Source organism: Crotalus tigris, unplaced genomic scaffold, assembly GCF_016545835.1.
Source record: "Crotalus tigris isolate CLP2741 ecotype Arizona unplaced genomic scaffold, ASM1654583v1 scf7180000020932.1150333, whole genome shotgun sequence".
NCBI lineage: Eukaryota > Metazoa > Chordata > Lepidosauria > Squamata > Viperidae > Crotalus > Crotalus tigris.
The window spans coordinates 1-140,516 of NW_024098263.1; the positions used below are offsets into that span (position 1 = coordinate 1).

Below are 140,516 nucleotides of genomic sequence, written 5' to 3' on the forward strand. Positions count from 1 at the left end.
TGTGTCCTTCTGTCAGGGTCTCCTGCTTGAGCAAGGGGGTTGGACTGGATGACCTCCCAGGTCCCTTCCCACTGTGTCCTTCTGTCAGGGTCTCCTGCTTGAGCAAGAGGGATGGACTGGATGACCTCCCAGGTCCCTTCCCACTGTGTCCTTCTGTCAGGGTCTCCTGCTTGAGCAAGGGGGATGGACTGGATGACCTCCCAGGTCCCTTCCCACTGTGTCCTTCTGTCAGGGTCTCCTGCTTGAGCAAGAGGGATGGACTGGATGACCTCCCAGGTCCCTTCCCACTGTGTCCTTCTGTCAGGGTCTCCTGCTTGAGCAAGGGGGATGGACTGGATGACCTCCCAGGTCCCTTCCCACTGTGTCCTTCTGTCAGGGTCTCCTGCTTGAGCAAGGGGGATGGACTGGATGACCTCCCAGGTCCCTTCCCACTGTGTCCTTCTGTCAGGGTCTCCTGCTTGAGCAAGGGGGTTGGACTGGATGACTTCCCAGGTCCCTTCCCACTGTGTCCTTCTGTCAGGGTGCCTCCTTCTGTCAGGGTCTCTGGAGCTGGACTGACCTCCCAGGTCCTTCCCACTGTGTCCTTCTGTCAGGGTCTCCTGCTTGAGCAAGGGGGATGGACTGGATGACCTCCCAGGTCCTTCCCACTGTGCCTTCCAGGGTCTCCTTGAGCACTGGATGACCTCCCAGGCCCTTCCCACTGTGTCCTTCTGTCAGGGTCTCCTGCTTGAGCAAGGGGGATGGACTGGATGACCTCCCAGGTCCCTTCCCACTGTGTCCTTCTGTCAGGGTCTCCTGCTTGAGCAAGGGGGATGGACTGGATGACCTCCCAGGTCCCTTCCCACTGTGTCCTTCTGTCAGGGTCTCCTGCTTGAGCAAGGGGGATGGACTGGATGACCTCCCAGGTCCCTTCCCACTGTGTCCTTCTGTCAGGGTCTCCTGCTTGAGCAAGGGGGATGGACTGGATGACCTCCCAGGTCCCTTCCCACTGTGTCCTTCTGTCAGGGTCTCCTGCTTGAGCAAGGGGGATGGACTGGATGACCTCCCAGGTCCCTTCCCACTGTGTCCTTCTGTCAGGGTCTCCTGCTTGAGCAAGGGGGTTGGACTGGATGACCTCCCAGGTCCCTTCCCACTGTGTCCTTCTGTCAGGGTCTCCTGCCTGAGCAGGGGGTTGGACTGGATGACCTCGGAGGTCCCTCCCAACTCAAGGCCGTTCTGTGAAATTCAACTTCCCTATTCAGTAGCGGCTTTTTTTGGGTGGTTGTTTTTCCCAAACTGCCAAGCTGCAAGTCACGGCTTTCCGGAACCGATGTGGTGAGTTCCCTTCCTTTGGTGGGGAAATGTTGAGTTGTCACAAAACGCCACAACCGACTCCTTTTATACAGCATTGGACCCGTGAGGCACAAAATATATAGGTTTGTGGTGTGTTTGAGTGTGTGTGATCTAGTCCAACCCCCTGCGCAAGCGGGAGAGACCCTGACAGAATCCTAGAACGACAGAGTTGGAAGGGGCCTTGGAGGTCATCTAGTCCAACCCCCTGCTTGGACCTACCTGTATTTTATTTTATTTTTTCATTTCCCCCCCCCCAAATTAAATAAATAAAAACAACAACAGCCAAGCTGTTGAGATGAGAGGGGCGTCCGAAGCAAGGCTGGTTTTGAAAATAATTTTTTTTTATTATTATTATTGGTTTTGGTTCGTAGGGAGAATCGGGGTGTCGCAGAGGGCCCGGTGCTCCGCAGCTTTCGCATCCGCGCCGGCCTGCATGCGGGCCAGATGGCTTCCTGCAAAGGATCGGCCAGCAGTCCCGGAAGCGCTCCCGCCGGCAACGGCCGAGACCGGGAAGACGTGGAACTGGCTGAGCTCGGACCCCTTTTAGAGGAGAAAGCGGATCCGGGAACGTCTCGTTCGGCCAACGTAAGTCTGGATGGATGGATGGATGGATGGATGGATGGATGGATGGATGGATGGATGTATGGATGGATGGATGGATGGATGGATAGATAGGTAGGAGATAGATAGCTTGAGTGGATGGATGGATGGATGGATGGATAGATATATAGGTAGATAGGTAGATAGACGATGATAGAGAAATGATAGACAATAGATGGCTGGATGGATGGATGGATGGGTACATAGATAGATGATAGATAGAGATAGTGATAGAAAGATAGTTTGAGTGGATGGATGGATGGATAGATAGATAGCTTGGATGGATGGATGGATATAGATAGATAGATAGATAGATAGATAGATAGATAGATAGATAGATAAGATGAAAGGATGGATGGGTAGATAGATAGATATAGAAAGAGCTTGAGTGGATGGATGGATGGATGGATAGAGCTTGGATGGATGGATGGATGGATGGATGGATGGATGGATAGAACTTGGATGGATGGATGGATGGATGGATGGATAGAGATAGATAGATAGATAGATAGATAGATAGATAGATAGATAGATAGATAGCTTGAGTGGATGGATGTATGGATAGAGATAGATAGATAGATAGATAGATAGATAGATAGATAGATAGATAGATAGATAGATGATAAACGATAGAGAAATGATAGACAATAGATAGATAGATAGATAGATAGATAGATAGAGATAGAAAGATAGCTTGAGTGGATGGATGGATAGATAGAGCTTGGATGGATGGATGGATGGATAGAGATAGATAGATAGATAGATAGATAGATAGATAGATAGATAGATAGATAGATAGATAGGATGGAAGGATGGATGGGTAGGTAGCTTGAGTGGATGGATGGATGGGTAGATAGATGGATAGATAGATATAGAAAGATAGCTTGAGTGGATGGATAGAGATAGATAGATAGATAGATAGATAGATAGATAGATAGATAGATAGCTTGAGTGGATGGATGGATGGATGGATGGATGGATAGAGATAGATAGATATAGAAAGATAGCTTGAGTGGATGGATGGATGAATAGATAGAGCTTGGATGGATGGATGGATAGAGATAGATAGATAGATAGATAGATAGATAGATAGATAGATAGATAGATAGATAGATAGATAGATTGAGTGGATGGATGGAAGGATGGATAGATAGATAGATAGATAGGTAGATCGATTGATTGATTGATTGATTGATAGAGAGTTGATTGATGATGGAGAGATGATAGACAATAGATGGATGGATGGATGGATAGATAGAGATAATAGCTAATACATAAATTGAAAGATGGAGAGAGAGTTGATAGATGATGATAGATGATAGACAATAGATGGAGAGAGAGAGATAGACAGATGAATGTAGAGAGATCATAGATATAAAATAGATTAGATAGATAGGTAGGTGGGTAGGTAGATAGTTGATAGAGAGATGATAGGTAATAAATGGATGGATGGATGGAGAGAGAGAGAGAGAGAAAGAAAGAGAGACAGAGATGTTTGATAGAGATAAAGAGATGAGAGAGAGAAAGAGTTGAGAGAGGGGGGGGCTGTCTTTTTTTTTGGTTTTTGTTTTTTTGCAAAATCACCCTCTGTTACTCATTTGGAGAGCTGGCCCTAAATATTTAACTGAAGTTTACAAGCAGGACATTTCTGCGACATTTGATTTGTGCGTTTCTCATCCGCTCTTTGCAATTCAGACCCTTTTTTACAAAAAAACCAGAACAAAACAAAACATATTTTTTTCTTAGCATTTCTGAGCAAGCCCAAAATTGCCAGACTCTTGAAAAATCGAAATGAAATCCGGCAATCTTCCAGTGCCAATCCAGGGATTTTGGCCTCCGTTCTTGGCTTGTTTTGTGAGTCTCTCGGCTGGCATGTTAAAAAGTTCTTTTCGTGCCCTGAAAACACACACAGACACACACACATACACACACACACACAGAAAGGGAGAGAGAGGGGATGAGAGAAGGGGGAAGTTCTTTGTTGTAGACTTTGACACACACACACACTCACAAAAAAGGGAACAAGTTCCTTGTTTTAGACTTACACACACACACAAAGGAGGGATGTTCTTTGTTTTAGACTTTGACACACACACACACACAAAGGGGAAAAAAGTTCTTTGTTTTAGACTTTGACTCACATAAACACAAAAAGGGGGGGTAGTTCTTTGTTTTAGACTTTGACACACACACAGAGAGAGAGAGAGAGAGAGAGAAAGAGAGAGAGGGGATGAGGGGGGGAAGTTCTTTGTTGTAGACTTTGACACACACACACACTCACAAAAAAGGGAACAAGTTCCTTGTTTTAGACTTACACACAAACACACACACACAAAGGAGGGAAGTTCTTTGTTTTAGACTTTGACACACACACACACACACACACAAAGGGGAAAAAAGTTCTTTGTTTTAGACTTTCACACACACACACAGGGAAAAAAGTTATTTGTTTTAGAGTTTTACACACACACACACACACAAAGGGGGGGAAAGTTCTTCGTTTTAGACCAGTGGTTCTCAACCTTTTTAATGCTGCGACCCCCAACTGGTCGTAAGTCGAGGACTACTCAACCGGTCGTAAGTCGAGGACTACTCAACTGGTGCAGCACCATTTGCAGAATGGGACTTTTGGCGGGCTCAGCAGGGCAGAGACAGCCTGGACAATTCCTATTGGCTTTGGAAAGCCAATAGAATGAGACTCTATTCAAGAGAGTCTCTTCTATTGGCTTTCAAAAGCCAACAGAATAAAAGGAAAAGGGGGGGGGGAAAAATGGCGGACTGCGTTGTTTGGCGACCCCCGTGAAATGGTCGTTCGACCCCAAATGGGGTCCCGACCCACAGGTGGAGAACCACTGTTTTAGACTTTGACTCACACAAACACAAAAAGGGGGGAAGTTAGTAATAGTAGTAAAGTTGGAAGGGACATTGGAGGTCATCTAGTTCAACCCCCTGCTCAGGCAGGAAACCCTACACCATTTTGGACAAATGACTGTCCAGTCTCTTCTTAAAAACTTCCAGTGTTGGAGCATTTACTGCTTCTGGAGGCAGGCTGTTTTCGACTTTGACACACACACACACACACAGTGAAAAAAGTTATTTGTTTTTGAGTTACACACGCACACACAAAAAGGGGGGGAAAGTTCTTTGGTTTAGACTTTGATGCACACACACAAAAAAAGGGAAAAATTCTTTGTTTTAGACTTTGACACACACACACAAAAAGAGGGGAATGTTCTTTGTTTTAGACTTTGACACACACACACACACAGAGGGAAAAAAGTTATTTGTTTTAGAGATACACAAGCGCACATACACAAAAAGGGGGAAAGAGTTCTTTGTTTTAGACTTTGACACACACACACACACACACAAAGGGGGGGAAAGTTCTTTGTTTTAGATTTTGACACACACACACAAAAGAAAAAAGTTCTTTGTTTTAGACTGACACACAAACAAAAAGGGGGGGAAGTTCTTTGTTTTAGACTTACACACAAACACACACACACAAGGGGGGGAAGTTCTTTGTTTTAGACTTTGACACACACACACACACACACACAGGGGAAAAAGTTCTTTGTTTTAGACTCTGACACACACACACACACACTCACAAAAAGGGAAAAAAGTTCACGGGGGTCACGGGATCCCCTTGTGCGACCTTGTCTCGCTTAGCCAGCAAGATTTCACATTCAAAACAATAACAACAACAACAATAATAATAGAAAAGGTGGAGGGGACCTTGAAGGTCATCCAGTCCAACCCCCTATCATTTCAGACAAAATTCTAAATTCGGGCCCGTGACCACCGATTCGTATTTACGACGGTCGGTCACGTGATGATCCCCTTGTGCGACCTTCTGACACGCAAAGTCAAGGGGGGGGAAGCCCCATTCACTTAATCACGCCCTTCCAGGCTTGCCCGCCGCAGCGACTCGCTTAACGGCGGCAGGAAAGGTGGTAAAAACGGGGTCAAGCCGAACTTCAGAACCGCCTAGGCCGGTCACGAAAGGGAGCGTCGTAGGCCGAGGACGAGCAGCGTGACTGGCTTTTTGGCCCGGGGAAAATCCCGCCGCCCTTCCGCCCCCCTTTGCGTCTTAGCCCTGGGTTCGAGAGAGCTTCGCCGGGCTGAGTTGCCAAGGATTCACGCCGCCGCGGCGGTGCCCTTTCCTCTCCGCAGAGCCCGTGCCAGCCATGCCCGGTCACGCAGGAGGAAGAGGAGGAGGAAGTCAGGGTGCTGACCCTCCCTTTGCAAGCCCACCACGCCATGGAGAAGATGGAGGAGTTCGTCTATAAAGTAAGCCCTCCGGGCGGGAGAGCGGTTGTCTGGAACCCAGGACCCGGGTTTTCTCTCCCCTCCCTGCCTTCGGGGCCAGGAGGCGGTCGGGTCCCCGCAGGGTCGGCGGCGGGCACTTGGTGGCGAAGAAAGGGTTATCTCTTGCCCTCTGTGTGTGTGTTTGTGTCTGTGTCTGTGTCTGTGTACAGATGTATGTGTGTGCGTGTGCGTGTGTATAGTGTATGTGTATATATATATATATGTATCTGTATGTGTATTTACATATATATGCATCTGTATATGTATATGCATGTGTATATATGTGTATAAAGTATATATGTGTGTATGTGTATAATATGTTTGTATATGTGTGTTTATGTATATGTATCTCTGTATATATAATGTATGTGTATATGTATATATGTATGTGTGTGCATATAATGTGTGTGTATGTGTATAATGTATATTTGTATATATATGTATATGTGTGTATATATGTGTATGTCTATATAGTATGTCTGTGTATATAATGTGTATATATATATATATGCATGTGTATATATAGTATATGTATGTGTGTATGTGTATAGTGTATATATGTGTGTGTACATGTATGTGTATATATAGTGTATCTATGTGTATATGTGTGTGTGTATGTTTGTGTATGTATATATATATTTATATGTGTGTGTATTTAAAACCAAACAAATAAATGTGAGCACCAGGGAGTGCTAAAAAATTTAATAAAATTTAGTAAACGTCAATAAAATTACAATAAAACCAATAAAACGCCTCGCTTTCGTCAGCAACTGCTGACATCATCAGGGCTCAAAATTTTATTAAATTTTTTAGCACTCCCTGGTGCTCACATTTATTTGTTTGGTTTTAAATATGGACATACCCAGGGATCATATTTTTAGTGTAATTGTTAACATGTATGTGTGTATATATATGTTTGTGTATGTGTATATATAGTGTATATATGTGTGCGTATAATGTATATGTGTGTACATATGTGTATAGTGTATGTATGAATATGTATGTGTGCATATAATGTGTCTATAATGTATATGTCTGTATATATGTGTATGTATATATGTGTATGTATCTATTGTCTATATATAGTGTGTGTATATGTGTATCTGTATATGTATCTATGTGTATATAATATGTGTATGTACATATATGTATGTGTGTATATATACGTGTATGTATGTATATATGTGTGTGCATACAATGTGTGTGTATGTGTGTGTGTATATATATATATGCATGTATATGTATCTGTGGGTATATATAGTGTATGTGTGTGTGTATATGTGTGTGTGTATATAGAGAATGTATGTATATGTGTATGTGTATTCTATTCTATATTCTGTATTTTTCATTCTATTCTATTCTCCTTTCTCTCCTGTTCTTTATTCTATTTTATTCTCCTTTCTCTGTTCTATTCTATTCTTCCATTCTATTTCTTCTATTATATTCTATATTCTATATTCTATTCTTCATTCCTATATTCTATTCTATTCCATTCTCTATATTCTACTCTACTCTATTATATTTTCTATTCTATTCTATTCTATTCTATTCTATTCTATTCTTTCTCTCCTATTCTTTATTCTATTCTTTATTCTGTTTTATTCTCCTTTCTCTCTTCTCTTCTCTTCTCTTCTGTTCCATCCCATCCCATTCCAATTCTCTCGCCCGAAAAGGTCAGCCTCAAAGGCGGACGTTACGGCTAACGCCAGACTTTCCCTGTCATTCAACAGGGCAAAACTCCCTTAACAAAATGTCTCACTTACCGACATGAGTTGAGTTTTCAGTCGGGCTCCTACGCCGGGGACATTCCTGTCCCCCCCCTCCACAATCTCTTTTCTCTCCTACTGAACCATTGTCTTTTTAAGGGGTCTTTGGCGGGGTGTGTGTGGTAGAATCCTTCCCCCCCCGACGCCAACCCTAGGAGGTAGGCCGAGCCGAGGACGACCCGTTTTTTTTTCCCCGTCACGCAGGTCTGGGAAGGCCGGTGGCGGGTCATCCCGTACGACGTCCTGCCCGACTGGCTGAAGGACAACGACTACCTGCTCCACGGCCACCGGCCCCCCATGCCGTCCTTCCGCGCCTGCTTCAAAAGCATCTTTCGCATCCACACCGAGACAGGGAACATCTGGACCCACCTGCTAGGTGACTCCAGCTATCCTATTTTTTTCCCCTTACCTTCCCCCCCCCCAAAAAATTCAAATTCCCCCTTCCTTTCCTGCCTCCAGATGGTCAATGGGAAACCTGGCATCGAGTTCGAATCGTGCCCCCCTCGGACGCGGTGAAGGGAGGCCTTTTCTCCGTCCCTCCGAAGAACAGAGAGAGAGAGAGAGAGAGAGAGAGAGAGAGAGAGAGAGAGAGAGAGAGAGAGAGCAAGAGAACTTTTCTGATCTAGATTGAGTTGTGGCCCAATTTTATTTTGGGGGGGGTGTTTGTGTGCCCCGGTCGTTAAGCGAATCCTGGGGCGGTCGTTAAGCAAATCCTGCTCTCCCCGACGGCTTTGCTGGCGTGGAAGGCGGCGAATGGGTTTAACGCCGGGATGGTGCGACCGTGGTGACTAAGCTGGTTTGCTAAGCAGTTGAATATTGATCCCACGGCCGCAGGGATGCCGAGACGGTCATAACTGCGAGGACTGGTCATAAGTCCTGTTTTTTTTCCGTGCCGGGGTAACCTCAAACAGTTTTAAGAAGAGACTGGACAGCCATTTGTCCGAAATGGTATAGGGTTCCCTGCCTGAGCAGGGGGTTGGACTAGATGACCTCCAAGGTCCCTTCCAACTTTATTATTATTATTATTAGTTGCTCAACGAATTCAGGTCATCCTCGACTTACGACAGTTAATTTAGTTACCACAGCTTAGCAACCGACTCGTATTTACGACGGTCGCAGCGTCCCGGGGTCATGTGAATCAAAATTCAGGCGCTGGGCAACTGACTCGTATTTACGACGGTCGCAGCATCCTGGTGTCACGTGATCGAAATCAGACTCTGGGCAACCGACTCGTATTTACGACAGTCGCAGTGTCCCAGAGTCAGCTGATCGAAATTGAGACGCTGGGCAACTGACTCGTATTTACGACGGTCACAGCATCCCGGGGTCAAGTGAATCAAAATTCGGACACTGGGCAACCGACTCGTATTTACGACGGTCGCAGCGTCCCGGGGTCACGTGAATCAAAATTCAGGCGCTGGGCAACCGACTCGTATTTACGACGGTCGCAGCGTCCCCTTTTGCAACCTTGTGACAAGCGACGTCACAATCGGGGAGCTTGGCGAGAAAGCTGGCCCAAAAACGCAGCCAAACTCACTGAACGACGGTCCCACTTAGCGGCGGGCAAGTGGGGCTCAACTGTCATAAGTCGAGGACTGCCTAGAGGGGACCGACGGTTCGCTTTGCAACCGGGAGGTCAACATCCAACAGATGAAAGGTCATGAAATTGGGTCGGAGAGAGAGAGAGAGGGGCTGGGCCCAAAGTCACCCACCCGGCTGACATGCCGAAGGTGGAACTAGAACTCGCCACCTCCTGGCGATTGGGCCCAAATCACCCCGCCAGCTTTCATGCCGAAGGCGGGACTAGAATTCACAACTCCTAATGATTGGGCCAAAGTCACCCAGCTGGCTTTCTTGCCTAAGGCGGGACTAGAATTCACATCTCCTGGTGATTGGACCAAAGTCACCCAACTGGCTTTCAGGCCTAAGGCGGGACTAGAACTCACTGTATCCTGGTGATTGGCCCAAAGTCACCCAACCGGCTTTCAGGCCTAAGGCGGAACTAGAACTCACCGTCTCCTGGTGATTGGGCCAAAATCGTCCACCTGGCTTTTATGCCTAAGGCGGGACTAGAACTCCCAGTCTCCTGGTGATTGGCCCAAAGTCACCCAACTGGCTTTCAGGCCTAAGGCGGGACTAGAACTCACTGTATCCTGGTGATTGGTCCAAAGTCACCCAACCGGCTTTCAGACCTAAGGCGGGACTAGAACTCACCATCTCCTGGTGATTGGGCCAAAATCGTCCACCTGGCTTTTATGCCTAAGGCGGGACTAGAACTCACTGTCTCCGGGTGATTTGCCCAAATTCACACAGCCGGTTTTCATGCCTAAAGCGGGATTAGAACTCACCCTCTCCTGGTGATTGGACCAAAGTCACCCAACCGGCTTTTATGCCTAAGGCGGAACTAGAACTCCCAGTCTCCTGGTGATTGGCCTAAAGTCACCCAGCTGTCAGGGAATGGGAAACACAACTCACCATTTCCTGATTGGCCCACAGTCACCCAGCTGGCTGTCATGTCTATGGTGAAACTAGAAATCACTCTTTCCTGATTGGCCCAAAGTCAACCAGGTGGCTGTTATGCCTAATGTGGAACTAGAACTCCCCGTCTCCTGGTGATTGGCCCAAAGTCACCCAGTCGGTTTTCAGGCCTAAGGCGGGACTAGAACTCCCCGTCTCCTGCTGATTGGCCCAAAGTCAATTGGCCCACTTTGGTGTCTAAGGCGGGACTAGAACTCCCCGTCTCCTGGTGATTGGCCCAAAGTCACCCAGCTGGCTTTCATGCCTAAGGCGGGACTAGAACTCACCGTCTCCTGGTGATTGGCCCAAATTCACGCAGCCGGTTTTTATGCCTAAGGCGGGACTACAACTCACCATCTCTGGGTGATTGGCCCAAAGGAACCCAACTGTCTTTCACGCCTAAGGTGGGACTAGAACTCACCGTCTCCTGGTGATTGGCCCAAAGTCAGCCAGCCGGCTTCCATGCCTAAGGCAGGACTAGAACTCCCCGTCGCCTGCTGATTGGCCCAGAGTCTCTCGTCACTGACCCTCCCTGTGTCCCCTTCCCCGACAGGCTTCGTGCTCTTCCTGGCCCTGGGGGTCCTGACGATGCTGCGCCCCAACATGTACTTCCTGGCGCCCCTGCAGGAGAAGGTGGTCTTCGGGATGTTCTTCCTCGGCGCCGTGCTATGTCTCAGCTTCTCCTGGCTCTTCCACACCGTCTACTGCCATTCGGAGAAGGTCTCGCGGACGTTCTCCAAGTGAGTTGCGGGGGGGAGCCTTCCCCGTAACCCTGTGGTTCTCAAACTTTTTAATGCCACGACCCCTCCCCAACCGGTCGTAGGTCGAGGACTACTCAACCGGTCGTAAGTCGAGGACTACTCAACGGGTGCAGCCCCGTTGGCAGAATGGGACTTTTGGCGGGCTCAGCAGGGCAGAGACAGCCTGGACCATTCCTATTGGCTTTGGAAAGCCAATAGAATTAGACTCTATTCAAGAGAATCTATTCTATTGGCTTTCAAAAGCCAATAGAATAAAAGGGAGTAGCACAGCTAAGGAAAAGGGGGGAAAAAATGGCGGGCTGCGTTGTTTGGCGACCCCCGTGAAATGGTTGTTCAACCCCAAATGGGGTCCCGACCCACAGGTTGAGAACCACTGGATTAGATAAAAGATGGATAGAGATAAGATAGATAGATAGACAGACAGATAGATAGATATGGATGGATTTGATAAAAGATGGATAAAGATAAGATTAGATAGATAGATAGATAGATAGATAGATAGATAGATAGATAGATAGATAGGAAGGAGGGAGCGAGAGAGAAAGTTAACAGAGAGAGAGACAGAAAGAGAGAGACAGAGAAAAAGAAGAAAAAAGAGAGAGAGAGAGACAGACAGAGAAAAGGACAGAGCTAGAGAAGAGCGAGAGAGAGAGAGAGAGGGAGGGAGAGAGAAAGAAAGAGAGAGAGGCAGAGAAACAGACGAAGGGAGAGAAAGACAGAAATTTAGAGGGAGAGAGAGAGAAAGAGACTGAGATTATTTATCTGTCTGTGTCAGTCTATCTCAATGGTTCTCAACCTTTTTAATGCCGCGATCCCCAACTGGTCGTAAGTCGAGGACTACTCAACCGGTCGTAAGTCGAGGACTACTCAACGGGTGCAGCACCGTTGGCAGACTGGGACTTTTGGCGGGCTCAGCAGGGCAGAGACAGCCTGGGCAATTCCTATGGGCTTTTGAAAGCCAATCGAATTAGAGTCTATTCAAGAGAGTCTATTCTATTGGCTTTCCAAAGCCAATAGAATAAAAGGGAGTAGCACAGCTAAGGAAAAGGGGGGGGGGAATGGCGGACGGCGTTGTTTGGCGACCCCCGTGAAATGGTTGTTCGATCCCAAATGGGGTCCCGAACCACAGGTGGAGAACCACTGCCGTAACCGGTTGTCTGGGGGGGTGTCCTCGACTTACAACAGCGCGTGGAGGGGGGGGCCGTTCCGAGGGACGACATTGCCGGGACGAAAGGGACTTTGGGTGGACGTCCGAACTGGGAACCGAAAGGGACGTTGGGAGCGGTTCTTCCACCCTGAGAGGCATAGGACGACAAGAGTGGGTGAAGGGAGCCCCCGGGAGGTCATCTAGTCCAACCCCCCCTGCTCCAGCGGGCGACCCTCACGGAATCAAGAGACTCGTGGAGACGGACGGGACCTCAGAGGTCATCCAGTCCAACCCCCTGCTCCAGCGGGCGACCCTTACAGAATCATAGGATGACAGAGGGGCAAGGGACCTCAGAGATCATCTAGTCCACACACACACCCCGCTCGAGCAGGAGACCCTTGCAGAATCATAGACGCGTGGAGACGGACGGCACCTCAGAGGTCATCTAGTCCAACCCCCTGCCCAAGCAGGAGATTCTTATAGAATCACAGAGTTGGAAGGGACCTTGGAGGTCATCTAGTCCGACCCCCTGCTCAAGTAGGAGATCCTTACAGAATCATAGACTCATGGAGATGGACGGGACCTCAGAGGTCATCTAGTCCAACCCCTTGCTCAAGCAGGAGACCCTAACAGAATCATGAAATGACAGAGTTGGAAGGGACCTTGGAGGTCATCTAGTCCAACCCCCTGCTCAAGCTTTAGTGACTACGTTCGGTTACTAAATGAATGTTTCTAAGTCAAGGTAGTCCTCGAATTAACAACAGCTCCTTTACTGACCATCTGAAGTTACATCACTGAAAAGAAAAGGAACCTGGGAGCGTGTTTCACCCTTACGACCGTCGCCGCATCCCTGGGGTCAGGTGATTGACATTCCGATGCTTGGCCCCTAATTCCTATTTAATGACGGTCGCAGGGTCGTGTGATCCCCTGTTGCGAACTCCTGACCGATACGTTTCAACAAACCTGTGACTACTTTAACAGCTGCCGCATTTCACTTAAGGTCGTAAAACAGGGACAAATCTCAGTGAACGACCGTCTGACTTTGCAACGGAGATTTTGGAACCCCGATAATGGTCCTTGGTCAAGGGCCTCCCTGTACAAATGCACGCCGGTTGGCAAGCAGCCAAATTTTGAATCGCGCGACCGGAGCAATGCTGTGACGGTCGTAAGTGTGAGGACCGGCCAATTCATCTTCATAATCCTTGACTCGTGACCCCGAGTTTCCGTTGATCAGCAAAGCGATTGTGAAATTTTACAAGGCATATCTTCTGCCCCAGCTGTTCACCCAATCTCCAGTAGTCGTTAAGTGAGTCACAGGTAGTTAAGAGAATCCGTCATAACTGTGAGTCAGTTGCCAAGCGTCCCAATTTTGATAACGTAACTGGGGGACGCTGCAGCCGTCGTAAATATGAGTCAGTTGCCCAGCGTCTGAATTTGGATGACGTGACCCCGGGACGCTGCGACCGTCGTAAATACGAGTCGGTTGCCGAGCGTCTGAATTTGGATCACGTGACTCAGACGGTCGTAAGTCTGAGCACCGGTGATCAAGTCTCTTTGTTCAGTACCGTGGGAGCTTCTCGTGTTGCTTACAAGCCAACGGTCATTAAACAGGTAATGTCGTAAGTCGAGAACTTCCTGTGTTTTTTGACGACGCTCTCTCTCCTTTCGGTGTCGGCTGCCCAGGTTGGATTATTCTGGAATCGCCCTGTTAATTATGGGGAGCTTTGTACCATGGCTCTACTACTCCTTCTACTGCTCTCCCCAGCCACGACTCATTTATCTGTCCATCGTCTGCGTTCTGGGCATCTCCGCCATTATCGTCGCTCAGTGGGACCGCTTCGCCACCCCCAAGCATAGGCAGACCCGAGCAGGTACGGACGGGATTTTTCTGGCACTCGGGAGAAATAATTTTTATTATTACTATTACTATTATTATTATTATTACTATTACTACTATTATTATTACTACTACTACTGAAGTTCATGTTTAATAATAAATATAATAATATATTTGAATATTCAATTGACTGAGGTTCATGTTTAATGAATAAACAATAATATCATTATTATTTGAATGTCCAATTGACTGAGGTTCTTGTTTAATGAATAAACAATATTATTATTATTTGAATGTTCAATTGACTGAGGTTCATGTTTAATGAATAAAAGTTAATAATAATAATATTATTTGAACATTCAATTGAGGTTCATGTTTAATGAATAAAATATAATAATTATTTGAATGTTCAGTTGACTGAGGTTCATGTTTAATGAATAAAAGATTATTATTTTAATGTTCAATTGACTGAGGTTCATGTTTAATGAATAAAAGATAATAATTATTGAATTTTCAATTGACAGGTTCATATTTAATGAATAAACGATCCTATTTGAATGTTCAATTGACTGAGGTTCATGTTTAATGAATAAAAGTTAATAATAATATTTGAACATTCAATTGAGGTTCATGTTTAATGAATAAAAGATAATAATATTATTTGAACATTCAGTTGAGGTTCATGTTTAATGAATAAAAGATAATAATTATTTGAATGTTCAATTGACTGAGGTTCATGTTTAATGAATAAACGATATTATTATTATTTGAATGTTCAATTGACTGAGGTTCATGTTTAATGAATAAACGATATTATTTGAATGTTCAGTTGACTGAGGTTCATGTTTAATGAATAAATAATAATATTTTTTGAATGTTCAATTGAGGTTCATGTTTAATGAATAAAAGATAATAACAATAATTATTTGAATGCTCAATTGACTGAGATTCATGTTTAATGAATAAACGATAATATTTCAGCATTCAGTTGACTGAGGTTCATGTTTAATGAATTAAAGATAATATTATTATTTGAACATTCAACTGACTGAAGTTCATGTGTAATGAATAACGATGATGGTGATGTTGGGAAGGGACCTTGGAGGTCATCTAGTCCAACCCCCTGCTCAGGCCTTCTTCCATTTCCCAACATCCTCGGCAATAGTCAGGGTGCTGGGGAATTCTGGTATTTGTTCCGGAAGACGGAAGGAAACCAAGGCTTTGCGTCAAGGGAGGCTTTGGCATGGGAGAAGGGGAAAGTCTTCAACTTCGACTCCCAGAATCCCCCAGCCAGCATGCTTTAAGAGGAGTGGACTCCGACTCCCAGAATCCCCCAGCTGGCACGCTTTAAGAGGGGAGGACTTCCACTCCCAGAATCCCCCAGTCAGCCTGCTTTAAGAGGGGAGGACCAACTCCCAGAATCCCCCAGCCGGCATGTTTTAAGAGGATTAGACTTCCACTCCCAGAATCCCCCAGTCGGCATGCTTTACAAAGGGAGGACTTCCACTCCCAGAATCCCCCAGCCAGGATGCTTTAAGAGGGGAGGCCTTGCCGGGATGCTGACGGGCGTCTCATTTCTCTCTTAGGAGTCTTCCTCGGGCTGGGCCTGAGCGGCGTTGTACCCACAATGCACTTCACCATCGCGGAGGGCTTCACCAAGGCCACCTCGGTGGGGCAGATGGGATGGTTCTTCCTGATGGCCGTGATGTACATCACTGGAGCCGGCCTCTACGCCGCGCGTATTCCCGAAAGATTCTTCCCGGGAAAGTTTGACATTTGGGTGAGTTTCTTTCGGGCTAAGATTTTCAAGGCATGGAGGAGGCAGTGATGGGATTTGTAGTCCAAACCCATCTAGATAAGTCCTTGCGGGTAGAAAACCCATAGTCTTCAACTTGCCGAGTCGGGTTGCCAAATGTCTGAATTTGGATCACGTGACCCCGGAATGCTGCAACCGTTGTAACTACGAGTCGGTGGACGAGCATCTGAATTTCGATCACCTGACCCCGGGACGCTGCGACCGTCGTAAATACGAGTCGTTTGCTAAGCATCTGAATTTGGATCACGCGACCCCGGGACGCTGCGACCGTTGTAACTACGAGTCGGCGGCCGAGCATCTGAATTTCGATCACCTGACCCCGGGATGCTGCGACCGTCATAAATATGAGTCGTTTGCTAAGCGTCTGAATTTGGATTATGTGATCCAGGGACGCTGTGACCGTTGTAACTACGAATCGGTGGCTAAGCGTCCAAATTTTGATCACGTGATCCTGGGACGCTGCAACCGTCGTAAATACGAGTCGGTTGCTACGCGTCTGAATTTTGATCACGTGATCCCGGGACACTACAACCGTCATAAATACAAATCGGTTGCCAAGCCTCTGAATTTTGATCATGTGACCCCGGGACGCTGCGACCGTCGTAAATACGAGTCGTTTGCTAAGCGTCTGAATTTTGATTACGTGACCCCAGGACACTGCAACCACCCCGTCTTTCCCCCCACTCCGGACCCCAATTTAATGGTGTCCGCAGCCTAAAAAAAGATGCTAGTCACTCCGGACATCGATCCTAACCTAACCCGCGTCCAACTATGACGTCGGATTGAGGAGTAGGCAGGATACGGTAAACCCAGACTATTCCGTTCGACCGAAACCGGCGTCCGGGTTGTGTTGCTTCTCTCCCAATCTCGAATCGCCTTTTTTTTTTTGTCTTTCTGCAGTTCCAGTCCCATCAGATTTTCCACGTCCTGGTGGTGGCAGCGGCCTTCGTCCATTTCTACGGCGTCTCCAACCTGCAGGAGTTCCGTTACGGGCTGGAAGGCGGCTGCACGGACGACTCGCTGCTTTAAGAAGCAGCGGGAAACAGCCCGCAAAAGTTCCCGAAGGGCTTTTTTTTCTTTGGGTTCCCGGCGGATTTTCTATTTCTCGACTAAAACCGAAAGATAGCTTTTTTTATTAAAAAAAAAAAGACAAAAACGAAAAACCGAAACTCGGCGACGACGTCGAGGTCGCCTGGTGAGGAAGGAGAGCAGAGCGTCTCGTTCCTGAGGCCGCCGCCTGTGCGGTTCGTCGGCTTCCTCGCTTCCCCGCGGGAATGTCTCACTCGGCGGGGAGATAGCTCCGTCGAGGAATTCCCCCGGACTGTTTCACGGACGTTCTCGACAAAATCACGTATGGCTAAAAGGAAAGTATTTAATATTTAAGATGAGGTGCTGCTCGTCGGCTGCTGGATCCTAGCGCGTCGTCGGTGGAACTGCAGGCGAATGGGATTCGAGTTGCCGCGCTGCTGTGACTTTTGGCGTGGAGGCGCTTGAAATAAACAGTCTGAAGCTGTGGATTCCGGGGTGTTGGGGAATTGGGTCGAGGGAGGTGGGTTCACCAGGTGTGCACGTATCTACTCAATCCAGGGGCTCAGCCTTGCTTCTTACTACGTGGTCCTTTTAGCTGGATCTTCCGTGTCCCCTCCGAGTCGTCCCCCTTGATTTGCTCGATCCATTGCTTTTTCCTTGCCGTGCACAACGCAGGGAGGAGGGTTTGGAGGGGGCGGAGCTTCTGGTTAGCAAAAGGCCACCTGCGCCGACAGGTGAAGAGAGGTGGAGCGAAGGTATGGCAAGGTTGTCGCTGACGTGGGACAAGACGAAGAAAGCTCCGGTGTGTCGTAAAGCTTCTGTCTAACAGCACGGTCGAGGGTCACGAGAGCGAGTTCTCCGCCTGAAGTGGCCTTGCCGGAGTAACCCTGCTTGGCCTTACTGCTACTCCATCTCTCTTTCTTACTTGGGCTTGGCAATTTTCTCTCCCAGACGTTTCGTGACCCAACTAGGGAACAACATCAGTGGTAGAAGGAAAGGGGGGGTCACTCTCTGTTTATATACAGTCCCTTTTGGCACTGATGTCGTTCCTTAGTTGGGTCGTGAAATGTTTGCGAAGACCCCACAGTCCTTTCTTCTCCTCCTCCCCACAAATCTTACTCCGTTCTAGCCCTGATTATATTCCGTAGTTGGGTTCTGAAATGTTTGAGAAGAAAGGGAGCACCAAGGACCTCACCGTCGTCGTCCTCCTTCTCTCTGCACACCCAACTCCCTTGTAGCATTGTTGACGTTCCCTAGTTGGGTCATGAAACGTCTGCGAGAAAACCCACCCAGCTCAGAGAGCACCAAGGACCCCACAATCGTCGTCCTCCTCCTCTTCTTCTCCACAAATCCTACGCCGTTCTAGCGCTGACGATGTTCCCTACTTGGGTCGTGAAGTGTTGGCAAAGAGAGCACCGAGGATCCCGCAGTCATCGTTCTCCTCCTGTCTGCACACCCAACTCCCTTGTAGCATTGTTGACGTTCCCTAGTTGGGTCGTGAAACGTCTGCGAGAAAGCCAGCCAGCTCGGAGAGCACCAAGGACACCACAGTCCATTCCCTGAGCTACAAATACGCTCTCAGTATTTCTTGGGTTTGTTTCCTGGGGGCCCTCTTGTTTCCTAAAAGCTTACTGTTAATTGTAGAATGTGTAGGAGGAGAGCCGTGTTCGAAATAAGGAATCTGGTAGCCCCCTTTTTTTTTTTTATTAAGAAGCACCGGCTTTCGCGAGCTGCGGAAAGCGGAGGCCGCTGAACGCAGTTTGTGAGTTGGAAAAAGTGCTGTCCCAACGTCTTCCTGACCGGCGTTTGAGGAAGGCATTATCCTTCCCATCTCTGCCAGCGATCTGACAGGAACGAGTCCAGCTGTGAGTTTTCATCCTACCCGTTTTAGCAAGTATTATCAGTTCTGCCCTCGTACAGTCATGGTGGCGCGCGTCGCGAGATAAGATAGCAAAGGCCTTCCTGTTGTTTCGGATGGATTACACAACCGAAGGTTTGGCTCGCCAGGGGCGGAAAGCGGAAATCAGCCCATTCCTATCTTTGTACTTTCCACCTACGCGCGGCTTGTTGCTTTGAGCTCTCTGGGTTCTTGCGAGGAAGATGTACTTCGTTGTATTAAATACCCGTTAAGAATGTGCAAAGTTTTGGAGGCAAACTGGAAAGGAGAGGTCGCACGGTCCCAGTAAGAGAGGTAGCTGCTTTTGTCAGCTTCAAAGCAGTGAGGGGTTGTTGAGAGGTAGCTGCTTTGGTGAGCTTCAGAGCAGTGCTGAATTCTTAAGATGTAGCAGCTTTGAACTAGGATTGGGTTGTCGAGATGTAGCCACTTTGATGAGCTTCAAAGCAGGGATGGGTTGTTGAGACGTAGCTGCTTCGATGAGCTTTGAACTATTGCTAAGTTGAGATGTAGCTGCTTCGGTGAGCTTTGAACTGTTGCTGAGTTGCTGAGGTGTTGCTGCTTTGATGAGCTTCAAAACAGTGGTAGGTTGTTGAGGTAGCTGCTTTGATGAGCTTTGAACTGTTGCTGAGTTGTTGAGTGTGTAGCTGCTTTGATGAACTTCAAAGCAGTGCTGAGTTGTTGAGATGTAGCAGCTTTGAACTAGTATTGGGTTATCGAGATGTCGCTGCTTTCATTAGCTTAAAAGCGGTGATTGGGTTGTTGAGATGTAGCTGCTTTGATGAGCTTCAAAGCAGTGGTGGGTTGTTGCTTGGTAGCTGCTTTAATGAGCTTTGAACTATTGCTGAGTTGAGATGTAGCTGCTTTGATGAGCTTCAAACTATTGCTGAGTTGAGATGTAGCTGCTTTGATGTGCTTTGAACTATTGCTGAATTGAGATGTAACTGTTTTTATGAGCTTCAAAGCAGTGATGGGTTGTTGAGACGTAGCTGCTTTGATGAGCTTCGGACTAGTTGATGGGTTGTTGAGATGTAGCTGCTTTGATGAGCTTCAAAGCAGTGATGGGTTGTTGAGGTAGCTGCTTTGATGAGCTTTGAACTATTGCTGAGTTGAGATGTAGCTGCTTTGATGAGCTTCGAGCTAGTGATTGGTTCTTGAGATGTAGCTGCTTTGATGAGCTTCGAACTAGTTGATGGGTTCTTGAGATGTAGCTGTTTTGATGAGCCTCAAAGCAGTGATGGGTTGTTGAGGTAGCTGCTTTGATGAGCTTTGAAATATTGCTGAGTTGCTGAGGTGTAGCTGCTTTGATGAGCTTCGAACTAGTGATTGGTTCTTGAGATGTAGCTGCTTTGATGAGCTTCGAATTAGTGCCGGGTTTTTGCAATATGGCTGCTTTTATGAGCTTCAAAGCAGTCCTGGGTTGTGGAGATGGAGGTGGCTTAATGAGCATTAAAGCCTTCTTGGGTGTTGAGATGTAGCTATTTAACATGCTGCAAATCAGTGATGGGTTGTTCAGATGTAGCGGATTTCATGAGCTTCCAACCAGTGCTGGGATGTTGAGATGTAGTTGTTCTCACGAGCTTCCAGTCAGTGCCTGGTTAGTGAGACATCGCTGCTTTAATAAGCTCCAAACCCATGCCGGACGTTGAGATGCAGCTGCTCGAATGAGCTCCAGGACACTGTTGGGTTGTTGCGATGTGGCTGCTTTCATGAACTCCCCACCAGCACCGAGTCCTCGCTCTCAACTCAATCTGATCCACTGCCCCCGTTTGTAAACTTTAATAAGAAGATCTGCTTCTTCGCTTCTTAGTTGAGTCAAAGGGCCGATGGTCTTGGAGGAACCGGTTCGAGTTTCCCGGCCTTTTTGATCCACCGAAGACGCAACCTCTTCCCATCTCTCCATTCATCACACAAAAAAAAATGGCAATGCCCACTGCTCAGTTGTATTATTTGCATCAGGACGGGCTAGAGCGAGGAGACGACCTCCACAGCCAAGGAAAGTCCACCTTCAGCCGTAAACAGAATCGGCCTACCATAGTTTGCCAGTCTGACCTTGCTGCTTTCATGAGTCCACTTCCCTAACCATCACAGGGCTGGCTGTGCGAAGTCAGTCATTGCGGCGTTTGTGTACCACACGACCATTGATGATTCAGTTCCCTCAAAACGGGGATTCTCTCGTGACGTAACCTGGTTAACAGAAGTTGCGGAGACATTCTGTGTTTCTATGGTCTGCCTCGCTTGTCACCTTCCGACTCACAGTCCGCCACTTGTGGTGCGTTGTGTTGCGTTCTTAGGCTCCAGATATATCCCAGCTTTGTGAGAAGAGCTACTGTTCCAAGCTTGGTTCAAACGTGCTAGAAGAACATTAGGACCATCTTCAAACGATTGTCTTATCTTGCTACAGGTAGTCCTTGATTTATGACAACTCCGCCCCCAAGTTTCTGTTGTTAAGCGAGACATTTGTTAAGTGAGCTTTGCCCCAGTTTATGACCTTTCTTCCCACAGTTGTTAAGCGAATCACGGCCGTTGTTAAGTCACCTGGTCCTTAAGCGATTCCAGCTTTCCCATTGACTTCACTCATCAGACGGTCGCAAAAGAGGATCACGTGAACGCTGGGAACACTTGAACCGTCATAAGTGCCAGTTGCCAAACATCTGGATGTTGATCACATGACCATGAGGATGCTGTAAGGCTGATAAGCGTGGAAAGGGTCAAAAGCGGCTTTTTTTTAATGCCGTCGTAACTTCAAACGGTCAGTAAATGAACTGCTGAAACTGTACATTTCTCGTTCGGTCGTTTGTGGGGACTGGAGAACGGGACGAAAAGGTTTTGTGCTACCTCAACATTGCCTAAACCGTTTGTCGACTTGTTCATCCTCCACACCGTTTAATGTGCCACGGCGTTTTCTAGACCTTGGCAATTTGAAACTGTACAGACTCCGATTCCCAGCATTCCTCAGCCCACACAGGGAATTCTGGGAGTCGGAAGTCCAGGCATGCTAGCTGGACAATTCTGGGAACTCAACCCTGCACATTTTCCAGTTCCCACAGTTGAGAAAACCCTGAACTGGAGGCAACCCTCCATAGTGTTGTTGGTTCATGTTGTGTGACTGATTAACACAAGAATGTGGAGGTTTTGTTTGTTTTTTTGAAGATCCGCAGGACGGACTGAGCCCAAAATATTTTGCATTTTTGCCGGAACGTCTGGATTTGAATTTCCTAAAAAATTTATCGTCGACTTGTATCGCCGACGACAAAAGCTCTCCATCCCCAGGAAGAATGTAAACTTTCACAAGTTCCATTTCGATCTTCTCTTGCGAAATGAAAGAATTAAAATCTTTTTTAAAAAAAAAAAACATTCAAGCAGTCCTCGGCTTACCTTTTGTTTACCGACAATTTGAAGTTATGGTGGCACTGGAAAAAAAGTGACTTTAAAGACCGGTCCTCACACGTACGACCAGTCCTTACGCTTAGGACCGTCACAGCATCCGGATGGCTACACAACGTGGAAAAAAATTATGAGTGCACAACTGTGAGCAGCATCCATTCGCGGCCACCAACTGTGTGAGTGGTTATCTCAGCTCTTCCTTTTGATACCCAGCAAAGATGGCTGTGGATACAAGGGGGTGTGTGGGTGTGTGAGTGTGTCCCCAGGCACACACAAACACACCTCCCTCAGCAGGAGAAGACAATGCCCAGAATAAAGAACCAATTTGACCGGGTGTGTTACAAGCCTGTTAATTAGCAACAATCAAAACTTCCAGTGTTGGAGCATTCACCGCTTCCTGGTGGCAAGTTGTTCCACTGGTTAATTGTTCTCACTGTCAGGATGTGTCTTGTAAAGTCACTGCCCGAACGGACGCTAGCTACACAAGCAGCCCTCGACTTAACAACCGTTCATTTAGTGGCTGAAGTTACGACGGCGGTGAAACAAGCGACTTCACGACGACTTTTCCCACTTGGTGGACCGTCTCGTCTCAAAATTCAGGCACTTCGCAACTGGTGTGTGTTTGCGACGGACGCCGCTGGCGTGCGATTCCCCTTTTCCGATCCTCTGACGAGCGGGGTCCAAATGTCGGGAAAGCCAGATGCGCTTAAACCACCGCACGATTCGCTTAACGACCGTCCCGCGTTCGCTCAACCGTCGTCACCTTAAAACGGCTGCCCTTGGCTTAACCTGGGGAACGTTTGATTTTATTTTGATTTCTATGGTGTCTCCAATTTTCCGGAATTCCGCAGACGATTATGGTCATAAGTCAAAGACAAGGTCGTAAGCATTTTACGGGAACAATGAGAGGATAATAGAAGTAGTCAAACCTATGTTAATAACCACGGTATATAATGTATTTATGAAAGGAACTAAAACGATAGTTGGTGGAGGAAAAAAAATCTCTTTTAACACCTCTGTTGTTTCAGTAACAATCGGGATGACGCGGTTTATCATGTAGCTGTAAAGGTTCGATTAAGAACAGATGTATTCCAGTATATTTTTTCTTTTTTTTTTCTGTTCTTTTTCCGGACGGAGGCGACGTCTTCGTGACGACGCCCCCGTTCCCGCAGTTTGTAAAATAGCCACGATTGTAAGAGATTGTAAGAGCAATAAAACCTTTTTAAATTAGTAGATCATGTGCTGTCTTTAAGTTCTCGTCGGTGCAATGTCTTCCCTTGAACGACTCCTCGGATGAACCGCTCGGTCAAGAACTGAGTTGATTGACAGCTCTGAACGGCTGTTGATTGATGGCTCTGAACGGCTGCCGGATGGGATTTGGTGGAGGCTCCAGCTGGGGAAAGCTTAACATGGCCGACAGCCAGCGAAGAAGAGGAGGAGGAGTTGACTTCTGCTCCTCATCCGACAACACGCAGGGCAGAGGAAAGGCAGGAGCAGAGAAGGTCAGCCAGACTACTCGTGTTGTGATTCCTCGCCAGCCTGTGGATCCGACGGATGAGTCTGGGGAATCCGAGGAGGAGGAGGAGGGGCCTGGAGTGCCGTCAGTCAGAGGAAGGCTTGGACATCGCAGACACTCGCAAACGCCGACAGGCAACGAGAATCGGACAAAGGACTGCAACGGGGCGGCTCCAAAGGCAAAGGAGAAGGCATTAGGCAGCCACACCTCGGAACTTTTCTTGCCCCTTGAGCTCTCGTGATTCCTGCTTCACTCTGGATTGACACCGTGTTCGGAATCCTGCGTCGGAGACTTGGAACTTTTCTTGCCCCTTGAGCAATCGTCATGATTCCTGTGTCACTCTGGATTGACGACGAGTTTGGAATCCTGCGTCAGACACTCAGAACTTTTCTCGTCCCATGAGCTCTCGTCGTGATTCCTGCTTCACTCTGGATTGACGCCGTGTTTGGAATCCTGCGTCGGACACTCGGAACTTTTCTTGCTCCATGAGCTCGTGATTCCTACTTCACTCTGGATTGACGCCGTCTTTGGAATCATGCGTCGGAGACTCTGAACTTTTCTCGCACCGTGAGTGCTCGTCGCGATTCCTGCTTCACTCTGGATTGACGCCGTGTTTTGAATCGTGCATTGGAGACTCAGAACTTGCCTCATGAGCTCTGGTGTTTCACTCTGCATTGATGCTGTGTTTGGAATCATATGTCCAGGACTTGGAACTTTTATTGCTCCATAAGCGCTTTCATTCCTGCTTCACTCTGGATTGATGCCGTGTTTGGAATCGTGCGTCGGTGACTCGGAACTATTTTGCCCCTTGAACTCTCGTCGTGATTCCTGCTTCACTCTGGATTGACGCCTTGTTTGGAATCCTGCGTCGGACACTCAGAACTTTTCTCGCCCCGTGAGCTCTCGTCGTGATTCCTGCTTCACTCTAGATTGACGCCGTGTTTAGAATCCTGCGTCAGACACTCAGAACTTTTCTTGTCCCATGAGCTCTCATCGTGATTCCTGCTTCAATCTGGATTGACACCGTGTTTGGAATCGTGTGACGGTGCCTCGGAACTTTTTTGCCCCTTGAACTCTCGTCGTGATTCCTGCTTCACTCTGGATTGACGCCGTGTTTGGAATCCTGCGTCGGACACTCAGAACTTTTCTCGCCCCGTGAGCTCTTGTCATGATTCCTGCTTCACTCTGGATTGATGCCGTGTTTGGAATCCTGCGTCGGACACTCAGAACTTTTCTTGCCCTGTGAGCTCGTGATTCCTACTTCACTCTGGATTGATGCCGTGTTTGGAATCCTGCGTTGGAGACTCGGAACTTTTCTTGCTTGGTGGACTAACCTTGGTCTATTTGCGGCTGGGCTCAGATTGGGACAGTTCTGGGTTTTGGGTGAATTTCTGGGGAATACTAATAAACTCACTAAACCAGAGTTAATTGTATGTGTGACGGGCAGCACATCATGACCTATTTGCCAATAGTTGATTCTGCTTTAGGAACCTCTGACGGTTGGGAGCCGTACAGAATTGCTTACAAGAAATTCAGATACTTCTCAACTTAACGACTGTTTAGCAACCGTTCGAAATTCTAAACGGCGACGGAAAAAAGTTAAATTTACGAGTCCTCGCCCTTGAAATGTTCCTTTATTGCGCCTCGTCTGTAGACAGAATCTTGCCTTACTAAAGCAGCTGTCGTCCTCAGCTTACAGGAGTTCATTTGGTGACCGTTTGAAGTTGCAACAGCGTTGAATGCAATGGAGGTCCGATCAGCAGGGCCTCGGCTACTTTCCTCCTCCCACCTCCTCCTTTTTAACTCACAGGGACTTTCACACTTGTGACCATTGCAGCAGCCCCGTGTGTCACACGATCGGGCTCTTTATGGCGGTCGCAGCATCCCAGCTTCACCTGATCCTTTTGGTGACTTTCCAACAGGGAAATGACAGCGTTGCAAACCGAACAACGGCAGGGAGTCGCTGAACGCGCGCAGCAAGAAAGGTCGCCAAAGAGGGGCGCAAAGCTCATGGAACCATCGTCTCGCTTAGCGACGGCAATTTCAGGCTGTGGCTGTTAAGTCAAGGACTACCTGCGTAAACGTATTTGAAGTCAGTAACGGGACGCCAAATCCGGAGGAATCAAAGAAAACGGACAAGAAGGGTTTTGAACTCACAACGTGGCAAATTTTTATTTGGCAGATTCCACATAGGAAGGTTGAAACAAAACAGGATTCCTTCCGGTCATCAATATAATACTGGATAATGCTTTTCCGGGTATTTCTCAACTGGAATGTTTAATTTCTAATTGTTTTTAATAAGTTGCTTATCTTTCGCTTCTTTTTTCAGTTAAAAATCTCCCTTTTCTACTGAGTAAATCACCCAAAGATTTAAGAGCAATTGAAAAAAAAACATTTTAAAAAAACACCCACCAGTGAAGGATTGATTTACTTCTAGACTTACCCAGAATTCTCACCGGCTGGTGACTGGGGAATTCTGGGAATTGAAAGTCCCACACACACCTTGGGAAACCTAGGTGTGTCAGCTAAGGTGCAAGTTTTCACGTAAGCGGCTGCGTTTGCAAACACCCACAACGCATTTCCTTGCTGTGGCTCATCCGGACCGGTGGCGAGTTCAAGATACGTTGGAGTGAATAAAAATTAACTTTGCTTAAGTCGTCGTCCTCATCTGACTCGGCGAACGGATGCAACCATTCTGGCTTGCGAGAATATTGGAAAAGATACCGCCGGCTTCGTTAACGGGGGCAAGGAACCCGTGACGGGATGGACAAAAGGAATCTTAAATTTGCTCTGACCGACAATCCCGTGTTTTTTTAAAAAAAAAAATATTGTAAATTCGCACGAGGGGTGCAAAATGCCGATAAAAGTCTGAATAAATATTTAAAAGTTTACGGAATGGGGAGGTGGCACCCCTGTCCAAAGCACGGCTTCTTTATTTGGGAGGGGGTCATGAAAAAAGGAGATGCAGGACCCCCCCCCCCCGGAACGTTGCAATCGCCATTAAGAGATCATTGGGGGGATCTTATGAATGAAACAAACGGAGATTTAACGATTGAAAATCAATTTAAAGGTGTAGGGATGCTTTGGGGGGGGGGACACATTTTGGAAGCTCACAAGAGGGAAGATGCCTTAAAAAATGCATGTTTTTCTTAGCTGGAGATATTGGGATGTTCTGTCTTAACCTTGGCACTTGAGGAGGGGTGGACTTCAACTCCCAGAATCCCCCAGCCGGCATGCATTAAGAAGGGTTGACTTCAACTCCCAGAATCCCCCAGCCGGCATGCATTAAGAGGGGGTGGATCAACTCCCAGAATCTCCCAGCCAGCTATGCTTTAATTTGGGGAGTTGAAGTCCACCCCCCTTAAAGCAGGCCGGCTGGGGAATTCTGGGAAATGAAGGCCACCCATTAAAGAATGGCAGCTGGGGGATTCTGGGAGTTGAAGTTCTCTCCCCTTTTAAAGCATGCCGCCTGGCGAATTTTGGGAAATAAAGTGCACCCATTAAAGAATGCCAGCTGGAGGGATTCTGGGAAATGAAGTCCACCCTCTTAAAACATTCCCGGCTGGGGGATTCTGGGAAATGAAGTCTACCCGTTACAAGAATGCCAGCTGGGGGGGATTCTGGGAAATCAAGTCCACCCTCTTAAAACATTGCCAGATGGGGGATTCTGGGAAATGAAGTCTACCCGTTACAAGAATGCCGGCTGGGGGATTCTGGGAGTTGAAGGCCACCCCTCTTAAAGCATGCCGGTTGAGGGATTCTGGGAAATGAAGTCCACTCATTAAAGAACGCCGGCTGGGGGATTCTGGGAAACGAAGTCCACTCATTAAAGAATGCCAGCTGGGGGATTCTGGGAAACGAAGTCCACCTATTTTCCAATTGCTGAGATTTGAGACCCATCAATCTCGCCCGCCCGAGAGACGAAGAGAAAATCGTTTGTAAAATCACCATTTCAAAACTGACAGATGCTCAAATTCACCTCGCTCGCAATTTCACTAATGAAAATAATTTCTTCTCCGTTTTTGCCTCCCCATGGCTTCCGACGGAAGAATACATTTGGTGAACCCGAGTTGGGAAAGTGTGAAATTGTCAGAAAAAGATTTGCCAAGGATTGTCGTTCTCCTTTTTCTCCTACCCACCACCAAATTCAGCCTTCCCCCCAAAACAACAAGATTATCATCCCAAATTCTTAATTTTTGGTGCAGCAATACTTCAAATGTCGGATCCTTTTCTCTCGGGTATATTTTCAGCTCCAGGAAAAAAAGACGGAAAAAAGCGATTTTTTTTAAAAATCCCAGAAGTTCCTGGCCCTTAAATCCCATCTCCTTTGCCGAGAAAATCCTTCAAAAAATACTGCAATAATTTAGATTTATCGTCCAACATATTATCCCTGTGGAACGGAGATCGGTCTTTTGAATGCCGCCGCTACGAGAGGATTTGCAGACTCGGTCTCAATCCGAGGAGTGGATAAGGATTCTTTTTTTAATGAGAAAGTTTGTCGTTGTCAGCGTCGTTCCTATTTCTGGGATTGGAAAGTTTGGGAGGGGGAAAAGAATTGCGGTCTCAATCCAAGGAGTGGATAAGGATTTTTTTTTTTTTTTTTTAACGAGAAAGTTTGTGGTCATCGGCGTCATTCCTATTTCTGGGATCGGAAAGTTTGGGGGGGGGAGGGAATTTGGCATGGGAAACTCTCCAAATCCTGTCCCAATTTAGGCGGTGACAAGCGAATATTACTTGTCGCAACCCGCAGTCCCAGAGTTGCATTTCTGACGCTTGGCCTCCTTTAAGAAGGGTGGACTTCAACTCCCAGAATCCCTCAGCTAGGGATTCTGGGAGTTGAAGTTCACCCTTCTTAAAGGGGCCGCGTTTCGGAAATAGAAATTGCCGAGCCGTCAAAAGGGGGAATTGTAGGAACATTTCATCCTGTCGAGGATCATCCCGGGAACGAGAGACGCCCAGCCGATCGGATTTGTCTCTGCGGAGTCTCGCCGCCTTGGCCGTCACTGCACCAAGCAGACGTCCAAAACGCAGAATTTGGCTCGGCAGGTGGGACAAGGCACGTGGCTGGAGAGCCAGGTTTCGGGATGTTGCTGATCCTGCTGGCTGGCGAACCATTTGCCCATGCAAAGGAGGCACCACATGGGGTAGCAGAAACAGGGCTGGCATTCGCCCTCGTGCGGCTCCCGGCAGTTTTTCAGCAGCTTGACGTTGGCCTGGATCTGCATGCAGCCGATGCACAGGTGCAGCTCCTGCGGGGCGAGAGAAGGAAGGGAGGAAGGAAAGAGGGGGGTCAGCAGAGGTGCTCTGAGTTAGGGAGGTTTTCTGGCAGACGTCTCGGGACCCAACTAGGGAACCTCATCAGGTTCCAAATGAGAGGAGGGGGAAGGAAGGAGGTGAAGGGGAGGAGGAGGAGGAAGAGAAAAAGGGCTGTGGGCCCCTTGGTGTTCCTTGAGCTGGGTGTTTTTTCTTGCAGACGTTTCGTGACCCCACCAGGTAACATCATCAGTGCTAGGAGGGTTTGCTGTCTGTTTAGATACAATACCTCACTCCCTTCCAGCATTGATAAACTTCGGTCACTAAACGAAGCCGTTGTAAGCGAAGGGCTACCTGTTATCTGGGAAATCTGAGGATACTTGGGTTTTTTTGGTAACTTTGAACGGTTACTAAGCAGACCCGTCGTAAGTGGGGGACCAGCCGTAATCCCTCCCCCGGTCCAAAGCGGAAGAGGTTTCACCTGGTTGCTGGGCAGCGGGTAAGGCTGGTTCCTCTCCACCAGGGCGCTGAAGGTCTCCAGGAAGAGGTCGCTGAGGCTCTGACGGATGACCACCTGCGCCGCGTTCCGGATCGGGGCTTGGAGCTTTTCCTGCAGGTCCCCATATTCCGACGAGTTGAGCCTGAGAGGAAAACGAAGCTGTGAGGTCAGGTGTGGGACAAGGACGGACCTTTCCAAAGGGAGATCTGGAGCAGGGGTCCCCAACCTGCGGGCCGCGTCGAGTGGCCGGCGGGAGCAGCACGGCTCTTCGGAGACAACACTGGTCAACGCCCGAGGCCTCGTGCGGATGCGCGTTGAGTCTTTCGTACGAGCACTCTGTGCCTCGTTCGTGCATCATGGGCACTCTCGCTTGTGCAAGGGCTCCGGGCCTCATTTGCAAATGCTCGGGGCCTCACTCGTGCGAGCATCAGGGACACTCTCATGTTGTGCCAGAGCTCACTCGTGCATCACGGGCACTAGGAGTCGGGGCCTTCCTCGCGAATGCTCGGGGACTCATTCATGGAAGCTTCACGGATGCTCCGAGGCACACGCGTCAGTGCTCGGGGCTTGTGCAAATGCTCGTGGTCTCTTTCGCGCGAGCACTCTGGGCCTCACTTGGGTGAGCATCAGGGGCACTGTGACACTTGTGCAAGGGCTGTGGGCCTCACTCGTGCATGATCGGGGACACAAGCAAGCTTCAGGGGTATTCAGACACATGTCAGCCCTCGGGGCCTCGTGCAAATGCTCGTGGTCGCTTTGATGCAAGCACTCTGGACCTCACTCGTGCAAGCACTTGGGGCCTCACTCATGCGAGCATCACGGGCACAGACTCACTTGTGCAAGGGCTCTGGACCTCACAAACGCTCAGGGACTCACTCATGGAAGCTTCACGGGTGCTTGGGACACACGTGTCAGTGCTCGGGGCCTCATGTGACTGCTCGTGGTCTCTTTCACATGAGCACTCTGGGCCTCACTCGTGCAAGCATGACGGGCGAGACTCACGTGTCCAAGAGCTGTGGGCCTCACTTCCAAATGCTCGGGGACTCATTCATGTAAACTTCATGGTTGCTTGGATAAGTGTCAGTGCTCAGGGCCTCGTGCAAGTGCTTGTGGTCTTTCGTGCAAACACCCTGGGCTTCGTGCGAACACTTGGGGCCTCCAGGCATCACAGGCACTCGTGCAAGCTTCACAGGAGCTCAGACACACGTTTGACTACTCTGGGCGTTGTGCAAGTGTTTATAGTCTCTTTTGTGCAAGCAGTCGGCCACACTCGTGCGAGCACTCTGGGCTCCACTTGTTCGAGCATCATGGGCACTGACTCACTTGTGCAAGGGCTCTGGACTCATTCGTGAATGCCCGGGGACACTCCTGGAAGCTTCACGGCCGCTTGGACACATGTGTCAGTGCTTGGGGCCTCGTGCGAGTGCTCTCTTTCGTGCAAGTACTCTAGGCCTCACTTGTGCGAGTGCTGGGGGCCTAACTCGTGCGAGCATTACGGGCACTGAGACTCACTCGTGAATGATTCACAGGTGCTCAGACGTGTGAGTGCTCTGGGTCTCATTCATGCAAGCGCATGGGGCCTCCTGCAAGTGCTAATCGTCTCTTTTGTGCAAGGACTCTGGGCCCCACTTGTGCAAGCTTAGGCACTTGGACACGTGAGTGCTCTGGACGTAACTCGTGCAAGTGCTTGGGGGATCACTCGTGCATCACAGGCACTTACTCATGCAAGCTTCACAGGCATTCAGAAACACGAGTGGGCACCCATGGATGTGCAAGTGCTCTGGGCCTCACTCGTGCAAGAATCACAGGCACTGAGACACACTTGTGCAAACTTCACAGGTGATCGGACACACGTGAGTGCTCTGGGCATCATGCAAGCGCTCGGGGCCTTGTGTGAGTGCTCGTGGTCTCTTTTGTGCAATGCCTCTGGGCCTCCCTCATGCAAGCGCTTGGGGCCTCACTCACGCATCACGACCACTCTCATTCGTGCCTCATGGGCACTCTTGTGCAAGCTTCACAAATGCTCAGACACACGTGTGCTCTGGGCCCCACTCATGCAAGAATCACAGGCGCTCGGACACACGTGTGCTCTGGGCCCCACTCGTGCAAGAATCACAGGCGCTCGGACACACGTGCTCTGGGCCTCACTCGTGCAAGAATCACAGGTGCTGAGACTCACTTGTGCAAGCCTCACAGACAAATACACGTGAGTGCTCTGGGCCTCATGTGTGAGTGCTTGTGGTCTCTTTCATGCAAGAAATCTGGGCCTCATTCGTGTGAGTGCTTGGGGCACTCACTCGTGCATCACGGGCACTTACTCATGCAAGCTTCACAGGCATTCAGAAATACACGAGTGGGCCTCACTCATGCAAGCACCCATGGACATGCAAGTGCTCTGGGCCTCACTCGTGCAAGAATCACAGGCACTGAGATGCACTTGTGCAAGCTTCACAGGTGCTCGGACACACGTGAGTGCTCTGGGCATTATGCAAGTGCTCGGGGCCTTGTGTGAGTGCTCGTGGTCGCTTTTGTGCAACGACTCTGGGCCTCCGTCATGCAAGCGCTTGGGGCCTCCCTCACGCATCACGACCACTCTCATTCGTGCATCACGGGCACTCTCGTGCAAGAATCACAGGCGCTCGGACACACGTGTGCTCTGGGCCTCACTCGTGCAAGAATCACAGGCGCTGAGACTCACTTGTGCAAGCTTCACAGACAAATACACGTGAGTGCTCTGGGCCTCGTGTGTGAGTGCTTGTGGTCTCTTTCATGCAAGAAATCTGGGCCTCACTCGTGTGAGTGCTTGGGGCACTCACTCGTGCATCACGGGCACTTACTCATGCAAGCTTCACAGGCATTCAGAAATACACGAGTGGGCCTCACTCATGCAAGCACCCATGGACATGCAAGTGCTCTGGGCCTCGCTCGTGCAAGAATCACAGGCACTGAGACATAGTTGTGCAAGCTTCACAAGTGCTCAGAAACACATGAGTGCTCTGGGCCTCCCTCGTGCAAGCGCCCGGGGACGTGCAAGCACTGGGCCTCCCTCGTGCAAGCATCCCGGGCACTTGGAGACTCACTCGTGCGAGTGCTGGGGGGGGGATTCGGGGAGCCGAACCATTACCGGATGTCGAAGGCCTTGACGTGGGGGTTGGCGCTGGCCACACGGATGGTCAGGAACTGGGCCGGCATGCCGGCGTCCGGCAAGAGCTCCTGCTGTCTCGCGTCCACGACGGTCAGCTGGATGTCGCGCTGCTGGGCCACGTGCAAGGAGTAGGTGGTGACCTTGAGGATCCAGCTGTCGGTCACGATCAGCCGGGCCCCCGGGGGCCCCGTGGCGAACTTGTCGATCCGGCGGAATTCGGCATTGATGGAGGCGGCCACGGCCCGCCAGCCGGAGTGGGGGGGCAGGGCGAAGGTGGCCAGGGTCTTGACCAGCGGGTGGTGGGCCCAGCCGTCCTGCGACCAGGTGTAGGTGAAGGTGCCCGCGAGGGCCAGGAGGAGGAGGGCCCCCGCCAGGAAGGTCTTCCACGGGTCGGGCGCCTGGGAGATGGTGCAGAGCTGTTTTTCGGGCGCCGCAAAACACATGCCGAGGTAGTAGCCTGGGAAGGAAGGGAAGTGTCTCTCTCTTTCTCTTCTCCGACCTGCTTCTTTCCTTCTTCCCTTCCCGTGTGGTTTCTTTTCTCCTTCCTTTCTTCGCGCCTGCTTTCCTCTGGCCTTTCTCCTGCCTTTCTTCCTTCCCTCCTTTTCTTTGCCCGCTTCCTTCTTCCTTTCCAGCTATTTCGTTCCCTCCTCCCTTTTTTCTCTCTTCCTTTCCTCTCTGTTTCTTTCTCCTTCCCTTTTCTGCCCCTTCCATCCTTCCTCCTTTCTTCCTTCCCTCCTTTTCCTCTCTCCCTCCCTCCTCCCTCCTTCTCTCTCCCTTGGGTCTCCCCCTCCCCTTTCTCCTAGACCCCAGGTGGGGGGTGCCATTCCCTCCCCCTCCTGGACCCTTTTGGGGGGGGTCACTCCCTCCCCCTCCCCTGGGGCTCTCCTTCTTAGATCCTTTTGGGGGTCACTCCCTCCCTCTCCCCTCCTCCCCCCTCCCACTCGGGTCTCCCCCTCCCCTCTACTAGACCCTCAGTGGGGGGTGTCATTCCCCCCTCCTAGACCCTTTGGGGGGGTCATTCCCTCCCCCTCCCCTCCCTTCTCCTAGACCCTGAAGTGAGGGGTGTCATTCCCTCCCCCTGGGTCTCCCCTCTTTTCCTAGACCCTGAGTGTGGGGGGGTGATTCCCTCCCCCTCTCCTGGGGCTCCCCCTCCCCTCTCTTAGACCCTGAAGTCGGGGGGGGGGGGGTATCATTCCCTCCCCTCTCTCCCAGACCCTGAGTGGGGGGGTCATTCCCTCCCCAGGTCTCCCCCTCTTTCCTGGCACTGCCCCTGCCCCTCCCTCGGGACCGCCCCTCCCCTTTCTCCTGGAGACCTTGAGTGTGTGTGTGTGTGGGGGGGGTGTCATTCCCTCCCCCTCCCTTCTGTCCTAGACCCTGAAGTGGGGGGATCGTTCCCTCCCCCCTGACCCTGAGTGGAGGGGTCATTCCCTCCTCTGGAGCTCCCCCTCCCTTCTCCTAGACCAGGGGTAGGCAACCCAAAACACTCAAAGAGCCACTTGGACCGGTTTCCCACCAAAAACAAAACACCGGGAGCCGCAAAACCCTTTTGATATCTAAAATGAAGATAACACTGCATATATCTTTTTTACCTTTATTATAGGGGTGTGTGTGTGTGTGTGTGTGTGTGTGTGTGTGTGTGTGTGTGTATATATATATATGTTTTCTGAGGTTTTCGCGGGTATTTGTATATAGGTCTTTGGTTGTTCGGGTTTTCTCCCGCGTAAAATTGACACTTCCAATTTTACACGGGAGAAAACCCGAACAACCAAAGACCTATATATATATATGTGTATATATATATATATATTATATATATATATATATAATATATATATATATATATATATATATATATATATATATATATGTGTGTATATATATATATACACATTAAAAATAAAAGTAAAAATATGACTCTTGGGAATATCCATACTATTAAAACAATGATCACCAAGAGAATGCTTTAAGAGAATAAAATTACATACACAGAAAGGGAAAAAAAGGATATATGCAGTGTTATCTTCATTTTAGATGTCAAAAGGGTCTCTCTCTCTCTCCCTATCTGCCCTTGGTCTGCCACTCCTGTTCCCTCGCTCTCTTTCTTTCTCTCTCTCTCTCTTTCCTCTCTCTCTCTCTCTCTCTCTCCCTCTCTCTCTTTCTCTCTCTCTCTTTCTCCCCCCCCCTCCTATCTGCTGCTCACCTGGCAAGCTTCAGGCTGTTGTCCAACAAGCTCAGGGGTAGGCAACCTCGTCTCTTTTATGACTCATGGACTTCAACTCCCAGAATTCCTGAGTCAGCCTAGCTGGGCTAGCTAGCTCTCTCCTGCCCTTCCTGCTTCCTGCTTCCTGCAGAGACGCAGCAAAGGGAGGAGCTCCGCCCAGTAAGTTTTTCAGCTCCTCAGAGAATACTGTGAGTGCACTCTCTTTTACATATACACACAGACACACACACACACACACACACACACACACACAAAAACACAAACACACACACAGAGAAAGAGAGAGAAGCAGGGACGCGCAATTGCCTCTCTCTGTCTCTGTCTCTGCAAAGGCAGAGGAGGCTGGGAGCCACAGGGGAAGGCTCAAAGAGCCGCATGCGGCTCCGGAGCCGCAGGTTGCCGACCTGTGTCCTAGACCCTGAAGTGGGGGGGTCGTTCCCCCCCTAGACCCTGAGTGGGGGGGGTGTCATTCCCTCCCCGGGGTGCCCCCTCCCTTCTCCTAGACCCTGGTGGGGGGGTCTCTCCCTCCCTCTCCCTTGAGTCTCCCCCTCCCCTCTCTCCTAGACCCTGAGTGGGGGGGGGTGGGGGGTCATTCCCTCCCCCTCCTCTGGGGCGCCCCCTCCCTTCTCCTAGACCCCCTCCCCTCTCTCCTAGACCCTGAGTGGGGGGGGGTGGGGGGTCATTCCCTCCCCCTCCTCTGGGGCGCCCCCTCCCTTCTCCTAGACCCTGAGTGGGGGGGTCATTCCCTCCCCTCGACCCTGAAGTGGGGGTTCATTCCTTCGCCCCCCCCTTGGGTCTCCCCCTCCCTAAAGTATGATGGTGCCATTCCCTTGCCCCCACTCCCCTGGCACTGCCCCTCCCCTTTCTCCTCCCCCCTCCCTTGGGACCGCCCCTCCCCTTTCTCCTAGAGAGCCTGAGTGTGTGTCGGGTGTCATTCCCTCCCCCTCCCTTCTGTCCTAGACCCGGAAGTGGGGGGGGTCGTTCTCTCCCCCTCCCCTCAACTCTGAGTGGGGGGGGTCATTCCCCCCAGCTCCCCCTCCCTCCTCCTAGACCCGGAAGGGGAGGGTGTCATTCCCTCCCCCTCCTGGCCTAGACCCGGAAGTGGGGGGGGTCGGTCTCTCCCCCTCCCCTCTGAGTGGGGGGTCATTTCCCCCCCCCAGCTCCCCCTCCCTTCTCCTAGACCCTGAAGGGGGGTGTCATTCCCACCCCCTCCCTTGGGTCTCCCTCTTCCCTAGACCCTAAAGTGTGACGGTGTCATTCCCTTGCCCCCCCCTCCCCTGGCAGTGCCCCTCCCCTTTCTCTTCCCCCCTCCCTTGGGACCGCCCCTCCCCTTTCTCCTAGAGAGCCTGAGTGTGTGGCAGGTGTCATTCCCTCCCCCTCCCTTCTGTCCTAGACCCGGAAGTGGGGGGGTCGTTCTCTTCCCCCTCCCCTCAACCCTGAGTGGGGGGGTCATTCCCCCCAGATCCCCCTCCCTTCTCCTAGACCCTGAAGGGGGGTGTCATTCCCTCCCCCTCCCCTGAAGTGGGGGGATCATTCCCTCCCCCCTCCCTTGGGTCTCCCCCTCCCTAAAGTGTGAGTGTCATTCCCTCGCCCCCCCTCCCCTGGCACTGCCCCTCCCCTTTCTCCTCCCCCCTCCTCTGGCACTGCCCTTCCCCTTTCTCCTCCCCCCTCCCCTGGCACTGCCCCTCCCCTTTCTTCTCCCCCCTCCCCTGGCACTGCCCCTCCCCTTTCTCCTCCCCCCTCCCGTCCCTCCCCTGGCACTGCCCCTCCCCTTTCTCCTCCCCCCTCCCCTGGCACTGCCCCTCCCCTTTCTCCTAAAGACCCTGCCTGTGGGGGGGGAAAGGACCCTCACCCAGGGGCAGGGCGGCGTGGGCCAAGAGCGTGCCGGCGCCCCTGCGCAGGTGGTACTGCACGAAGGCCGCGTCCTCGCTGCCCAGCCAGCCGCCCAGCAGGTTCTGCACCGTCAGCCCGGCCAGGTGGAACTCGCTGGGCGGGAAGACGAAGCAGACGGCCAGCACCAAATAGGCCAGGGTGAACGTGGCCGCCGCGGGGGTCTCCATGGAGCCGACGCCGACCGGGGTCCGCCTCCCCCGCGGCGGATGGCGGCGGATGCAGTCCCGCCTCCCCCGCCGCCTCTTTTCGCCGCTCGGAGGCCGCGGCCTTCTCCCGCGCGGGGAGTTCTGGGAGTTGAAGTCCGGCCTTAGCCGCGGTCTGCCTTGTCTGGCAGAAGCGGCGCGCGAGGAACTCTGGGAGTCGAAGGCGGGCTTCAGTCGCAAGTTGCCTAGCCTGGCGGAAGCGGCGCGCGAGGAACTCTGGGAGTTAGAAGTCTCGCCTCGGCCGCGGGGGTTCCTAAATTGGCGGAAGCGACGCGCGGAGAACTCTGGGAGTTGCAGTCCGGCCTCAGCGGCGGTCTTCTTAGTCTGCGAGAAGCCGCGCACGAAGAACTCTGGGGGTTAGAAATCTCGCCTCAGCCGCGGAGTTCCTAAATTGGCGGAAGCGACGCGCGGAGAGCTCTGGGAGTTGAAGTCCGGCCTCAGTCGGGGGGGGTCTTCCGAGTCTGGCGGAAGCGGCGCGCGCAGATCTCTGGGAGTTGAAGTCCTCCGTGTCTCGCCTCTCACGCCACCTGAGCCGCGGAGGCTTTCTGCCGGCGGAAGTGGCGCGCGAGGCACTCTTGGGATGACAGTCCTTCACTTCCCCCCCCCGCCAGGCCCTCCTGAGCTGCGATGGCTTTCCGCTGCGCGCGGAGCACCCTGGGGTTTGAAGTCCTCTTGCCTTCTCATGCTCTCCTTACGTCGACGAAGCACTCTTGAGGTTTAAAGTCCCGATTTAACGTCCGCCGGAGCCGCTGCGGCCTTCCTAGGGCGGAAACTGCGCGCGGGGCACTCTGGGCTTTGAAGTCCTCTCGTCTTTCGCCTCACGGCCGCTTGAGCAGCAGCGTCGACTATGAATGTGGCGCGCAGCGCATTCTGGGAGTTGAAGTCCCTCCCTTTTTTACCTCATAGACATAGCGCTCGGAGAGCAGCAGGGCTCTCCCTCACCCGCGGGGCATGCCGGGAGATGTAGTCCCGCCTCTTTCCCTCAGGCCTGTCTGTGCGGCCTTGTAGTAAATAATAAGTAAATAAGTAAATGGAGCCCTCTGGGAGGGTCCTACAGGGGTCTTGTGGGGTTGCATATTAGAGAAGCAAGTAGGCAATGGGTGGGATTTTCCACCGCCCTCAGTTTAGTCTAGATCTCCTGGTGGTCTCCCATCCCGAGCAGTTCTTATTTCCCAATTAGATTGACAGTGGACTATATCCAGCCTGACTTAACTCCTAAATTGAGGCGTCAACTTCCCTCACGTTCCAATTTTTCTCCAGTTTTGTCTACAGTCCCGGGGCTCTCCTGGTGGTCTCCCATCCCAAAGGCCTCCTGGGCTCGAAAATCCACCCACGAGGCAAACGACTCGCAGTTACGACGCTGGCAGCGTCCCGGGGTCACTCAATCTCCTGGGGCCGCCTTTCCGACCAAGCGCAGGGATTCGCTTAAGACTGGTGGCGAGAACGGTCGTCAGATGGGGCAAAAATGCAATTTGCTGCCGTCTAACTTAGCGACGGAAAATTGGGGGGGGGGAAATCGATTGTGGTCATAAATCAAGGACGAGCTATAGACAACCCGCCCGTCTTTCTCTCTGGCAGTGCAGATTCTTTTTAGATTTGACTTCCCTTTTGTCTTGTTTCCTCCTTTTTCTTCCCTTCCCGCCTTCCTTTTTCCTTTTCTGTCCTTCCTTTCTTCTGCCTTTCTCCTTCATTTCCTCCTTCCCTCTTTCCTTTATCTCATTTCCTCCAATCTTTCCTCGTTCCTTCTTTCCTTCCTGTTTTTTTGGTCCTTCTGCCTTTCTCCTTCATTTCTTCCTTCCCTCATCTTTTTCCTTTCCTTTTTTCCTTTGCTTGTTTTTTCTCTCCTTCATTCTTGCCTCCAATCTTTCTCTCCTTCCCTTTCCCATTTTTTTCCTTCCTTCGTTTTTTTTATTTCTGTCCTTCTTTCCTCCTGCCTCTCCTTCATTTCTTCCTTGACTTTTTTCTTGTGTCCTTTTTCTGTCCTTCTTTTTTTTCTTTTTTTCTTTCTTTCTCATCTCCTTTCCCTTCCCTACTGTAATTCTTTTTTCCCTCCCTCCTTTTTTCTTTCTTTCTTCCTTTCTTTTTCTCTTTCTCGTCTCCTTTCCCTTCCCTACCATACTTTTTTCCCTCTCTCTTTTTTCTCTTTTTTTTTCTTTCTCGTCTCCTTTCCCTTCCCTACCATACTTTTTTCCCTCTTTCCCTCTTCTTTCTTTTTCTTTCTTTCTTCTCTTCCTTTCTTCTTTCTTTTTCTTTCTCTCTTCTCCTTTTTCTTTCTTTCTTCTCTTCCTTTCTTCCTTTTTTCTTTCTTTCTCGTCTCCTTTGCCTTCCCTACCATAATACTTTTTTCCCTTTTTTTTTCTTTCTTTCTTTCTCTTTCTTTCTTTCTTTCTTTCTTTCTTTCTTTCTTTCTTTCTTTCTCTTTCTTTCTTTCTTCCTCTCTTTCTTTCTTTCTTATCTCCTTTCCTTTCCCTCCCATAATTCTTTTCCTTTTTTCTCTTTTTTTTTCCAAAGGGTTCTGACCCAACTTCGCCAAGGTTTCCAAGAAATCCAGGCTGACCCAACGCCCTTGAGGTTTTCAAGTCGATCATTTATTAATTTTAAGCATGCAAGTCTCCAAAACATCATTATTGATTGTTTTTTTAAGCGCGATGCACCACAAAGATTTTGGTTTCCTGGATTACGAAGTAAGTGTACAAGTTGTGCGGTCAGCTTCCGGAAGACCCAAAGACCTTCGTCGACGGCTTATCCCGAGAACGGTTCTCCCCCCCCCCAAAAAAACTCGCCTCGTTCTCAGAAATCCGGGCGGTCTTTCTTCAACTTGCTGTAGTCCATATTAATGGCGAAAAACTAGGGGGGGAAAAAACGGGAATTATTTGGATGGAAGCCCTGCTTGTCCCAAAATATAAAAATATGAAAACGGATGCAAAAAATTTAGAGATTTTACGCTACACGGACGACGACTTTGCATCCCAAAAGGAGGATTTACTAGGGCTTTACTAAGTGGTCTTGCCACTCTGCTACCCAGCACCATAAACCCTGCTGTAAATCAAAACCCACCACCCCGCGTATCTAGACAGACAGAACTTTGCTATAGGCTGAAAAACTTGACAGTCACCGGGAGACAGTTCTAGTCCCGCCTTAGGCATGAAAGCCAACTGGCGGACTTTGGGCCAATCACTAGGAGACAGTGAGTTCTAGTCCCGCCTTAGGCAGGAAAGCCAACTGGCGGACTTTGGGCCAATCACTAAGAGACAGTGAGTTCTAGTCCCGCCTTAGGCAGGAAAGCCAACTGGCGGACTTTGGGCCAATCACTAAGAGACAGTGAGTTCTAGTCCCGCCTTAGGCAGGAAAGCCAACTGGCAGACTTTGGGCCAATCACTAGGAGACAGTGAGTTCTAGTCCCGCCTTAGGCAGGAAAGCCAACTGGCGGACTTTGGGCCAATCACTAAGAGACAGTGAGTTCTAGTCCCGCCTTAGCCACAAAAGCCGGCTGGGTGACTTTAGACCAATCACTAGGAGAGGGAGAGTTCTAGCCCCGCCTTAGGCAGGAAAGCCTGTTAGGTAACTTTGGGCCAATCGCCAGGAGACGGTGAGTTCTAGTCCCGCCTTAGGCAGGAAAGCCAGCTGGGTGACTTTGGGCCAATCCCCAGGAAACTGGGAGTTCTAGTCCCGCCTTAGCCACAAAAGCCGGCTGGGTGACTTTGGACCAATCACTAGGAGAGGGAGAGTTCTAGCCCCGCCTTAGGCAGGAAAGCCTGTTAGGTGACCTTGGGCCAATCGCCAGGAGACGGTGAGTTCTAGTCCTGCCTTAGGCAGGAAAGCCAGCTGGGTGACTTTGGGCCAATCGCCAGGAGACGGTGAGTTCTAGTCCCGTCTTAAGGCATGAAAGTCAGTTGGTTGATTTTGGACCAATCACCAGGAGACGGTGAGTTCTAGTCCCACCTTAGGCAAGAAAGACGGTTGGGTGACTTTGGGCCAATCAACAAGAGACGGTGAGTTCTAGTTCTGCTTTAGGCATAAAAGCCAGGTGGGTGACTTTGAGCTCTCTCAGTCCAACCTGCCTCGTAGGATTGTTGTGGAGAAAATAGAAAGTATCTATTGGATAAGTACGCTCCCAGAATCCCCCAGCTGGCCTGCTTTAAGAGGGTGGGATTTCCACTCCCAGAATCCCCCAGCTGGCCTGCTTTAAGAGGGGAGGGCTTCCACTCCCAGAATCCCCCAGCTGGCCTGCTTTAAGAGGGGTGGACTCCAACCCCCAGAATCCCCCAGCTGGCCTGCTTTAAGAGGGTGGGATTTCCACTCCCAGAATCCCCCAGCTGGCCTGCTTTAAGAGGGGAGGGCTTCCACTCCCAGAATCCCCCACCTGGCCTGCTTTAAGAGGGTGGAATTTCCACTCCCAGAATCCCCCAGCTGGCCTGCTGTAAGAGGGGAGGACTTCCACTCCCAGAATCCCCCAGCTGGCCTGCTTTAAGAGGAGAGGACTCCAAGAAATGTCTATAGTTCCATTCTCCATCAGAGGGAGAAGACTGCAAAAGGATTGACCTTGGAATTTAATCCGCTTTTATCTTCTTAGTTTGCTTTTCCTTATCCTGGCTGGATCCCAAAGCTAATTTTAATCCAGCCCTTTCATCCGTATCCTGTATTATATAAACTATCGGTGAAATTGAAAATAAAACAATTTGGGGGGGGGGAGGCTGGAGCCTCTTCAAATAACAGAACAACAACAGAATTAGGGAGTTGAAAGGGATCTTGGGAGGTCATCTAGTCTAACCCGGTCGTCCGGCGGGAGACCCTTACAAAATCATAGAATGGCACAGCTGGAAGGGACCTTAGAGGTCATCTAGTCCAAACCCCTGCTCAGGCAGGAAACTGTTGCAGAATCACAGAACAACAAGAGTTGGAAGGGACCCTGGAGGTCATCTAGTCCAACCCCTTGCTCAAGCAGGAGACCCTTACAGAATCACAGAACAAGAAGAGTTGGAAGGGACCCTGGAGGTCATCCAGTCCAACCCCCTGCTCAAGCAGGAGACCCTTACAGAATCGTAGAGTAACAGAGTTGAAGGGGACCTTGGAGGTCATCTAGTCCAACCCCCCTGCTCAAGCAGGAGAACCTTACAAAATCAGAGAACAGAGTTGGAAGGGACCTGGGAGGTCATCTAGCCCAACCCCCCCTGCTCAAGCTGGAGAGCCTTACAGAATCATACAGTAACAGGGCTGGAAGGGACCTCGGAGGTCATCTAGTCCAACCCCCCCCTGCTCCGCGCTCCCAAATTTGTTCGATATTTAAATGCCCCCACCTTGTAACGGTGAGTGGCATCGAGGTTGTTCCACGGTTCCGGATTATTCTTCTTGTCCCATCTACGAGAGAAAAGGGAATCAAAGATTGACGTATCAGGGCCGGCTACGCCGGCAGTCCTCGCTTTATGACCGGTTGCTTAGCTAGCACAATTCAAAGTGACGACGGGCCTTCGCAAAGCGACACGCGACCCATTCCTGTTGGTAAGCGAGACATTTTATGAAGGGACTTTTGCCCCCCTTTACAATCGGCCTACCTCTTTTATTACAGGGCAAACGGTAAGTAACACGGTCGTAAAGTGAACCCAGCTTCCCCACTGACTGGTCAGTGAGTCGCAAAAGGGGATCAGGTGATTTACGACCATCATAAATACAAGCCAGGGGCCAAAGCCTCTGAATTCGGATCACGACGTTGCGACGGTCGTTAAGGACAAAAAACAATCCTAAGTCCCTTTTTTCCCCCAGTGCTGTAGGAATTTTGAACGGTCGCTAAAGAGACTGTCGTAAGCCGAGGACTTCCTTGTATGAAATCGAACTGTGGTTCAAAAGCTGGCTTGTTCTTTGACACTGTTTTTTGGGTTGGTTTTTTTTTCTTTTTTCTTTTGGCAAGAGGCAAAAATGAGCAATGGGCTCATTTCCGCAAACCCCGAATGGTGGCTTGTGAAATAAACCAGGTTTAATGTCAGATACATACCTTACTTCCGGACACAAAACAGCCAGGCGCATCAGGTAGAGTCCCGCCCCGGCCACTGCGGTCCCCATAATTAAGAAAAGCGGAATCAGCTGCGAGGAAAAAAAAAGAGAAAATTCAGATTAAAAAGCCATCCAGGCTGTCCTCCCTTTACGACCATTCATTTAATGACTGCCGGGAGCCGCAACGGCTCAGGAGAAAAAAAACGACTTAGCATCGTTTCTGATTATCACGACGGCTATGAAAGCGGTGACCGACGCCTTTTTCACACTTTTCACACTTACGATGTATTTACAACTCGTATTTACGACGGGTTGCGGTGATCCCGTCTGCCTGGCCAACCAACGGGGGATGCTAGATTTGCTTAGCGACCGCCTACGACGGCAAGGGATTCGCTGAACAAAGGCAGCCCGCTTAGTGACGGAAAAGGGATTCACTGAATGATGACGACTCGCTTAGTGACGGAAAAGTCAGGCTCGGCTGTGGTCGTAAAGCCGAGGACTTGCCTGTATTTTGTTACTGGATGGGAAAGATATTAAGGGTGTGATTGAAGACACTCCCCCCCCCGTAGGCGGAGCAAGCACTGGGGATGATGGGAATTGGTGTCCAGGCGGGGGAAAAGGGTCGGCTGGGGATTATGGAAGCTGGAGTTTAGGTGTATAAAAGATCTGGGGCAGGTAAAGGGGGATTTACAGCCAGGGATGATGGTCCAGGCATACAAAACACCCGTTAGGGAGGGTAGAGCTGGCTGGGGACGATGGGAGCTGGAGTCCTGGCATACAAATGATCCTTAGGGTGGGACCCACTGGCCGGGGATCATGGGAGCCTGAGTCCAGGCATACAAATGACCATTAAGGTGGGCTGCACTGGCCGGGGATCATGGGAGCTGCAGTCCTGGCCTACAAATGACCCCTAGGGTGCGTAGAACTGAGTGGGGACGATGGGAGCTGGACTCCAGGCATACAAAGGACCTCTAGGTGGACTGCACTTGAAAAGCCGGGGACATTATGGGCAAAAGTTCAAAAGGACTTAAGAGATTGGAAAAAATTGCAATTGTCATTGTTGGGGAGAATTTCAGCTGTAAAAATGAATGTTCTACCAAAGTTTCTTTTTTTGTTTCAGATGATACCTATTCTTAAAAAAGAGGCAAATTTGGAGGAATGGCAAAAGGGTATCAATAATTTTATATGGGCCGGGAAGAAACCAAGGGTTAAATTTAAGATATTACAGGATGCTCGAGAAAGAGGGGGACTTAAGGCACCTAATTTGAAATTATATTATGATGCAGCCGCCCTAACTTGGTTAAGTGATTGGCTTAATTTAACAAATATGGATATTCTTTTTTTGGAAGGTTGGGATTTAATATATGGTTGGCATGCATATTTAATTTTTAATAAGAAAGTTGATCGGACTTTTAAATCACATATTTTGAGGAATGCCTTACTTCGTGTTTGGAAAAAGTATTATTATAGATTAAATTATAAAATACCTATCTGGGGGATTCCCAGACATGCAATTGAGGGAACTTCTAAGGGGACAAATTTTGATAAAATCTCATATAAAGAATTGTTAATTTGCTCTGGTTTGAATTGGCATTTGAAATCCCTGGATGTATTAAGGCAGGAAAATATTCTACAGTCATGGTTTCAATATTTACAAATAGTGGACAGATGGACTGTCGATAAGAAAGAGGGAATAACATTAGAAGATAGACAATTGGTTATTCAGATTAAAAATCAAAGTCCGGCTCATATAAAAAGAATATACAATGTTTTATTAGAGTTAGACTCGGAAACAGAATTGGTTAAAGACTGTATGATTAAATGGGCTCAGAATATACAGGAGCCGATCTCATTGGATTTATGGGAGACAATTTGGACAAGAAATGTTAAATTTACACAAGCTCAAAATTTGAGAGAAAATATTTATAAAATGTTTTATAGATGGCATTTAGATCCTAAAAAATTATCTTGTATGTATTCCAATATACAGTCCAAATGTTGGAGATGTGGCAATAATGATGCGACATACTTTCATATTTGGTGGAATTGTAAAAAAGTAAAGGCTTTTTGGATTATGATTTGGTGGAACATTCAAAAGATTTTTAGAAAAAAGATAAAGTTTACTCCTCAACTATTTTTACTTGGTATTTTTGCTGACTTAAATGAAAAAGAAACTACTTTGATGTTGAATTTATTAACTGCAGCAAGGTTACTAGTAGGTTTATATTGGAAGAAAGATTCCTTGCCTACTTTAGAAGAATGGATATTTAAAGTATCTAGTTGTGCAGAAATGGCAAAAATTTCTGCTTATTTAAAGGATCATACACAAGAAAGATATATTATTGTATGGGGAAGGTGGATAGATTAAATTCAGAAAAAGTATGGAATTAAAAAGTTTCATTTATTTTATGAATGAATATTAAATATTATAGAGAATTGTTTTATAGGTTATGGAGTTAAAGGTTAATTATGATAATTTTTTCCTCTTTTCTTTTTTCTTTTCTTTTTTTCTTTTTTTTAAAATTATTATAAATTTTGTTATTATTAACCCTGTATTCTGCTCTGGGAAGTGAAGGGAGGGGGGTGGGGGGTGGGAGGGAGGGTAAGGGGGGTTTTCTTACTTTAAAATTTTATTGTATTTTTATAAATGTTTGTATGTTAAAAAATAAAAAAAAATTCAATAAAAAAAAAAGAAAAGCCGGGGACGATGGGGGCTGGAAACCAGGGACATAAAAGACCGCGAGGGAGGGCAGTGCCGGCCGTGGACGATGGGAGCTGAGGTCCAGGCATACAAACGACGACTAGGGTGGGCCGCACTGGCCAGGGATTATGGGGGCCGGTATCCAGGCATACAAATGGGGGGGATTATGGGAGATGCAGTCCAGGCTGAATTGTGTGGGCTGAGGACTATGGGAACTGGAGTCCAGGCATATACAAGACCCTGAGGGGGGCAGTGCTACCTGAGGTCCAGGTATGCAAATGACATCTAGGATAGGCTGCACCGGCAAGAGGATTATGGGAGCTGCAGTCCTGGCCTACAAATGACCCCTAGGGAGGGTAGAGCTGGGGACGATGGGAGCTGGAGTCCAGGCATACAAATGACCCCCTAGGGAGAGTAGAGCTGGGGATGATGGGAGCTGGAGTCCAGGCATACAAACGACCGCCTAGGGAGAGTAGAGCTGGGGATGATGGGAGCTGGAGTCCAGGCATACAAATGACCCCCTAGGGAGGGTAGAGCTGGGGACGATGGGAGCAGAAGTCCAGGCATACAAATGACCATTAGGGTGGGCTGCTCTGACTGGGGATCATGGGAGCTGCAGTCCTGGCCTACAATTGACCCCCGAGGGAGGGTAGAGCTGGGGACGATGGGAGCTGGAGTCCAGGCCTACAAATGACCCCTTAGGGAGGGTAGAGCTGGGGACGATGGGTGCTGGAGTCCAGGCCTACAAATGACCATTAGGGTGGGCTGGGCTGGCTGGGGATCATGGGAGCTGCAGTCCTGGCCTACAAATGACCTCCGAAGGGGGTAGAGCTGGGGACGATGGGAGCTGGAGTCCAGGCATACAAATGACCATTAAAGTGGGCTGCACTAGCCGGGGATCATGGGAGCTGCAGTCCTGGCCTACAAATGACCCCGAGGGGGGGGGTAGAGCTGGGGACGATGGGAGCTGGAGTCCTGGTATACAAATGACCACTAGGGTGAGCTGCACTGCCCTGGCCAGGGATGATGGGAGCTGCAGTCCAGGCATCCAAATGACCCCTGGGGCGGGCTGAGCCGGCCGGGGACGATGGGGCCGGGAGTCCCGGGGAGCCACTCACGCTGGGCCGATGCTTTATTTGGTGGCGCAGGAAGCCAACCACGCCCGGGTTGGGGGCGGAAGCGGCGGCGGCGGCCGGAGGGACGCGAGCCTGTTGCTGCTGCTGCGACGACGCCATGGCGGCCAAATCAATGTCACGTCAGGACCCCGCCAGGACCCCGCCTCCCCGCGCAGGCACTCAAGTAGCCGCCTCTGCGGAGGACCCGACTGCGCGTCAGGAACCTCTGCGCCTGCGTGGCGGCTACCTCCCCCCCCCGCCAGTCTCCACGAGTGCGCCTGCGCCGCTCTCCACTCGACCGCCAGGAGGCGGCCGAGACTGTGGAGGAGGAAAACGATGCTGCGATGCAGCTGGGCCAATACGACGTTCCCCCCCCCCCGCCGCCGCCATAGAGACTTCGCCTAGCACAGCCTGCTTCTTTCCTACCCAACTCCATGATGAAGTAGACTTGGGTTGGGCCAGAAGGCCACGCCCTCCTCCGCCATAGAGACTCCGCCTAGCGGGGCCTGCTTCCCCGACTCTACTTAATCGGAAGCCCCAGCACCACAGAGAGCCTCCTCCTAGCGCGGCATATCCTAGCCGGAAGTCCCCTTTCATACCGCGGCACCGACCGGAAGCCCATCTCCTCTTCGTCCCCGCTTCCATAGAGAATCCATTCAGTCCTAGAGGCCATCGCGGTCTCTTTCCTCCGTGGCCGCCATAGAGCGTGTCCGCCTAGCGCGGAGGGCTTGGCCCGGTGACTTCAGCGCAAATCCGTCATAGTCACTTCCTATGCTTCTTCCATCACCGGAAGTCCACTCCTTCCAACCGCGGGCCCGACCGGAAACTCAACCCCTTCTCCTTTACCTCCTCCCAGTCGCCGCCATAGAGAGTGTCCTCCTAGCGCGGAGGGCTTCGCTCTGTTACTTCGGCGGAAAGTCCCGCCATAGAGTCACTTCCTAGCGTAGCGTTGCCTCAACGGAAGTCCGCCCCTTTCAAACCCCCGCAACCGAACCGGAAACCCAACCCCTTCTCCTTTCCCTTCCCCAAAGTCGCCATAGAGAGTCTCCTCCTAGCGCGGGGGGCTTCGCTCTGTTTACTTCAGCGGAAAGTCTCGCCATAGAGTCACTTCCTAGCGCAGCATTCCCTCAACGGGAGTCCCCCCCCCTCTTTCAAACCCCCGCAACCGAACCGGGAACTCAGCCCCTTCGCTTTTCCCTTCCCCCCCCCCAAAGTCGCCATAGAGAGTCTCCTCCTAGCGCGGAGGGGCGGCTTCCGCCCTGCGACTTCAGCGGAAAGTCCGGCCGTGGAGTCTTTCCTTTCCTTCCTGTGCCTCTTCCTCAACCGGAAGTCCGTCCCTTCTCCACCCCGCCCACCCCGCCTGCCGAGAAAGTCCGTTCCGCCTCCTGCCTCCGGAGCGGAAATCCGGGAGGAGGGGCATTTATTTCCGCTTCCGGGGTAGGTGGGTGGATCGCCGGCAGGGTTGGCATTTAAAGTGCCGCCGCCGCCGCCGCCGCCGCCGCCTTTTCCCCCGGGCTGAGTCCTTCTGGCTTCTCTCCTCTGTCCGTCTCTCTTTCCCTGCCGGGCTCTCCTCCTCCTCCGCCATGTTCAGCTGGCTGGGCGGCGACGAGCGGCGGCGCAAGGACCCCGAGGTCTTCCAAACGGTCAGCGAGGGGCTGCGGAAGCTCTACCGGGCCAAGCTGCTGCCGCTGGAGGAGCACTACAGGTTCCACGAGTTCCACTCGCCCGCCCTGGAGGACGCCGACTTCGACAACAAGCCCATGGTGCTCCTGGTCGGCCAGTACTCCACCGGCAAGACCACCTTCATCCGGTGAGGCGCTAGGCAGCTACACAACGACACAACACAACACACACTACGCAACGCACAACACGCTTTGGGGAGAAGGGGGGAGGCGAAAGAAACAAGCCCCCCCACCCTTTCCCCTCCTTTTTTGAGGGGGCTGATTTCTTTTGGAGGGCGGGACTACAAGACCCAGAAGGCCCCTCCCCGGCTGGGATCGATGGGGGCAATAGTCTTGGGTGAGGGGGGAGGGCAGAAATCACGGGTGACCCTCCATGGTTAGTGCCCAAAGTCCTTGAAGATGGGGAGGGAGGACTACCAGTCCCAGAATGCTGGCTGGGATGGATCTTCAAGGATGGGGAGGGGGACTACAGGTCCCAGAATGCTGTCTGGGATGGATGGGGAGAGTAGTCTTCCTGTATTGGGGGGGTGGAGGGACCACAAGTCCCAGAATGCCCCCCCCCCGGTTGGGATGGATGCGGAGAGTAGTCTTCCTGTATTGGGGGGTGGGGGACTACAAGTCCCACAATGCTGGCTGGGATGAATGGGGACAGTAGTCTCCCTGTATTGGGGGGTGGGGGGACCACAAGTCCCAGAATGCCCCCCCCAGGTGGGATGGATGGGGAGAGTAGTCTTCTTGTATTGGGGGTGGGGGACTACAAGTCCCACAGTGCTGGCTGGGATGGATGGGGAGAGTAGTCTTCCTGTATTGGGGGGTGGGAGGGACTACAAGTCCCAGAATGCCCCCCGGCTGGGATCGATGGGGGCAATAGTCTTGTATGAGAGGGCGGGGCAGAAATCACGGGTGACCCTCCATGGTTAGTGCTCAAAGTCCTTGAAGATGGGGAGGGGGACTACCAGTCCTAGAATGCTGGCTGGGATGGATCTTCAAGGATGGGGAGGGGGACTACAGGTCCCAGAATGCTGGCTGGGATGGATGGGGACAGTAGTCTTCTTGTATTGGGGAGTGGGGGACTACAAGTCCCAGAATGCCCCCCGGCTGGGATGGATGGGGAGAGTAGTCTTCCTGTATTGGGGGGTGGGGGACCACACGTCCCAGAATGCCCCTCCCCGGCTGGGGTCGATGGGGGCAATAGTCTTGTGTGAGGGGGGAGGGCAGAAATCACGGGTGACCCTCCATGGTTAGTGCTCGAAGATGGGGAGGGAGGACTACCAGTCCCAGAATGCTGGCTGGGATGGATCTTCAAGGATGGGGAGGGGGACTACAGGTCCCAGAATGCTGACGGGGATGGATGGGGAGAGTAGTCTTCCTGTATTGGGGGGGTGGAGGGACCACAGTCCCACAGTGCTGGCTGGGATGGATGGGGACAGTAGTCTTCCTGTCTTGGGGGGTGGGAGGGACTACAAGTCCCAGAATGCCCCCCTGGCTGGGATGGATGGGGAGAGTAGTCTTCCTCTATTGGGGGGTGGGGGAACTACAAGTCCCAGAATGCCCTCCAGCTGGGATGGATGGGGACAGTAGTCTTGTATGGAGGAGGGGGGGAGAATCGTGGGCGACCCTCCATGGTTAGTGCTCAGGTTGGGCCCCTTGAAGATGGGGGGGATGGGGCTCCTGGCTTGGATCGATGGGAACAGTAGTTTTCCTGTATTGGGTCAGGGGACTACAAGTCCCTGAATTCCCCCCGGCTGGGATCGATGGGGACAGTAGTCTTCTTGTATTAGGGGGTGGGAGTGAGAGACCCCAATCCCCCCCCTCAGCTGAGATCAACAGGTAAAATAGCCTTGTTGGGTTGGGTATCGTGGGCGACCCTCAATTGTTAATTTGGGCCTCTTGAACATGGGTGGGGGGACTACAAGTCCCAGAATGCCCCCTAGCTGGGATCAATGGGGACAGTAGTCTTCTTGTATTAGGGGGTGGGAGTGAGAGACCCCAATCCCCCCCCCTCAGCTGAGATCAACAGGTAAAATAGCCTTGTTGGGTTGGGTATCGTGGGTGACCCTCAATTGTTAATTTGGACCTCTTGAACATGGTTGGGGGGACTACAAGTCCCAGAATGCCCCCTGGCTGGGATCGATGGGGACAGTAGTCTTCTTGTATTGGGGGGTGGGGGTGAGAGACCCCAATCCCCCCCCCTCAGCTGAGATCAACGGGTAAAATAGCCTTGTTGGGTTGGGAATCGTGGGCGACCCTCAATTGTTCATTTGGGCCTCTTGAACATGGGTGGGGAGACTACAAGTCCCAGAATGCCCCCCGGCTGGGATTGATAGGGACAGTAGTCTTGTATTGGGGAGAGGGGGGACTACAAGTCCCAGAATGCCCCGAGCTGGGATTGATGGGGAAAGTAGTCTTCTTGTATTGGGGGGTGGGGGGACTACAAGTCCCTGAATGCCCCCTGGCTGGGATGGATGGGGACAGTAGTCTTCCTGGGGGGGGGAATACAAATCCCTGAATTCCCCCCGGCTGGGATGGATGGGGACAGTAGTCTTCTTGTATTGGGGGGTGGCGGTGCGAGTCAGCCCTCTGTGCTCGAATTGGGCCCCTTTAAGGCAGGGACTACAGGTCCCAGAATGCCCCCCTCCCCGGCTGGGATCAATGGGGACAGTAGTCTTCTGGTATTGGGGTGTGGATGAGAGTTAATAGTAAGCCTTCCATTGCGAACTCCGATGTTTCTCCAGCTTTTAATCTGAGAAGTTCACCCCTTTTTCCATGGCTCAGACTACAACTCCCAGCATGCCCCAGTGGGGAATCACGGCGGGCGAATGGCCTTCTGGGGACAGGAATAACGGGAACCCTCGGTGGTTGTTGGTCTCTTCAATTTGGTCCCTTTTAGAATGGGGGGGAGGGAAAACTACAACTCCCAGAGTGCCTGGCTGAGGCATTCTGGGAGTTGAAGTCCAGGAGCCCTCAAAGGGCCGAGGTTGAAGGCCCCAGCTGGGACCGATGGGTAGCAGAGCCTTAGTGCAGGGGTCTTCAACTTTGGCCCTTTGATGACTGACTTCAACTCCCAGAATTCCTCAGTCGGCCATTTTGATGAAACTGCGGGCTTGGATCCAGACTCTCAGGGGCCTTCCAGCTTGGCCCTTTTCTGACTGGTGGACTTCAACTCCCAGAATTCCTCAGTCGGCCATTTTGATGAAACTGCGGGCTTAGATCCAGACTCTCAGGGGCCTTCCAACTTGGCCCTTTTCTGACTAGTGGACTTCAACTCCCAGAATTCCTTAGTCGGCCATTTTGATGAAACTGCGGGCTTGGATCCAGACTCTCAGGGGCCTTCCAGCTTGGCCCTTTTCTGACTGGTGGACTTCAACTCCCAGAATTCCTCAGTCGGCCATTTTGATTAAACTGGGAGCTTGGATCCAGACTCTTAGGGGCCTTCCAACTTGGCCCTTTTCTGATTGGTGGACTTCAACTCCCAGAATTCCTCAGTCGGCCATTTTGATGAAACTGTGGGCTTGGATCCAGACTAGGGGTCTTCAAACCAGGCCCTTTTATGACTGGTGGACTTCAACTCCCAGAATTCCTCAGCCAGGCATGCTGGCTGAGGAATTCTGGGAGCTGAAGTCCACCAGTCATAAAAGAGGCCACGTTTAAAGGCCCCTGGCATAGATTCATCTCATAAGGGTGGCAGAAAAAAGCTTGTCCGATGAGGCAAAAGCCGCATCACAACTGCCTCACTTAACGACGGAAATATGAGGGTCAGTTATGGAGGAGAAAGGAATGTAGGCTCCCAGGTGTTCTCTGATCTGGGTGGTTTTCTTTGCAGACGTCTCACCACCCAACTAGGGAACATCATCAGTGTCTTAGGCTGCAGGAAGTCCTCAATTTACAACACCTCGTTTAATGACCGTCCTGAGTTACAATGGCGGGGGGGGCCAAAAAAAAGGGACTTAGGGTAGTTGTTCACACCCAGGACCGTGGTGGCCATCCCCCAATGGTCCAGTGATCAAAATCCCAAGGCTTGGCCGCTGCTTCACACTTACGACGGTTGCTGAGTCCCAAGGTCAGGGGATTCCCCTCCCTTTAGCAGGGGTCGTAAAGCGAGGACTCTCCTCTAGAACAAAGGCGAGAATCCGGAAGGCTTGTCTGTTGTGTTGAAGCTTTTTGTGCGCCCGAGTGAATTGCTAGCTCGGCAGCCTCCTGTGTCGAAAACAACCACACACACACACACACACACACACACACTTCTACGGTAAGCAAGGACACCACCCAGGTTGCTCAAGTGTGTAACCACAACAGGAAGCCTCCGCCAAGCTTGTGCTTTGTTGCTTGTCGTGGCGACACAGGCAAAAGCGGGCCTCTTCTGCATTGGGTCCTCGGCTTACGACCGCAACCGAGGCAGGAATTGCCGTTACTAAACAAGACACTTCAAACGAATGGCCACTTTTCGTTAACAGGATCTGGCTTGCGGCCTGTCAGAAAAGGGAAACGAAAGGGAACTGGGCTGAGAAAGGGAGGGAGGGATGAGTGGATGGAAACTCATGGATGGACAGACAGACAGACAGATAAAGAATATGATAGAGAATATGATAGAGACAGACAGATAGAGACACAGATAGAGAGAGAGAAAGATACATAGATAGATGATAGATAGAAATATAGATAGACAGACACAGATAGATAGAGACACAGATAGACAAGACAGACAGACACACAGATAGAGACAGATATAGATAGGTAGATAGATACAGAGAGACACAAATAGATACAGATAGATAGATAGATAGATAGATAGATAGATAGATAGATAGATAGATAGATAGATGCATGCATAGATAGATAGATAGATGCATGCATAGATAGATAGATAGATAGATAGATGCATGCATAGATAGATAGATAGATAGATAGATAGATGCATGCATAGATAGATAGATAGATAGATGCATGCATAGATAGATAGATAGATAGATAGATAGATAGATAGATAGATAGATAGATGGATGGATGGATGCATAGATAGATAGAGATAGATAGATAGATAGATAGATGGATGCATAGATAGATAGATAGATAGATGCATGCATAGATAGATAGATAGATAGATGGATGCATAGATAGATAGATAGATAGATAGATAGATAGATAGATAGATAGATAGATAGATGCATGCATAGATAGATAGATAGATAGATAGATAGATAGATAGATAGATGGATGGATGCATAGATAGATAGAGATAGATAGATAGATAGATAGATGGATGCATAGATAGATAGATGGATGGATGGATGCATAGATAGATAGATAGATAGATAGATAGATAGATAGATAGATAGATAGATAGATAGATAGATGCATGCATAGATAGATAGATAGATGGATGGATGGATGCATAGATAGATAGATAGATAGATAGATAGATGATTGATGGATGGATGATGGATGGATGATGGATGGATGATGGATGGATAGAAAGATAGACACAGAGAGAGAGAGAGAGAGAGAGAGAGAGAGATGATGGATGCATGCATAGATAGATGATGGATGCATGGATGGATGGATAGAGAGATGGATGGATAGAGAGATAGAAAGATAGATATAGATAGAGAGAGAGAGAGATAGACAGACAGAGAGGGACAGAGAGAGATGATGGATGGATAGAGAGATAGAAAGATAGATATAGAGAGATAAAGGGATAGAGAGATAACAGAGAGAGAGATGATGGATGGATAGATAAAGATATATATATAGAGAGAGAGATGATGGATGGATAGAGATAGAAAGATATAGATAGATAAAGGGATAGAGAGAGATAACAGAGAGAGAGAGAGGATGGATGGATAGATAGATAGAGAGATAGAAAGATAGATAGAGATAGAGAAAGAGATAGAGAGATAGATAGAGAAAGAGAGACAGCCAGAGAGAGAGAGAGAAATCAGGGCTTCTCAGCCTGCTGGCTGGGTAATTCTGGGAGTTGAGGTCCGCCCGTCTTCCATCTGCCAAGATTGACAAGCCTTGTTCCAGAGTCGGAGGGTCTTTGGAAGGGCAGCCAAGCACAGCTGGAAACACCTGCTTGGCTCTGCGCTTCTCCAGCTGTGCCCTGGCGCCGTTCTTCTCCCTGGAAAAACAACGTTCAATCAAAGCCTCTGAAATCAACGTTGGCTTGTCCTTTCCACTTGTCTTTTCCTCCTCCTCTCAACCCGGTTTGTTTGTCTTCTGACTCCGATCTGCTTGGCATCCAATTTCTCCCCCCCCCCCCGCCCGGTGGCTGCACCATGCCACATTCCGCTTTGTCCTCGGCTTACGACCTCAAGGGAGCTTTAAAGTGCTGTGGCCGAGCCAGGCCGTGGTTAATTGAGCTTTGCTGGCTGGGGAATTCTGGGAGTTGAAATCCACCCATCGTCCACAGTTGGATGGATGGATAGATGGATGGATGGAGAGTTGGATGGCGGAGAGATAAATGGATGGGGAAATGGATGGATGGACTGATGGTGAATTGGATGGAGAGATGGATGAATGGATGGAGAGAGATGGATGGATGAATGTAGAATTGGATAGAGATGATGAAGAGGGATGGATGGATGGATGGATGGATGGATGGATGGATGGATGGATGGATGGATGGAGAATTGGATGGAGAGATGGATGGATGGAAAATTGGATGAAGATGGTGGAGAGTTGGATGATGGAGAGATGGATGGATGGACTGATGGAGAATTGGATGGAGAGATGGATGAATGGAGAGTTGGATGGTGGAGAGATAAATGGATGGGGAAATGGATGGATGGACTGATGGTGAATTGGATGGAGAGATGGAGAGAGAAGGATGAATGGATGGAGAGAGATGGATGGATGAATGTAGAATTGGATAGAGATGAAGAGGGATGGATGGATGGATGGATGGATGGATGGATGGATGGAGAATTGGATGGAGAGATGGATGGATGGAAAATTGGATGAAGATGGTGGAGAGTTGGATGATGGAGAGATGGATGGATGGACTGATGGAGAATTGGATGGAGAGATGGATGGATGAATGGAGAGTTGGATGGTGGAGAGATAGATGGATGGATAGACATGGAGAATTGGATGGAGAGGGATGCACGGATGGATGGATGGAGAATTGGATGGAGAGATTATGGATAGAGAGATGGATGGAGAATTGGATTGATGGATGGAGAGAGAGATGGATGGATGGAGAATTGGATGGAGAGATGGAGAGGGATGGATGGAGAGATGATGGATAGAGGGATGGATGGAGAGATGATGGATGGATGAATTGGATGGAGAGTTGGATGATGGAGAAATGGATGGATGGATGAATTGGATGGAGAGATGACGGATGTAATTGGATGAAATGATGGATGGATGGACAGAAATTCCTCGATGGAGAGTTGGATGGATGGAGAGATGGATGGAGAGATGATGGATGGATGGATAGATGATGGCTGGATGGAGACATGTCTGCTTGATGTCTGGTTTCAAGTACCAACAATGGCTTGTCTGGATGTCCGGTTTCAGGTACCAACCATGGCTTGTCTTCTGGATGTCTGGTTTAAGTACCAATGGTGACTTATTTGCTTGATGTCTGCTTTCAGATACCAATCAGGGCTTCTCTGCCGGATGTCTGCTTTCTAATTCCAATCATGGCTTGTCTGCCGGATGTCTGCTTTCTAATTCCAATCATGGCTTGTGTGCCTGATGTCTGATTTCTGGGTCCCAATGATGGCTTGTCTGCTGGATGTCACCTTTTCGATACCGATGGTGGCTTGTTTGCTGGATGTCTGCCGAAAGGTCCCAATCACGGCTTGTCTGCTTGCCATCTGGTTGCAGGTACCTCCTGGAGCAGGATTTTCCCGGGATGCGGATCGGACCCGAGCCCACCACGGACTCTTTCATTGCCGTCATGCAAGGCCAGGTGGAAGGGATCATCCCGGGCAACGCCCTAGTGGTCGATCCCAAGAAGCCCTTTCGGAAGCTCAACGCCTTCGGGAACGCCTTCCTGAACAGGTGCGTCGGCGGCCAGCGTGGTGGGGGGTTCCCAAACTGGTTTGACTGGGGAGACTGGGTGGCGGCAGGGCTGGATCCGACGGTCCCCGTCCGGGTTTTTTTTTCCCAGTTTTTTTTTTTTTCTGAGCTGTTCGTCGCTTTTTTCCGCTTTGGAAAACTTGCATTCAGTCCTCATTTAATGACGGCTCCCTTAGTGACCAAAGTTGGAATGGATGTCCCCAGAGCACCGAGGAGCTGATTTTGACGTTCTCTCTCTCTTTCTCTCGTTATCTCTTTCTCAGTCTCTCCCTCTCTCATTCTCCCCATCTTTTCTCCCTTTCTCTTTCTCCATCTCTTTCATTCTCTCGCTTTCTCCATCTTTCGCTCGCTCTGTCTCCATTTCTTTCTCATTCCCTCTCTCTCCATCTCTCTTTCTCTCTCTCCCTCCATCTCTCTCCCTCTTTCTCATTCAGTCTACATTACATTCTCATTCCCTCTCTCTCTATCTTTCTCTCCATCTTTCTTATTCTGTTTCCATCTCTTTCTCTCTCTCTCATTCTCCCCATCTTTTCTCCCTTTCTCTTTCTCCATCTCTTTCATTCTCTCGCTTTCTCCATCTTTCGCTCGCTCTGTCTCCATTTCTTTCTCATTCCCTCTCTCTCTCTCCATCTCTTTTTCTCTCCCTCCATTTCTCTCCCTCTTTCTCAGTCTGTCTCCATTATATTCTCATTCCCTCTCTCTCTCCATCTCTTTCTCTCCGTCTTTCTTCTCTGTTTCCATCTCTTTCTCTCTCTCTCATTCTCCCCATCTTTTCTTTCTCCATCTTTCTCACTCTTTCTTCATCTTTCTCTCTTTTTCTCTGTCTCCATTTCTTTCTCATTCCCTCTCTCCCCATCTCTTTTTCTCTCCCTCTCTCTCCCTCATTCTCTCTCTCTCTCTCTCCATCTCTTTCTCTCCGTCTTTCTTATTCTTTCCATCTCTTTCTCTCTTTCTCTCTCTCTCATTCTCCCCATCTTTTCTCTTTCTCCATCTCTTTCTCACTCCCTTTCTCCATCTTTCTCTCTTTTTCTCTCTGTCTCCATTTCTTTCTCATTCCCTCTCTCTCCATCTCTTTTTCTCTCCCTCCATTTCTCTCCCTCTTTCTCATTCTGTCTCCATTACATTCTCATTCCCTCTCTCTCTCTCTCTCCATCTCTTTCTCTCCGTCTTTCTTCTGTTTCCATCTCTTTCTCTCTCTCTCATTCTCCCCATCTTTTCTCTCTTTCTCCATCTCTTTCTCACTCCCTTTCTCCATCTTTCTCTTTTTCTCTCTGTCTCCATTTCTTTCTCATTCCCTCTCTCCCCATCTCTTTTTCTCTCCCTCCATTTCTCTCCCTCTTTCTCATTCTGTCTCCGTTACATTCTCATTCCCTCTCTCTCTCTCTCCATCTCCTTCTCTCCGTCTTTCTTCTTCTCTGTTTCCATCTCTTTCTCTCTTTCTCATTCTTCCCATCTTTTCTCTCTTTCTCACTCTCTCCATCTTTCTCTCTTTTTTCTCTCTCTCCATTTCTTTCTCATTCCCTCTCTCTCCATCTCTTTTTCTCTCCCTCACTCTCTCTCCGTCTTTCTCCCTCTTTTTCATTCTGTCTCCATTACAGTCTCATTCCCTCTCTCTCTCTACCTCATTCTGTTTCTCCGCATCTTTTTCTCCTTTCCTTTCTCTTTCTCCATCTCTTTCTCATTCTCTCTCCATCTTTCTCTCTTTTTATCTCTCCCTCTTTCTCTCTCTCTCTCTCTCCCTTTCTGTCTCATTCTCTCTTTGTTCATCTTTTCCCATCACTCCCTCTCTTCTCTCCATCTTTCTCATTCTTTCTGTTTCCATCTCTCTCTCTCTCTCTCACACACACACACACACACACACACACACACACACACGAGCATGCACACACACACTCCCTCTCCCCATCACACACACATGCTCACAATTCTGTTCTGCACATTTAGGCCATTTGTAGAATCCCACAGTCACACTATTGCCATGTTTGCCTTTTTTCTTCTTCTTCTTCTTCTTCTTCTTCTTCTTCTTCTTCTTCTTCTTCTTCTTCTTCTTCTTCTTCTTCTTCTCCTTCTCCTTCTCCTCCTCCTCCTCCTCCTCCTCCTTCTCCTTCTTCTTCTTCTTCTTTTTAACAATTTCCAGCGTTTACCACCAGTTCCGGAAACAGATTCGCTTAACGACCACCGTAGGGAGATGGGTGGACTTCAACTCCCAGAATTCCCCCAACCAGCGTGGAGTTGAATTCTGGGCGTCGAAGTCCACCCGTCTCCGAATTGCCAAGATTAGGAAACCTTTCTCGAGCTCCGCCATTTTAAAACAGGTGGACTTCAACTCCCAGAATTCCCCCCCAGCCAGCTCCCGTGGAGTTGAATTCTGGGAGTTGAAGTCCACTTCCTTCGACTTGCAAAGAGTCGGACACATTTCTTCAAGATGGCTGGTCTTCCACTCCCAGACGTCCTGACTTAACTCGAACAACTGTAGGGATTGACTTAGTGACGGGGGCAGACAAGGCCGTAAAACGGGACAAAACTTAATTTATTTTTCTCCCCCCCTCCCTTTTCCCCCCCACCCACCCTCAGATTTGTGTGTGCCCAACTGCCCAACCCTGTCCTGGAAAGCATAAGTGTGATTGACACGCCGGGAATCCTCTCCGGAGAAAAACAGCGGATTAGCCGAGGTAAACCGATCATTTTTGAGCGACATTGGACGAAGATAGTTAACTCAGCTCGTTCACAGCTGGTCCTTCTTTTAGAACAGTGGTTCTCAACCTTTTTAATGCCGCGACCCCCAACCGGTCGTAAGTCGAGGACTACTCAACCAGTCGTAAGTCGAGGACTACTCAACTGGTGCAGCACCGTTTGCAGAATGGGACTTTTGGCGGGCTCAGCAGGGCAGAGACAGCCTGGCCTGTACAATTTCCTATTGGCTTTCAAAAGCCAATAGAATAAAAGGGAGGAGCACAGCTAAGGAAAAGGGGGAAAAAATGGCGGACTGCGTTGTTTGGCGACCCCCGTGAAATGGTCGTTCGACCCCAAATGGGGTCCCGACCCACAGGTGGAGAACCGCTGATTTAGAAAGAGATTATCCTGAGCATAGCCAGAGTTTTAAATCGGGCAGTCCTGAATTTTGGCTCCAGGCATTGTGAGGGGGTTCCAACACTGGGAGATTTTGAAGAAGAGGATACAACGAGCAGTTGTTCTGAAACGGTACTATAGGCGGTCCAGCTTGAATGGGGGGGGGGGGTTGGACTAGATGATCTCTGACATCCCTTCCAACTCTTGTCATTCTATGATTCTGTAAAGGTCTGTTGCTTGAGCAGGGGGTTGGACTAGATGACCTCCAGGATCCCTTCCAACTCTTGTTATTCTGTGATTCTGTAATAGTCTCCTGCTGAGCCGAGGGGTTGGACTAGAAGACCTCTTAAGGTCCCCTCCGCCTCTGTCCTTCTGTAAGGGTCTCCTGTTTGTGGAGGGGGGGTTGGACTAGATGACCTCTGACGTCCCTTCCGACTCTTGTCATTCTGTGATTCTGTAAAGGTCCCTTGCTTGAGCAGGGGGTGGGACTAGATGACCTCCAGGATCCCTTTCAATTGTATCGTTCCACGATTCTGTAAGGGTTTCCTGCTTGAAGGGGTTGGACTAGATGACCTCTGACGTCCCTTCCACCTCTTGTTACATGGTCTCCTTTCTCCTGCTTGAGCAGGGGGTTGGACTGGATGACCTCCAGGGTCCCTTCCAACTCTTCTTCTTCTATGATTCTGTAAAGGTCTCCTGCTTGAGCAGGGGGTTGGACTGGATGACCTTCAGGGTCCCTTCCAACTCTTGTTATTCTGTGATTCTGTAAGGGTCTCCTGCTTGAGCAAGGGGTGGGACTGGATGACCTCCAGAGTCCCTTCCAATTCTTGTTATTCTATGATTCTGTAAGGGTCTGCTGCTTGAGCAGGGGGTTGGACTGGATGACCTCCAGGGTCCCTTCCAACTCTTGTTATTCTATGATTCTGTAAGGGTCTGCTGCTTGAGCAGGGGGTTGGACTGGATGACCTTCAGGGTCCCTTCCAACTCTTGTTATTCTGTGATTCTGTAAGAGTCTCCTGCTTGAGCAAGGGGTGGGACTGGATGACCTCCAGAGTCCCTTCCAATTCTTGTTATTCTATGATTCTGTAAGGGTCTGCTGCTTGAGCAGGGGGTTGGACTGGATGACCTCCAGGGTCCCTTCCAACTCTTGTTATTCTATGATTCTGTAAGGGTCTGCTGCTTGAGCAGGGGGTTGGACTGGATGACCTTCAGGGTCCCTTCCAACTCTTGTTATTCTGTGATTCTGTAAGAGTCTCCTGCTTGAGCAAGGGGTGGGACTGGATGACCTCCAGAGTCCCTTCCAATTCTTGTTATTCTATGATTCTGTAAGGGTCTGCTGCTTGAGCAGGGGGTTGGACTGGATGACCTCCAGGGTCCCTTCCAACTCTTGTTATTCTATGATTCTGTAAGGGTCTGCTGCTTGAGCAGGGGGTTGGACTGGATGACCACGAGGGTCCCTTCCAACTCTTGTTATTCTGTGATTCTGTAAAGGTCTGCTGCTTGAGCAGGGGGTTGGACTAGATGACCTCCATGATACCTTTCAATTGTATCGTTCCATGATTCTGTAAGGGTTTCCTGCTTGAAGGGGTTGGACTGGATGACCTCTGATGTCCTTTCCACCTCTTGTCATTCCATGATTCTGTAACAGTCTCCTGCTTGAGCAGGGGGTTGGACTGGATGACCTCTAAGGTCCTTTCCCACTCTTCTTCTTCTTTGATTCCGTATTAGCGGCTGCAAGAGGAAGTGAGTGAGACAGCTCGACTTGCAAAATTGTGGTTTGGCTTTTGAGCAGGTGTGGCGCAGAATAAAAATTGTTATTGTTCCTCAATTTATTTATTTTTTTTCAGACTCCCCAATCAGGTCTACTTTCTTGTTGCTTGATTTCAAATTCCGGGAGTCCTCGGTTTACGCAATTGAGCTCCCGATTTCTGTTCCCCAAAGTCACCCAGTCGGCTTTCGTGCCAACGGCAGGACTAGAACTCACCGTCTCCTGGTGATTGGCCCAAAGTCACCCAGCTGGCTTTCATGCCAGAGGCGGGACTAGAACTCCCCGTCTCCTGGTGATTGGCCCAAAGTCACCCAACCGGCTTTCATGCCAGAGGCGGGACTAGAACTCACCGTCTCCTGGTGATTGGCCCAAAGTCACCCAACCGGCTTTCATGCCAAAGGCGGGACTAGAACTCACCGTTTCCTGGTGATTGGCCCAAAGTCACCCAACTGGCTTTCATGCCAAAGGCGGGACTAGAACTCACCGTCTCCTGGTGATTGGACCAAAGTCACCCAGTCGGTTTTCATGCCAAAGGCGGGACTAGAACTCACCCTCTCCTGGTGATTGGCCCAAAGTCACCCAGATGGCTTTCATGCCTAAGGCGGGACTAGAACTCACCATCTCCTGGTGATTGGCCCAAAGTCACCCAGTTGGCTTTCATGCCTCAGGTGGGACTAGAACTCACCGTCTCCTGGTGATTGGCCCAAAGTCACCCAGCCGGCTTTCATGCCAAAGGCGGGACTAGAACTCACCGTCTCCTGGTGATTCGCCCAAAGTCACCCAGCCGGCTTTCTTGCCAGAGGCGGGACTAGAACTCACCATCTCCTGGTGATTGGCCCAAAGTCACCCAGTCGGCTTTCATGCCAAAGGCGGGACTAGAACTCACCATCTCCTGGTGATTGGCCCAAAGTCACCCAGTCGGCTTTCATGCCAAAGGCGGGACTAGAACTCCCCGTCTCCTGGTGATTGGCCCAAACTCACCCAGTCGGCTTTCATGCCAAAGGCGGGACTAGAACTCACCCTCTCCTGGTGATTGGCCCAAAGTCACCCAGTTGGCTTTCATGCCTAAGGCGGGACTAGAACTCACCCTCTCCTGGTGATTGGCCCAAAGTCACCCAGTCGGCTTTCATGCCTAAGGCGGGACTAGAACTCACCCTCTCCTGGTGATTGGCCCAAAGTCACCTAGATGGCTTTCATGCCTAAGGCGGGACTAGAACTCACCCTCTCCTGGTGATTGGCCCAATGTCACCCAGCTGGCTTTCATGCCTAAGGCGGGACTAGAACTCCCCGTCTCCTGGTGATTGGCCCAAAGTCACCCAGTCGGCTTTCATGCCTCAGGCGGGACTAGAACTCACCGTCTCCTGGTGATTGGCCCAAAGTCACCCAGTTGGCTTTCATGCCAAAGGTGGGACTAGAACTCACCCTCTCCTGGTGATTGGCCCAATGTCACCCAGCTGGCTTTCATGCCTGAGGCGGGACTAGAACTCACCGTCTCCTGGTGATTGGTTGAAAGTCACCCAATCGGCTTTCATGCCAAAGGCGGGACTGGAACTCACTGTTACCTGGTGATTGGCCCAAAGTCCCCCAGCCAACTTTCATGTCTAGGGCGGGACTAGAAGTCATCATCTCTTGGTGATTGGCCCAAAGTCACCCAACTGGCTTTCGTGCCAAAGGCGGGACTAGAACTCACCGTCTCCTGGTGATTGGCCCAAAGTCACCCAACCGGCTTTCGTGCCAAAGGCGGGACTAGAACTCACCGTCTCCTGGTGATTGGCCCAAAGTCACCCAGCCAACTTTCATGTTTAGGGCGGGACTAGAAGTCATCATCTCTTGGTGATTGGCCCAAAGTCACCCAGCCGGCTTTCATGCCAAAGGCGGGACTAGAACTCACCGTCTCCTGGTGATTGGCCCAAAGTCACCCAACTGGCTTTCATGCCAAAGGTGGGACTAGAACTCACCATCTCCTGGTGATTGGCCCAAAGTCACCCAGCCGGCTTTCATGCCTTAGGCAGAACTAGAACTCAGCGTCACCTGGTGATTGGCCCAAAGTCCCCCAGGCAACTTTCATCTCTAGGGCGGGACTAGAACTCATCATCTCCTGGTGATTGGCCCAAAGTCACCCAGCCGGCTTTCGTGCCTCAGGCAGAACTGGAACTCAGCGTCATCTGGTGATTGGCCCAAAGTCCCCCAGCCACCTTTCATGTTTAGGGCGGGACTAGAACTCACCGTCTCCTGGTGATTGGCCCAAAGTCACGCAACCGTCTTTCATACCTAAAGCAGAACTAGAACTCCCAAACTCCAGGCGGCTTTCGACCCCGAGTTCGAAAACTCTCCTTCCTTCCCCAAACAGGCTACGACTTTGCGGCCGTCCTGGAGTGGTTCGCCGAGCGGGTGGACCGGATCATCCTGCTCTTCGACGCCCACAAGCTGGACATCTCCGACGAGTTTTCCGAGGTCATCAAAGCCCTGAAGAACCACGAGGACAAGATGAGGGTAGTCCTCAACAAGGCCGACCAGATCGAGACCCAGCAGCTGATGAGGGTCTACGGGGCCCTGATGTGGTCGCTGGGCAAGATCGTCAACACCCCCGAGGTCATCCGGGTCTACATCGGCTCCTTCTGGTCCCACCCGCTGCTCATCCCGGATAACCGGAAGCTCTTCGAAGCCGAGGAGCAGGACCTCTTCCGGGACATCCAGAGCTTGCCCCGGAACGCCGCCCTCCGGAAGCTCAACGACCTCATCAAACGGGCCCGGCTGGCCAAGGTGAGTTGGGATATGTCGGGATTGTTCTAGGGTTTATTTTTTTAAAATATATATATATATATACATATACATATGTAGGTCTTTGGTTGTTCGGGTTTTCTCCCACGTAAAATTGGAAGTGTCTTGGCAATGTTTCGACGAAGTCCATACATATTGATATTATATATATATAGGTATGTACCGATATATATATATATATATAGGTATATATATGTATATGTATTTACATACATATACATATACATATATAATATCCAAAATAATATATATATATATATATATATATATATATATATATATATATATATATATATAGGTATGTAAAAAGAAAGGCAACTGTACTCCCTGGAGGACTGAGAGTGTTCCCTAGTTGGGTCACAAAACGTCTGCAAGGAAACCACCCAGATCAGAGAGCACCAAGGACCCCACACAGTCCTTCCTCCCTCCCTCCCTTCCTTCCTTCCTTCCTCCTCCTCCTACTCCTCCTACTCCTCCTTCCTTCTAGCACTGATGACGTTCCCTAGTTGGGTCGTGAAACGTCTGCAAGGAAACCACCCAGATCAGAGAGCACCAAGGACCCCACACAGTCCTTCCTCCCTCCCTTCCTTCCTTCCTTCCTTCCTTCCTCCTCCTCCTCCTCCTCCTCCTCCTACTCCTACTCCTACTCCTCCTTCCTTCTAGCACTGATGACGTTCCCTAGTTGGGTCGTGAAACGTCTGCAAGGAAACCACCCAGATCAGAGAGCACCAAGGACTCCACTTTCCTTCCTTCCTTCCTTCCTTCCTTCCTTCCTTCCTTCCTTCCTTCCTTCCTTCCTTCCTTCCTTCCTTCCTTCCTTCTCCTCCTCCTCCTCCCTTCTAGCACTGATGTCATTCCCTAATTGGGTCACGAAACGTCTGCAAGGAAACCACCCAGCTCAGAGAGCACCAAGGACCCCACAGTCCTTCCTCCTCCTCGCACTGATGATGTTCCTTAGTTAGGTCCTGAGGATATGAATTTTTATTTTATTTTATTTTATCGTTTTATTTTATGTTTTATTTTATTTTATTTTTACTTTATTTTTTTATCGTTTTATTTTATTATTTTACTTTATTTTATTATTTCATTTTACCTTATATTATTTTGCTTTATTTTATTTTAATAATAATAATAAGAGAAAAGTTGGAAGGGACCTTGGAGGTCATCTAGTCCAACCCCCTGCTTCATTTTACTTTATATGAATTTATTATTTTTATTTTATTCTTTTGTTTTACTTTATATTATATTATTTTACTTTTATTAGATGACTTTGTTATTTTCTTTTATATTTCATTTTTTATTTTGTTATATTAATATTTTATTTTACTTTATTTTATGTTACCTTTTTTTGTTATTTCATTTTTTTGATTTATTTTATTTTGTTATTTCATCATATTATTATACTTTCTTTCCTTTAACTTATTTTGTTATTTTATTTTACTTTATATTATTTTATTTTATTATTTTATTTTACTTTTATTAGATAACTTTGTTATTTTCTTTTATATTTCATTTTTTTATTTTGTTATATTAATATATTATTTTATTTTACTTTATTTTATGTTACCTTATTTTGTTATTTTATTTTTTGATCTGATTTTGTTATTTTATCATATTATTGTACTTTCTTTTCTTTTACCTTATTTTGTTATTTTATTTTACTTTATATTGTTTTATTTTATTATTTTTTTATTTTATATTTATTATTTTATTTTACTTTTATTAGATGACTTCGTTATTTTATTTTATATTTCATTTTTTATTTTATTATATTAATATATTTTATTTTATTTTTTATTTCATGTTTTCTTTTGATTTATTTCATTTTTTATTTTATCATTTTATTTTTTATTATTTTCCTTTTTATTATTTTATTTTACCTTATTTTGTTATTTTCTTTTACTTCATTTTATTTTACTTCATTTTGCTTTATATTAATTTATTATTTTCCTTTCTTTTATTATTTTGTTTTACCTTATTTTATCATTTTATTTTACTTTCTTTTCTTTTACTTTATATTATTTTGTTTTATTATTTTGTTTTATTATATTTTATCTTTATCCTTTTATTTTACTTTTCTTTCTTTTACTTTATATTATTTTATTTTAATAATAATAATAGTAAATTTGGAAGGGACCTTGGAGGTCATCTAGTCCAACCCCCTGCTCAAGCAGGAAACCCTGTACCATTTCGGACAAATGGCTGTCCAGTCTCTTCATAATGATGATGATGATGATAAAGTTGGAAGGGACCTTGGAGGTCATCTAGTCCAACCCCCTGCTCAGGCAGGAAACCCTAAACCATTTCAGACAAAGGGCTGTCCAGTCTCCTCTTTAAAACCTCCAGCGTTGGATCAGTCACCGCTTCCCGAGGCAAGGAGTTCCACGGGTTAATTGTTCTATTTTATTAGATGACTTTGCTATTTTATTTTCTATTTCATCTTTGCTTTGATGGTAGTGCATTATTTTACTTTCTTTGACGATGTTCTTGATTGTGCTTTATGTGACTTGATTTTATTTTATTATATCGCTGTCTGGATTTTTATTTGATTCTGTTAAATCGACGTAGGTTCAAGCCTACATCATCAGCTCCCTGAAGAAAGAAATGCCCTCCGTCTTTGGGAAAGAGAACAAAAAGAAAGAATTGGTGAACAATCTGGGCGAGATTTACAGCCGGATCGAGCGAGAGCATCAAATTTCGCCCGGCGATTTCCCCAATTTAAAGAAAATGCAGGTAAAAGTTGTGGAGGGAGGGAACGAAATATAAAGGTTAAAAAAAAGGATATATGCAGCGTTATCTTCATTTTAGATATCCGAAGGGTTTCTCTCTGTCTCTCCCACCCTCCCTCTCTTTCTTTTTCTCTTTCTCTCTCTCTCTTTCCTCTCGCTCTCCCTCTCTTTTCCTCTCTTTCTCTGTCTTTCTCTCCCTTTCTTTCCTCTCCCTCTCTCTCTCTCTTTTTCTCTTTCCTCCCTCTCTCTTTCCCTCTCTCTCTCTTTCCTCTCCCTTTCTCTCTCTCTTTCCTCTCTCTCTTTTTCCTCTTTCCTCTCCCTTTCTCTCTCCTCTCCCTCTCTCTCTTTCCTCTTTCTCTCTTTCTTTCCTCTCCCCCTCTCTTTCTCTCTTTCCTCTCCCCCTTTCTCTTTCTTTCTCTCCCCCTCTTCCTCTCTTTTCCTCCCTCTCTCTCCCCCTCTCTTTCTTTCTCTTTCTCTCTCTCCCTTTCTCTTTACCCTCTCTCCTTTTCCTCTTTCCTCCCCCTCTTTCTCTTTCCTCTCTTTCCCTCTCTCTCTTTCCTCTCTCTCTCTTTTTCCTCTTTCCTCTCCCTCTCTCTCTCCCTTTCTCTCTTTCCCTCTCTCTGTTTCCTCTCTTTCCCTCTCTCTTTCCTTTCTCTTTCTTTCCTCTCCCCCTTTCTCTCTTTCCTCTCCCCCTTTCTCTTTCTTTCTCTCCCCCTCTTCTTCTCTTTTCCTCCCTCTCTCTCCCCCTCTTTCTTTCTCTCTCTCTCCCTTTCTCTTTACCCTCTCTCTCTCTCCTTTTCCTCTTTCCTCTCCCCCCTCTCTCTTTCTCTCTTTCTCTCTTTGTTTCTGTCTCCCTCTCTCTCCCTCTCTTTTTCTCTCTCCCTTTCTCTCTCTCCTCTCTGTTTCCTCTCTTTTTCTCTTTCCTCTCTCTCTTTCCTCTTCCTCTCTTTCCTCTCCCCTCCTGCTCTCTTTCTCTTTCTCTGTTTCTGTCTCCCTCTCTCTCTTTCTCTTTCTCTCTCTCCCTTTCTTTCCTCTCCCTCTCTCTGTTTCCTCTCCCTCTCTCTTTCTCTCTCTCCCCCCTTTCTCTTTCTTTCTCTCCCCCTCTCTTCCTCTTTTCCTCCCTCTCTCTCTCGCCCTCTCTCTTTCTCTTTATCTCTCTCCCTTTCTCTCTCCTTCTCCTCTTTCCTCTTTCCTCTCCCCCTCTTTTTCTCTTTTTTTCTCTTTGTTTCTGTCTCCCTCTTTCTCTATCTCTCTTTCTCTCTCTCCCTTTCTCTCCTTCCTCTCTCTCTCTCTCTCTCTCTCTCTCTCTTTCTCTTTCCTCTCCCTCTCTTTCCTCTCCCCCCTCTCTCTTTCTCTTTCTCTCTTTGTTTCTGTCTCCTTCTCAGGCCACCTGGGCTCTTTTATGACTCATGGACTTCAACTCCCAGAATTCCTGAGTCAGCCTAGCTGGGCTAGCTAGCTCTCTCCTGCCCTTCCTGCTTCCTGCTTCCTGCAGAGATGCAGCAAAGGGAGGAGCCCCGCCTAATAAGCTTGTCAGCTCGTGGGTACAGCTGGGTGAGGCCACTCTCTTTTTTCACACACACACACACACACACACACACACACACACACACACACCCGGGGGAGGGGGAGAGAAGGGAAGCGCAAGTGCCTCTCTCTGTTTGTCTCTCTCTGCAAATGGCAGAGGAGGCTGGGAGCCGCAGGAGAAGGCTGAAAGAGCCGCAGGTTGCCGACCCGTGTCCTAGACCTTCCTCCTCCTCCCCTCTCCTAACTTTTCCTTCTCTGAATAACGGAATGACGGAAGGGACCTGGGAGGGTCTTCTAGCCCAGTGGTTCTCAACCTTTTTAATGCCGCGACCCCCCAACCGGTTGTAAGTCGAGGACTATTCACCGGTCGTAAGTCGAGGACTACTCCACCGGTCGTAAGTCGAAGACTACTCAACTGGTGCAGCCCCGTTTGCAGACTGGGACTTTTGGCGGGCTCAGCAGGGCAGAGACAGCCTGGACCATTCCTATTGGCTTTTGAAAGCCAATAGAATTAGACTCTATTCAAGAGAGTCTATTCTATTGGCTTTCGAAAGCCAATAGAATAAAAGGGAGTAGCACAGCTAAGGAAAAGGGGGGAAAAAATGGCAGACTGCGTTGTTTGGCGACCCCCGTGAAAGGGTCGTTTGACCCCAAATGGGGTTGCGACCCACAGGTTGAGAACCACTGTTCTAGCCCAACCCCCGTCCTCCAGCAGGAGACCCCATAAGTTGTATGTGTGTTGTGTGTGTGTTTTTTGGGGGGTGGGGGTGTCCCCCGCCCCCTCCACCCCGGTCTCACCTCGTCTCCCGTCTGTCCCGTCCCTTCCAGGAGCAGCTCCAGGGTCAGGACTTCAGCAAGTTCCAACCTCTGAAGACCAAGCTGTTGGACGCCGTGGAGGACATGTTGGCCAACGACATTGCCCAGCTGATGGTCCTGGTCCGCCAGGAGGAGGCCCAGCGGCCCGCCCAGATGGTCAAAGGCGGCGCCTTTGAAGGGACGCTCCACGGCCCCTTCGGACACGGCTACGGCGAGGGCGCCGGCGAGGGCATTGACGACGCCGACTGGGTGGTGGCCCGGGACAAGCCCATGTACGACGAGATCTTCTACACCTTGTCCCCCGTGGACGGGAAGCTCACCGGGGCCAACGCCAAGAAGGAGATGGTGAGGTCCAAGCTTCCCAACACCGTGCTGGGAAAGATCTGGAAGCTGTCCGACATCGACAAGGACGGCATGCTGGACGACGAAGAGTTTGCCTTGGCCAACCACCTCATCAAGGTCAAGTTGGAAGGTCACGAGCTTCCCGGCGAGCTGCCGGCTCATCTGATCCCGCCGTCCAAACGGAAGCTGACGGCGTGACCGGCCGGCCGTTGCAGGTGGGTGGGTGGGGGGGAACGATGGGGAAAAAGGAAGGAACATTTCCCGTCTCTGTGGTTGAACCCTCTGGAGATGCCTTGAGGTCCACCTCCTGGCGGGACGGTCCTATCCGAGATGAGAAAGATCGGAAGTAGCACTCATTGTCCCGTTTTGTGGCCTGGTACACGTTTCTCGAAGGAACCTTGTGGAAGAACCTTGAGGAGAACCTCCGTTGGCCTTCAGCCAAGGTCTCAAATTGGATTGGATTCCTCTTCAACCGTTGGAAAGGAGCCTTGTAGACCAGGTCAACCCCTTGGATGAAAGACACCTCTGGAAGGAAGGAAGGATTGGGTTGGGGTCCAACCTTCCTCCCTTTGTTGGAGACTTCTACAGCATGACTTGGCCTTCAGCCCATCAGGAACCCCTGGTCCATCAGAAACCTCCTTGTGTTGTCTCCAAGGACGATGGGAAGTCTCCTTCTTGAGTTCTCTCCAAGGATGATGAGGAGTCTCCTGTTCTTCTTGACATTATCTCCAAGGATGCTGGGAAGTCTCCTGTTCTTCTTGAGTTATCTCCAAGGACGATGAGGTGTTTCCTGTTCTTCTTGAGTTATCTTCAAGGACCATGATGAGTCTATTCTTTTTCTTGAATTATCTTCAAGGACGATGGGAAGTCACTTCTTCTTGACATTATCTGCAAGGATGATGGGAAGTTATCTCTCCTGTTCTTCTTGAGTTATCTTCAAGGACCATGATGAGTCTTCTCTTTTTCTTCAGTTATCTTCAAGGACGATGGGAAGTCTCTTCTTCTTGACTTTATCTCCATGGATGATGGGAAGTCTCCTGTTCTTCTTGAGTTATCTCCAAGGACGATGAGGTGTTTCCTGTTCTTCTTGAGTTATCTTCAAGGACCATGATGAGTCTATTCTTTTTCTTGAATTATCTTCAAGGACGATGGGAAGTCACTTCTTCTTGACTTTATCTCCATGGATGATGGGAAGTCTCCTGTTCTTCTTGAGTTATCTTCAAGGACCATGAAGAGTCTTCTCTTTTTCTTGAATTATCTCCAAGGATGATGGGAAGTCCCTTGTTGTTCTTATCTCCAGGGATGATGATAAGTCTCCTGTTCTTCTTGAATTATCTCCAGAGTTGATGAGTTCCTTCTTCTTCTTGACTTCCCATCTCCAAGAAAGTCTCTTTTCTTCTTGGCATTATCTCCAAGGACAATGGGAAGTCTCCTCCAGAGACGTCACACAAGACCACTTTGAAAAGGAGAACTTGGTTGCAAAAGGGGGAATCTCTAGCTTGAAGAACCACAAGGTTGGGTTTGATGTAGAGCACACACACACACCCAAAGGTCCACAATCCAGAGGGCTTCTGGAAGATTGAACCTCATCTAGATGGCCTGGGGATCTCCAGTTGAGGTCACGACCAAGATCTTCCAGCCCGCAAACCGAGTAGATCTCCCCTTCTAGACAAGCTGGACCTAACATTGTCGTTCTTTCGTCCTTACACACAACACACCGTTGACGCCTGCATGTCCGCTCCAGTGTGATGTCCGCTCGTGGTCGGCCAACCCTATGCGAATCGCAACCTCCCTCCCCTCCGATGTTGCCTCTCCATGACCTTCTCTCCCGAGAGGAGACCATCTCCCATTGGTGGCCTTCAAGCGAGGCCGAGCTACATCTTACACCTTCTCCAGGGCCACCGGCTTGGGGGGGGGGAGGACTTTGGATCCTCTCGGTTTGAAAAATGTGAACCCAGAACTGAGCCAAATTCTTTTTTTTGTCCCTGCTTCTCGTTTTTCACACACCTCTTCCCGATGGTTTTGTCAGCCTCGGTGACGGAGCCACAAGTGTGTGTCGCTTTGGAAAGGACGCGATTGGAAGAGAGCGAGAAGCCGGGGAGGCCTATAACTTATTTTAATATTATACATAGAAAGATATATCCTGTGTGTGTAATATATATACATATACATATATATATATGTTATATATCTCTTTCTCTCCTTTCGCACTCTCTCTCTCCTTTCCCTCTCCTTTCCTCTCTCTATCCCTCTCCTTCCTCTCACCGTCTCTCTTTTCTCTCCTTTCTCTTCATTCCCTCTCCTCTCTCTATCTCTCTCCTTTCTCGCTCTCTGTCTCCCTCTCCTTTCTCTCATTCCTGTCTCTCGCTCTCCTTTCTCTCACTCTCCTTTCTCTCCCTCTTCTCTCTATCTCTCTCCTTTCTCTTGCTCCTGTCTCTTGCTCTCCTTTCTCTCCCTCTTCTCTCTCTGTCTCCCTCTCCTTTCTCTTTCCTCTCTCCTTTCTCTCGCTCCCGTCTCTCGCTCTCCTTTCTCTTTCTGTCTCTTTTCTCTCCATTCTCTTCTCTCTCTGTCTCCCTCTCCTTTCTCTCCTTTCTCTCACTCTCTCTCTCTGTCTGTCTCCTCTGTCCCTCCCCTTTCTCTTGCTCCCGTCTCTCTCTCTCTATCTCTCTCCCTCTCCTTTCTCTCGCTCCTGGCTCTTGCTCTCTCTGTCTCCCTCTCTTTTCTCCTCTCTCCTTTCACTCACTGTCTCCCTTTTCTCTCCATTCTCTCTCTCCCTCTCTTTTCCCTCTCTCCTCTCTCTCCCTCTCCTTTCTCTTGCTCCTTTCTCTCGCTCTCCTTTCTCTCTGACTCTTTTCTCTCTTCTCCATTCTCTCTCCCTCTCCTTTCCCTCTCTCCTCTCTCCCTCTCCTTTCTCTCGCTCTCCTTTCTCTCTCCATTCTCTCTCTCCTCTCTCTCTCTGTCTCCCTCTCTCTCTCTCTCACTGTCTCTCTCCTTTCTGTCTCTCCCGCTCCCCCCTCTCTCCTTATTGCAGTGCATTTATCATGTCTCTATAAAAAAGAAAAACAAGCATCAAATGTCATTAAACGAAAGGAATCGAAGAGCGCAACGACGTGTGTCTCGCCTCGTCATCCTACAACGGAAGGCATTTTCGGCCGCTTTCAAGATTCAGCCTTTCGTGGCATTTCGCTCTCGTCCTCTTCCATTTTTAATCCTTCCCCTTTTCTCCTCCTTAGCTTCTCTCCTACCCGGAAGGGGTGAAAAAAAATAAATAAAAATAAAATCAGATTGATAGGAAAAATAGGCAGCTGCACCCATGGGCTTTGGAACGGAAGAATTGGGAAGTCACGATGTTAGCTCGTTTGTTTTTTTTTTTTCACCTTGCTCGTACCGCTTTTTTATTATTATTATTTACGATCAAAAGGGGGCGGAAGCCACTTTACACACTTAAGTCTTAACACCCGTCGCACGGTGAACTGCCAAATTTACAAATATAGTCAGAAGAAGCGAGCAAAAAATTGGTGGATTCACAGCGCAAAAAAACTCTTTGGACCAGCGCATAATTGATGGGGAAGCTTCCTACCCTGATATTTTGCATTTTTTTTTTCCTCTTTTAATTTATCGCCATTCCTTAGAAGCAGAATGTTTCTTTGTGTGTTGTGTCTCTCTCTTTCTCTCCTTAGCTCGTTCCTCCAACTTGGGCTGCTATATTGTACAATCGCTAGCAATTTCCTTCTTGGCAAAAACCTGCAAAAATTCAGTGTTTTTTGCCGAGCAATATTAAATTCACAGACAATTTAGGACTGTGTGTGTGTGTGTGTGTGTAGGTCTTTGGTTATTCGGGTTTTCTCCCGCATAAAATTGGAAGTGTCTTGGCAACATTTCAACGAAGTCCCATCATCTTCAGGCTGGTGTTTTCGGCTTCGTGCTTCCAGGAGCAATGTGTGATCGTAGCTGTTTCTTCCTTTTAACTGCCAGTGGGGGTATGAACTGATTGGGTGGGAGCTTGGCTGTGTTTTGATTGGGTGGAGGTGTGTTCTCATTGGTTAGGGGCTTGGCTGTGCTCTGATTGGCTGGAGGAGTGTTCTGTTTGGGTGGGGGCTTTGTTGGGCTTGGGCTAGTCTGAGTTGCAGGGGGAATTGAGATGGTGAGCTGTGTTGTTGTTCATACCCCCATTGGCAGTTAAAAGGAAGAAACAGCTACGATCACACATTGCTCCTAGAAGCACGAAGCCAAAAACACCAGCCTGAAGATGACGAATGGGACTTCGTCGAAAAGTCGCCTAGACAGTTCCAATTTTACGCGGGAGAAAATCCGAATAACCAAAGACCTACATACAAACACCCGCAAAAACCTCAGAAAACATATATATATATATATATATCTCCCAGTTCTTTATATTAATAAAACGAACAGGGGCATCATCTACTCTTCTCTCTCTGCGTGTTTTCTTTCTCTTCTTGGTCTGTAAAGCTCCCTTTTGCATTTTTCTTCCCAAAAATAAAAAAAATAAAAAGTTAAAACACAAAACAACCCCCCCCCCCAAAATATTTTTTTAAAAGAAAAAAATAGCAAAGGAAAAAAAACACACACACAAAATTAACGGGACCTTTTTCAAAAAGGGCCTTTAAAAAATATAAAATAAAAAAAGGACCTAAAGTAAATTCACAGATCTGTCTCTCCGAGTTGAATATAGCGATTATTTGAAATAGCGGAATGTATTATTAATATCAAAATGGGAATACTGATTTGGAGTTAAATTATTAGGAGTAAATGAATAGTAAAATTGGGGTGGCTAATAGCTGTAAAATATTAATGCTGAGTAACAAGTAGTACAATTTTAATAACTTGCAAGTTGAATTAGTAGTTCAGTCGTTTAAGTTTAAGGAGTAGTACAATTTTAGTAACTTGCAAATCAAATTAATAGTTAAATTATTAGGTTTGATGAGTACAATTTTAATAACTTGCAAATTGAATTTGAAGTTAGTTAAATTATTAGTACCATTTTAATCACTTGCAAATTGAAGTAGTTAAATGATTAGGTTTAATGAGTAGTACAATTTTAGTAACTTGTAAATCGAATTGGTAGTAGTTAAATTACTAGATTAATGAGTAAAAATTTTAATAACTTGCAAATTGAATTAAAAGTCAGTTAAATTATTAGATTAAATGAGTAATAACAATTGTAATAACTTGCAAATTGAATTAGAAAGTTAAATTATTAGATTAATCAGTAGTACAATTTTAATAACTTGCAAATCAAAATAGTAGGAGTTAAATTATTAGGAGTAAATGAGTAGTACAGTTTTGGGGGGCCTGCTTCAGAAGCTAAAATGTAAAATATTAATCTGGATTAATATTTTACAATTATTTTAGTTTCTAAAACAGGCCCCCCAAATTGAACTACTCATTTACTAATCATTTAACTTAGTAGTTAATAGTTAAATTATTAGGAGTAAATGAGTAGTACAATTTTGGGGGGCCTGCTTTAAAAACTAAAATAGTTGTAAAATATTAATCCTGAATCCTGATTAATATTTTACAACTAGTTTAGTTTCTGAAACATCCCCCCCCCAAATTGAACTACTCATTTACTAATCATTTAACTTAGTAGTTAGTAGTTAAATTATTAGGAGTAAATGAGTAGTATAATTTGGGGGGGCCTAATAATTTAACTGCTAATTACTAATTCGATTTGCAAGTTATGAATCGATCACCGATGTGCTTTCTTAATGACAAAACAGTTAATGGGAAGAACGATGCAGCTAGTCCTCAACAGTTTGTTTAGTGGCTGTTCAAAGTTACGACGCCACTGAAAAATATGACTTGAGGCTGTTTTTCACCCTTAACGACCGTTGCACAGTCCCGGCGGTCACATGATCAACATTCGGACACTCGACAACCGACTCGTAATTTCTGATGGTCGCAGTTCCTCGGAGTCAACGTGATCCTCTTTTATGACCTCTCAAGGGGGGGAAAGCCCAATTCGCTTAGCGACTTTCTGACTCTTAATGACGGCAGGGATTCAGTTAAGAACGGAGGCAAGAAAAGCCGTCAAACGGGGGGGCGAACTCACTGAACACAAGAGAAATTGGGGACTCGGTTGTAGTCGTACGTCAAGGATTACTTGCACCCTCGTCGGGGAACCACCGGGGAGAAAAACCGCATTTCCACCCAACGCTGGCAGGAGAAGCCGCTAGTACATAAACGGAGAGCAAACCCCACACTCCTCTCTAGCATTGATGACGTTCCCTAGTTGGGTCAGGAAATGTCTGCAAGGAAACAACCACACTCAGAGAGCATCAAGGCTCCCACAGTCCTTTTTTTCCTCCTCCTCCTCTCTGCAACCGTTCCCTCCCTTCTAGCACTGATGACGTAGCCTAGCTGGGTCGTGAAACGTCTGCAAGGAAACCACCACAGACAGAAAGCATCAACGACCCCACAGTCCTTTTCTCCTCCTCCTCCCTTCTAGCGCTGATGAGGTTACCTAGTTGGGTCAGGAAATGTCTGTAAGGAAATCATCCAGCTCAGTGAGGACCAGGGACCCCAAAAGCCTTCCTCCTCCTCCTCCTCCTCCTCCACTTCTTCTTCTTCTTCTTCTTCTTCTTCTTCTTCTTCTTCTTCTTCTTCTTCTTCTTCTTCTTCTTCTTCTTCTTCTTCTTCTTCTTCTTCTTCTTCTTCTTCTTCTTCTTCTTCTTCTTCTTCTTCTTCTCCTCCTCCTCCTCCCTTCTAGCACTGACGACGTTGCCTAGTTGGGTCATGAAACATCCAGTGCTAGGATGCTATGCTCTACGCAATAGGGGCCCTATACAGCCCTCTAGAGAGGCAACAAATTGTAACTCTAGTAGTTGTGTGGACTTCTCTGCTCCCCAGGTTGGCTTCCTGATCCGGGATTGTGTAGAAGATGCTCCCATCTTCTGCCCATGGCCAGGGGTAGGCCATCTTGGCTCTTTGATGACTGGTGGACTTCAACTCCCAGAATTCCTGAGCCAGCCATGCTGAGGGGAAAGGGAGAGGCTTCCAAGCTGAGCCAGGCTGGCTCAGGAATTCTGGGAGTTGAAGTCCACCAGTCATCAAAGAGCCAAGGGGGCCTACCCCTGACTTACTAGGAAGATGAGGGGACTTCAACTCCCAGAATTCCTCAGCATGGCACCCTGTATCACAAACAGGCCACCTTGGCTCTTTTATGAGGGGACTTCAACTCCCAGAATTCCTCTGCCAGAATGGCACCCTGTGTAAGGAATAGGCCACCTTGGCTCTTTTATGACTCGTGGACTTCAACTCCCAGAATTCCTGAGCCAGCCATGCTGAGGGGAAAGGGAGAGGTTTCCAAGCTGAGCCAGGCCGGCTCAGGAATTCTGGGAGTTGAAGTCCAGGAGCCATCAAAGAGCCAAGGTGGCCTAGCCCTGGTTTACGTCTCTCCTCCATGGTTCCTTTGCCAGAGTTGAGTAGCCTCAGGACAATAGTTCTCGAGTTGTGTCTCTTTTCATCCACACAACATTGTGAAGGTCCTTTCTCAAGGACCTCCTGGGCGGCCATCTTGAAATTGGAGGCCAGGCTCTAGCAGGGGGCTGGACTAGATGACCTCCAGGGTCCCTTCCAACTCTCTTATTGAGCATGGACTAGACTAGAAGACCTCCGAGGTCCCTTCCAGCTCTCCCATTGAGCAGGGGGCTGGACTAGAAGACCTCCAAGGTCCCTTCCAACTCTCTTATTGACCAGGGGGCTGGACTAGAAGACCTCCGAGACCCCAGATCCGGATTCTTCTTGCCCGGAAACGAGCCGGAAGGATTATCAAGCTCTTCAGGAAATGACCCACCGAGAGGGAAGAAAGAAAGTGAGGGAGCGACAACTTGGCAACTACACAATTCGACAGCTGCTGACAGATCAAATCTAGTGGGGTGGAAGTCCTATTGAGGTCTTGAGTTGGCCAAGGGACAGGACGTCCCTCCAGATGGGTGCAATGAGGACCAGCGTCTTGCATCGCAAGAGAGTCTTTGGTTTATCTTTTATCTATGATAGGTAGGCCCCCTTTAGGACAGGGCAGGCCTCGACTTACGACCGCAATTAAGTTTCTATCTTCAAAATGGCCACCTTGGTGATATGGTTCTCTCTCTCTCTCTCTCTCTCTCTCTCTCTCTCTCTCTCTCTCTCTCTCTCTCTCTCTCTCATATACACATATCTTTGTCTCTATCTCTTTTTCTCTAATTTTCTTTCTCTTTCTTTTTCTCTCGTCTCCATCTTTCTCTTTCTTTCTCTCTTTCTCTCTTTCTCTGTCTCTCTCTCTCTTTGTTTATCGCCACTTTTCTCTTTTTTTCTCTCTCTCTTTTCCTCTTTCCCTCTTTCTTTCTCTTTCTCTTTATCTTTCTCTCTGTCTCTTTCTCTATCACCATCTTTCTCTCTCTTTCTCTGTTTCTTTTCTCTCTTTCTCTGTCTCTTTCTTTCTCTCTCTGTCTCTTTATCTCCATCTTTCTCTTTCTCTCTCTTTTTCTCTCTCTTTCGCTCTTTCTTTTCATCTCTCTTTCCCTCTCTCTATCTTTCTTTCTCTTTCTGTCTGTCTCTCTTTCTTTCTCTCTCTTTCTCTATCTCCATCTTTCTCCCTCTTTCTCTCTCTTTCTGTTTCTTTATCGTCACCTTTCTCACTTTCTCTCTTTCTTTCTCTCTCTTTCTCTATCCATCTTTCTCTCTCTCTGTCTTTCTCTTTCTCTCTTTCTCTGTTTATTGCCATCTTTCTCTTTTTCTCTCTTTCACTTTCTCTCGCTCTTTCTTTTCGTCTCTCTTTCCCTCTTTGTTTCTCTTTCTCTCTATCTTTCTCTCTCTTTCTCCATCTTTCTCTGTCTCTCTTTCTCTGTCTCTCTTTCTATTTCTGCCTCTTTATCTACATCTTTCTCTATTTCTCTCTCTTTTTCTCTCTCTTTCTCTCTTTCTTTTTGTCTCTCTCTTTCCCTCTCTCTTTCTCTCTCTCTCTCTGTCTCTCTTTCTCTCTCTCTCTCATTGATCCCAATATTTCTAAAGGGACTTTTCCCGCTTTTACGACCTTTTTTGCCACCGTTCTTAAGCGAATCACTGCAGTTAGTCGCCAGGTTATTCAAGGAATCCAGCTTCCCATGGTCTTTGGCTGGTCAGAAGGACCCAAAGGGGGATCACGTGACCTTGGGACACTGCACCCGTCGTAAATACGAGTCGGTTGCCAAGCGTCTGAATTTTGATCACGTGACCCCGGGACACTGCGACCGTCGTAAATACGGGTCAGTTGCCAAGCGTCTGGATTTTGATCCACGTGACCCTGGGACGCTGTGACCGTCGTAAATACGAGTCGGTTGCCGAGTGTCTCAATTTTAATCCCATGACCTCGGGACGCTGCGACTGTCGTAAATACGAGTTGGTTGATGAACATCTGGATTTCAATCACGTGACCCTGAGATGCTGCGACCGTCATAAATATGAGTCGGTTGCCCAGCATCTGGATTTCGATCATGTGACCTCAGGGGGGATGCTACAAGGGTCGTAAGCATGAGAGAAATGGTCCTTTTTTTTCAGTGCCGTTGTAACTTTGAACGGTCACTAAACGAATGAGTGTAACTCAAGGATGACCTGCCCGTTATGTCAGCCCTTGGTTAGGACTCGTCTAGGAAACAAGAGGAGGAATTTGCAGATTTGTGCCGCGAGAAACACTAATTTTACCTCAGAATTGCTCGCTTTAAGCCAGGCGAAATTTCTCTCAGTCCTGGCCGAGAGAAAATAAATGAGAAGTCTAAACTAATAAAATAATAAAAATAAAATAATAAAATAATAAAAATAAAATAATAAGATAATGAAGTAATAAATAATAAAATAAAATAATAAATAAAATAAAGTGGAATGAAATGAAATTAAAATATAAAATAATATAAAATATAAAATAATATAAAATATAAAATAAAATATAAAATATAATATAAAATATAAAATAAAATAAAATGGAGTGGAATGAAATAAGTAAAATAAATAAAATAATAAAGTAAAATAAAATAAGATAAAATGATGAAATAAAATATAAAATAAAATAAAATGTAGTGGAATTAAATGAAGTTATAAAATATAAAATAAAATATAAAATAAAGCAAAATAAAATATAAAATAAAATATAAAATAAAATAAAGTAAAACAAAATAGAAAATATAATAGAAAATATAAAATAAAATAAGATGAAGTGGAATGAAAGAAGTAAAATAAATAAAATAATAAAGTAAAATAAAATAAGATGAAATGATGAAATAAACAAAATATAAAATAATAAAATAAAATGTAGTGGAATTAAATGAAATTAAAATATAAAATAATATAAAATATAAAATAATATAAAATATAAAATAAAATAAAATATAAAATATAAAATAAAATATAAAATAAAATAAAATGGAGTGGAATGAAATAAGTAAAATAAATAAAATAATAAAGTAAAATAAAATAAGATAAAATGATGAAATAAAATATAAAATAAAATAAAATGTAGTGGAATTAAATGAAGTTATAAAATATAAAATAAAATATAAAATAAAGCAAAATAAAATATAAAATAAAATATAAAATAAAATAAAGTAAAACAAAATAGAAAATATAATAGAAAATATAAAATAAAATAAGATGAAGTGGAATGAAAGAAGTAAAATAAATAAAATAATAAAGTAAAATAAAATAAGATGAAATGATGAAATAAACAAAATATAAAATAATAAAATAAAATGTAGTGGAATTAAATGAAATTAAAATATAAAATATAAAATAAAATATAAAATAAAACAAAATAAAATATAAAATAAAATAATAAAATAATAAAATAAAATAAAATAGAATAAAATGAAGTGGAATGAAAGAAGTAAAAAAAATAAAATAATAAAGTAAAATAAGATAAGATAAAATAGTGAAATAAACAAAATATAAAATAATAAAATAAAATGGAATGAAATGAAATGAAATTAAAATATAAAATAGTAAAATAAAATAATAAAATAAAATATAAAATAATAAAATAAAATATGAAATGAAATGAAATGAAATAATAAAAGAAAGTAGAATGAAATGAAATGAAATAATAACAAAATAAAATGAAAGGAGCAGAGTGGGGTGAAATGAAATAAAAAAATAAAGTAATGAAATAGTAAAATGAAATAAAATAATATAAAATAGTAAAGTAAAATAGAGTGGAAATGAAATAATAGAATAAAATAAAGCAGAATGAAGTGAGGTGAAATAACAGCAAATAAAATAATAAAATTAAATTTAAAATCAAATGAAATAAAATAGAAAATAGAAGAAATATATTGCTTCCTTGCAAAAAACAAACAAAAAAAAATCAGGCGTGCAAGCCTGCCACTTCCCTTTCAAAAACAGGAGATTTAATTTATTCCCTCCTACAATGAAAATAGATCTGGGGCAAATGGACAGGGAGGTGCCAGATAACAGAAATATTTCTCTTTCCCGGCTGAGGGCCAAGCCATCCATTAACCCCAGGCAGCCATTTCCCCCACCGATAATAATAAGAATAATAGGAATTTCCTGAGCTGCTGATAAGCTTTTCCTGTTTGGAGGTTTTTAAAAATAATTGACTCCTGTCAGATTGAGGCAGAGAAAGAGAATTCCTCTTTTCGCCCCTCACCCCCCACCCCAAACCCTTGCAATTCTCCTCGTGCTTAAGGTTTCCCCTTAAAATTGTTTAGCCTGCAGTAGAATGGAACAGAGTAGAGAATGGAATGGAAAATATGGAAGGGAATGAATGGGAGAGGAGAGGAGAGGAGAGATAGAATGGAAGAGAAGAGAAGAGAAGAGAAAATATGGAATAGAATAGAATAGAATAGAATAGAAAAAATGGAATGGAATAGAATAGAATAGAATAGAATAGAATAGAATAGAATAGAATAGAATAAAGTATGGAATGGAATAGAATAGAATAGAATAGAATATGGAATGGAATGGAATAGAATAGAATAGAATAGAATAGAATAGAATAGAATAGAATAGAATAGAATAGAATAGGAATAGGAATAGGAATAGAATAGAGAAAATATGGAATGGAATAGAAGAGAATGAAATGAATGGAAGAGAAGAGAACAGAACAGAAGAGAACAGAAGAGATAGAATGGAATAGAATAGAATAGATAGAAAATATGGAATAGAATGAATGAAAGAATAGAATAGAATAGAATAAAGTATGGAATGGAATGGAATAGAATTAGAATAGAATAGAATAGAGAAAATATGAAATGGAATGGAATGGAATGGAATGGAATAGAATAGAATAGAGAAAATATGGAATGGAATGGAATAGAATAGAATAGAATAGAATAGAATAGAATAGAATAGAATAGAATAGAATAGAATAGAATAGAATAGGAGAAAATATGGAATGGAATGGAATGGAATAGAATAGAATAGAGAAAATATGGAATGGAATGGAATGGAATGGAATGGAATAGAATAGAATAGAATAGAATAGAATAGAGAAAATATGGAATGGAATGGAATGGAATAGAATAGAATAGAATAGAATAGAGAAAATATGGAATGGAATGGAATAGAATAGAATAGAATGAATGGAAGAGAAGAGAACAGAACAGAAGAGAACAGGAGAGATAGAATGGAATAGAATAGAATAGAATAGAATAGAAAATATGGAATTGAATGAATGGAATAGAATAGAACAGAATAGAATAGAATAGGTCCTCAATTTACAACAGTTCATTTAGTGACTGTTCGAAGTTACAACGGCACTCAAAAAAGTGACTCAGGATCATTTTTCACACTTACGACCATCGCAGCATCCCCATGGCCTCGTGATCAAAATTCACATGCTTGGCAACATGCTTGGGGATGCTGCAATGGTCATAAGTGTGAAAAACGATCCTAAGTCACTTTGTTCAGTGCTATTTGAAACTTCAAGTCATCATTAAATGAATGGTTATAAATCAAGGATTAATGATATTATACAGTGCTGGGCCATTCCCGATTTCTCCTTAAGGAGCTTCCAGTAATCCTCGACTTACAACGGTTCGAAGTTATAACGGCCCTGAAAAACGTGACTTATGACCGTTTCCACACTTACGACCGTTGCAGCATTCCCGTGATCACGGGATCGAAATTTGACTGCTTGACAACTGACTCATATATATGACGGTTGCAATGTCCCCAGGGAGGTCACGTGATCCAAAAGCAGATCCTTTCAACTGATTCGTATTTATGACGGTTGCACTGTCCCGGGGTCATGTGCTCCCTTTTGCAACCTTCTGATAAACAGTCAATGGGAGCTAAATTCACCAACCACGGTGTTACTAAGTTAACAAGAGCAGGGTTTCATTTAACAATGGGGGCAACAAAGATTGTAAATTGGGCAAAACTCCCCGGAGAAGTATCTCCCTTGGCACCATTGGGCTGAAAGGGGAGGTCGTAAGTCGAGGACTCCCCATATTCCGTTGCAAAAATGGAAAAATGAGATTGAATATGAAGTCTCGGTCATGAACGAATTCACCCATCGTGCCCACAGCCAGTTTATGACCGAGAAGTTCAGCGTGGTTGCATCTCATCCGGGAACCAAATTTCCTGGACGTTCCGCTTCCCTTCATCCTTTGCAAAAAAAAAAAAAAAAGGAAGGAAGAATTTACGATGTCATTTGCAATTTCCTCAAATAGACTTCTCTGCAAGCTATTTTAAACCCACCCACCCCCGAGAGCTTTTTTTAAAGATACGAACGAGAACGGGCCTCGTATCTTTATCGGGTAACGATCTTTGGCGACCACAACAGCTCCCAGCCCTGTCATACATCGCCATTAATTAGGGATAGATAGTACGTCATTCATTCGGAATAAATACAGTCATTCTTTACGAATACACAAAGTTCCCTTTTGCTCCCAGATTCAGGGTGCCAATAATTCCTCATGTGCTAAACGATTTGGATGAAGGGATAGATGGGGAACTCATCAAATTTGCAGACGACACCAAGCTGGCAGGAATAGCCAACACTCCAGAAGACAGGCTTCAGATACAGAAGGATCTGGACAGACTTGAACACTGGGCACTAACTAACAAAATGAAATTCAATGGTGAAAAAAGCAAGGTTCTACATTTAGGCAAGAAAAACCAAATGCACAAGTACAGCATAGGTGGCACCAGGCTCAATAGTAGTAACTGTGAGAGGGACCTCGGAGTCCTAGTAGACAATCACTTAAATATGAGCCAGCAGTGTGCTGCAGCTGCCAAAAATGCCAACACAGTGCTAGGCTGCATTAACAGAGGGATAGAATCAAGATCACGTGAAGTATTAATACCACTCTTCAATGCCTTGGTAAGGCCACACTTGGAATACTGCATCCAGTTTTGGTCACACGATGTAAAAAAGATGTTGAGACTCTAGAAAGAGTACAGAGAAGAGCAACAAAGATGATTAGCGGACTGGAGGCTAAAACATATAAGGAACGGTTGCGAGAATTGGGTATGTCTAGTTTAACGAAGAGAAGGACAAGGGGGGACATGATAGCAGTATTCCAATATCCCAGGGGCTGCCATAAAGAAGAGGGAATTAAGCTATTTTCCAAAGCACCTGAAGGCAGGACAAGAAGCAACGGGTGGAAACTAATCAAGGAGAGAAGCAACCTAGAACGAAGGAGAAACTTCCTGACAGTGAGAACAATTAATCAGTGGAACAGCTTGCCTCCAGAAGCAGTAAATGCTCCAACACTGGAAGTTTTTAAGAAGAGACTGGACAGCCATTTGTCCGAAATGGTGTAGGGTTTCCTGCCCGAGCAGGGGGTTGGACTAGATGACCTCCAAGGTCCCTTCCAACTTTACTACTATTACTAATTACTAAACTTGTTATGAGTAGTCCTCGACTTATAACTATTCGTTTAGTGACCGTCGAATAATGATGATGATGAATTGGGAAAAGCTGCTCTAAAGATAATACAGACATAGGTCTGAGAAGGAGGGACAGGCCCAACGTCTGGTGGCCAGTTTTTGTCCCTAATGCAAGACTGGAACTCACCGTCGCCTAGTGATTGGTCCAAAGTAAGCCAGCCGGTTTTCAGGACTACGGTGGGACTAGAACTCACTGTCTCCTGGTGATTGGCCCAAAGCCGGTTTTCAGGACTAAGGTGGGACTAGAACTCACACTCTCCTGGTGATCGGCCCAATGTCATCCAACTGGTTTGTAGCACTAAGGCGGAACTAGAACTCACCGACGCCTGGTGATTGGCCCAAAGTCACCCAGTTGGCTTTCATGCCTAAGGTGGAACTAGCTTGTCGCCTGGTGATGGGCACAAAGTCCCCTAGCTGACTTTCACAGCTGAGCCAGGACTCGAATTCACCGTCTCCTTGGGGATTGGCACTAGAACTCGCCACCCCCCTGGTGAAATTGGTCCGAAGTCAACCAGCTGGCTTTCCTTCCTCAAGCAGAACTACAATTCACGGTCTCCCGGTCACTGGGACCGGCTAGCCCAGTGGTTCTCAACCTGTGGGTCGGGACCCCATTTGGGGTCGAACGACCATTTTACGAGGGTCGCCAAACAACACAGTCTGTCATTTTTTCCCCCTTTTCCTCAGCTGTGCTACTCCCTTTTATTCTATTGGCTTTCGAAAGCCAATAGAATAGACTCTCTTGAATAGAGTCTAATTCTGTTGGCTTTCCAAAGCCAATAGGAATTGTCCAGGCTGTCTCTGCCTTGCTGAGTCCGCCAAAAGTCCCAGTCTGCACATGGTGCTGCACCAGTTGAGTAGTCCTCGACTTACGACCGGTTGAGTAGTCCTCGATTTTCGACTGGTTGGGGGTCGCAGCATTAAAAAGGTTGAGAACCACTGATCTACCCTATGTCTGTCCTATCTATCTATCTATCTATCTATCTATCTATCTATCTATCTATCTATCTATCTATCTATCTATCTATCTAAAAAGGTTGAGAACCACTGGGCTAGCCCAAGTAAGGCCTGGGTGAAAGTCCCTAGTTGACGTTCCGTCGTGCTTCCTCCCAATACAATCACCCCTCCTGAACCCACTCAAGACCCGAGAGTGGACCGCACAAGATTGTGTTGCAACTATAACAAAGCGCCTAGCGTTGAGTTGGAGAAGCTGGAAGGCCGACAGCCTGACAACAAGGCCGTCTTTGTAACCCTCCGGAATTCTTCACGCGGGTTTGCTCCGCATTGCAGTGTATTTTGGACTCTAGCCTTGTGTGTGTGTGTGTGTGGGTGGGAGGAGTGTTGTGTGTCTTGGAACATTCGGCCTTCACAACTCCTGGAGTGGGATCTGACCTCGGAAAAGACCGTGTTACATCGTGCTGTTGCCTTTTCTCCAGTCGGTCAGCTTGCGCCACGTGCAGGAGAACAAATGGGACTTTTCACCCATAATAGGCTGCTTAAATGTGCCAGGGTCTCCACGGGCAGCCCCACGCAACCGACGTGGGGAGAGAGGCTACGTGGGGTTTGGGTCGCAACTGGTGGAGCGATGGGGAACGAGAGAAGGGGATCTTGGTAGCTGGGGGTTGAATTGTGGGGTCCTTGGTGTTCTCCGAGCTGGGTGGTTTTCCTTGCGGACGTTTCATGACCCAACTAGGGAACGTCATCAGTGCTAGGAGGGGGAGGAGGGCTCTGGGGTCCTTGGTGCTCTCTGAGCTGGGTGGTTTCCTTACAGATGTTTCGTGACCCAACTAGGGAACATCATCAGTGCTAGAAGGGAGGAGGAGGAAGAGGAGGAAAAGGAGGAGGAGGAGGAGGAGAAGAAGAAGGAGAAGGAGGAGGAGGAGAAGAAGAAGAAGAAGAAGAAGAAGGAGAAGGAGAAGAAGAGGAGGAGGAGGAGGAGGAGAAGAAGGAGGAGGAGGAGAAGAAGAAGAAGAAGGAGGAGGAGGAGGAGGAGGAGGAGGAGGAGGAGGAGGAGGAGGAGGAGAAGGAGGAGGAGGAGAAGAGGAGGAGGAGGAGGAGGAGAAGAAGAAGAAGAAGAAGAAGAAGAAGAAGAAGAAGAAGTGGAGGAGAAGAAGAAGGAGAATGAGGAGGAAGAAGAAGAAATGAAGAAGGAGAAGGAGAAGAAGAGCAGGAGGAGGAGGAGGAGGAGGAGGAGAAGAAGAAGAAGAAGAAGAAGAAGAAGAAGAAGAAGAAGAAGAAGAAGAAGAAGAAGAAGAAGAAGAAGAAGAAGAAGAAGAGGTGGTGGTGGAGGAGAAGAAGAAGGAGAAAGAAGAAGAAGTGGAGAAGAAGGAGAAGGAGAAGAAGAGCAGGAGGAGGAGGAGAAGAAGGAGGAGGAGGAGGAGGAGGAGAAGAAGAAGAAGAAGAAGAAGAAGAAGAAGAAGAAGAAGAAGAAGAAGAAGAAGAAGAAGAAGAAGAAGAAGAAGAAGAAGAAGAAGAAGAAGAAGAAGAAGAAAGGATTATGGGGTCCTTGCTGCTCTCTTAAGAGATTGCCACCATCAATAATTTGGGGCTTCTTGATTGCAAACCCCCCCAGGCCAGCAGCAAAGTGAAAGAATAAAGCTTGACCGAACTTCCTTCATTTTTTTTGCCACGGGTTGCAAATATTTTTGGCCAACTCAAGACTGTTGGCTCGGGCGGCCGTGAACTCCGAGAAGAGTCAAGGACAGAACAAGTGTGTGTGAGCCCCTCCAGGGTGTGTGTCGCACAACTCTGGGCCTCGTCCGATGCAGGAGGCTTGACAAGCCCTTGATTCATCTCCCCACGTTCTGCTCCTGGAAAATATCTCTCCCGATAATCCAGGGAGTAAATTTCCTCCTTCCTCTGGGAGGAGATAGAGTAAAAATAATTCCTTGACGAACAAACCAGGACTCGGAAAAAGCCATGACCTTCACACTTTTTAAAAAAAACAACACTTTTTTCCTTCTCCGTGGAATTGTACAACTGCCTTCCCCCCCCCCCCCCCCGCCGCCCCCAGAGCCGTTTCAAGAGACCGTTGCGGAATTCCAGGAAGAATTCCAAAAACTCATCCCAAAGAAACTTTTCTTTCCCAAGGATTTCATTTGAAAAGGTTGGGATTGGCCGAATGGTAGCACGTTGAATTCAAAGGTTGTCAATTGGGACTAATGCTTAAGACATCAGGTTAATTGCCAGGAGACGGCGGGTTCGAGTCCCGCCTGAGGCATGAAAGACAGCTGGGTGACTTTGGGCCAATCACCAGGAGACGGTGAGTTCGAGTCCCGCCTGAGGCATGAAAGACAGCTGGGTGACTTTGCGCCAATCACCAGGAGACGGTGAGTTCGAGTCCCACCTTAGGCCTATTCTCCAAAGCGCCGGAAGGCAGGACAAGAAGCAACGGGTGGAAACTAATCAAGGAGAGATGCAACCTAGAACTAAGGAGAAACTTCCTGACAGTGAGAACAATTAACCAGTGGAACCACCTGCCTCCAGAAGCGGCGAATGCTCCAACACTGGAAGTCTTTAAGAAGAGACTGGACAGCCATTTGTACGAAATGGTGTAGGGTTTCCTGCCTGAGCAGGGGGTTGGACTAGATGACCTCCAAGGTCCCTTCCAACTTTGCTACTATTACTATCCAATTACTTCTAGTCCTGCCTTAGGCATACAAGCCGGGTGGACGATTTTGGCCCAATCACCAGGAGACGGTGAGTTCTAGTCCCGCCTTAGGCATGAAAGCCGGGTGGACGATTTTGGCCCAATCACCAGGAGATGGTGAGTTCTAGTCCCACCTTAGGCATGAAAGACATTTGGGTGACTTGCGCCAATCACCAGGAGACGGGGACCTCTAGTCCCGCCTTAGGCCTGAAAGCCAGCTGCGAGACTTTGGGCCAATCACCAGGAGACGGTGAGTTCTAGTCCCGCCTTAGGCCTGAAAGACATTTGGGTGACTTGCGCCAATCACCAGGAGATGGTGAGTTCTAGTCCTGCCTTAGGCATGAAAGACAGTTGGATTCCTTTGGCCCAATCACCAGGAGACAGGGACTTCTAGTCCCGCCTTAGGCCTGAAAGCCAGGTGCGAGACTTTGGACCAATCACCAGGAGACGGTGAGTTCTAGTCCCACCTTAGGCGTGAAAGCCAAAGAGGGTTTTCTTCTGTCCGTCTCAATCACAATTTGTGCCACGTCTTCGTTCCTTGATGCCATCCAGCGCCCCGTTTGGTGAAAGTCACAGGTCACAATTCCTCGCAAACAATCCTAACCAACATTTTCGACTCACAACATCCGAACAAGCTTTGAATCGGGCAGTGCTTTGATTCCCACAACCTAGTGGACCTCAAACTAACCGGCCATGTTTTTTTTTCCCCCACAAGCTTCTCGGGGGATCTTAACCCCACTTTGTTAGTTTGTGCCCCAATGTTGGGCTTCTAAGGCATCTTAAAGGCCGGCGGACTTCAAGTCCCAGAATGCCCCCATGGTGACAGTGGGAATTGTGGGACTTGAAGTCCAGCGGCTTTTAAGATCCCAGCTTTCAAGAGCCCTGCCTTCGAATCCCAGCTGACATCCACCAACTGGTGGACGTACAGAATTCCCCATCTGGCATGAGGGGATTCTGGGAGAGAGCTGGGGAATTCTGGGAGTCGAAGTCCATAAGGTTTCAACTCGCCGCTGGGGAATTCTGGGAGTCGAAGTCCGCAAGTTTTCAACTTGTCCAAGTTTGAAGACTCCTGACTTAGAAGCCTGGCTGAAGTCCACCAATTGGTGGACTTCCATCTCCCAGAATTCCCCAGCCAGCATGGGGGTGTTCTGGGAGAGAGCTGGGGAATTCTGGGAGTTGAAGTCCGCAGGTTTTCAACTTGTCCAAGTTTCAAGACTCCTGACTTAGAAGCTCAGCTGAAGTCCACCAACTTCATCTCCCAGAATTCCCCAGCCAGCATGGGGGCATTCTAGGAGAGAGCTGTGGAATTCTGGGAGTCGAAGTCCGCAAGTTTTAAATTTGTCCAAGTTTGAAGAATCCTGACTTAGAAGCTCAGCTGAAGTCCACCAACTTCATCTCCCAGAATTCCCCATCCAGCATGGAGGGATTCTGGGAGAGAGCTGGGGAATTCTGGGAGATGGTCCACCAGTTGCCAAGTGTGCAGACCCCTGTTCTAAGGCAACAAGACTTTGCTACATCAGGAAGCATTTAGGGAAAGACTTTTACCAATTGCCGAAAAATTCAGACGCTTCTGGCTGGGGCATTCTGGGAGTTGAAGTCCAGAAGCCTTAAAAGTGCAAAAGTTGGACATTCCTGTTTTAAAAGTCGGATCCAAACTTTGGTCTTTTGTTCTTTGTTTTTTTCTTCTTCCCCGAAAAAAAGACTTTTTTAAAAAATGGAGAACTTGACGTCCTTGCCAACGGCCGGCTCGTATTTCATGCGAGGCCTCGAAATCTATTTTAATGTTTATAGATTAAATGTATTATAAATGGATGTTGATGACAAAAAAAGGAAAAAGTTGTCAAGCTGGCCAGTGTCTCCACAGGATTTATTATGGCTTGAGAAGGTTCTCCAGCAAACAAGGATTTAAAGCGGTCCAACGGCGCCTCCTGGTGGGCAGAGAAGGAGCATTAAAAAAAAAAACCAGGAGAAAAATATAGTCCTCATCTTACGGAATATAGAGGTACTTCTGGACGGTTCGTTTAGCGACGGCCAACGCTGTAAATTCTGTAAGGTTCCGCTGCTTGAGCAAGGGGCTGGCTAGATGGCCTCCAAGGTCCCTTCCAACTTTGTTCTTCCGTGATTCTGGAAGGGCCTGAGCAGGGGGCTGGACTAGAGGACCTCCGGGGTCCCTTCCAACTCTTGTTATTGTTAGGGTTTCCTGCGTGAGCAGGGAGTTGGACTAGATGACCTCCAAGGTCCCTTCCACCACTGTTCTTCTATGATTCTGGAAGGATCTCCTGCTTGAGCAGGGGGTTGAACTAGATGATCTCCAAGGTCCCTTCCACCACTGTTCTTCTATGATTCTGGAAGGATCTCTGCTTGAGCAGGGGGTTGGACTGGATAACCTTCAGGGTCCCTTCCAGCTCTTGTTATTCTATGATTCTGTAAAGATCTGCTGCTTGAGCAGGGGGTTGGACTAGATGACCTCCAGGGTCCCTGCCAACACTTCTTATTCAATGATTTTGTAAGGGTCTCCTGCTTGAGGAGGGGGTTGGACTAGATGACCTCGGACATCCCATCCAACTCTTGTTATTCTATGATTCTGTAAAGATCTGCTGCTTGAGCAGGGTGTTGGACTAGATGATCTCCAGGGTCCCAGCCAACATTTCTTATTCTATGATTCTGTAAGGGTCTCCTGCTTGAGCACAGGGTTGGACTAGATGATCTCCAAGGTCCCTTCCAACTCTGTCATTCTGATTCTGTAAGGGTCTCCTGGTCCAGCAGGGGGTTGGATTAGATGACCTCCAAGGTCCCACGGTCCTAAAATGGGCGAATCTGACGCGGTTTGTCTCCCGTCTTGCCCTCTCCAGCCTTCTTGTTTAGCTGCTGCTGTTGGACGTCCAAAAGCAGGCAGTCCTCAACTTACGACAATTGAGCTCAGGAGTTATGTTGCTAAATGAGACATGAAGTGCTCCGTTGTCTGACGTTTCTTGCCCTTTTTGTGAAGTGAATCACTTCGGTTGTTAATGAATCTGGCTCACTGCTTGTCAGAAGCTCGCAAAAGAGGATCGCGTGACCCGCTGGGGTGCTGCGAACCATCATAATACAAGTCAGTTGCCAAAAATCTGAATTTTGGTCACGTGACCCCAGGGACGCTGCAACCGTCTTAAATACAAGTCGATTGCCAAGCGTCTGGATTTTGATCCCGTGACTTTGGGACGCTGCGACCGTCGTAAATACGAGTCGGTTGCCGAGCGTGTGAATTTTGATCCCGTGACTTTGAGACGCTGCGACCGTCGTAAATACGAGTCGGTTGCCGAGCGTCTGAATTTTGATCCCGTGACTTTCGGACGCTGTGACTGTCGTAAATACGAGTCGGTTGCCGAGCGTCTGAATTTTGATCACGTGGTTCCGGGATGCTACAACGGTTGTTAAGTGTGAAAAACGGTCCTTTCCGGTCCAGATCAAGTTTTGTCCATCCTAACAACCTGAAGGCAGGTGGACTTCGATGCCCAGAATTCCTCTTGCTCAGGACTAGGCCATCTTGGCTCTTTTATGACTCGTGGACTTCAACTCCCAGAATTCCTGAGCCAGCCTGGCTCAGCTTGGAAACCTCTCCCTTTCCCCTCAGCATGGCTGGCTCAGGAATTCTGGGAGTTGAAGTCCACCAGTCATAAAAGAGCCCAGGTGGCCTATCCCTTGCTCTTGCTTGTCGGATGGGTCCCTGTTTGGGTCAAAATAATGTCACAGAGCAAATGTTTTTTGGTGTTTTTTTTTGGAACCTTACAAAATGGCGGCTGTCCAATCCATCACTTTTAAGATGGATCCTCCTAAAAAAAAAAATATCTGAATATTTTTATTTTATTTTTTCTATCTCCCGTCTTACTCTTTCAGCGCTCCTAATTTAGCTGGCGGTGGGGGGGTGAATCCAACACTTTCAGCAGTTAAATCTGAAGCTGAATTAAATTACGTCTGGTCCTCGGTTTACAACGGTTCGCTTAGCGACCGTTCCCAAGTTACAACGGCGTTGGAAAAAAAGGGACTCAGGACCCGTTTTTCATGCTGGTGACCATTGCAGCGTCCTGGGATCACGAGATGAAAATTCAGACGCTGGGCAACCGACTCGCATTTACGACGGTCACAGCGTCCCGGGGTCACGAGATGAAAATTCAGACGCTGGGCAACCGACTCGCATTTACGACGGTCGCAGCGTCCCGGGGTCACGAGATCAAAATTCAGACGCTGGGCAACCGACTCGCATTTACGACGGTCGCAGCGTCCCGGGGTCACGAAATCAAAATTCAGACGCTGGGCAACCGACTCGCATTTACGACGGTCGCAGCGTCCCGGAGTCACGAAATCAAAATTCAGACGCTGGGCAACCGACTCGCATTTACGACGGTCGCAGCGTCCCGGGGTCACGAAATCAAAATTCAGACGCTGGGCAACCGACTCGTATTTACGACGGTCGCAGTGCCTGACCCCCCCCCTTTTGTGACCTGCCGACAATGGGGAAGCAAAATTCACATCACAACCTGGTAACTGAGTTAAAAGCTGCCGTGATGTACTTATCAACGGTGGTAAGGGATCTGGCCAAAGGGGGGGGGCAAATTCCCTTAACTGTCTCACTTAACGACATGGGGAAAGCCATGATTCACTTAACAACCAGGTTAGTAATTGAAGGACTGCAAGGATTCACTGAACGGTGGCGAGAAGAGTCGTAAAATGGGGCGAAATTGACTGAATTGCCTCCCTATGGGCTTAATTGGCGGTCGTAAAGTTGAGGACTAGCTGGATGCCGTTCGGCTGTTACGAAAGATGGCACAAAACAACAGACCATACCAATCCAGGTTATATACACTGTTGAATTAAATGACGGCTAGGTTGAACACACCGGTGTGTGTGTGTGTGTATTTGTGTGGAATTGCCATCCGGATTCGAATCCAGAACACCAAGGAATTGCAAGCAAACTTGTGGGCATCTGGGGAACAGATGGGATATATATATATATTTTTTAAACAAAAATCTGATTTTTGCACAGATCGCTAAAATCTGAAGATTATTAGATAGGCTAGAATATTTTCTAAAAGGGCAATCAAAAAGCAGGGTGTCCTCGGACTTACGACGGTGCCCAGCCCAAATCGACTTACGACTTGAGTCCTGAAGTTACAGCCTCTGCATGTTGGCTTCTCGGCAACTCTGGATTGCCTTTGCGATATATTTTATTTTTTCCCTCCCCGAAGAAACCAGCATTGACTTCCCATTTTCAAAATTCAAAAATAACTAAGCAAACCCATCTTCTGAAGAAAAAAAAAAACAGGACAAACCCTGGATTCACTTAACAACTGGAGTGTTCGCTTAATGACCACCACAAAAAAACCCCATTTGGATGAAATTGGATCCGGTTTTGGGATGATTCCCTTTACAGGTATCACGAGTGACTACGGTAATTGTCACACTTGACAACAGTCGTAACTTGAGGACTATCGGTATGACGGGATTTTTCTGTCATTCCTGGCCCACTCAAGTTACGACTATAATTGCCATACTTAATGACGGTCATTAATTCAAGGACTATGGGTATGATGAAATTTTTTTTCTCCTGTTGTGCCTGGTCCTCATGAGTGACTGTTAATTGCCACACTCGATGATGGTCATAACTTGAGGCATATCGATGTGACAATGGGATTTATCGTCATGCCTTGTCCTCATGAATGATGACTGTAATTGCCACACTCGATAATGGTCGTAACTTGAGGACTGTGAGGATTGGATTTATCCTGTCATGCCTGGTCTTAAGTGACGACTGTAATTGACACACTCAATGACGATTGTAACTTGAGGACATCACTGTGATGATGGGATTTTTCTGCCATTACTGCCCACTCGAGTTACGACTAATTGCCACACTCAATGATGGTCGTAACTTGAGGACTATTATGACGATGGGATTTCTCCGGTCATGTCTGGTCCTCATGAGTGACTGTAATTGCCACTCAGTAACGGTCGTAACTTGAGGACTATCGGTGTGACAATGGGATTTTTCGGTCATTACTAGCCCACTCGAGTTACAACTGTAATTCCCACACTTGAGGATGGTCATAACTTGAGGACTCAGCATAATCATGGGATTTTTCTGTCATGACTGGTCCACTCGAGTTACAACTGTAATTGCCACACTTGATAACGGTCGTAACTTGAGGACTATTGGTGTGACGATGGGATTTATTCGGTCATACCTGGTCCTCATGAGTTACGACTGTAAGTGCCACACTTGATGACGGTCGTAACTTGAGGATTATCAGTGTGATGATGGCATTTTTCTGTCATTACTGGTCCACTCGAGTTACGACTGCAACTGCCACACTCAATGACAGTCGTAACTGGAGGACTATCTGTATGACAATAGGATTTCTTTCCTCCGTCGTGCCTGGCCCACACTTCTGTGTAAGTCACAATCCTTTCCAAGCAAAATTTGAGAGAAAGGCAGATTTTAGCCAGCGCACAAAAGCAAGGACGCACAATTATTAAAGTGTAACACAATTACCTTTGTTCATCAAAAGATTCTTCCAGGTCAAATATCCCCTGTAATCAAAAATATTTTTTTTTAAAAAAGGAATGTAATAATAATAATAAAGTTGGAAGGGACTTAGAGGTCATCTAGTCCAACCCCCTGCTCAGGCAGGAAACCCTATACCATTTCAGGCAAATGGCTGTCCAGTCTCTTCTTAAAAACTTCCGGTGCAGGCATAGGGATCTTCAAGTTACGGCCGAAATACGACGGTTGTGACTTTTGTGGGTTGTGAGAATTTTTTGTTGTTGACAGGACCCACATCAAAGCGGCAACGTCGTAGCTGCCATTTCGGCTTTTTTTTAACCTTGTGCAAAAAAAAAAAAAAAAAAAAAACCGGCCTATTTTCACAAACACACACTTTGTGCAGAATGTGTATATAAAAAAATGTTCACGGCAAAGTGCGGCCTTTTGGCCAAATAATTTAAACATCTACAGTTTTAATAAGGTGTAAATAAATACAATTATGAACAGCTTGGATCGACGGTCAAAGGCGCCTAGGTTAAAAGAGTTAAAATGCTCCCTCATTTCAGTCACAAAATTGTGTTGTTTTTTTCGTGTGAGCGATGGGACTTCAAGCGACAAAGTGACGCCACTTCTAATGGAAAACGCACAGCCTTCGATAGAAATGGATTTAAAAAAGCAAATTATTCGTGTTGGCAACGGATTTGCTGTCTAAATTCATGTCTGCCGGGCAGGTGAAGGAAAACGGGGGGAAACTTCCCGATCTTTGAGAGAAAAACACATAATTTGTCTTTCGAAATTCACATTATCTGTGAAAAAGACAAAATCTGGAGTTGCCTCAGTGACGAAACGCTGGCGTGAACCGGCAAACCTCGATTCGTGGTCCCGAGGAAACCAAAATAAAATGAAATATAAAATGGGTTCCTTGGGGTGAGCCAACAAACCACACTTTGTGATCTTGAGGTAACTAAAATGAAAGGTTCCTTAGGGTGAGCGAACAAACCTCGATTCATGGTCTTGAGGTAACCAAAATAAAATGAAATATAAAATGGATTCCTTGGGGTGAGCGAACAAACCTCAATTTGTGGTCTTGAGGAAACCAAAATAAAATGAAATATAAAATGAGGGGATCCTTGGGGTGAGCAAACAAACCTCAATTCATGGTCTTGAGGAAACAAACAATCCCTCTCTCTCCCCCCCTTGGGGTGAACTAGCAAACCTCGATTCGTGGTTGTGCGGAAACCAAAATAAAATGAAATATAAAATGAGGGGTTCCTTGGGGTGAGCGAACAAACCTCGATTCGTGGATGTGCGGAAACCAAAATAAAATATAAAATGAGGGGTTCCTTGGGGTGAGCGAACAAACCTTGATTCATGGATGTGCGGAAACCAAAATAAAATGAAATATAAAATGAGGGGTTCCTTGGGGTGAGCAAGCAAACCACAATTGGTGGTCTTGAGGTAACCAAAATAAAATGACAGGTTCCTTGGGGTGAGCGAACAAAACTCGATTCCTGGTTTTGAGGAAACAAACAAAATATATATAAAATGAGAGATTCCTTGGGGTGAACAAACCTCAATTCGTGGTTGTGCAGAAACCAAAATAAAATGAAATATAAAATGAGGGGTTCCTTGGGGTGAGCAAGCAAACCACAATTGGTGGTCTTGAGGTAACCAAAATAAAATGACAGGTTTCTTAGGGTGAGCAAATAAACCTCGATTCCTGGTTTTGAGGAAACAAACAAAATATATATAAAATGAGAGATTCCTTGGGGTGAACAAACCTCAATTTGTGGTTGAGCGGAAACTAAAATAAAATGAAATATAAAATGAGGGGTTCCTTGGGGTGAAAAAGCAAACCACAATTGGTGGTCTTGAGGTAACCAAAATAAAATGAAAGGTTCCTTGGGGTGAGCGAAGAAACCTCAATTCGTGGTTGTGCGAAATCCAAAATAAAATATAAAATGAGGGGTTCCTTAGGGTGAGCGAACAAACCTCAATTCGCGGCCTTGAGGTAACCAAAAATAAACTAAAATGTAAAATGAGGGATCCCTGGTGCTCTCTGACTTGGCTTGCTTTCATTCAGACGTGTCTTTAAATATAAAATACAAGTGACTTTTTTTTTTTTATCCCCCGCCAAGTTAAAATCTCAAGGCATTCTGGCCGCCGGGAAGGTGAGGCCGGGCGGAAGAGATGTAAAGTAGGAATTATATTCGCCATTTTTCCGTTTTCCTTTCGCCCGCAGCCACTTGGAGGTGGGGAACGATCCGTGCGGTCAAGGAGAGGAGCGAGGAGAGCTACGACGGGTTTCCTAAGCCTTCGACTGAGGCTTCCAGACGTAATCCCGGATCATGGTATAAACCACACCTGGAAGACAAACATCACGACAAGAATAGCTTTGAAGAAGAGGCTGGACAGCCATTTGGTTTGAAGTTGGTCGAGGGTTTCCTGCCTGAGCAGGGGGTTGGACTAGATGACCTCCAAGGTCCCTTCCAACTTTATTTTATTATTATTATAAATGACAAAATAAAGGAAGAAGGAAGAAAAAAAAGGAAGGAAGAAGAAGAGGAGGAAGGACTGTGGGGGTCCCTGGTGCTCTCTGAGCTGGGTGGTTTCCTTGCAGACGTCTCATGACCCAACTAGGGAACGTCATCAAGGTTAGAAGGAGGGAGGAGGAGGAGGAGGAGGAAGGACTGTGGGGTCCTGGGTGCTCTCTGAGCTTGGCTGATTTCTTGCAGACGTTTCATGACCCAACTAGGGAACATCATCAGTGCTAGAAAGGAGGAGGGAGGAGAGAGGAGGGGGGAGGAGGAGGAGGAAAAAAAGACTGTGGGATCCTGGGTGCTCTCTGAGCTGGTTGCTTTTCCTTGCAGACGTCTCACGACCCAACTAGGGAACGTCATCAGGGCTAGAAGGGAGGAGGAGGAGGAGACCACGTGGGGTCTCAAGTCCCTTTGTTCTGTGCCATTCTGACTTCGAACCGTCCCTAAGTGAACCGTTGTTCAGTCAGGGAAGAGCCATCCTTTCCGTCCCCCGGCCATCCCAGAGCCCCACAGCCGCCCCCCAAATACACACACACACACACACACACACACACACACACGGTCCGCGCCGCGCCCCCTCCCCGCCCCCCAAAAAAGGCCTGGGACTCACCGCAGACGATGCTGCCCACCACGAAGCCCTGGGCGGCCATGCGGGTGTGGATGAGGTGGATGGACATCTTGGTCTGGCCCCGGTGCTTCAGCCGGTAGATGCCGTAGGCCGCCACGCTGAAGAAGCCCGCCAGGCCTGGCGGAGGGAGGGAGAGAGGGAGAGAGAAAGGCCGTCAGTGCCCTGGCTGGAAGCAGCGGGGAGAGGGAGAGGGGAGGGATAAATAAGGGAGGGAGGGAGAGAGAGGGCCGTCAGTGCTCTGGCCAGAAGTGGCAGAGAGGGAGAGGGAGGGAGGGAGGGAGGGAGAGGCCGTCAGTGCCCTGGCCGGAAGCGGCGGAGAGAGGGAGAGGGGAGGGATAAATAAGGGAGGGAGGGAGAGAGAGGGCCGTCAGTGCTCTGGCCAGAAGTGGCAGAGAGGGAGAGGGAGGGAGGGAGAGGCCGTCAGTGCCCTGGCCGGAAGCGGCGGGGAGAGGGAGAGGGGAGGGATAAATAAGGGAGGGAGGGAGAGAGAGGGCCGTCAGTGCTCTGGCCAGAAGTGGCAGAGAGAGAGAGGGAGGGAGGGAGGGAGGGAGAGCCCGTCAGTGCCCTGGCCGGAAGCGGCGGGGAGAGGGAGAGGGGAGGGATAAATAAGGGAGGGAGGGAGAGAGAGGGCCGTCAGTGCTCTGGCCAGAATGGAAGAGGGGAGAGGAGGGAGAGCCCGTCAGTGCCCTGGCCAGAAGCGGGGGAGAGGGAGAGGGGAGGGATAAATAAGGGAGGGAGGGAGAGAGAGGGCCGTCAGTGCTCTGGCCAGAAGTGGAAGAGAGGGAGGGAGGGAGGGAGGGAGAGCCCGTCAGTGCCCTGGCCGGAAGCGGCGGGTAGAGGGAGAGGGGAGGGATAAATAAGGGAGGGAGGGAGAGAGAGGGCCGTCAGTGCTCTGGCCAGAAGTGGCAGAGAGGGAGAGGGAGGGAGGGAGGGAGAGAGGGAGGGAGGGAGAGGCCGTCAGTGCCCTGGCCGGAAGCGGCAGAGAGGGAGAGGGAGGGAGGGAGGGAGAGCCCGTCAGTGCCCTGGCCAGAAGCGGCGGGGAGAGGGAGAGGGGAGGGATAAATAAGGGAGGGAGGGAGAGAGAGGGCCGTCAGTGCTCTGGCCAGAAATGGAAGAGAGGGAGGGAGGGAGGGAGGGAGAGCCCGTCAGTGCCCTGGCCGGAAGCGGCGGGTAGAGGGAGAGGGGAGGGATAAATAAGGGAGGGAGGGAGAGAGAGGGCCGTCAGTGCTCTGGCCAGAAGTGGCAGAGAGGGAGAGGGAGGGAGGGAGGGAGGGAGGGAGAGGCTGTCAGTGCCCTGGCCGGAAGCGGCGGAGAGAGGGAGAGGGGAGGGATAAATAAGGGAGGGAGGGAGAGAGAGGGCCATCAGTGCTCTGGCCAGAAGTGGCAGAGAGGGAGAGGGAGAGAGGGAGAGGGAGGGAGGGAGGGAGGGAGGGAGAGGCCGTCAGTGCCCTGGCCGGAAGCGGCGGAGAGAGGGAGAGGGGAGGGATAAATAAGGGAGGGAGGGAGAGAGAGGGCCATCAGTGCTCTGGCCAGAAGTGGCAGAGAGGGAGAGGGAGAGAGGGGAGGGAGGGAGGGAGGGAGAGGCCGTCAGTGCCCTGGCCGGAAGCGGCGGAGAGAGGGAGAGGGGAGGGATAAATAAGGGAGGGAGGGAGAGAGAGGGCCGTCAGTGCTCTGGCCAGAAGTGGCAGAGAGGGAGAGGGAGGGAGGGAGAGGCCGTCAGTGCCCTGGCCGGAAGCGGCGGGGAGAGGGAGAGGGGAGGGATAAATAAGGGAGGGAGGGAGAGAGAGGGCCGTCAGTGCTCTGGCCAGAAGTGGAAGAGAGGGAGGGAGGGAGGGAGGGAGAGCCCGTCAGTGCCCTGGCCGGAAGCGGCGGGTAGAGGGAGAGGGGAGGGATAAATAAGGGAGGGAGGGAGAGAGAGGGCCGTCAGTGCTCTGGCCAGAAGTGGCAGAGAGGGAGAGGGAGGGAGGGAGGGAGAGAGGGAGGGAGGGAGAGGCCGTCAGTGCCCTGGCCGGAAGCGGCAGAGAGAGGGAGAGGGGAGGGATAAATAAGGGAGGTAGGGAGAGAGAGGGCCGTCAATGCTCTAGCCAGAAGTGGCAGAGAGGGAGAGGGAGGGAGGGAGGGAGGGGCCGTCAGTGCCCTGCCCGGAAGCGGCAGGGAGAGGGAGAGGGGAGGGATAAATAAGGGAGGGAGGGAGAGAGAGGGCCGTCACTGTTCTGGCCAGAAGTGGCAGAGAGGGGGAGGGAGGGAGAGCCCGTCAGTGACCTGGCCGGAAGCGGCGGAGAGAGGGAGAGGGGAGGGATAAATAAGGGAGGGAGGGAGAGAGAGGGCCGTCAGTGCTCTAGCCAGAAGTGGCAGAGAGGGAGAGGGAGGGAGGGAGAGGCCGTCAGTGCCCTGGCCGGAAGCGGCGGAGAGAGGGAGAGGGGAGGGATAAATAAGGGAGGGAGGGAGGAAAAGAGGAAGGGAGGAGATGTGTGCAGAGGAAAAAAAAGAAGGAAGGAAGGAAGGGAGGGAGGGAGGGAGGGAGAGAGGGAAGGAGGGATAAATAAGAAATGATGGGAGGAAGGGAGGAAATAATGAAAGAAGGGAGGGAGGGAGGGAGAAAGGGATAAGGAAGGAAGGAAGGAAGGAAGAAAGGAGTTAGGGGAGGAAGGGAGAGACGGAGGGAGGAAGAGACGTGCAGAGGAGGGAGGGATAAATAAGGAAGGAAGGGAGTAGGGAATAATGAAAGGGAGGAAGGAAGAAAAGAAGGGGGTAGGGGAAGAAGGGAGAGACGGAGGAAGAGACAGTGTGGAGAAGGAGGGAGGGATAAATAAGAAATGAAGGGAGTAGGAGAGGGAGGGAGACAGAGGGAGGTGGAATGGAAGGATAAATAAGAAAGGAAGGACAGGAGATGGGGAGGGAATAATGAAAGAAGGGATCAAGGGAGGGCGGGACGGAGAAAGAAAGGGAGAAGGAAGGAAGGGGGTAGGGGAGGCGAGGGAGGAAGAATGTAGGGGAGGGAGGCAGAAAGGAAAGGAGGGAGGGATAAATAAGGAAGGGGGATATGGGAGGAAGGGAGAGAAGGAAGAAGGGATGGTGTGGAGGAGGGAGGAAGAGGGGGGATAAATAAGGGAGGGAGGGAGAAAGAAGGAGAAGGAAAGAAGGAAGGAGAGGAGGAAGGAAATGTGTGGAGAGGAAAAATGAAGGAAGAAACGGGAGGGGAGGGAGGCAGAGAGAAAGGGAGGGAGGAATAAGGAAAGAAGGAAGGGGTAGGGGAGGAAGCGAGGGAGGGAGAAATAAGGAAGAGGGGAGAGAAGGAGAGACAGGAAGGAAATGTGTGGAGAGGAAGGAAGGAAGGAAGGAAGGAAGGAAGGAAGGAAGGAAGGAAGGAAGGAAGGAAGGAAGGAAGGAAGGAAGGAAGGAGGGAGGTGTATGGAGGAGGTGGAGGAAGGACGGACAGACAGCCGAGGCTTATGCAAAACAGATTTTGTGAAGCTGATCATAACTTTGCTCCCCAACCTGGGAGACCCCCAACCGCATCGGCTCCCTAAACCCCACCAATGACTTCTGAAATACAGGTGGTCCTCAACTTACGACCGTGTGTGCGACTTGCTTAATGACCTCCGCAGAAAGATCGTTTAAAAAAACAAAAAAACCCTATCCGGTCCTCGAGTGTGGTTATTAAGTGGAGGACCACCTGAATAGGGCAGGGTCTCTCAAGACCGGCCCTTGTGGGGAATTATGGGAGTTGGAGTCCAAGGGGTCAAGGTTCGAGACACCATCGGGCGGGCTCCAAGGAACCGGCGGGCGGAAGACGGACTTACCGATCGGGACGAAGGGCATTTCTTTCGATTTCCGGAGCAGCTTCGAAGTCGACGTTTCGTCGTAAACCGGGAAGACTTTTTCCGAAGGAGAGGCCATGGTCGCTGTGAGGAACGAAACCCACAAAAAGGTTACATAGGAGGGGGGAAAAAAGAAGAAAAAGTCTTCAAAAATACAGATGGTCTTCCACTGACGACGGTTCGCTTAGTGACTGTCCGAAGTCCCAACGGCGGTGAAAAAGTGAGCTGCCCCCAGTCCTCATGGACACGAGGGAAGTCCTCCACTGACGATTCGCTTAGTGACTGTCCGAAGTCACAATGGCCATGAAAAAAGCGAGCCGCCCACAGTCCTCCTACTTACGAGGGTCGCAGCGTCCTCACGGACACGTATGAGAGCAGTCCTCCCACTTACGACCGGTTGTGAAAAAAGTGGGCTGCCCCCAGCCCTCCCACTTACGAGCATCGCAGTATCTTCACAGATCCAGCGGCGGGCAGTCGTTTTGCGACCACAAAGGCACCCAAAATGTCTGTTATTTTGAGAGATAAGGGCGTTTTGTCCTCCCAATTTGACCACCTTTCTTGACACGGTTCTTAAGTGAATCGCTGCCCTCGTTAAGTTATGGGCAGATATGAGGGCCATCCTCCACTTACGACCATCCGTTTAGTGACCGGTTGCGAAAAAAGTGAGCTGCCACCAGTCCCCCCACTTACGAGCGTTGCAGTATCCTCACAGACCCAGCGGCGGGCAGTCGTTTTGCGACCACAAAGGCGCCTGAAATTTCTGTCAAGTGAGACATCGGTGAAGAGCCTCTTGCCCCATTTGACCACCTTTCTTGACACGGTTCTTAAGTGAATCACTGCCGTTATTAAGTTATGGGCACATATGAGGGCCATCCTCCACTTACCACCATCTGTTTAGTGACCGGTCGTGAAAAAAAATTGAGCTGCCCCCAGTCCTCCCACTTACGAGCATCACAGTATCCTCACAGGGACATATGAAGGCAGTGCTCGGCTTACGACCGTCTGTTTAGTGACTGGTAGTGAAAAAAGTGAGCTGTCCCCAATTCTCCCACTTACAAGGGTCGCAGCGTCCTCACGGACACATGAGGGCAGTCCTCGACTTACGACTGTCTATTTAGTAACTGGTCGTGAAAAAAGTGAGCTGTCCCCAGTCCTCCCACTTACGAGGGTCGCAGTATCCTCATAGGCACATATGATGGCAGTCCTCCACTTATGACCATCCATTCAGTGACTGGTCGTGAAAAAATTGAGCTGCCCCCAGTCCTCCCATTTACGAGGGTCGAAGCATCCTCACGGTCACATATGAGGGCAGTCCTCGACTTACGATCATCCATTTAGTGACCGATTGTGAAAAAAGTGAGCTGCCCCATCCTCCCACTTACGAGGGTTGCAGCGTCCTCATAGGCACATATGATGGCAGTCCTCCACTTACGACCGTCCATTCAGTGACCGGTCGTGAAAAAAGTTAGCTGTCCCCAGTCCTTTACGAGGGTCGAAGCATCCTCACGGGCACATAGGATGGCAATCCACCACTCATGACTGTCCATTCAGTGACCGGTCATGAAAAAAGTTAGCTGCCCCGTCCTCCCACTTATGAGGTCACAGCATCCTCAAGGACACATGAGGGCAGTCCTCGACTTATGATGGTTCACTTAATGACTGTCCAAAGACACAATGGCCGTGAAAAAAGCGAGCTGCCCCCAGTCCTCCCATTTACGAGGGTCGAAGTATCCTCACAGGCACATATGAGGGAAGTCCTCCACTTACGACCGTCCATTTAGTGACTGGTCATGAAAAAAGTGGACTGCTCCAGTCCTCCCACTTACGAGCGTCGCAGTATCCTCACAGACCCAGCCACGGGAAATCGTTTTACGACCACAATGGCGCCTCAAATTTCTGTCACTGAGATATTGGCGAAGGCCGTTTTGCCCCCCCCATTTGACAACTTTTCTTCCCATGGTTCTTAACTGAATCACTGCCGTCGTTAAGCTAGTCACACAGTCGTTAAGGGAGTTGGGTTTCCCGCTGATCTGAAGCTCGCCAAAAAAAAAAAAAGATTGCATGATCTTGGCACACAGCAACCGTCGTAAATACGATTCAGCGGCCAAGCGTTATGAATTGCGGTCATAACCCCGAGGACTCCCTGTGAAACCGGCAAAATACAATCGGTCGATGCAGGAAACTTTCCCAAAAAAGGAACAAGACCAAAAAAATCTTGTTTGTGCTTCACTTCCTGCCACGATTTCCGTTCCTAATTTCATCAGAGTCTATCTCAGCCGGAGGCATTGCGTCATTCTGCAAAATTGTTTCAGTAAATCCCTCCCTTGCCTGGCTTGTGACTGGTGTGACTCTTTGCAAAGTTGTGCAAACTTTAAAAAGGAAAAAAAATTCACCTTGCCACTGTCCTTGACTTAATTCCTTTTTTTAAAAAAAAAATAAAAAATTCAACCCGGATTTTCAATAGAAGCATTCCTTTGGAAATTTAAAAAAAAAAAAAGAGGATTTTAATCAAATCAAGCAAGAAATAAGGAGAAAGAAGGAGGGAAAATAACCAGCGGAACAGCTTGCCACAAGAGGTGGGTTTGACAAGACTGGAGGTTTTTCCAGAAAAGATGGGACAGGCATTAGTCTGGAATGGCAGAGGGTCTCCTGCTAGAGCAGGGGGGCTGGAATAGATGACCTCCAAGGTCCCTTCCAAGGGCCTCAAAAAGGGGGTTGGACTAGATGACCTCCAAGGTTATTTCCAACCCTTTCTATGATTCTGGACGGGTCTCTTCCTCAAGCAGGGGGTTGGACGAGATGACCTCCAAGGTCCCTTCCAACCTTGTGATTCTATGATACTGTAAGGACTGCTCGAAAAGGGGGTTGGACTAGATGACCTCCAAGGTCCCTTCCAACCTTGTTACTCTATGATTCTGTAAGGATCTCTTGCTTGAGCAGGGGGCTGGACTAGATGACCTCCAAGGTCCCTTCCAACCCTGTTATTCTGAAGCATTCAGATGCCTCCCAACTGGGGGGGGTGATCTCAGGAAGTCCTCGACTTACAACCACAACTGACCCTCATATTTCTGTCGTTAAGTGAGGCACTTGTGAGGCGGGTTTTGCCCCAATGGACACCCTTTTTTCTTCCACCCTTATGAGATGAATCTATGCCAGGGGCCTTCAAACATGGCCCCTTTTATGACTGGTAGACTTCAACTCCCAGAATTCCTCAGCCAGCATGCCTGGCTGAGGAATTCTGGGAGTTGAAGTCCACCAGTCATAAAAGGGCCTGGTTTGAAGACCCCTGGTTTGGATCCAAGCCCGCAGGTTCATCAAAATGGCTGATTGAGGGATTCTGGGAGTTGAAGTCCACCAGTCAGAAAAGGGCCAAGTTGGAAGACCACTGAGAGTCTGGATCCAAGCCTGCAATTTCATCAAAATGGCCGACTGAGGGATTCTGGGAGTTGAAGTCTCACAAGTCATAAAAGGGCCAAGTTGAAAGACCCCTGAGAGTCTGGATCCAAGCCCGCAGTTTCATCAAAATGGCCGACGGAGGAATTCTGGGAGTTGAAGTCCACAAGGGCCACGTTTGCTAGCACAGGGAGCCCTTGACTTACGGCCAGAACGGGAGCCCAAAATTTAGATCGCTAAGTGAGACATTTGTCCTAAGTGAGTTTTGTCCCTTTTTTACGACCTTTCCGGTCAGAGTTATTAAGAGAATCACTCCCGCCATTAACTTAGTAACCCGGTTATTAAGTGAATCTGGGCTCCCCCCCCCTCGACTTTGCTTGTCAGACGGTCGCAAAAGGGGATCACGTGACCCCGGGACCGTCATAAATGTGAGTCAGTGGCCACGTTGGTTTGAATCTGGATCACGTGACCTTGGGGATGGCTGCAAAGGTCGTCAGGGTGAAACAACGGTTCTAAGTCCCTTTTTCCAATGCCCTTGTGATTCTGCACGGTCGCTAAATGAATCGTTGTAAGTTGAGGACTACGAGAAGACCAGCTAGGCTTCGCTAGGCCAAAACTGGACAACAAGGTGGGCACAACCAATGCCAGGATGAGAAGAAATTTGTTTCGAGAAAGCACAACTAATCTGTTCACAATTATTTTTTGGGAAAAGGAGGGTGGGAAGCATGCTTTCCAGGAGATTGACAGCTGTCAATATACTTAAAGCAATTGGCAGAGGAAGCAGAGCTGAAGGTCCGTGGCAACTTAGCCGTATTTGGAACGCGATTAATAATGTTTCCAATTGCAATTTTAATTGTTTCTGCATTTATCCTTCTTTTTTAGGTTTTGCAAGCTGCCCAGAGTGGCGATAGAGTAGATAGATAGATATATAGATTAAATTTAAATGTATACATATATTGATTAAATTTCAATTACACAGAAACACACACAGATATGGTTTAAATTATGCGGTATTGATTAAAGTTTTATATCTCTACGTATACCGTATTGATTAAATGTAGATATGACACTGATTTATGGTATTCAATTTTACGTATAAGGTGATTTCTGAAGTTTAAATTTATATACATTGATTTATTAAATTTCATATAAATGTGTGTGTGTGTGTGTGTGTGTGTGTGTGTGTACACACAAATACATATAACATATTAAATTTAAATTACATATATAGTACTGGCTTCTTCCATTGACTGATTAAATTTAAATTTTAGACAGATATAGTTGCTGGATGTATTAAATTGATACGCCACCCCTCTGAGGAAGTAGGGCAACTTACAAAAACTATAAAAAATAAATATCAAAAGAACTAAAATTACAATTGCACAATTTCTGTAGGAAGTTACACCACCCTTCCCACTTAACTGACCTTGGGTACTTTTTACAACATGTAACACACAAAGAGAGACACTCATGTCTGTGTGTCTGTGTGTGCATGCATATGGGTGGGGTTGTTTGATTGAATTGAAAATCATATAATATAGCTTATTTTATATCTATATCTATAAATATTTTATAAAAATATATGTGTATGTGTGTATATCTATCTATCTATCTATCTATATATATATATATAATACATATGTACATATATCTATATATCTATATAGATAATACATATGTACATACATCTATATCTATATATTGATATATATCTATATCTATACCTATATCTATCTATATCTATATAGATAATACATATGTACATAGATCTATATATCGATATATATCTATATATATCTCTATATAAATACACATGTACATATATCTATATCTATATATCAATATATATCTATATCTATACCTATATCTATATAAATACATATGTACATATATCTATACATCGATATATCTATATCTCTCTATATAAATACATATGTACATATATCTATAGGTACCTCAGAAAACAAATATCTATATCTATATCTATATATCTATATATCTACCTATATCTATCTATATAGATAATACATATGTACATATATCTATATATCGATATCTATATATGTATATCTATACATTATATCTATCTATATAGATAATACATATGTACATATATCTATATCTATATATAATCTATACCTATACCTATACCTATACCTGTATCTATCTATCTATCTATCTAGATATATAGATATGTACATATATTATGTATGTGTATATTAATACGGTATATATATACATATGATTTTAAACACACAATTATTAAACAACCCTATGCAGATTGTAATTTCTAAATTATAGAAATCACAGCCATTTGACAGAAACGGTAGAGTGTCTCCTGCCTCAGCAGCGGGTTGGACTAGATGACCTCTAATGTTCCTCCCAACTTTATTATTATTAATATTAATAAATAATATTAATAGAAGATACAAGCTTAGGATCCCACCATTGGAGGGGAGTGGGAAGCTGACCTCCCCCTGCTCCCCGCCCCCAAATCCTGACCAGAGGCCCAGACACGTTTTTCCCTCCCAGACCCGTGTCGGGCGAAGAACCGGGAGCGTTCCCACGACCCCCTTGACCCGCCTTCTGCCCCAAAGCCGCTCCAAAAAAGGAAAAGGGAAAAAAAAAAAAACAGGCCGGATCTCTCAGTACAGCCCGTCCTGTCCTTGGACCCGCGGCCGGGGATGATGGGAACCGCACTCCCCCCATACACACTGGCTGGGGATGATGGGAGGGGTAGTCCCATTTCCCGCCGGCCCCGGAGAAAACGGCCGGGGAGCTGCCGCGCGGCCTTTGCCGGGCTCGTCTCGGCCCTCCCCGACACTCACCTCGGCGTATCTTCCGCGCTTCCTTCTCGTTCGCCGGCCGGCTTTCTAATCGAGGCGGGCTGAGGAAGGCCCGTGTCTTTCAACGACAGTCCCCGCCCTCCGAAGCGGTGACGCACTTCCGCTTCGCTAACCCCGCCCCTTCCACTCTGGGCCTCGCCTTTCTTTCTTCTGAGGGCCTTGAACCAGGGGGAGTCTTCCAACTGGGCCCTTGTGTGACTGGTGGACTTCAACTCCCAGAATTCCTCAGCCAGGCACGCCTGCCGAGGAGTTCTGGGAGTTGAAGTCCACGAGTCATATAATGGGCCTTGACGGTTGCGACGCTCCCAGAAAGCCTTTCGGCCCTCAGGTGATTGTTGGTTGGTTTTTTTTTTAAACCCGCTTCCCCGCCCCGGCTCGCTGACGTCATAGCGGCCGCCGGCCAATCGGACGGCGACTTTGGCTGCCATGGTGACCGGGTTGCCAAGGTGACCGGAACGTGGAATGTGAGGCGATTGAGGCCCTTTTTTTCCCGCTTTTTTTTTTTTTTAATCCAAGGCGGATTCACACGACACGCAAAAAAAAAAAGACCAAAAAGCGTGTCAAGGAGGAGATTGATCAGGGTTCTCCCGCCGTTCTCTGACCCGTGCAAAAGGGGGAGAAAAAAAAAACACGGAGGAAAGCGGAATTCACCTTGATACGTGTCTGTGGAGGCTCCCTGGGTTGTGTGAACGCAGCCTTGGGTGCTTAATGCGTGTAGGGGGAACCCAGAAGCGGGTCAGGCTCCTTGCTGGGTTCAGATAGTTGTGTGAATACCAAAGGGGAAGGTGGTTCAGAAAATAGACTGGAGGAAATGCTTGAGCAGGGGGCTGGACTAGATGACCTCTGAGGTCCCTTCCAACTCTGATTTTCCATGATTCTACAAGGGTCTTCTCCTTGACCAGGGGGCTGGACTAAAAGACCTATAAGGTCCCTTTCAGTTCTGTTCTATTATGATTCTGTAAGGATCTCCTGCTCGAGCAGGGGGTTGACTAGATGACCTCCAAGGTCCCTTCCAACTATTCTATATTCCATTATTCTATTCTATTCCATTCCATTTCATTCTATTCTATTCTATTATTTTCCATTCTATTTTATTTTCCGTTATTCTATTCTATTCTATTCCATTCCATTCTATTCTATTATTTTCCATTATTCTATTCTATTCTATTATTTTCCATTATTCTATTTTATTTTCTGTTATTCTATTCTATTCCATTCCATTCCATTCCATTCTATTATTTTCTGTTATTCTATTCTATTATTTTCCATTCTATTCTATTTTCCATTTTATTTTATTTTCGGTTATTCTATTCTATTCTATTCTATTCTATTCTATTCTTCTATTATTTTCTGTTATTCTATTCTATTATTTTCCGTTATTCTATTCTATTCTATTCTATTCTCTTCTATTCTATTCTATTCTATTCTATTCTGTTATTCTATTTTATTCTATTCTATTTTCCATTCTACTTTATTTTCCATTATTCTATTCTATTCTATTCTATTCTAGTCTAGTCTAGTCTAGTCTTGTCTAGTCTAATCTATTCTATTCTATTCTATTCTTGCCCGCCATGCTGGAAATCTTGCATCCCTTTTTTTTTTTTTCAGAAATAGGGGCACCATCCTGGTTAAGGCAAAGTGGAAGCGGGCTAAAAAGTCCACGGAAGTGTTCTTTTCCCCACCGTTTCACCAATCAAACATGGCTTGTTTTCTTTAAACCAGAGGGAAGACAAACCATTATTTCTGCTTTGCATGCAAGGAATTTGTCACTTTGGTTGAACATCCTGGCTGGCTGCCACCCATTCAGCACCTTTTCTGTCCTTTTTTTAAATCCCCTTCCAATTTTTTTTTTTTTTTTTTTTTGCAGCTTTGGCTCACAATTGTCGTGTTTCAAAGCAGAGAAGTGACACAATTGTCGCGTTTGCACAACCAGGGAAGTGATGAGAGCAAAAGAAGTGTGTGTCAATTGACCAACGGAACAGCTTGCCGTCCGAAGTTGTGACAGATTCATCACTGGGGGAGTTTTAAGGAACAGACTGGACAGTCACTTGTCTGAAATGGAATAAGGCCTCCTGCTCGAAAAAGGGGGCTGGACTAGATGACCTCCGAGGTCCCTTCCAACTCTGTCCTTTTATGATTCTGGAAGGGTCTCCTGCTTCAGCAGGGGGCTAAACTAGATGACCTCCAAGGTCCCTTCCTGCTCTATTCTGATTGATTGACTCCGCACTTACCGTGCTGGTGTGGCTGGTTACATATTCCCCTTGAGGTTTCCCAAGAGTTTGGTCTGTTCCAGAAACTCGGAACAAGAACAAGACGCTTGCGTCCTTACGTCAGTGTGTATAATCACGAGTTTTGCCTTACACATAATTGTGCTGGAGAACTCAACCCTTTTTAAAACAAACTCTTGACTTATAAGCTGTTTGTTTAGTGGCTGTTTAAAGTTACAGTGGCCCTGGAGATGCTGGAAGGGAAGGGAAGGGGAGAGAAGAGAAGAGAAGGGAAGAGAAGAGAAGAGAAGAGAAGAGAAGAGAAGAGAAGAGAAGAGAAGAGAAGAGAGAAAGGTGAATAGAATAGAATAGAACAGAATAGGAATAGAATAGAATATAGAATAGAGTGGAATGGAATAGAATAGAATAGAGAATACGAGAGAAAGGAGAATAGAATAGAATAGAATAGAATATAGAATAGAATAGAGAAAGGAGAATAAAATAGAGTAGAATGGAATGGAATAAACAGAATTGAATATAGAATGTAGAACAGAACAGAATAGAATAGAATACAGAATAGGAGAGAAAGGAGAATGGAATGGAATGGAATGGAATAGAATAGAATATTGAATGGAATGGAGAATAGAATAGGAATAGAATAGAATAGAATAGAAAATATGGAATAGAATAGAATAGAATAGAATAGGAGAGAAAGGAGAATAGAATATAATATAGAAGAGAATAGAGAATAGAATAGGAATAGAATAGAATAGAATAGAATAGAATAGAATAGAATAGAAAATATGGAATAGAATAGAATAGAATAGAATAGAATAGGAGAGAAAGGAGAATAGAATATAATATAGAAGAGAATAGAGAATAGAATATAGAATAGAATAGAGAATAAGAGAGAAAGGAGAATGGAATGGAATGGAATAGAAAATTGAATGGAATGGAGAATAGAATAGAAAATATGGAATGGAATGGAATAGAATAGAATAGAATAGAATAGAATAGAATAGAATAGAATAGAATAGGAGAGAAAGGAAAATAGAATAGAATAGAGAATAGAATATAGAATAGAACAGAATAGAATAGAATACAAAATAGGAGAGAAAGGAGAATGGAATGGAATGGAATGGAATAGAAAATTAAATGGAATGGAGAATAGAATAGAAAATATGGAATAGAATAGAATAGAGAATAGGAGAGAAAGGAGAATAGAATATAGAACAGAACAGAATAGAATAGAGAAAGGAGAATAGAATAGAGTAGAATGGAATGGAATAGAGAATAGAATTGAATATAGAATGTAGAACAGAACATAATAGAATGGAGAATAGGAGAGAAAGGAGAATAGAATAGAATAGAATAATAAAATGGAATGGAATGGAATGGAATAGAGTAGGAATAGGAGAAAGGAGAATAAATAGAATAGAATAGAAGAATGGAATAGAATAGAATAGAATAGAATAGGAGAAAGGAGAATAAATAGAATAGAATAGAATAGAATAGGAGAAAGGAGAATAAATAGAATAGAATAGAATAGAATAGAATAGAATAGAATAGAATGGAATAGAATAGAATAGGAGAAAGGAGATTAAATAGAATAGAATAGAATAGAATAGAATAGAATAGAATAATGGAATGGAATGGAATAGAATAGAATAGAATAGAATTTTATGTCACTTGACATGTACAGCAATCAGCAGACATTAAAATAAAAATTTGCTGCCTGCAGCTCTCAAAACAATACCATCCGTTACACCCACACACGCCTACCTCTGTGACACCGAAAAACATCCCCTTTTAGTTCCGAACGGGCACCTATCCGCATGAAGTGAGTCCCCGCGGTGGAGTCAATCCGACGGTCGCTAAGCGAAACCGGCTTCCCCATGCTGCAAGAGTCTTCCAAGTGTGAAAAACAGTCCCTTTTTTCCCCGGCTGCCGTCGTTACTCGGGGCCGTCGCTAAGCGATCACTCGTAAGCTGAGGACTCTGAAACGACCCCCCCCCTTTTTTTTGGCTGAGGAAACATTTTTGGGGGGGAGAGGAACCCGGGACGGCAATTTCACCCGACGCTCCTTGCCATCCTTTCCTCTCGAAGCGACTTTATTTCCCTTTCCCTTTATTTTTATGGCTTTATTTGATTTTCCTTTTCTGCAATCCACGGCTCGTCAAAAGAAAGCCCAGCTGGAAAAAAATTCAGATTTTTTTTTCTTACATTTTTACCACTAAACCCTCCTAAACTGAGGTCAAACCCTGAGGGGAAAAAAAACACGAAAACGAGAAGCCAAAATGCACTGGGATCAAAGTCCCAGGAGACTCATGTCTACGACGGTCGTAGCATCCCAGGGTCACGATCAAAATTCAGATATTTGGCAACCGACTCGTATTTACGACGGTCGCATCGTCCCGCGGTGACATGATCAAAATGTAGATGCTTGGCAACCGACATGTATTTACGACGGTCGCAGTGTCCCGGGGTCAAGGGATCAAAATTCAGATGCTGGGCAACCGACTCGTATTTACGACGGTCACAGCGTCCCAGGACACGTGATCAAAATTGAGACGCTCGGTCACCGACTTGTATTTACGACGGTCACAGTGTCCCGGGGTCACAGGTTCCAAATTCGGTCGCTGGGCAACCGACTCTTATTTACGACGGTCTCAGTGTCCCAGGACACGGGATCAAAATTCAGACGCTCGGTCACCGACTTGTATTTATGACGGTCACAGTGTCCCAGGACACGGGATCAAAATTCAGACGTTTCGTAACCGACTCGTATTTACGACGGTCACAGTGTCCCGGGGTCACGGGCTCCAAATTCAGACGCTGGGCAACCGACTCGTATTTACGACGGTCGCAGTGTCCCGGGGTCACGGGCTCCAAATTCAGACGCTGGGCAACCGACTCGTATTTACGATGGTCACAGTGTCCCGGGGTCACGGAATAAAAATTCAGACGCTGGGCAACCGACTCGTTTTTATGACGGTTGCAGCATCCCAGTGTCACATGATCAAAATTCAGACGTTCGGCAACCGACTCGTATTTACAACAGTCGCAGTGTTCCGGGTCACGTAATCAAAATTCAGACGCTGGGCAACCGACTCATATTTACAACGGTCGCAGCGTCCCGGGGTCATGTGATCCCCTTTTGCGCCTTTCTGACAAGCAACTATCAATGGGGAAGCCGGATTTGCTTAACGACCCTGTTACTCACTTAGTAACTTCAATGGTTCGCTTAACAATCGGGTTACTAAGGGTGATTCAGTTAACGGCTGTGGCAGGATAGGTTGTAAAAGGGGGCAAAATTCCCTTAATTCTCGTTTAGCCACAGACGCTTTGGGCTCACCCGTGGCCGTACGTTGAGGACTACCTGTGAGTAGCTAGCTAGCTGTCTACCTAACTAAAGTAAGTAACTAACTACATACATAAATACAAACATACATAAATAAATAAACATTTTCATGAATTTGAATCGCCCCCTTGAATTCTGCCTTCATTTCGTCTGGTCCGAAGGCAAACTAAAAGGCGGTGTTTGCGTATGCGGGTCTGTGTGGGGTGTGAACTACTCAGTGTTGCTACTCTGTTTTGCCCGAGAAGGCTGCCCATCTCCAAAACCAGGTTAAACTGAAGTCCATCGTGGCTTACTTTGGATCTCGGAAGATTGCCGTTAAGCGTTTCCTTGTAAAACCTCCACGCCAATAATCTGATTTTTGTGTGTGTGTATGACGTTTGCAACAACGGCAAGGGGAAAGTTCCCCGTTGCATAATTCAACTTTTGTAACCTGGAACGCTAGTTACACACCCACACATACACAAGCACACACGCTGCGATTATCTCCTTGTGCCGACAAACCTGGAAAAAACGGAGTCAGGAAAAAGCTGCCCGATCTCACAATTGCACAACGGCACATGACTAAGCAGAATATTCCTGAGGGTTCGGGCGAAGGGCAAATACAGATTCATTACAAAAGCACAGCTGGTTCATTTAGTGGCGGTTCCGAGTTACGACGGCATCCTCCCCCCAGAAAACACGGACTTGGGACCCGTTTTTCCCCTTTACGACCGATGTTCACCTGATCCGCGTCGACACGCCTGGCAACCGATTATTTATGTTCCGGTTTGAATCCGGACGCCGACTTGCATTTACGACGGTCGCAGCGTCCCTGGCGTCCCAGGGACCCGTCGGACAAGTCAAGCAGTCACTTAACGATCGTTGTAACCAACTTAACTATCGCAGTGATTCGCTTAAACAACCGTGGCGGGTGTCAACATGGGGCACGACTGCCTTTGCCAGTGTCTCGCTTAGCAACGGATGTTTTGCGTTCACCGGTCGTAAGCCGAGGACCAGCTTGTTTAGGAAGCGCTCCTGCGTTATTTTTTCCCCCCCAAACTGGGTGTGGAGCCAAGGAACTGAGTTTCTATCTTTGGAAGGGAGGAGTGTGGGTTTTGTGGGTGTGTAATGTTTGTGTGTATGGTTGCGAATCGGGATAAATCCGTGGGGTTTGGCCGTAGGGAGGAATGTGGGCGACGGAGGAGGGAAAACACATGCTCAGAGGCCCCTCCAATCAAACCGCTGGGAAATTCCGGCTGGGAAAAAGAGGATTCTGGGAAAAAAAATTGTTGGGCTAGAGCAGTGGTTCTCAACTTTTCTAATGCCGCGACCCCATAATACAGTTCCCCATGTTGTGGTGACCCCCAACCACTTATACATCACCGGGTGCCAGGGGCATGGCCAAAGAAAAGGGGGGAAAAAATGGCGGACAGCCTTGTTTGGCGACCCCCGTGAAATGGTCGTTCGACCCCAAATGGGGTCCCGACCCACAGGTGGAGAACCACTGGGCTAGAAGATTAATGGGAATAAAGGAGAATATTGTGTAGCTGGGGGTTGAAATGAGGGGTCCCTGATGGTCTCTGAGTGGCAAGGTTTCCTTGCTGACATTTCGTGACCCGACTGGGGAACGTCATCAGGGCTAGAAGGGAGGAGAAGGAAGAGGAGGAAGGACTGTGGGGTCCTTGGTGCTCTCTGAGCTGGCTGTTTTACTTGCAGACGTCTCATGACCCAACTAGGGAACATCATCAGTGCTAGAAGGTAGTAGTAGTAGTAGTAGTAGTAGGAAGAGGAGGAGGAGGAGGAGGAGGAGGAGGAGGAGGAGGAGGAGGAGGAGGAGGAGGAGGAGGAGGAGGAGGAGGAGGAGGAACTGTGGGGTCCCTGGTGCTCTCTGAGCTGTTTTCCTTGCAGACGTCTCATGACCCAACTAGGAAACGTCATCAGTGCTAGAAGGTAGTAGTAGTAGTAGTAGTAGTAGTAGTAGTAGTAGTAGTAGTAGTAGTAGTAGTAGGAGGAGGAGGAGGAGGAGGACTGTGGGGTCCTTGGTGCTCTCTGGCTGTTTTCCTTGCAGACGTCTCATGACCCAACTAGGAAACGACTGTGGGGTCGGAGGAGGAGGAACTGTGGGGTGGCTCTCTGGCTGTTTTCCTTGCAGACGTCTCATGACCCAACTAGGAAACGTCATCAGTCCTAGAAGGTAGTAGTAGTAGTAGTAGTAGTAGTAGTAGTAGTAGTAGTAGTAGTAGTAGGAGGAGGAGGAGGAGGAGGAGGAGGAGGAGGAGGAGGAACTGTGGGGTCCCTGGTACTCTCTGAGCTGGCTGTTTTCCTTGCAGACGTCTCATGACCCAACTAGGAAACGTCATCAGTACTCGAAGGTAGTAGTATTAGTAGGAGGAGGAGGAGAAGGAGGGGGAAAAACCTGTGGGGTCCTGAGGTGTATCTTATTACATCTGTGGCTTATTCCTTCTGGGAAGAAAGAGCTTTGTTTTCCCCACATTGTGTCATTAAAATACACACACATACACACACACATACACACACACACACATACACACACACACGCTACACCTAATGTCCAAACTACGAAACGGCTTGCCAGCCGCCGAGGAAATTTCTCAGCAGGCCCGTAGTATTTTTCGAAGTGTCCATATTTATTTTTCGGCCACGTCGAATTCTCGCAGGCGCCTGGCAAGGCTGAAGCGGTCCTCGACCTACGACGGGAAACTGGGCCCGAAATTTCCGTCGCGAAGCGACGGTGAAGTCAAGGCGGCCCCCCCGCCGGGACCACCTTCCTTGCCGCCGTTGTTCAGGGAATCCTGGCTGTCCTTCAGTTAGGAAGAGCGTCGTAAAACGAATCGGGCTTCCCCGTACGACACGAAGCGGGTAGGAATAGCCAAGATCGGCTGAAGATCCGGAAAGATCTTTGAGAGACTCGAACACAGGACGCTAGCTAATACAATGAAACTCAAGGGTGGAAAAAAGCAAGGTTCTCCATTTAGGTAAGAAAAAAAACAAATGCACAGGGATGGGATAGGTGGTACCTTACTCAGTAGTAATAACTGTGAGTAGTAGCAGACCATCCCTTAAATAGGAGCCAGCAGTGTGCTGCAGCTGCCAAAAAGGCCAACACAGTGCTAGGCTGCATTAACAGAGGGATAGACTCAACATCACGTGAAGGGTTAATACCACTCTTCAATGCCTTGGTAAGGCCACACTTGGAATACGGCATCCAGTTTTGGTCACCACGATGTAAAAAAGGTGTTGAGACTCTAGAAAGAGTGCAGAGAAGAGCAACAAAGATGATTAGGGGACTGGAGGCTAAAACATATAAGGAAAGGCTGCTGGAATTGGGTATGTCTAGTTTAATGAAGAGAAGGACAAGGGGGGGACAGGATAGCAGCCTTCCAGTATCTCAGGGGCTGCCATAAAGAAGAGGGAGTCAAGCTATTTTCCAAAGCGCCTAAAGGCAGGACAAGAAGCAACGGGTGGAAACTAATCAAGGAGAGAAGCAACCTAGAACTAAGGATAAACTTCCTGACAGTGAGGACAATTAATCAGGGGAACTACTTGCCACCAGAAGCAGTGAATGCTCCAACACTGGAAGTTTTGAAGAAGAGACTGGACTGCCATTTGTCTGAAATGGTATAGGGTCTCCTGCTTGAGCAGGGGGTTGGACTAGATGACCTCCAAGGTCCCTTCCAACTTTACTATTACTACTACTACTACTACTAATAATAATAATAATACTAATAACACTAATACTAATAATACTAGTACTACTACTACTGATGATGATGATGATGATGATGATGATGGAGAGAAGCAACCTAGAACTAAGGATAAACTTCCTGACAGTGAGGACAATTAATCAGTGGAACAACCTGCCTCCAGAAGCGGTGAAGGCTCCAACACTGGAGGTTTTTAAGAAGAGACTGGACAGCCATTTGTCCGAAATGGTATAGGGTTTCCTGCCTGAGCAGGGGGTTGGACTAGATGACCTCCAAGGTCCCTTCCAACTTTATTATTATTGTTGTTGTTGTTGTTAGAGAGAAACAACCTAGAACTAAGGAGAAATTTCCTGACGGTGAGAACAATTAACCAGTGGAACTGCCTGCCTCCAGAAGCGGTGAATCATAATCATAATCATCATATAATAATAAAATAGATTGAAGGAACCTAGAACTAAGGAGACATTTCCTGACAGTGAGAACAATTAACCAGGGGAACTACTTGCCACCAGAAGCTTTGAACGCTCCAACACTGGAAGTTTTGAAGAAGAGACTGGACAGCCATTTGTCTGAAATGGTACAGGGTTTCCTGTCTGAGCAGGGGGCTGGACTAGATGACCTCCAAGGTCCCTCCCAACTATTTCATCATCATCATCATCATCATCATCATTATTATTATTATTGGAGAGATGGATCATTGCACAGTCAGCCAGATGTTCAGACTGGATGTGGCATTTTGTCTACCTATCAAGTCCTTACCCAGGACCTGGGATAGGCAGATGTGGATGTTTGATGGTATTACAGGTATCGTCGCAGGATGGAAGCAGTTCCTAATAAGGCCGCCTTTTGCAAATTTGTCAATGCCAATGGTGTTCAAGTGGTGCTCCAGTTGTTTTGGGATTGCACCCAACTATTATTATTATTATTATTATTAGAAAGAAGCAACCTAGAACTAAGGAAAAATGTCCTGACAATGAGAACAATTAATCAGTGGAACTACTTGCCACTAGAACAGCGGTTCTCAACGTTTGTGTGACGGCGACCCCCGTCACACAAACATTATGCGCATGCGCGGCGCGGCGCGCATGGGGGTGGGGCCCCCGCGTGCGGCGCGCATGCGCGGCGCCACCCCCCATGCGCGGCGCACATGCGCGGCGGCGCCCCCGGAGGTGCGGCGCCGCCCCCATGCGCGGCACGCATGCGCGGTGCCGCCCCCTGGAGGCGCGGCGCCGCCCCCACGCGCGGCGCGCGTGCACGGCACCGCCCCCCCGGAGGCGCAGCGTGCCCCCAGAGGGGACAAAATGGCGGATCGCCGCGTTTGGCGATCCCGCAAAAGAGGTCGATCGACCCCAAATGGGGTCGCGACCCATAGGTTGAGAACCGCTGCACTAGAAGCTGTGAACGCTCCAACACTTGGAATTTTTAAGAAGAGACTTATTACTATATTATTATTATTGTTGTTGTTGTTGTTGTTGTTAGCGGGTTGCCAAAGAGGATTACGTGACCTCCCCGTGTGAACGCTGCCATCCGTCGTAAGTCTGAGTCAGTGGCCAAAAGCGTCTGAATTTGGACCACGGGAAATGCTGTGAGGGGGGTGAAGTCTGAACAACGGTCGTTAAGTCAAGTTTTACAGGGCCCTCCTCACTTTGGAACGGTCACTAAATGAACCGTCGTAAGTCGAGGACTTGCCATATCCTAGTTCCAGAAATAAATTTTAGATAGGATTTCACAGAAATTGTCCCGCATTTTGAGGTATTTTGCGGGGGGGGGGGAAATCCCCTTTCGGCAAATTCGCAGTGGCTCCATTCGAACTCAGCTCTTGCTTCAAACTTTTTATTATCTATCCCAGAAACCAAAGTTCTCCTTGTAAAGAATTTGGCATCTAGCACGGCTGCCTGAGGAATTCTGGAGGTCGAAGTCCACCAGTCTTAAAGTTGCTAGACACATTTACCTCAGTCAGGCCTCCCTGTGATCGTAATCCAGGAAGGAAGAAAGAGACACTGAGAGAGAGAGAGAGAGAGAGAGAGAGAAAGACAGAAGGAAGCCAGACACAGATAGAGAAAGAAAGAAAGAAAGAAAGAAAGAAAGAAAGAAAGAAAGAAAGAAAGAAAGAAAGAAAGAAAGAAAGAAAGAAAGAAAGAGGAAGGAAGGAAGGAAGGAAGAGACACTGAGAGAAAGACAGAAGGAAGACAGACACAGATAGAGAAAGAAAGAAAGAGGAAGGAAGGAAGGAAGAGACACTGAGAGAGAGAGAGAGAGAGAGACGGAAGGAGGACAGACACACAGAGAAAGAAAGAAAAAAGAAAAAGGAAGGAAGAAAGAAAGAGGAAGGAAGGAAGGAAGGAAGGGACACTGAGAGAGAGAAAGAGAGAGAAAGACGGAAGGAAGACAGACACACAGATAGAGAAAGAAAGAAAGAAAGAAAGAAAGAAAGAAAGAAAGAAAGAAAGAAAGAGGAAGGAAGGAAGGAAGAGATACTGAGAGAGAGAGAGAGAAAGACGGAAGGAAGACAGACACAGATAGAGAAAGAAAGAAAAGAAAGAAAGAAAGGAAGAAAGAGACAGAGAGAGAGAGAGAGAGAGAGAAAGACGGAAGGAAGACAGACAGACAGAGAAAGAAAGAAAGAAAGAAAGAGGAAGGAAGGAAGGAAGGAAGGAAGAGACACTGAGAGAGAGAGAGAGAAAGACGGAAGACAGACACAGATAGAGAAAGAAAGAAAGAAAAGAAAGAAAGAAAGGAAGAAAGAGACACAGAGAGAGAGAGAGAGAGAGAGAAAGACGGAAGGAAGACAGACAGACAGAGAAAGAAAAAAGAAAGAAAGAAAGAAAGAGGAAGGAAGGAAGGAAGGAAGGGACACTGAGAGAGAGAGAGAGAGAGAGAGAAAGACGGAAGGAAGACAGACACAGATAGAGAAAGAAAGAAAGAAAAGAAAGAAAGAAAGGAAGAAAGAGACACAGAGAGAGAGAGAGAGAAAGACGGAAGGAAGACAGACAGACAGAGAAAGAAAGAAAGAAAGAGGAAGGAAGGAAGGAAGGAAGGAAGGAAGAGACACTGAGAGAGAGAGAGAGAGAGAGAGACGGAAGGAAGACAGACACACAGAGAAAGAAAAAAGAAAAAGGAAGGAAAAGAAAGAAAGAAAGAAAAAGGAAGGAAGACACACACACACACACAGAGAGAAAGACGGAAGGAAGACAGACACACAGAGAAAGAAAGAAAGAAAGAAAGAAAGAAAGAAAGAGGAAGGAAGGATGGAAGAAAGAAAGAGACAGAGAGAGAGAGAGAGAGAAAGACGGAAGGAAGACAGACACACAGATAGAGAAAGAAAGAAAGAAGAAGGAAGGAAGGAAGAGACAGACAGACAGACAGAAAGAAAGAAAGAAAGAAAGAAAAAACGAGGCTCCCCAAGCCTCTCCTCCCCCCACCACCCCTTCCCTCGCCCCCCTGGCCTGCACCCCCTCCTCCTCCTTCCCCCCCAGACCCCTCCCCTCTCTCCCTCCCGACCCCCCAAACCGCTCGGCTTTTCTTTTTTTTTTCCGCAATCGCGCTCGCGGCAATTGCCAAAGCGCAAAGCGCAAAGCTCCTTGCAAACAACCGAAAGCAAGCCAAAGCAGCCGGGCGCGCCCCAGGCTGGGCGGGCGGGCGGGCGGAGGGGGAGGCGCTGCAGTCTCCTCCTCCTCCTCTTCTCCTCCTCCTCCTCCTCTTCCTCCTCCTCCGCTCGTCCTCGCAGCTACGGCGCCTTCTCCTCCTCCTCCTCTTCTTCTTCTTCCTCGGCCATGCGTGCGCGTCTGCTGCGCCGGGCTTGCGCGCTGCTGGGGCTGCTGAGCGCGGCGGCTTTGCTGGCTCTCCAGTTGCCCTCCTCTCCCTTCGGGGCGCCCGCGGGCGCCGGGGCGAAGGGAGGCGGGACCCCGCAGGCCAGAGCCCCCACCGCCCTGGAGCAGCTGGACCAGCCGGTGCAGCGCAAACCCCCTCCGGATCCCTCTGCGCCGGGGGAGTGGGGCAAAGCGGCTTACTTGAACCTGGACCCCGAGCAGAAGCGTCAGCAGGAGCGCCTGCTGGACCGCTACGCCATCAACATCCACCTGAGCGACCGCCTCTCCTTGCACCGCCACATCCACGACGGTCGCATGGCCGAGTGCCGGGCCAAGCGCTACGCCTACCGGCGCTTGCCCACCACCTCGGTGGTCATCGCCTTCTACAACGAAGCCTGGTCCACCTTGCTCCGGACGGTCCACAGCGTCTTGGAGACCAGCCCGGCCGTCCTCCTCAAAGAGGTCATCCTGGTGGACGACCTCAGCGACCAGCCCTACCTGAAGGGCCAGCTGGAGGCCTACCTCAGCCGCCTGCCCCGCGTGCGCCTGATCCGCACCCAGAAGCGGGAAGGGCTGGTGCGGGCCCGCCTCATCGGCGCCACCTTCGCCACCGGCGAGGTGCTGACTTTCCTGGACTGCCACTGCGAGTGCGTGCCGGGCTGGCTGGAGCCGCTGCTGGAGCGCATCGCCCAGAATGACTCGGTGGTGATCTGTCCAGTGATCGACACCATCGACTGGAACACTTTCGAGTTCTACATGCAGTCCGGCGAGCCCATGATCGGCGGCTTCGACTGGCGGCTGACGTTCCAGTGGCAGGTGGTGCCCGAGGACGAGAGGCGTCGCCGACGGTCCAAAGTCGACCCCATCCGCTCGCCCACCATGGCCGGAGGCCTCTTCGCCGTCAGCAAGAAATACTTTGAGTACCTCGGCACCTACGACACCGGGATGGACGTCTGGGGCGGCGAGAATCTGGAGCTCTCCTTCCGCGTCTGGCAGTGCGGCGGCGTCTTGGAGATCCACCCGTGCTCCCACGTCGGGCACGTCTTTCCGAAACGGGCCCCGTACGCCAGGCCTAACTTCCTGCAGAACACCGCCCGGGCTGCCGAGGTCTGGATGGACGGCTACAAAGAACACTTCTACAACCGCAATCCTCCGGCCCGCAAGGAGAACTTTGGCGACCTGACCGAACGCAAACTCTTACGGCAGCGTCTACAGTGTCAGGATTTCGACTGGTATCTGAAGACCGTCTTCCCGAACTTACACGTCCCCGAGGATCGGACGGGCTGGCACGGCGCCATTCGCAATCTGGGCATCACCTCCGAATGTTTGGATTACAACGCGCCGGAACACAATCCCACCGGGGCCCACGTGAGCCTGTTCGGATGCCACGGCCAGGGGGGCAACCAGTTCTTCGAGTACACCTCCAACCTGGAGATCCGCTTCAATTCCGTGACCGAACTCTGCGCCGAAGTGCCGGAGCAGAAGGATTTCGTCGGCATGAGGAACTGTCCGAAGGATAAGACGCCCGTGCCGGAAATCCTAATCTGGCATTTTAAAAAAGACGGCACTGTCTTCCACCCTCACTCCGCCAAGTGTCTGAGTGCCTACCGTACTCCGGAGGGCCGGGCCGACGTAAAGATGAGGACGTGTAACCCTTCGGATAAGAACCAACAATGGAGGTTCGAAAAATAGAACCGAATTGGGACACCTGTCCCCCCCCCCCAAATCATTCTGAGTGACAGAACATTTGAGGTAACATTTGCCAAAATTTCTAGATTGAAAACAACAGGAAAGAGGAAAAAACGACGCGATTGCTGGACCAGTTGGTCAAAAAGTGCCTTTTTGTCCCCACCCCTCAACGGAGGGATTTGCAGAACGCGACGACGCCTTTGCGCAATGAGTGGGTTTGTTCTGCACGGATTACAAACGGGAGCGTTGGGATTCTGCACGGGATTACGCAAACGGGAGCCTCCCCGGAAAAAAAAGCTAAATTCAAACGAATTCAGGACTGCGCAATAATCGTTGTGTTTTTAAGATTTGCTCAAAAGATGCACAATGTCGCGACATTCAGGAAAATGGCGGACGAGAAGCGCGGCCGCGAAGCGACACTTCTCAACGTGGCCACCTTGGAAGATGTGTGGACTTCAACTCCCAGAATTCCACTTCCACGCCCAGAATTCCCCAAGCAAGCATGGCTGGCTGGCTGGGGAATTCTGGGAATTGAAGTCCACACCCCTCTTAAAAATGGCCGACGTTGAGTAACTCGGTCTGAAAACAAGGAATTCCTTAATTCCGCAAGTTTCATGTCTGCCCTTTTTAAAAATATCGTTGTGAAGGTTAAGAAAAAGTATAAAGAATTATTTTTTATTTATTTTTAAAAAGGGCAGAAATGAAATTTTGGGAATTCCTGATTTTTGGGAATTCCCAGTTTTAACGCCTCTCCTTTTCTCAACGCACCTCGCCTCGTCATTAGATTTTGCGTTTAAACAAGTGTGTAAGTAGTGTTTGTGTCAAGTGGTTAAATTGGTTAAACCAGTGTTTAACTATTGTTTCGGTAAATCTGTTAAACAAGTGTTTGTTTAAATTGGTTAAGCAACTGTTTAACTAGTGTTTGTGTAAATTGGTTAAACAGCAGTTTAACTCGTGTTTGTAAATTGGTTAAACCTGTTTATAACTAGCGTTTGTGTACATTGGTTAAGCAACTGTTTAACTAGTGTTTGTGTAAATCGGTTAAACCGCTGTTTAACTAGTGTTTGTGTAAATTGATTAAACAGCGGTTTCACTAGTGTTTGTAAATCGGTTAAACCGCTGTTTAATTAGTGTTTGCGTAAATCGTTTAAACAGCTGTTTAACTAGTGTTTGTGTAAATCAGTGAAACAACTGTTTAACCAGTGTTTGTGTAAATTGGTTAAACAACTGTTTAATTAGTGTTTGTAAGTTGGTTAAACAATTGTTTAACTAGTGTTTGTATTGGTTAAACAATTGTTTAGCTAGTGTTTGTAAATTGGTTAAACAACTGTTTAATTAGTGTTTGCATTGGTTAAAAACTTTACAGTTAAACAACTGTTTAACCAGTGTTTGTAAATTGGTTAAACAACTGTTTGGTGTTTGTAAATTGGTTAAACAACTGTTTAACTAGTGTTTGTAAATCAGTTAAACAACTGTTTAACTGGTGTTTCTATTGGTTAAGCAACTGTTTAACTACTGTTTGTAAATCAGTTAAACAACTGTTTAATTAGTGTTTGCATTGGTTTAACTGTTTACAGTTAAATATTTTGCTTTTCCCGAGGCCCGCCCGCCCGCAAACACGCCTTTGAAAAGGTCATTTATCCCAGGCTGAGCCTTCAAGGTGGCGCCCTTCTTCCGCCTTGAGCCACGTGGCAGATCCGTGGCACATCCGTGTCTTAGGCGTGTAGAGACCGGTTAGGACTCGTTTTTTGGGTGGTTTTTTTATTATTATTATTATTTTGCAAACGAGGCTCAAATCTCCCTAACATTTCCAGCTCGCCGAGGGGTGCAGAAAAAAAAAAAGGGCCTTGAAGCCGAGACGGGCGAGGCCGAGATTTTTTTTTTGAAAGATTGACGTGAAAAGAAATGGAATTTGACAGCTCCCGTCTGGGTGGGGCTGAAAGAGAATTTGGAGGGGGGGGAGAAGAGAATAAAATAAATAAAATAAGCTGTGGAGCCCGGGTGAGTCGTCGGCCTTCTGCCTCAGGGCTTCCGAGAAGCGTTTTTTAAGAGGCTGGAAATAGGATTTCAGAGGAACGGAAGTTGGGAGGGACCCGGGAGGTCATCTAGTCCAACCCCCCCCCCCGCTCAAGCAGGAGACCCTGACAGAATCACGGAATGCCAGAGTTGGAAGGGACCCTGGAGGTCATCTAGTCCAACCCCCTCAAGCAGGAGACTCTACAACAGCGGTTCTCCACCTGTGGGTCGGGACCCCATTTGGGGTCGAATGACCATTTCACGGGGGTCGCCAAACAACGCAGTCCGCCATTTTCCCCCCCCTTTTCCTTAGCTGTGCTCCTCCCTTTTATTCTATTGGCTTTTGAAAGCCAATAGAAGAGACTCTCTTGAATGGAGTCTAATTCTATTGGCTTTCCAAAGCCAATAGGAATTGTCCAGGCTGTCTCTGCCCTGCTGAGCCCGCCAAAAGTCCCATTCCGCAAATGGTGCTGCACCAGTTGAGTAGTCCTCGACTTATGACCGGTTGAGTAGTCCTCGACTTACGACCGGTTGGGGGTCGCGGCATTAAAAAGGTTGAGAACCACTGCTTTACAAAATAACAGTTGGAAGGGACCCTGCAGGTCATCTAGTCCAACCCGCTGCTCGAGTCGGAGACCCTGATAGAATAAAAGAGTTGGAAGGGGACTTGTAGGTCATCTAGTCCAGCCCCCTGCTCCAGCAGGAGACCCTTACAGAATAAGGGAGCAGGAAGGGACCTTGTAGGTCATCTAGTCCAGCCCCCTCCTCAAGCAGGAGACCCTTAACAGAATCACAGAAGAACACGAGTTGGAAGGGATCCTGGAGGTCATCTAGTCCAACCCCCTCATGCAGGAGACCATACAGAATGTTTTCTTGCAGACATTTCACGACCCAACTATGTAACTTCAGTGGCAGAAAGGAGCCTGGTTTGCTTCTTGCCCTCCGTTCCAGCACTGATGATATTCCCTAGTTGGGTCATGAGACGTCCTGTTCGGAGAGCACCAGGGACCCCACAGTTCTTCTCCTCCTCCTCCTCCTCCTCCACCACCTCCACCACCACCTCCTCCTCCTCCTTCTCCTCCTTCTCCTCCTTCTGCCTTCTAGTCCTGATGATGTTCCCTAGTTGGGTCGTGAGACGTCTGCAAGGAAAAATCCCAAGTTCAAAGAGCACCAGGGACCCCACAGTCTGTCCTTCCTCCTCCTTCTTCTCCTCCTCCTCCTCCTCCTCCTCCTTCTTCTCCCCCTTCCTCTCCTTCTCCTCCTCCTCCTCCTCCTGCTGTCATCCCACAGTTTACTCTGGATGTTTCAGCCTTACTTCTTCTTTTTTACATAAAAAAAATATATGATTTATTTGTATGCCAGCCCTGTCCCGGCAGCCTTCAGGATGGAGCGAACACACGACTGCGTTGCGAAGCTTTTCCAAAAGGCAGAATCATAGAATCACAAGAGTTGGAAGGGCGCTTAGAGGTCATCTAGTCCAACCCCCCCACCCCAGCTGCAGACCCTTGAGGGAGGGGAATGGCTGACCCCCTAAAAAGCTTTCTGGTTTTTTATTATTATTATTATTTTAATTTTTTATTTGTGCCACAGGAAAATTGGCCAGACAGGGAAGGAGAGAAGAGAGGTGACGAAAGCAGCAAAGAGGGGGAAAAAAAAAAAAAAGAACGGAGCGTTCCTTTTTTTTCCACGTTTGGAAATTCAGCTGCCAAGGGGGAAAAAAAAAAAAAAAAGAACGTAGCCTTCCTTTTATTTATTTATTTATTTGTTCCTCCCCCCCCCCCCCCAGCAAAGCCCAAGGCGGAAACCGAACGGCGGTTTGTTGCCGATGAAAAACAGATTTATTTATTTTTATTTTTATTTTTAGATTACTCTTAAAATCTGTAGGCCAGGGAGAGGGAAGGACGGCTTCCATCCAGTTTTCCTTCCTGGCCAGATCCAAAATTTGGCGGTTCTTAACGCAGAAAGAAGTCTCGAAAGGGGTCGACTTTGGAGCCCAGAATAAGCCGCTGTCGGACACGGGGTAGGCCGCGGCCTCCGGCTCGAGCAGGGGGTTGGACTAGATGACCTCCGAGGTCCCTTTCCAGCTCTTGTCATTGTATGATTCTGTAAGGGACTCCGGCTCGGGCAGGGGGTTGGACTAGATGACCTCCGAGGTCCCTTCCAGTTCTGTTCTTCTATGATTCTGTTAAGGGTCTGCAGCTTGGGTAGGGGTGGGACTAGATGACCTCTGAGGTCCCTTCCAACTCTGCTGTTCTATGATTCTGTAAGGGTCTCCTTCTTGAGCAGGGGGTTGGACTAGATGACCTCCGAGGTCCCTTCCAACTCTTTTATTGTATGATTCTGTAAGGGTCTGCAGCTCGGGCAGGGGGTTGGACTAGATGACCGCCGAGGTCCCTTCCAAGTCTTTTATTGTATGATTCTGTAAGGGTCTGCAGATTGGGCAGGGGGTTAGACTAGATGACCACCGAGGTCCCTTCCAACTCTTTTATTGTATGATTCTGTAAGGGTCTGCAGCTCGGGGAGGGGGTTGGACTAGATGACCTCTGAGGTCCCTTCCAGTTCTGCTCTTCTATGATTCTGTTAAGGGTCTGTAGCTCGGGCAGGGGGTTGGACTAGATGACCTCCAAGGTCCCTTTCCAGCTCTGTATATGTATGATTCTGTAAGGGACTCCGGCTCGGGCAGGGGGTGGGACTAGATGACCTCTGAGGTCCCTTCCAGTTCTGTTCTTCTATGATTCTGTTAAGGGTCAGCAGCTCGGGCAGGGGGTTGAACTAGATGACCTCCGAGGTCCCTTCCAACTCTTTTATTGTATGATTCTGTAAGGGTCTCCTGCTCGGGCAGGGGGTTGGACTGGATGACCTCTGAGGTCCCCTCCCGACTCCGTCCTTCTGTTACTTGAATTTATCCAAAGAGGGTTAAATTGGAGGAACTTCGTTTCGGGAGAATTGGGTGGTGGGGCGATCTTTATTATGATTATGATGATTATTATTTTTATAATAAGAGTTTTTTCTTCTTCTTTGGGGCATTTGATTGCACGGCCCCATTGGCGTCGATTTTATTTCATTTATTACGGAACGGAGGAAAAAAACACCCCACTTTGTTTCCGGGAGAATTTTTGTCTTCTTCTTCCTTATGCACTTCTGTCCGATATGCTACGCCCATAACTGTGTCTTGAACACTCACAAAAGTGACCTTGGCTTTTAGCCCGGAGGGGGTGTGGCCCGTGAGTTGCCGCCCTTTGCACTCGGAACCGGCTGTTAAAGCTATGCAATTGTCCCTTTCGCCCGCATGCCTTATCGAGCGTTTGAAGAAGTGGGCAATTTTGTTGTTGTTGTTGTTTTAAAATGCAAAAAAAAAAAAAAATTGCACGGGGTGCGTGCCTAGTTTGCCACTGGTTTGGGGGAAAAAAAATTCTGCAAGTGGAGCAGAACACTCACGAGGGGCCGGCCGGCCTATCTGTCTGTCTGTCTGTCTATTTCTGCCTGCCTATCTGTCTGTCCGTCCATCCATCCATCGTCCATCCATTTAATCTTTCCATCCATCCACCCATCCGATCTATCACAACTCTCTCCATCCATCTATCCGTCATCTCTTTCCCCCCCATTGCTCTATCTATATATATATATCTATCTGTCTGTCTGTCTGTCTGTCTGTCTGTCTATCTATCTATCATCCATCCATCCATCCATCTCATCTGTCTCTATCACAATTCTCCATCTATCTATCCATCCATCATTTGTCTCTTTCTCAATATCTGTCTTCTGTCCATTCATCCATCCATCTGTCTATCTCTATCGGTCTATCTATATCCATCCATTATCTGTGTGTCTGTCTGTCTGTCTGTCTATCTATCTATCTATCTATCTGTCTATCTATCTATCCATCTAATTGGTCTATCTTTCTCTTTAATCAGTCTCTCTTTCTCTCTCTAATCGGTCTATCTATCTATCTATCTATCTATCTATCTATCTATCTATCTATCTATCTACTATCTTTGTCTATATCGTCTATCTACATCCATTATCTATCTAATCCAGTGGTTCTCAACCTGTGGGTCGGGACCCCATTTGGGGCCGAACGACCATTTCACGGGGGTCACCAAACAAGGCTGTCCGCCATTTTTCCCCCCTTTTCTTTGGCCACGCCCCTGGCACCCGGTGATGTATAAGTGGTTGGGGGTCACCACAACATGGGGAACTGTATTATGGGGTCGCGGCATTAGAAAGGTTGAGAACCGCTGATCTAATCTATCTATCTATCTATCTATCTATCTATCTATCTATCTATCTATCTATCTATCATCTATCTATCTCTATATCTCTATTGGTCTATATCTATCCATTCATCATCTCTTTCTGTCTGTCTATGTCTATCTCTATCGTCTATCTATCTATGTCTATATCGTCTATCTATATCCATCCATTCTCTCTCTCTCTCTCATCGGTCTATATCTATCTATCTATCATCTATCTATCTATCTATCTCTATATCTCTGTTAGTCTATATCCATTCATCATCTATCTTTCTGTCTGTATCTCTATCTATGTCTATCTCTATCGTCTATCTCTATCTATCCATCTATCTATCTATCTATCTATCTATCTATCTATCTATCTATCTCTGTCTGTCTGTCTGTCTGTCTATCTATCTATCTATCTATCTATCTATCTATCTATCTATCTATCTATCTATCTCTATATTGTCTATCTATATCCATCCATGATCTCTCTCTCTCTCTCATCGGTCTATCTATCTATCTATCTATCTATCTATCTATCTATCTATCTATCTATCTATCTATCTATCTATCTCTATCGTCTATCTATCTACCTACCTACCCACCCACACACCCCTCTGGGTTTTTCTGCTCAGCTGGCAGAATATTCCACACTATTGTAAAATACTTTTTTAACTACGTATAGTTCTTAAACCCGTTTTGTGTCGTAGACGTCCCAGCTTTCTAAGGCTGATTTCAAGGCAAGTGTGCCTAAAAAGGTGTGGTTGTACTTGACAAATCGCTGCCCTCTAAGCACAGTGCCCAGCAGCGATCAGATGCAATAATTAATTCCCGAAGAGCCGTGGTGCCTGTCCATCAAAATTGTAAATATGTTTTTTATGCGAAGAAATTTGCACTGGCCATCTTTTTTTTTTTTATGCTCAGCTCCAGCGTTGCTCTTAAAGTAAAGTTTCAGACAGCAATAATCGGTTTACTGCTTTGTAAAGTATTTTGATATAAAGGCAGAAGAAGTACTTCAGTTCTTGTAATTGCGATAAATTTAGATGTTTATTGTGAGGCTTTTTATACACGACTGATTCATTTGTTCTTCCAGATTTGTCTTTAGGAACTTGAATGGTCTGACAAAAAATACACGATTAATGGTTCGAAATGACAGAAATAAAAAGAATAATAATTTCCAATTAAATCTTTTGACTCTAAGCTGACTTTTTTGTCTGTTCCGGTAGCCTTTTAGACAGATTTCTGGAGCTACATCCCCGTTTCGTTCATGCATTCATGTAGGTAAGTGGTGCTCGGCTTACGACCGCAATCACAAGCTCAAATTCTCATTGCTAAGCAAGGCCGTTGTTAAATGAATCGCACCTCGTTTTACAACCTACCTACACGGTGTGGATGTTAAGGAATAGAATAGAATAGAATAAAGAATAGAATAGAATAATAATAGAATAGAATAGAATAAGAGGAATGAAGAATAGAATGGAATAGAATAGGTGAATAGAATAGAATAGAATAGAATAGAATAGAATAGAATAGAATAGAATAAGAGAAATGAAGAATAGAATAGGTGAATGGAATAAGAAACAGAAATAGAATAAGGAATAGGAATAGAATAAGAAATAGAATAGAATAGAATAGACTTAAGAGGAATTAAGAATAGAATAGAATAGGTGAATAGAATAAGAAATATGAATCGGAATAGGAATAGAAATAGAAATAGAATAAGGAATAGGAATAGAATAAGGAATAGAATAGAATAAAATAGAACAGAATAAGAGGAATGAAGAATAGAATAGGTGAATAGAATAAGGAATAGGAATAGAATAGAATAGAACAGAACAGAATAAGAAATAGGAATAGGAATAGAATAGAGCAGAGTTGGAAGGGACCCTGGAGGTCTTCTAGCCCAGCCCCCCACTCAAGCAGAATAGGGAACGCAGAATAAATTCAGAATGCAGAATACAAAATACAGAATAAATACAGAATGCAGAACCCCAGAATGCTGAATACAGAACACAGAATAAATGCCGAAGACAGAATAAATACAGAATGCAGAATAGAGTCCAGAAGTGTAGAATGCAGAAAAAAATACAGAATGTAGAATACAGAATGCAAAATGCACAGTGTAGAATGCAGAGTACAGAACCCAGAATACAGAGCACAAAATAAATGCAGGATGCAGAACCCAGAATACATGATGCAGAATAAAGAATACAGAACCCAGAATATAAAATGCAGAATAGAGTCCAGAATGCAGAATGCAGAAAAGAATGCAGAATGCAGCATATACAAAGTGCATAACAGCATGCAGGACCCAGAAGGAAGAATGCAGAATAAATACAGAATGCAGAATAGAAAAAGCATGAAAAATGCAGAACACAGAATAGAGAATAGAGAGTGCAGAATAAATGCAGAATGGAGAGTGTATAATATAGAATGCAGAACCCAGAATGCAGAATGCAAAGTGCATAATACAGAATGCAGGACCCAGACGGCGGAACGCAGAATAAATGCGGAATGCAGACTTTCAGATTGCCTAACATAGAATGCCGAATATGGAGCACAGAAGAAATGTAAAGGACAGAACACAGAAGGCAACATACAGTGTGCAGAAGGCAGAATACAGAGCGCAGAATACATACAGAAGGCAGAATAAGCACAGAATGCAGAACATGGTGCAGAATGCTGAATGCGGAAGGCAGAATAGGGAATAGAGCGCAGAATACACAGAGAAGGCAGAATAAATGCAAAGGGCAGAACAAAGAAAGCAACACGCAGAGTGCAGAATGCAGAGCGCAGAATACATACAGAATGAGCACAGAATGCAGAATGTGGATCACGGTGCAGACTACCAAGTGCGGAACGCAATATAGGGAATAGAGCGCAGAATACACCCAGAATGCAGAATAAATGCAAAGGGCAGAACAAAGAAATCAATATGCCGAGTGCAGAGCGCAGAATACATACAGAATGAGCACAGAATGCAGAATGTGGAACACAGTGCAGACTACCGAGTGCGGAACGCAGTATAGGGAATAGAGCGCAGAATACACCCAGAATGCAGAAGAAATGCAAAGGGCAGAACAAAGAAGGCAACACGCAGCGTGCAGAACGCCGAGTGCAGAGCGCAGAACACACACAGAAGGCAGAATAAGCACCGACTGCAGAACACAGGGTGCAGAATGCCGAATGCGGAGCGCAGAATAGAGAACAACCAAGAGTTGGAAGGCCCCATGGCGGACCAGAATCCGATATATAGGTCAGGCTGACCGTCCCCTTAATTAGTAGCCACCGCCAGGTAAGACACCCCGGGCACGCGCCAAGCTGGCATTCAGTCGCAGTGGCCAAGGGTTGGTTTTGGAGACGCCCCAGCATTTGGGGCGCTGAACCTGGAACGCAGAACCGAAGCCGTGGCGTTAAGATCGTCTTGGCCCTGTTTCCTTCTCTCCGCAGCCCAGCTGGCTAAACCGGTTTCCCAGGGTGAACTGAGGCCCGGCATTCAAACTCCCTTTAGACCAGTTGGACGAGTGGACGCTTGATAAGCCTTTTATTTATAGCTGGGCCGCCCTTCTAGTTTCCTGGTTGCCGATTAAGCGTCTTAAATCGGGAACGAGAAGCTTTTGGGAAGATTGAAATGAACTGGAGCCCGAGGTGCTAGTTTTCCCGGCCTTGGCCTGCTAGCCGTAATGAGAACAATTAATCAGGGGAACTACTTGCCACCAGAATGCTGGGAATGCTCCAACACTGGAGATGTTTAAGAAGAGACTGGACAGCCCTTTGTCCGAAATGGTACAGGGTCTCCTGCCTGAGCAGGGGGTTGGACTAGATGACCTCCGAGGTCCCTTCCACCTCCATTAGTCTATGATTCTGTAAGGGTTCCTGTCTGGGCAGGGGGTTGGACTAGATGACCTCCGAAGTCCCTTACAACTTTATTAGTAATTATTATTATTATTATTGTCTGTTTATCTCTTTCAAATATACATATACACACACATATACACACACATCATACATAATAGGCATACATATATGTGCCTATTATGTATGTTGTGTGTGTGTGTGTATGTTTATGTATACTTGTAGTATGTATACATAAATGTGTATGCATATATCTATGTGTATATCGGTACTCAATATACGACGATCAAGCCCCAAATTTATGTTGGCAAGTGAGACATTCGTTAAGTGAGTTTTCCCCCCCTCCCCCCTTTATGACTTTTCTTGCCCTAGTTGCTAAGTAAATCATTCCCGTATATACACACACACTCACATATACATACCGGTGTATATATCACAGCATATTACGTATCTGTGTGCATATGTATATTTGTACTCTTTATACATATATGTACATGTCTGCGTGGGTGTGTGTATATATACCTATATATATATAGGTCTTTGGTTATTCGGGTTTTCTACCGCGTAAAATTGGAAGTGTCTTGGCAACGTTTCGACGAAGTCCCATTCGTCATCTTCAGGCTGGTATTTTTGGCTTCGTGCTTCGAGGAGCAATGTGTGGTCTTAGCTGTTTCTTCCTTTTAACTGCCAGTGGAGGTATGAACTGATTGGGTGGGAGCTTGACTGTGTTCTGATTGGGTGGAGGTGTGTTCTGATTGGTTAGGGGTTTGGCTGTGCTCTGATTGGATGGGGGGTTGGCTGTGCATCCAATCAGAGCATAGCCAACCCCTCATCCAATCAGAGCACAGCCAAACCTCTAACCAATCAGAACACACCTCCACCCAATAAGAACACAGTCAAGCTCCCACCCAATCAGTTCATACCTCCACTGGCAGTTAAAAGGAAGAAACAGCTAAGACCACCTCTGCGTCAAACTGGAAGTGTCTTGGCGACATTTCGGCGAAGTCCCATTCGTCATCTTCAGGCTGGTGTTTTCGGCTTCATGCTTCCAGGACATATTGCTCCTAGAAGCACGAAGCTGAAAACACCAGCCTGAAGATGACGAATGAGACTTCATCGAAACGTCGCCAAGACACTTCCAGTTTGACGCAGGAGAAAACCCGAATAACCAAAGACCTACATACAAACACCCGCGAAAACCTCAGAAAACACTCGTAGAGAGAACAGCTGCATAGATGTGGATTGGGGGAAAAAGAAAAAGGGGAAATGCAAATCATTAAACAAACCCGAGCGGGAAAGTGGAAGAGGGGGATGAGAACAACCAGGGAGATAGGAAGCGCGTTCCACCTATCCTGGAATCCAAGGAAAAGAAGATAAGTGATGACATACACATAGATAAAAAGATCACCGGAGTGCAATCCACCCAATTAGGTCTGATGACAAGATCGAGGAGCCGGGCGCAGACCTTGGCTTGCTTATAAAGGGACTCCCTCACTTCCTAGCGTTTTGGTTGGTTGTTCGGGTTTTCTCCCGCGTAAAATTGGAAGTGTCTTGGTGACGTTTCGACGAAGTCCCATTCGTCATCTTCAGGCTGGTGCTTTCGGCTTCGTGCTTCTAGGAGCAATGTGTGATTGTAGCTGTTTCCTCCTTTTAACTGCCAGTGGGGATATGACGAATGTTGTGTGTGTGTGTATATGTTTATGTATACTGAAGATGACAAATGAGACTTCGTCGAAACATCGCCAAGACACTTCCAATTTTATGTGGGAGAAAACCCAAATAACCGAAGACCTACATATATATATGCAGTGTATATATATGTATGTATATATGTGTATATATATATATATATAATATAATTGTGCACATATATATGTATATATGTATCATATATATATGCAGTGTATATATATGTATGTATATATGTGTATATATATATATATATAATATAATTGTGCACATATATATGTATATATGTATCATATATATATATATATATAATATAATTGTGCACATATATATGTATATATGTATCATATATATATATATATATATATATATATATATATATACATACATACATACATACATACATACATACATACATACATACATACATACATATATATATATATATATATATAGCGCTTTGTTTTTTGTTTGTTTGTTTAAATTTGCCGCCTGAGTGGATTTTAAAAAATTCAAAGAAAGGATAGCATGGAAAAAAAATTGGATATGTGTGTGTTTCTGTGTCTCTATATAATATGCACACATCCATAAATACATAAAGAAAGAACTGGCAGGCGCCAGGTTGGGGAAGGGCCCACTTTTCTGTGGTTTTCTTCCGCCGGAAGCGAAACCGCTTCCCCTTCATGAAGCTGCCGCTCTCTCCCTCTTCTCTCCATGACTCTTCAAAACCCGGCGCGTTGAGAAGGAAGAGACCACTGCGTGACGCCACTCGGAGGCGGGACCTGAACGGCGCTGTGAAGAGGACAGGAAGTTACGTCATTAGCGTGCTTGGACGCGCCGGAAACGACGACCGTGAGGCTCGTCACAGCCCAGCGTTGAGGGGAAAAAACGCTCCGTTCGGGCGCCTGCCTTCAACTGCCCAGTGAAGAGCGCCGGAAGTGACGTTTGGGCGTGCAGGAAATGTAGCACTGAGGCGCGTCCTGGCTCTGCGCTGAGGGAAAAAAAAAAACTTGGCTACCCGAAAGGCACGGTGAAGGACCGGAAGCTGCGTCACAACGTGCCCGCGCGCGCCGAAAATGCGGCCTTGAGCGGGGGGGGGCGCACGGCTCCGCGCTGAGGGGGAAAAAAATGAAAAAAAAAAAAAAAGCTTGGGTCCCTCAAGGACCGGAAATTGCGTCATGAGGTGCCCGTGGGATGGCATTTCCGCGCGTCATGACTCCGCTCTGAGGGGGGGACGGGAAAAAAAAAGAAACGTGGGTATCCGAAAGGCCCACAGGAAGAACGACCGGAAGTGACGTCACGACGTGCCCGCGCGCGTCGTCAATGCGGCCCTGAGGCGCTATGGTTGAGGAGGAAAAAAAAATGAAAAAAAAAAAAAAAAGGAAGCTTGGGTCCTTGAAAGACCGGAAGTTGCGTCATGAGTGCCCGTGTGGTGACATTTCCGGCGCGTCATGCCTCGCTATGAGGAAAAAAATGAAAAAAAAAAAAACAACGAAGCTTGGGTCCCTCAAAGACCGGAAGTTGCGTCATGAGGTGCCCGTGTCGTGGCATTTCCCTGGCGTCATGGCTCCGCTCTGAGGGAAAAAGAAAAAGAAAGGTGGGTCCCCGAAAGGCCCACATGAAGGACCGGAAGTGGCGTCACGACATGCCGCTCGCGCACCGTCATTGCGGCCCTGAGGCGCTATGGTTCCGCGCTGAGGGAAAATAAAAAAAAAAAAAAAACAAAAAACCCGAAGCTTGGGTCCCTCAAAGGCGGAAGTTGCGTCATGAGGTGCCCGTATCGTGGCATTTCCGGCGCGTCATGGCTCCGCTCTGAGGGAAAAAGAAAAAAAGAAAGGTGGGTCCCCGAAAGGACCGCAGGAAGGACCGGAAGTGGCGTCACGACGTGCCCGCGCGCGCCGTCCTTCCGGCCCTGAGGCGCTATGGTTCCGCGCTGAGGGGGAAAAAAAAATAAAAAAAAAAAAAGGAAGCTTGGGTCCCTCAAAGGTCGGAAGTTGCGTAATGAGGTGCCCGTATCGTGGCATTTCCGGCGCGTCATGGCTCCGTTCTGAGGGAAGAAGAAAAAAAGAAAGGTGGGTCCCCGCAAGGCCCGCAGGAAGGACCGGAAGTGGCGTCACGACGTGCGCTCGCGCGCCATCCTTCCGGCCCGGAGGCTCTATGGCTCCGCGCTGAGGGGGAAAAAAATGAAAAAAAAAAAAAAGGAAACTTGGGTCCCTCAAAGACCGGAAGTTGCGTCATGAGGTGCCCGTATCGTGGCATTTCCGGCGCGTCATGGCTCCGTTCTGAGGGAGAAAGAAAAAAAGAAAGGTGGGTCCCCGAAAGGCCCACATAAAGAAGGACCGGAAGTGGCGTCACGACGTGCCCGCGCGCGCCGTCCTTGCGGCCCTGAGGTGCTATGGTTCCGCGCTGAGGGGAAAAAATTTAAAAAAAAAATACAAAAAAAAAACAAAAACGAAGCTTGGGTCCCTCAAAGGCCGGAAGTTGCGTCATGAGGTGCCCGCGTCGTGGCATTTCCGGCGCGTCATGGCTCCGCTCTGAGGAAAAAAAAAAGAAAGGTGGGTCCCCGGAGGGCCCGCAGGAAGGACCGGAAGTGGCGTCACGACGTGCCCGCGCGCGCCGTCCTTGCGGCCCTGAGGCGCTATGGCTTCGCGCTGAGGGGGAAAAAGAAGAAGCCAAAAAGCGAAGCGTCCGGCGCTTGCCTGGGCCTGGCCGGCCATGGCGCCGATGGGCATCCGCCTCTCGCCGCTCGGCGTGGCCGTCTTCTGCCTGCTGGGCCTGGGCGTCCTCTACCACCTCTACTCGGGCTTCCTGGCCGGCCGCTTCGCCTCCTTCCTGCTGGGCGGGCCTCCCGCGCCGGCGGCCGGCGGCGGCGGCCTAGTCGACCTGCGGGAGCTGCTGGCGGCCTCGGTGGCGGCGGCCGTCCGCGGCGGCCTGGAAGTGCGTCGGGTCCGCGAAGGCAACCAGCTCCACGCCCGGGCCAAGGGCAAGACCCGCGAGGGGGCGGAGGAGCAGTTGACCAGCGGCGACCTGCTCTCCAACCGGCAGATGTACTTCCTGCTCAAGGCCGCCTTCCCCGGCGTGCAGGTGCGGGGCAGGGGGTGGGGGGGACGCCAACGCCCGGCGGGCCCTGGTTTCTGGGGTGGGGGAGGCGCCCGGGGGGGGGAGGAGGGAGGGCCTTGGTGGTCCAACGCCGTCCCTGCAGGGCAGGCTCTGCCGAAGGGATCCGTGGGGGAGGACTCCAATTCCCAGAGTTCTCAGCCGGCATGCTTTAAGAGGGGAGGACTCCAACTCCCAGAGTTCCAGCCAGCATGCCTTAAGAGGGGAGGAGTCCGAATCCCACAGATCCCAGCCAGGATGCTTTAAGAGGGGAGATCTCCAATTCCCAGAGTTCCCAGCCGGCGTGCCTTAAGAGGGGAGGACTCCAACTCCCAGAATCCCCCAGCTAGCATGCTTTAAGAGGGGAGGATTCGGAATCCCAGAGTTCCCAGCCAGCATGCCTTAAGAGGGATGCACCTCAACTCCCAGAATCCCCCAGCAGGCATGCTTTAAGAGGGGAGGATGTCCACTCCCAGAATCCCCCAGCCAGCATGCTTTAATAGGGGGGATTTCCACTCCCAGAATCCCGTATCCAACATGCTTTAAGAGGGGAGGACTTCAACTCCCAGAATCCCCCAGCCGGCATGCTTTATGAAGGCGGGATTTCCACTCCCAGAATCCCCCAGCCGGCATGCTTTAAGAGGGGAGGACTCCAACTCCCAGAATCCCCAGCTAGCATATTTTAAGGGGGGAGGATTCGGAATCCCAGAGTTCCCAGCCAGCATGCCTTAAGAGGGGAGGACTCTAACTCCCAGAGTTCCCAGCCAGTGTGCCTTAAGAGGGGGGACTCCGACTCCCAGAGTTCCCAGCCAGCGTGCCTTAAGAGGGGAGGACTCCAACTCCCAGAATTCCCAGCCAGCATGCTTTAAAAGGGCTGGATTTCAACTCCCAGAGTTCCCCCATCCAGCATCCGTTCAGAGGGGTGGACTTCAACTCCCATCACTCCCAGCCAGCCCTTCGTGCAAGGGGACGTGGGCTGGACTACGACTGCCAGGCTTCCCCGCCAGCCATCTAGGCAAGGTGATGTTGGGGTGGACTACAACTCCCAGGCTCCCCAGCCAGCCCTACATGCCACGGGAAGCCGGTTGGGCTTCAACTGTCGTAATTCCCAGCCAGCAGGCTTTCAGAGGGGTGAACCTCAACTCCCATCCTTCCCAGCCAGCCCTTTGTGCAAGGGGACGCCAGCTGAGCCTCAACTCCCAGAATTCCCCCATCCCGCCTGCTCTGAGAGGGCTGAACGTCGACTCCCATCCTTCCCAGCCAGTCCTTCGTGCAAGGGGATGTGGGCTGGACTACAACTCCCAGGCTTCCCAGCCAGCCCTGCATGTAAGGGGAAGCCGGGCGGACTTCAACTCCCATATATCCCAGCCAGCCATGCCTGGACCGGGAAGCTAAGTGGGCTTCCACTCCCAGGATTTCCTAGCCAGCCTTATATAGAAGAAGAACCCGGGTGGACTTCAACTCCCATCATTCCCAGCCAGCCCTGTATGCAAGGAGAATTGGAATGAAGCTGGACTCTCTGGGATTCAAGTTAATTTCCACCCAGGCCGAGGGTGGTTTCCATTGTTTGCGGAGTGATGCCCTTGCTCTAGTGCAAGGGTTAGGCAACCTTGCCTCTTTGATGATTTGTGGACTTCAACTCCCAGAATTCCTCAGCCAGGACGCTTTAAGACAGGGCTCTTCCAACTTGGCCCTTTTATGGCTGGTGGACTTCAATTCCCAGAATTCCTCAGCCAGGATGCTTTAAGACGGGTATTCAAACTGAGCCCTTTTATGACTGGTGGACTTCAACTCCCAGAATTCCTCAGTCAGGACGCTTTAAGACAGGGCTCTTCCAACTTGGCCCTTTTATGGCTGGTGGACTTCAATTCCCAGAATTCCTCAGCCAGGACGCTTTAAGACAGGGCTGTTCAAAGTGGGTCCTTTTATGACAGGTGGACTACAACTCCCAGAATTCCTCAGCCAGGACGCTTTAAGACAGGGCTGTTTAAAGTGGGTCCTTTTATGACAGGTGGACTTCAACTCCCAGAATTCCTCAGCCAGGACGCTTTAAGACAGGGCTGTTCAAAGTGGGTCCTTTTATGACAAGTGGACTACAACTCCCAGAATTCCTCAGCCAGGACGCTTTAAGACAGGGCTGTTCAAAGTGGGTCCTTTTATGACAGGTGGACTTCAACTCCCAGAATTCCTCAACCAGGATGCTTTAAGACGGGTATTCAAACTGAGCCCTTTTATGACTCTTGGACTTCAACTCCCAGAATTCCTCAGTCAGGACGCTTTAAGACAGGGCTCTTCCAACTTGGCCCTTTTATGGCTGGTGGACTTCAATTCCCAGAATTCCTCAGCCAGGACGCTTTAAGACAGGGCTGTTCAAAGTGGGTCCTTTTATGACAGGTGGACTTCAACTCCCAGAATTCCTCAACCAGGATGCTTTAAGACGGGTATTCAAACTGAGCCCTTTTATGACTCTTGGACTTCAACTCCCAGAATTCCTCAGTCAGGACGCTTTAAGACAGGGCTCTTTCAACTTGGCCCTTTTATGGCTGGTGGACTTCGACTCCCAGAATTCCTCAGCCAGGATGCTTTTAAGAGAGGTGTTCAAACTGGGCCCTTTTATGACAGGTGGACTATAACTCCCAGAATTCCTCAGCCAGGATGCTTTTAAGACGGGGTTCTTCAAACTGGGTCCTTTTATGACAGGTGGACTTCGACTCCCAGAATTCCTCAGTCAGGACGCTTTAAGACGGGGGGGTCTTCCAACTGGGCCCTTTTGTGACTGGTGGACTTCAACTCCCAGAATTCCTCAGCCAGGACGCTTTTAGATGGGTGTTCAAACTGGGCCCTTTTATGACAGGTGGACTAATAACTCCCAGAATTCCTCAGCCAGGACGCTTTAAGACGG

At 47.8% G+C, this 140,516-nt stretch overlaps 7 protein-coding genes across 8 annotated transcripts in view; 4 read left to right on the forward strand and 3 right to left on the reverse strand.

The window, feature by feature from the left end:
• The first annotated feature begins 1,339 nt into the window (after nucleotides 1-1,339).
• On the forward strand, nucleotides 1,340-23,630 carry LOC120319701 (adiponectin receptor protein 1). Of its 2 annotated transcripts, XM_039368808.1 has the most exons (8): nucleotides 1,340-1,415; nucleotides 1,704-1,917; nucleotides 6,109-6,225; nucleotides 8,214-8,385; nucleotides 11,080-11,266; nucleotides 14,118-14,305; nucleotides 15,858-16,051; nucleotides 16,988-17,125. In XM_039368808.1, the coding sequence occupies exons 2-8, from the start codon at nucleotides 1,777-1,779 to the stop codon at nucleotides 17,114-17,116; spliced, it is 1,128 nt and encodes a 375-aa protein (XP_039224742.1). In that variant the 5' UTR covers nucleotides 1,340-1,415; nucleotides 1,704-1,776; the 3' UTR covers nucleotides 17,117-17,125. The 2 variants fall into 2 exon arrangements, with proteins under 2 accessions (XP_039224742.1, XP_039224743.1); XM_039368809.1 differs by lacking the exon at nucleotides 1,340-1,415 and having other exon boundaries at nucleotides 1,566-1,917; nucleotides 16,988-23,630.
• A 2,428-nt stretch (nucleotides 23,631-26,058) lies between these two features.
• On the reverse strand, nucleotides 26,059-37,743 carry TMEM129 (transmembrane protein 129, E3 ubiquitin ligase). Its single transcript, XM_039368810.1, has 4 exons — nucleotides 36,884-37,743; nucleotides 32,790-33,267; nucleotides 29,648-29,807; nucleotides 26,059-29,162 (listed from the first exon to the last, which is right to left on the reverse strand). The coding sequence occupies exons 1-4, from the start codon at nucleotides 37,089-37,091 to the stop codon at nucleotides 28,914-28,916; spliced, it is 1,095 nt and encodes a 364-aa protein (XP_039224744.1). The 5' UTR covers nucleotides 37,092-37,743; the 3' UTR covers nucleotides 26,059-28,913.
• A 1,950-nt stretch (nucleotides 37,744-39,693) lies between these two features.
• On the reverse strand, nucleotides 39,694-47,099 carry NDUFA4 (NDUFA4 mitochondrial complex associated). The gene is made up of 4 exons (XM_039368811.1): nucleotides 46,935-47,099; nucleotides 43,117-43,205; nucleotides 42,425-42,485; nucleotides 39,694-39,974 (listed from the first exon to the last, which is right to left on the reverse strand). The coding sequence occupies exons 1-4, from the start codon at nucleotides 47,049-47,051 to the stop codon at nucleotides 39,918-39,920; spliced, it is 324 nt and encodes a 107-aa protein (XP_039224745.1). The 5' UTR covers nucleotides 47,052-47,099; the 3' UTR covers nucleotides 39,694-39,917.
• Nucleotides 47,100-48,357: 1,258 nt separating this feature from the next.
• Nucleotides 48,358-69,908, forward strand: LOC120319687 (EH domain-containing protein 3). Its single transcript, XM_039368788.1, has 6 exons — nucleotides 48,358-48,741; nucleotides 56,447-56,623; nucleotides 59,216-59,313; nucleotides 63,829-64,241; nucleotides 66,828-66,992; nucleotides 69,344-69,908. Exons 1-6 carry the CDS (start codon nucleotides 48,515-48,517, stop codon nucleotides 69,869-69,871), a joined length of 1,608 nt encoding a protein of 535 aa, XP_039224722.1. The 5' UTR covers nucleotides 48,358-48,514; the 3' UTR covers nucleotides 69,872-69,908.
• A 25,267-nt stretch (nucleotides 69,909-95,175) lies between these two features.
• Nucleotides 95,176-108,087, reverse strand: LOC120319685 (HIG1 domain family member 1A, mitochondrial-like). Its single transcript, XM_039368785.1, has 4 exons — nucleotides 107,933-108,087; nucleotides 101,694-101,795; nucleotides 97,873-98,007; nucleotides 95,176-97,086 (listed from the first exon to the last, which is right to left on the reverse strand). Exons 2-4 carry the CDS (start codon nucleotides 101,788-101,790, stop codon nucleotides 97,031-97,033), a joined length of 288 nt encoding a protein of 95 aa, XP_039224719.1. The 5' UTR covers nucleotides 101,791-101,795; nucleotides 107,933-108,087; the 3' UTR covers nucleotides 95,176-97,030.
• A 12,847-nt stretch (nucleotides 108,088-120,934) lies between these two features.
• Nucleotides 120,935-124,928, forward strand: LOC120319690 (polypeptide N-acetylgalactosaminyltransferase 4-like). The gene has a single exon (XM_039368791.1). It carries the CDS (start codon nucleotides 120,996-120,998, stop codon nucleotides 122,721-122,723), a length of 1,728 nt encoding a protein of 575 aa, XP_039224725.1. The 5' UTR covers nucleotides 120,935-120,995; the 3' UTR covers nucleotides 122,724-124,928.
• Nucleotides 124,929-136,723: 11,795 nt separating this feature from the next.
• Nucleotides 136,724-140,516, forward strand: part of BPNT2 (3'(2'), 5'-bisphosphate nucleotidase 2) — a 16,672-nt gene continuing 12,879 nt past the window's right edge. Inside the window, exon 1 of the mRNA XM_039368783.1 lies at nucleotides 136,724-137,602. Coding sequence (XP_039224717.1) covers nucleotides 137,234-137,602 — 369 coding nt within the window. The 5' untranslated portion in view covers nucleotides 136,724-137,233. The remainder of the gene's footprint in view (nucleotides 137,603-140,516) is intronic.

What these genes read in the sequence shown, in the direction of transcription:
- NDUFA4 (XM_039368811.1), bottom strand. Translation starts at nt 47,051, where the DNA reads ATGGCGTCGTCGCAGCAGCAGCAACAGGCTCGCGTCCCTCCGGCCGCC. An exon ending in AAATAAAGCATCGGCCCAGC is followed by an intron (nt 43,206 to 46,934) that starts GTGAGTGGCTCC and finishes TTTTCCTCGCAG; the next exon opens with CTGATTCCGCTTTTCTTAAT. An exon ending in GTTTTGTGTCCGGAAGTAAG is followed by an intron (nt 42,486 to 43,116) that starts GTATGTATCTGA and finishes TTTCTCTCGTAG; the next exon opens with ATGGGACAAGAAGAATAATC.
- LOC120319685 (XM_039368785.1), bottom strand. Translation starts at nt 101,790, where the DNA reads ATGGCCTCTCCTTCGGAAAAAGTCTTCCCGGTTTACGACGAAACGTCG. An exon ending in AATGCCCTTCGTCCCGATCG is followed by an intron (nt 98,008 to 101,693) that starts GTAAGTCCGTCT and finishes TCCCTCCGCCAG; the next exon opens with GCCTGGCGGGCTTCTTCAGC. An exon ending in GGTGGGCAGCATCGTCTGCG is followed by an intron (nt 97,087 to 97,872) that starts GTGAGTCCCAGG and finishes TTTGTCTTCCAG; the next exon opens with GTGTGGTTTATACCATGATC.
- LOC120319701 (XM_039368808.1), top strand. Translation starts at nt 1,777, where the DNA reads ATGGCTTCCTGCAAAGGATCGGCCAGCAGTCCCGGAAGCGCTCCCGCC. An exon ending in TGGAGGAGTTCGTCTATAAA is followed by an intron (nt 6,226 to 8,213) that starts GTAAGCCCTCCG and finishes CCCGTCACGCAG; the next exon opens with GTCTGGGAAGGCCGGTGGCG. An exon ending in GTCTCGCGGACGTTCTCCAA is followed by an intron (nt 11,267 to 14,117) that starts GTGAGTTGCGGG and finishes TCGGCTGCCCAG; the next exon opens with GTTGGATTATTCTGGAATCG.
- LOC120319690 (XM_039368791.1), top strand. Translation starts at nt 120,996, where the DNA reads ATGCGTGCGCGTCTGCTGCGCCGGGCTTGCGCGCTGCTGGGGCTGCTG.
- LOC120319687 (XM_039368788.1), top strand. Translation starts at nt 48,515, where the DNA reads ATGTTCAGCTGGCTGGGCGGCGACGAGCGGCGGCGCAAGGACCCCGAG. An exon ending in AAAACAGCGGATTAGCCGAG is followed by an intron (nt 59,314 to 63,828) that starts GTAAACCGATCA and finishes TTCCCCAAACAG; the next exon opens with GCTACGACTTTGCGGCCGTC. An exon ending in AACGGGCCCGGCTGGCCAAG is followed by an intron (nt 64,242 to 66,827) that starts GTGAGTTGGGAT and finishes AAATCGACGTAG; the next exon opens with GTTCAAGCCTACATCATCAG.
- TMEM129 (XM_039368810.1), bottom strand. Translation starts at nt 37,091, where the DNA reads ATGGAGACCCCCGCGGCGGCCACGTTCACCCTGGCCTATTTGGTGCTG. An exon ending in CCACGCCGCCCTGCCCCTGG is followed by an intron (nt 33,268 to 36,883) that starts GTGAGGGTCCTT and finishes CTTCCTTCCCAG; the next exon opens with GCTACTACCTCGGCATGTGT. An exon ending in GTCAAGGCCTTCGACATCCG is followed by an intron (nt 29,808 to 32,789) that starts GTAATGGTTCGG and finishes TTTTCCTCTCAG; the next exon opens with GCTCAACTCGTCGGAATATG.